This window comes from Myotis nattereri, assembly GCF_964212035.1.
Source record: "Myotis nattereri genome assembly, chromosome: 1".
NCBI lineage: Eukaryota > Metazoa > Chordata > Mammalia > Chiroptera > Vespertilionidae > Myotis > Myotis nattereri.
This window is the reverse complement of record NC_138075.1, coordinates 93,428,966-93,573,144: the sequence shown is the minus strand read 5'-3', so window position 1 is coordinate 93,573,144 and position 144,179 is coordinate 93,428,966. Positions and strand designations below refer to the sequence as shown.

At 43.2% G+C, this 144,179-nt stretch overlaps 1 protein-coding gene across 1 annotated transcript; it reads right to left on the bottom strand.

Annotated features, from left to right (window-relative positions):
• Positions 1–66,433: 66,433 nt before the first annotated feature.
• BEND7 (BEN domain containing 7) lies at positions 66,434–143,287 on the bottom strand (the record flags this gene model as incomplete). The annotated part of the gene is made up of 8 exons (XM_081099245.1): positions 143,222–143,287; positions 140,934–141,017; positions 118,885–119,184; positions 115,116–115,238; positions 111,776–112,041; positions 97,912–98,137; positions 75,160–75,279; positions 66,434–66,585 (listed from the first exon to the last, which is right to left on the bottom strand). Exons 1-8 carry the CDS (start codon positions 143,280–143,282, stop codon positions 66,434–66,436), a joined length of 1,332 nt encoding a protein of 443 aa, XP_080955371.1. The 5' UTR covers positions 143,283–143,287.
• Positions 143,288–144,179: the final 892 nt, after the last annotated feature.

Genomic DNA, 144,179 nt, shown 5'->3' with positions numbered 1-144,179 from the left:
CAAATGTGTTAGGCAGGAAAGATAGCTGTGAGGGCAGGAGGAAGGGAAGGGGAGAAAAGGGGAGTTTATCTTACCCAATGAACAAAGAAGTCAGCAGTCTTGGGTCTTTCCAATATAGTAAAATCACCAGATGTTCTCATAAATTCTGGGAAAAGCTGCAATATAAAGGGGAATCTTGATATCTAGTCTATCCAGCAGGGAAACCTTGAAATCTATGGTGGGGAAGGGGGAGTATAAAACCTTTGAACCCCCACCAGGCAGGGCACTCAGACTAGCTGAGTTGCCTGCTTATGCTTTATGCCCAGTCTACTCTTAATAAGTTCACTTGCTTTGCTTCAACACTACTTTCTGTCACTTGTCTAACTTCTTTCTCTCAAGAGTGACAAGAGCTGAGGAGGGGAGAGCCCCCTCTGACTTGGTGGCTCTCCTGTAACAAATAGACCAACAATTTGTACCAGCCCTTCACAGTGTTATGTAACCACAGCTTGATGGACAGAATATTACTCTAACAGGATTGGACCTATTAATCACTGTAGTCAAAGCCATCTCTAATTAATCAGATAGTGTAAGCTATTCCAATTTAATTCCACTCAAATAACATCATGAAATTTGGGCACTATGAAGGATCATTGGCAGAAGAAAATAGATTTAAATAAAGCCTTTGATTCTGTTAGGGGCAGAAATAGAATATTGGGGACCAGCTATAATTAAAAGAAATATTAAATATGCTTTGTTAACTGTGATTGTTTTGTTCTGATTAAAGAAAGCACATTCCAACCTGGCTGGGAGTTGCACATGGGACCTGGGAGCTCACCTGGAAATGTGGCCCATCCTCCACACCTGGAAGCTGCTTATTACCATGGAAAGATTAACAACCTTCTTGCAGAAACCAGAGCTGCCAGCCCTTTGAAGACCCCAGCCCTTTGTATACCTGCAGGCCTTTGCAAATCCCCAGCCCACATTACCTGTAAACTGCCCATTTGGCATACTCTTTTGCCTACTTCCCCATGTACTAGGTGTACCAGTTAATAATGCAGTTTTTTTCAATAAATGGCATTTCACATATGTTGATATATATTTTGTTGTATTGACAGCAAGCTTCAAAACTTCATATGTCAAATTTGCTGAAGGTGTTCACATCATAGATATTTTTATGCTTAAAAATGTCAAATTTTGTGCCAAAAAGCATTTGCGGGAAGTTTTAATTCATTAATTTATTTTTAAGAAAAAGTTATCGTATACTTTGGGAAGCTTATGGTGAACATGCTCCATCTCAAGATACATGTGAACGCTGGTTTAAACGCTTTAAAAGTGATGATTTCAATGTGAAAGACAAAGAACATCTAGGTCAACCAAACAAGTTTGAAGACCAACAATGACAAGCATTATTGGATGAAGATGCGTGTCAAACTCAAAAACAACTTGCAGAAAGATGAAACATTGCTCAGCAAACCATTTCCGATCATTTACAAGCAATGGGAAAGATTTTAAAGGAAGGAAAATGGGTGTCACATCAACTGAATGAAAGATAAATAGAAAACCGAAAAGTCATCAGTAAAATGTTGCTTCAATGGCATGAAACAAAGTCTTTTTGCATTGAATCGTGACTGGCGATGAAAAGTGGATTTATTTTGAGAATCCCAAACGCACAAAATCATGGGTTGATCCAGGTCAACCATCAACATCGACTGCAAGGCCAAATTGCTTCGGAAAGAAGACAATGCTCTGCATTTGGTGGGATCAGGAAGGTGTGGTGTATTATGAGCTTCTAAAACCAGGTGAAACCCTTAATACTGATCGCTACCAACAACAAATAATCAATTTGAACCACATTTTGATTGTGAAACGACCAGAATGTGCCAGAAGACACGGCAAAGTAATTTTGCTTCATAATAACGGACCATCACACAATTCAAAACCAGTTAAAGACACGTTAAAAGATCTTGCCTGGGAAGTATTAATCTACCTGCCGTATTCACCAGACCTTGCTCCTTCAGATTATCACTTGTTCTGATCGATGGCACACGCACTTTCTGAGCAGCACTTCAAAACATACGAAGAAGTGGAAAATTGGATCTCTGAATGGTTTGCCTCAAAACAAGAAAAGTTCTATTGGGATGCTATCCACTAATTACCTAAAGATGGGGGAAATGTGTAGCTAGCGATAGATATTAGCTTGAATAAAGCACTTTGATATTTCTCTTGAAATTATCATGTTTTCTTTGATTACAAAATCCGCATTATTAGCCAATGCACCTAGTAATCTTCGTCCCAATATAAGCAGCTGGCTATGGAGGGTGCAGAGCAGATTTTTGTGAGTGACCTGCTGCTGTCCCATACTGCCGGCATTACTGGAATAAGTGCTCATATATGAGCTATAAATTTATCTCTTTGAGTTTCACCTCTTTTCTGTGATTTCCTGTGCTTGTACAATATTAATAAAAGGTGTGTGCCTTTTCTGTTGTTAAATTGTCTTTTGTTAGTTTATTTGCAGGCTTCCACATACAGAACTTAAGAGGCTAGAGGAAAATTTTTTTCCTCTCTGATACCATGTGCCTACAACATGGGTGGTGTTAGGGTTGCCGAAGGAGGAATGGACGAGGCCAAAGTGGGTTGGGATTATAAATTTATTAGGTCATCTGGATACTAGATGGGCCAGTACCCAGGGACAGGGAGTCAGAGACTTTAAAGGACCCTAGGCAGGCTTTTTCTGGGCAGAAAATTTTCTGGGTGGGTTCTGAAGAAAAAGAGACTGGTCTTTAGCAAGTGGAATATGGTCTAAGCAAAAGAGAAAGTCGGTTATGAAGTAGTCTAAAGGTCAGTTCCCAGGGGAGGGGGCATCCATTCAATTATTTGATCAGACCTAACAGGTGGAAGACTAGAGGCATGCTCTGCTTTTTGCCACTGGAGATCAGGGTTCCTTCTCAGAACTTGCTCCAATGCCTGGGCATTATGGGAATTTTCCAAGGCTGTTTTTGTGATCACCATCCACTCGAATTTGCTTGGTAAATAACGGTTGACCAATGGGCTGATGACATGCTAACAGGAATTAGCAGAGAACAGCATTTTTGTAATGAATTTTAGTCATAGACTCAATAGAAAAGGGAGTAGAGGCAGGCAGATGTTAAGGTGGAACTTGGGGGGAAAGCTGTGCTTACTGACAAGAGTCAGAGGTACAAAGTACAACTGAGCCACACCAGCCAGAGGTACTGTTAATAGCTTCTCTCATTTTCCATGAGAGAAAAGGAAACTCACCACCAAAGGTCAAAGGGAGTTATACAAGTTGTTGGCTGATTTGAAGAGAAATGATCTTCCAGTTGTTCAGAAAGGATGTTTAGTCATCTGAAAACATTCCAAAGCAAGGGTTTGTTGAAAGAATTTAGAGCACATGTCTCTCAACTGTAATCCCAAAAGACATGTTAGTAACATTTAGTTTCCTAGAATAAGTGTTACTAAGCTTTTGGAGAAAGACAATACATGACACATCATAAAAAATATTTAGGGATAGAAATGGGAGCCTCTGATTTAAGTTTTCAATTGCATTTCACCAACCAGGACTAAAAACAAACACTTTTAGTCAGGCCGGCATGACTCAGTGGTTAAGCATTGACCTATGAACCAGGAGGTCATGGTTTGATTCCCAATTAGGGCACATGCCCGGGTTGGAGGCTCACATCCCAGTGTGGGGAGTGCAGGAGGCAGCCAATCAATGATTCTCTCTCATCATTGATGTTTCTAGCTCTTGCTCCCTTTCCCTTCCTCTCTGAAATCAATAAAAATATACAAAAACAAAACAAATGCTTTTACGTCTTCAGTGAGAAATAGCATGGTTACGAAATATGCTGTTGTAATATATTTTATTGATTTTTTTACAGAGAGGAAGGAAGAGGGATAGAGAGAAACATCAGTGAGAGAGAAAGATGGATCAGCTGCCTCCTGTACACCCACTACTGGGGATGTGCCCTTGACCGGAGTCAAACCTGGGACCTTTGAGTCCACAGGCTGACGCTCTATCCACTGAGCCAAACCGGTTTTGGCTGAAATATGCTGTTTTAATGTGGCTATCAAGCAGCTACAATGGCAGCCAAATAAAATACTGAGCTGGATTGGGGTGTAGACAGAGGAATGTGGAATTGCACATGGCAGGGGGATGGTGGAATAATCCTTCCACCTTTTCAGAGAAACATAAATGTGAAAGTGAAACATTGGTAGGCTGCCTCCTGCAGGCCCCCTTCCAGGAATCAAACTTGCAACCTTTTGGTGCAAGGGACAATGTCAAGCCAACTGAGCAACACCAGCCAGGGAAATCCTTTCACCTTTGAGAGCAGAGCCGGGTTACCAGATTTTTGTATTGAGTCCAGGCAGTGACACAGCCTGTAAACATAGGTTGATGGAGCATTTAAACATTGGGCTCCTGAAACTGATCAGCTCAGTGTGTAGGCTGGGGAGCCCTTCATCCAAGAGGTGAAGTAATCTCTCTGTACCCCGTGGGATTAAAGGACATTTTAGTTTGATTTTAGTTTGCACTGGATCAGAATAGAAGAGGTGGGTGAGGGAGGTAGGCCACACAATGGAGACCAGAGAACAAGAAAAAAAACAAAAAAAAAAGAACACTGGAATCTGAGTACAGACATAAAAGAAGTTTGTTTAGCTAAGAGAAGGAGAGAACGGTGAAAAAGAAAAGTGCAGTGTGGCACATCAGCAAGAAAGGACCAAGAACCGGTGGAAACTGGTTACTCTCCCTGGGCAGCAGTTCTAGCCAGGCCAAGGAATCCAAGACTGATTGCCAAAGATTGGAGGTACAAGACTCGAGAAGAGTTCAGAAGTTCAGGAAAATAAAGGAGGATTATCATTTAAGGTTCTGTGAACCAGAGAAAAAGTGAAGTGACAGAGCCCTGGGAGTGGTGGAGGTGGGGGGAAAGCGAGGAGGGTGGTGGTGGTGGTGGTGGTGGCAGGATGTGGGGAGGAGACGGGGGAGGGGAGGGGAGCACTCAGTTAGAGTGAGCTCCACAAGGAGGTGCAAATAGGGAGAGGGCAAGGAACCTAAGTAAACAGATTGAGGTGGGCCAGCCTTTCTTCTCTCAAAGCGCCTAATCAACCAAATAATCTCCTGAAAAACAGGTTAGAGAAAGAGGACAGTGAAGGACTGTTTCTGGGCAGGCTCCATTGTTGTAATTTCGGAGAGAAAATTCCTGACAAGGCATTTCAATTTTTTGGTTAAAATATTTAAATGCAGCCTGGCCGGTGTGGCTCAGTGGTTGAGCATTGACCTATGAACCTGGAGGTCAGGGTTTGATTTCCAGTCAGGGCACATGCCAGGGTTGCAGGCTCGATCCCCAGCATGGGGCAGGCAGGAGACAGCCAATCAATGATTCTCTCTCATAATTGATGTTTCTATATCTCTCCCCCTCTCTCTTTCTCTCTGAAAGCAATAAAAATATATTTTTTAAAAAACCTTTGTTTAATATATATGTATATGTATATGTGTATATATATATGTGTGTGTGTGTGTATATATGTGTGTGTGTATATGTGTGTGTGTATATATGTGTGTGTATATATATGTGTGTGTGTGTATGTGTGTGTGTGTGTATATATGTATGTGTGTGTGTGTGTATATATATGTATATATATATATATATATATATATATATATATATATATACATATATATATATATTTAAGTGCAATATATACACACATTTCTATTTTAAAGAAAACCATGACAGATTTGAAAAGGAACTCTGAGGACTGGGTGTGAGGAAGGGAGGCATAGAGGTGGGTGTTCTGGGCTGCATATCTGGCGCTTTGGCCAGACGGGTCATGCTGTGCTGTCTGTTCCTAAAACACATAGATAGGAAGGTACTGACATCAGGCCAGACCTTGAGATATGGTCTCATGGCTCCTTCCCAGCATGCAGGCCTTCTTTCTCAGAAGGCCTGGAAGTCTCATTCCAAATTTGGGAGACAAAGGACTTGAAAAAGTATAAATAAAGTTTCCTCCATATTGGGGGGCCCAGAATTTGAAAGACACATTTTCTCTGGGCCTCCACAAAATTTCATAATAAAATGTAACTCCTGTAGTCTGGGCTGCAGTTCAGCCTCTGCTTTTGGCAGGGTGCTGTAACTAGTCAGCTGGCCAGCTTAATAAAGGCTCTTAAATTTAAATTCTGAGTCGGTGGTCTATCTCACTGAGTGAACCCATAACAGTGGGGAGAGAGCAGGGAGTGCCAAGTGGCCCCCCTTTCCAGGGAGCTTCTGGTGATAGAAGATAATAAAAAAGATGAAGAGGTAATAAGAAGTGTGGTGAAGGCAGGGCAAATTAGAGAACTAAATTACTGCCCAGAACAGGAGACAAATCTACAGGAAAATATTGTCAGCCAGGAAGAAGGAGGGAAATCTATGGAAATGATGGCTATGAAAGAACAAATGAAGACTAGCACACATTAAGAATCAAAGGAGAGCCCTCACTGGTTTGGCTCAGTGGATAGAGCGTCGGCCTGCGGACTGAAGGGTCCCAGGTTGGATTCTGGTCAAGGGCATGTACCTTGGTTGTGGGCATATCCCCAGTAGGGGCTGTGCAGGAGGCAGCTGATCGATATTTCTAACTCTCTATCCCTCTCCCTTCCTCTCTGTAAAAAATCAATAATAAAAAAAAAAGAATCAAAGGAGAGAAGGCAAGGCAGGTCCTGAGTAAAGCCTGAAGCATGAAGGGCTATTGAGGGAAGGAAAGGGAGTAAAATTGTTGTTATAAATGAGGATAAATAAAGCTAATGAAAATAATTTTTAAAAGATACAATTTTTAATATACTAAGAAGTTTTAAACTTTGTTAAGATGTTACAGATGACACAGAATATTTAGATTTAAAGGCAAACATTAGAGCTTGAAAAGTAAGAAAAAAGATAAATGTGTTTCTTATTCAGATAGACTTACTATTGATTTAGAAAAACTTTTCTTCAATATTTGGCCAAAGGATTTTGATGCATTTTAGAAATTTGAAATGATTGCAAAAAGTGAATTCACAAATCATTTTAAAAATATATTTTCTCTATTTCTTTTTCCCTATCTCTGTACAAACACCCACACCCAAACTCACATATTCCTTCTCCTACATTTGTAGGCATAGTGATACTTCAGTATGCATTTCCTACAAGTAACATTCTACTTGCCCACAAAACCACTATCATGCCTAAGAAAACTAATTCCATAATATCTCATAGGCAGTTAGATTTAAATATCATTAAAGCCAAGAATATTTTCAGCTGTTTTTTTTTTTTTAAAGTGAGAATCTAACTAAGGTTCACCCATTGCATTTGATTGTTTTATCTTTTGGGAGTCTACATTCTTTTTAGCCCAACCTTATCATTTTTGACAAGAGAAAAATACCATTGGGATAAGGGGATTTGCCCGAGGCCATTGCAAGAAGCAGCAGTTCCTTTTTGCGTAAGTAGTTTAGAGTTAAGATAGCTTTATAATTTAAGATAATTAAAAAATGGTAAGTATAAAAAAGTCTTCATCTCACAGGAATGATACTCCACTCTTGGTAATACTGAGCCCCCAGGGTGTGTCAGACAGTATACTAGGCATTTGTATTCCCATGGTGACCATGCCTTTGGGAGCCTCCCAGTCCCTGCCCCACAGGAGGTGCTCACAGCTGTCAGGCAGCCTGACCCAGGTCTGCCGGCTGGCTGCCTTTTTACCACCTTGCAGCTCTCATACTCAAGTGTACCCACACATGCTGTCTCTGAGTATATTTTGAGACATTATATTTGTAAACTGTTACTCTTCGAGGGAAGTTTTAAAAACAGATGGCACACTCTTGCTTTGCAGTAGGCTCAGTAGTTAGCACTCCGATGCTACTTTGAAGAAAATAAAAAGGCAAGGTAAAAGCTTCAGCCTTTGATGCTTCAGCCAACAAACTGATGGGAGACCTAGATCACATTCCGGCAATGAAGGGGGGCTGTCGGCCACGTAGTAATGGTAAGAGCAAGAAGAGATCATGCAAATGAGAAATACTGATTGTGCTCCCCAGTGAACCTAGATTAAGAGTAGAATTAATAAAAGTGGATTTTTCTCTTTCTGCCTTTTTTTTTTTTTTTTTTGGCAAATTATGTGAAGACTAGAGGCCCGGTGCATGAATTTGTGCACAGGTGGGGTTCTGTAGGAGGTTGGCTGTGGGAGTGCACTGACCACCAGGGGTCAGCTCCTATGTTGAGCTGTGACTGGTCGACCAGTCATTCGGTCGTTAGGTCGCTTAGGCTTTTATATATATAGATGTCAGAAAGATTAGGGTAGATACCATGCTTTATTTACCTTTACATTCCCAGAACTTAGTGCATAATTCAGAATATACATAGATATTCCGATAATACATTATTTCCTGAATGCATTCTCTGTGCCACGCGCTGTGCTGGTCTCTGCCCCAAGGCAAGAAATAGACAGGCAATTTCCACTCTGCTGGATAAGCACGAGGGAGGACAGGAGAAGGACCGAGTGTCAGGAGCATGAAGGAGGGTCACCTGACATGGGCTGGAGAGGAGCCGGAAAGGCTTCCAGGAGGAAGTGCCATTTTAGTGACCCCGAAGGTGGAGTAGCAATGCAAGTGTGCTAAACTGAATGAGAGAATTTTCTTTTTAAATAGCCTAAAGCCACAGGGGAAACTAAAGTATTTACACAGACCTGTTTGAATTAGCAAATGACATCAACAATTCATGAGTGGCAAAAAAGTGGTGACAGCCCTAACTGGTTTGGCTCAGTGGATAGAGCGTCGGCCTGCGGACTGAAGGGTCCCAGGTTCAATTCCAGTCAAGGGCATGAACCTTGGTTGCGGGCACATCCCCAGTGCGGGTGTTCAGGAGGCAGCCAATCAATGATTCTCTGTCATCATTGATGTTTCTATCTCCCTCTCCCTTCCTCTCTGAAATCAATAAAAATATTTTAAAAAAATGGTGACAGTGGTAGCCTGTGTGTAGGAAACCTAGTGACTGGCACAGGGAGATATACCCTTTTATACCCTTTGAATTACCTACTAAATTTTTTGAGTAATTATAAAAATGAATTTATGTTCTAGACATAAGGTCACTGCAGGGAACAGACAGGGAAGATGCTAAACACATCATCCTTCAGTTTAGCAAAATTTGAGGATGCTGTGAAACTGACAGTGGTCTAAGGGAAGGAGCTGTGCTGTCCAATCTGTGGCCACTCTGTAGGCTGTTAAGAAAGAGGGACTAAAGCCCTAGCCAGTTTTGCTTAGTGGTTAGAGCATTGGCCCACAGACTGAAGGGTCTCAGATTCGATTCCAGTCAGGAGCACGTACCTCGGTTGCAGGCTTGAACCCTGACCCCAAGGCAACCAATCAGTGTGTCTCTCTCACATCAATGTTTCTCTCTCTCTGTCTCTTCCCTCCCCTTCTACTCTCTCTGAAAATCAATGAGAGAAAAATATCCTTGGGTGAGGATTAACAAAGAAAGAGAGAGAGGGATAGAGAGAAAAAGTTAATGGAATCATTAACTTGGCAATATTTATTTATTTATTTATTTATTTATTTATTTATTACTTTTTAAAAATTGAATTTATCAGGGGACAATTGGTCAATGTGAACATATACACTGAGTGACCAGATTATTATGACCACCTGACGTTTGTAGGCAAATTAGCCGTAAACTGCATCGTATGGGATATGGAAGCCGAAGGCCTGTTCGAACACCTTTGCTGTCTGCAGTTACCAAGATAAAATGTCTCCAATTTGCACAGGAACATAAGGATTGGACAGTTGAGCATTGGGAAAAAGTCATGTGGTCTGATGAATCACGTTTCCAGTTGCATCATGCAGATGGCAGAGTGAGAATTTGGCGGAAACAGCATGAAAGCATGCACCCCACAAGCTGGTGGGGGCAGTGTTATGGTTTGGGGCATGTTTTCCTGGCATGATTTGGGCCCTTTAATTCATGTGGAACAACGTCTGAATAGCACAACATACCTAAGTATCGTTGCTGATCAGGTTCATCCTATCATGTTGATGGCATATCCCAATGGAGATGGCTTCTTCCAACAAGACAATGTGCCATGCCACGGTGCTTGTATTGTGCAGGAGTGGTTTCAAGAACACGAGGGAGACTTTACCTTGCTTAGGTGGCCCCCACAATCACCAGATCTCAATCCAATTGAGCATTTGTGGGACGAATTTAAAAGAGCCATCAGGCAGCTGGTTCCACAACCATCAAATCTCACAGAACTGGACAGTGGTATTCATCAGGCATGGTGTCAGATTCCTCGCATCACCTTTCAGCATCTCATGGAGTCAGCGCCAAGAAGAATCGCCGCAGTACTGAAGGCAAAAGGTGGCCCAACAAAGTACTGATAGGGTGGTCATAATAATCTGGCCACTCAGTGTAGATTTCAGATATGGGTTTCTATGTTACAAGATCTTCATATTGCACTCTCACAGGAATGACTACTCCACTCTTAGCAATACTGAGCCCCCAGGGTGTGTCAGACAGTATACTAGACAGCTGTGCGCCCCCCATCCAAAGTCAAATCTCTGTCACCATATATTAGGATCCCCCTGCTCTCCCCACTCCCTTCTCTCTGGCAACCACCAAACTGCTGTTTGTGTTCACGAGTTTTCAGTTTTATATCCCATATATGAGTGAAATCATATGGTTCTTAGCTTTTTCTGACTGACTTATTTCACTTAACATAATGTTCTCAAGATCCATCCATGTTGTTGTAAATGGCACTATTTCATCCTTTCTTATGTCTGAGTCATATTCCATTGTGTATATGTACCACACCTTCTTTTTCCAGTCCTCTATCTTGGGACACTTCGGTTGTCTCCATGTCTTAGTTACCATGAATAATGCTGCAATGAACATAGGGGTTCATATATCTTTTCAAATACATGATTTCGAGGTTTTTGGCTATATACCCAGGAGAGGGATTGCTGAATCGTATGGTAGCTCTATTCTCAATTTTTTGAGGAATCACCAGACTGCTTTCCATAGCAGTTGTACCGGTCTTCATTCCCACCAGCAGTGAATGAGGGTTTCCTTTTTTCCCCTACAACCTCTCCAACACTTGTTATTGCTTGTCTTGTTGATAATGGCCACTCTAACTGGTGTGAGGTGGTATCTCATTGTAGTTTTGGTTTGCATTTTCCTAATCATCTGTGAGGTGGAACAGCTTTTCATATATCTATTGGCTGTTGTTATCTTTGTCTCTTGTTTTGAAATCTATTTTGTCAGATATAAGTTTGGCTACACCTGCTTTTCTGTGGATGTTATTTGCTTAGACTTAGAGAATCATTTTCCACCCTTTTACTTTGAATCTACCTTTGTCTTTGCAGCTTAGATGGGTCTCTTGTAGGCAGCATGGTTAGGTTTTGTTTTTTGATCCACTCTGCTACTCTGCCTCTTTCTTGGTGAATTCTGACCATTTACATTTACGGTTATTGTTGAGGTCTGAGGATTTCCTATAGCCATTTCATCTTTTGTTTTCTGTTAGTTCTGTGCCTACATTGGTTCTTTTCCTTTGTGTTTCTGTCTGTCTGCTGTTTTTTTTTGTTGTTGTTGTTATTGTTTGGTGGTATTCCATTCTTCTTTCCTCTGTTTCCTTTTTTAAAGTTATGTGTACTGGCCTGGGATTTTTGTGTGTGGTTACCATTAAGTTTATAAAAAATAAACTTACATATATACTAGTACTGTCGTCTTTTTTTTTTTTTTTTTTTGAGTGCATCTGATCTTCATCCTCCTTTGCTAGGTCAGACCTTGACCATCTCCCCTTTTATGTTTTTGTTTTCACAAATTATCCCTGTTTATGCTGTAAGTTTTTTGGTGATCTTACTCACAGTGTTGTGGCCTTACGTTCTTTGTTTCAGGTAGAATAACTCCCTTGAATTTTTCCTACAATGGAGGTTTTTCTGGTGATAAAATTCCTCAGGTTCTATATGTCTGGGAATGTCTTTATTGCTCTTTCATATTTAAAGGATAATTTTGCTGGATATATTATTCATGGTTGGTAATTTCCTCTTTTTTGGACGTTTGAATATTTGTTTCTACTCTCTTCTTGCTTGTAGACTTTCTGCTGAAAAGTCAGATGAAATTCTGATGGGTTTTTCATTGTAGGTTACTTCCTTCTTTTCCCTGGCTGCTTTGAGAATTTTCCTTTGTCATTAATTTTTGATAGTTTTAATACCAACTGCCTTGGAAAGGGCCTCTTTGAATTGAGGTAACTAAGTGTTCTGTTTGCTTCTTGGATTCGAGGGTCTAATTCTTTCCACAGGTTTGGGAAGTTCTCATCCACTATTTATTTGCATAGATTTCACATTCCCTGCTCCCTCTCTTGCTCCTCTGGAATGCCTATAATTCTAATATTAGTTTTTCAGATGGAGTCAGATAGTTCTCATAGAGCTTTTTCATTTTTCTTTATGCTCAGGTCTATCTCATCTTCCCTCTGTGTCATTTCTAGATTGCTATCTTAGATATCACTAATTCTGTACTCAGTAGTTCATTCTTAATCTCTTTAATTGCATGTTTCACTTCCAGGATTTCTGATTGGCTCTTTTTTAAAGTTTCAATCTCATTGGTAAAGTACTCATTTTGTTCATTGATTTGTTCTCTGAGTGCATTGAATTGCCTGTCTATATTTTTCGCATCTCATTGAATATTTTCAGAACTGCAATCCTGAAATCTCTGTCATTTATATCACATATTTCCATGTCGTCCAGCTTGCTTTCTGGGGATTTTTCATTTTCTTCCTGTTCATCCTTGTAACTGTGGTTATTCATGGTATTTGCTGTACTCCTTGCCTACGCATTTATCTCTGTCTATATTAATGACAAAAAAAAAAAAAGCTTTCTCTGAAGAGGTCTTTCTACTATTTTCCAGGAGATGGCACTGAATTGAAAGATTTTTTACTTCTATGCTCTCCCAGTCTTGACCTCCAGGGCTTCCATAAGACAGTACAGACATTATGCTTGTTGGGGAGAGGGGGGGTGAATTGCCCTCAACATAATGGTGACCCTTGACCTCCTTGGGATCAGTTGCAGAGGGAAACAGCAGTTCTACCGCAATAGCTCTTGGTTTCCAGATAATATGCTCTTGGACCTGACTCCAAGGGCAATTGGAAGAGAGTTTTGGGAGTCCAAGAGGTGGCAGGGCTGTATGGTTCCATTTCTTTCTTTTTTTTTGTTTTTGTTAATCCTCACCAGAGGACATTTTTTCCATTGATTTTTTAGAGAGAATGGAAGGGAGCGGGAGAGACACATAGAGAGAAATATCCATGCAAGAGAGACACATTGACTGATTGCCTCTCACACATGCTATGACTGAGGCCAGGGATCAAGCCTGCAACTGAGGTATATGCCCTTAACTGGATCAAACCACCAACCCTTCAGTCTGCAGGCTGATGCTCTACCAGCGGTTCTCAACCTGTGGGTCGCGACCCCTTTGGCGGTCGAATGACCCTTTCACAGGGGTCGCCTAAGACCATCCTGCATATCAGATATTTACATAACAATTCATAACAGTAGCAACATTACCGTTATGAAGTAGCAACGAAAATAATTCTATGGTTGGGTCACAACTTGAGGAACTGTATTTAAAGGGCCAGAAGGTTGAGAACCACTGAGGAAAAACTGGCTAGGGCTCATTCCGTTTCTTTGTCTGAAACACCACCGCCCTACTCAACTGTGAACCACAAGGCAGAACCCCGTGCTCTGTCAGGCATCTGCTAACTCAGACACTATTTACTCCCCCGCTGCTTGCCGGGCTGAACTGCACCCCCCACAGCTCTCTGTTGCTCCCAGCCCAAGGAAGTGCCTGCTGCCGCTGGCTTCCTCTCCTCTCCCAGACAGGCTGCAGTGCTGTGTCCTTTCTCATCTCCCTGTTTATTCCTGGTTGCCCACCTTTAGATGTTTCAATGTGCTGGCCTCTCAGGCATGGGTCTGTGTTGAGCTGGGATTTTTTTGTAGAATTATAGTTGGTTAACTTGTTGAAATTTCAGGGGGAAAGGCCAAGCGGAGGTGCCATGCCACCATTCCTTTGATATCACCTTCGTTTTCTTCTTGGCAATTTTTATTAATTTTTTTAATCCTAACCTGAGGATATGTTTTTATTAACTTTTAGAGAGTGAGGAAGGGGAGGGGGAGGGAAAAGAGAGAGAGAGAGAGAGAGAGAGAGAGAGAGAGAGAGAGAGAGAGAAACACGTCCATGAGAGAGAGAAGCATTGATTCATTGCCTCTGGTATGCTCCCTATTGGGAATCTAACCCACAACCTTTTGTTATATAGAAAGATGCTCCAACTAACTGAGCCACCCAACCAAGGCTACATCTTGGCAATTTTTAAAAGAAAACCTTTAGAAACAGAAATGGGGAGAAAATCTGGAAAAACAAGAGGAGAAAAGAAGACTATAGGAAATACAGCCAATGCATCACTGAAGCAATTAATATTTTTCAATCTTTAGTTTTACCCACTTGTTGCAGTTCACAATGCAAACCAAACAAAGGGCAGTTTTGATGAGGAATTTCTGTAAAGGCAACATGTATAACATGTTTATAACACAGCAATCACATGTGCATTTTTTTATGAAGCTGTTTATTTTTACTTAAAAAAAAACAAACTTCTGTCAGGGCAGCACATTAAAGACAATTTAAATCTTCTTTTAAGCCCAGTGTGAAATGTGAGGATGCTCTGTAGCACTTGGAGAAGAGAGGGGCCTTAAGGGGACATTTTAGCTGTCAGGTTGAGATCTTAGACAGGAAAGGACTGAGTTAAGAGAGTAAGAGCTGGTGAGGGGGCCTGGAGACTTTCTCAAATATCACATACTAAAGGCCCGGTGCACAAAAATTTGTGCACTCGGTGGGAGGGGGGGTCCCTCAGCCCAGCCTGTGCCCTCTCACAGTCTGGGACCCCTCGGGAGATAACCACCTGCTGGCTTAGGCCTGCTCCTGGGTGGCAGAGGGCAGGCCCAATCCCTAGCTGCAGCCCCTGGTCGGGCTCAGAGCAGGGCCGATTGGGGAGTTGGGGCGCCGCCCCATCATGCACAGAGCAGGGCAGATTGGGAGGTTGTGATGCCACCCTCAGTCACGCTCAGGGTAGGGCTGATTGGGGGGTTGGGGCACCGTCCCCTGTCACACTCAAGGCAGGGTCGATGGGGAGGTTGGGGAGCCACCCCCTGTCACGCACAGAGCAGGGCCCATCAGGGGGTTGGGGCGCCGCCACTCTCACACTCAGGGCAGGGCCGATGGGGAGGTTATGGCTCTACCCCGTCACACACAGAGCAGGGCCTGGGGGGGGGGGGGGTTGGGGAGCTCCCCCCTATCAGGCACAGAGCAGGGCTGCTCAGGGGGTTGGGGCCCCGCCCCCTGTCACACAAAGAGCCGCAGGGCGATCAGGGGGTTTGGGCGCTGCCCCCTGTTGCCGGGGTCCAACCCCAGCGGGTCCAGGGGTCCCCAAAGGTGTGGACGGAGTCGGCGAAGAAGGAATGACACGGAGACAGTGTTCAGTTGATCAGCAGCCTAGCCAAGATCTCCAGCCAGGATCTCCAGCCAAGTTCTGGTCTGGATCTCCAGAGAGGTTCTGCTTAGGATCTCCAGCCAGGTTCTGTGTCCATGTTCTCTTGCTAGGTTCTCCAGATTCTCCAGCCACGTTCTGTCCAGGTTCTCCAGCCAGGTTCAGTCACCAGGTTCTAGTCAGGTTCTCTTGCCAATTTCTGTAGTCAGGTTCAGTCCAGGATCTTTTGCCATGTTCTCTCACTAGGTTCTGTCTCTAGGTTCTGAGGCCAGTTTCTGTCCAGGATCTTTTGCCATGTTCTCTCCAGCGAAGTTCTTCTGTCTCTAGAGAACGTTCTGTGTAGGTTCTGTGCCTAGGTTCTGTCTCTCTCTGTCTCCTAAGTTCTGTCTGCTGTTGTCTTGTTTCAACTGTATTTATACCAGTTGATTCCAATCCTATCAATCTCTATTCCAAAGGTTAGGGCGTTTCTTATCTCCATTCCAGGGAGTAAAGATTATGTAGCTTAAGCATGATTGTTTGTAGTGATTAACTACCCACCTGGCACTTAGTTAAGGAGTTTCATCCCCTCCCTAACTTCAGGGAAAAATCCCTACCTGGGGAAACAAGCTTTCTCGGAGAGGTGACCTTGGTTAAAACACACAGCGCTAAGGGGAGCAAACATATTAAAAACAGTATGCTATATACGCCAGGTCCCTTGAAACAGCAAGCATGGACCAGCTCCCGGCACCCTGTCATGCTGATCCCGTTGCCGGGAGGCATATTACCCTTTTACTATATAGGGTAGAGGCCTGGTCCATGGGTGGGGCCGGCTGGTTTGCCCTGAAGGGTGTCCTGGATCAGGGTGGGGGTCCCCACTGGGGTGCCTGGCCAGCCTGGGTGAGGGGCTGAGGGCTGTTTTCAGGCTGGGAGTGACTGAAGTTCCCAACTGCTCCTTTTTTTCTTTTTTAATTCTGGGCCAGCTTTACCTTGAGGCTTGGCTCCAGCTCTTCGGCCTCCAGTGCTGAAAGTAGGTTTCTGGCCTTTGCTTACAATGTTGCGAATCTGCTGGCTGAAGTCCAGCGGTATTTGTTACAGTCTTTCTTAAACTGCCCACTCAGAGGCCTGCAGCCGCAGGCGGGGAACGTTGGTTTCTTCCAATGATCCTCCATCACTGAGGCAAGCAAGCCTCATGTTAGTTTCAAGCTGCCTGGCTGCTGGCCGCCATCTTGGCTGACAGTTAATTTGCATATCTCGCTGATTAGCCAATGAAAAGGGTAGCGGTCGTACGCCAATTACCATGTTTCTCTTTTATTAGTGTAGATTAGTTTACCCCAGTCTTGGCTCAGGTCTAAGTTCATGATAAATCAGAAGTACAGCTCCACAATGCCTCATCTTGGCCATCACTGCTTTAAAGGCAAGTTTAGAAGGAACAGAATAGGCGAGGCAGCAAATTGCAGTAAGTATGCAGGACATTCCTTAGCACTCATTGTATTCAAGTTCACTAGGAACTATTGACAATGGCAGTGGCCATGTGCACTTTGTCGCAGTTGATGGTGGGTAGAGCCGTTGAGCGATCACTCTGGATCAGCTTTGTTTGCATCTATGAAAAGTCTTCCACTGAAAAACTTCTGTGTTATGTTTTATCCCACATTTCTCAACCTCCTCTCCAAGGATGAAAGACATAAGACATGTCTTGCTAAAGTTCTGATCCAGTATGTTTAATGCTTTGGTTCTAATTTACTGGTTTAGCCATAGAAAGGAATTTAATAAATCTTACATTAACACAATTGTACCTTGAAAGATTAATTTGTCATTAGTGTGTAGGATGTATTAAGAAGGTGAATAGGGAAATGAGGAAGCAATTTCAAGGAGACTGCTTGCCAGTAGTAGTGCAGCTGACAATGTTGGTTGAAATTATAAGATGCTACAGAGAGGCAGAGGAGAAGGAGGAGGTGAGGCAAGGCTTTCAAATATAACATCGAGAAGGTCATTGGCAGTCTTGGGGTTGAGGTGGAAACGACTATAGGAGGTTAAGGAAAGAGCAGGTGGGAAGGAAATGGAGACGACAGGTATAAACTTCTCTTATAATTGGATTGATATGAAGAGAAAGGAAGAGAAAAGCTGATGGCATGAGTGGGAAGGAGGATTTCTTGGGATTGAAGACAGTCATAAAAAGAGGGGGAGGAATTACTCCATGGGGAAAGACTGAGATATAAGCAGAGAGGAGATAACTGATGGAGTAGAATCCTAGTGATAGTGGAAGGGAACACTATTAAGAGCATAAGCACAAGGCAGAGGGAACCCTGAAATGAAGGAGAATTTGTTTCTGAGAAGAGAAGAAATGTGACAGTGTAGATGAAGAGTCATAAATACGTTGATGTAAAGTGAAAGTGTGTTGAAATAGGTCACTTCAGGTGCTCTCAAATTTTTTAAGGTGAGGCAAATCTGAGGGTGAGGAGTGGAGTGAGCTGGAGAGTCAATTAACTACCCATTCTGGTAGCTTAATTTTGCACTCACTTTTTGGTGCCCTCACACCCTTGATTTTCCACTGTGTCCAGTTTGCTGAACCCTACCCTGGGTACATCCAATCACCATATATGTTGCTCTGTGCACACACCAGCAGCTTCATGACACTAAAGGGAAAAGCACGTAGTCAGGCCAAGCACACCTTTTACAGCCTCTAGTCCTAGCTGGGATATCAATACTGCCATCCATTCCCAGGCTCATTCCCCACAGCAGCTGCTTTGGAAATCACAGAGAGAAAAATGAATCTGTAGCTGAGTTGAGTGGAGATCATTTCAGATCATGAGTGTTTCAGATATTCTCCTTGGGGCTTTTGGTAATAGAATGTTTTTTAAAAAATAATAAAAATAATGCTTTAGAAACATTACATATCCTATATAACAAAAGGGTAATATGCAAATTGAAATGACATGGAACTACTGGTCGCTATGATGTGCACTGACCACCAGGGAGCAGACACTCAATGCAGGAGCTGTCCTCTGGTGGTCAGTGCGCTCCCACAGGGGGAGCTCTGCTCAGCCACAAGCTGGGCTGATGGCTGCGAGCACAGCGGCAGTGGCGGGAGCATCTCCTGCCTCCTCAATAGCACTAAGATGTCCAAATGCCAACTTAGGCCTGCTCCCCATGGGGAATGGGCCTAAGCTGGCAGGTGGACATCCCCCAAGGGCTGCCAGGCTGCCAGAGGGATGTCTGAGTGCCAGCTTAGGCCCGATCCCCTGGGGAGCAGGCCTAAGCAGGCAGGTGGACATCCCCCAAGAAGTCCCAGACTGTGAGAGGGTGCAGGCCAGGCTGAGGGACACCCCCCCATGCCGAGTGCATGAATTTTCATGCACTGGGCCTCTAATATATACTATATTAATATTTAAAGACTGGAAATCCTGGCTGGAAGGCTAAGCTGGTTGGAGCTTCATCCCTTGCACCAAAAGGTTGTGGGTTTGATTCCCAGTCAGGGCACATGCCTAGGTTGTGGGTTTGACCCCCAATTGGGGTGAGTATGGGAGGCAACTGATCAGTGTTTCTCCTTTCTCTCTCTCTCTCTCATCCCTCCCTTCCTCTCTCTTTAAAAATCAATAAAAAACATCCTTGGGTGAGGATTTAAAAAAATGACTGAAGATGATACACTAAAGTATTTATTTACTCATTTAACAAATATATATTGAGCACTGTTCCCAGTGCTCAGGGAAATAAATTCTGCCTTCATGGACATTATGTTTTACTGAGGTAAACAGACAATAAATAATAATAATAATAATAATAATAATAATAATGCAGAACTATGAACAAAAATAAGGCAGAGTAAGAGTATAGAGGGTGCTGGAGAAGGGACAGTACTTATCTCAAGACGATAGTGTTACAGATGATTTATATCTTTTTCTTTGTGTCTTTCTCTACTTTCCAAATTATTTCCAATAAATATGTATTCCTTCTGTAATTAGAAAAAGTAAAGTAATTTGGAGAGGTTTTCTATTAAGTGGCAAGGGCATTATCAGACTTCTTTTACTTTCTACCTAGTTCTTTTTTGACAAAGTTCTCTTTGGTTTGTTGTTTAGTTATCCACTGTATATAAGGTGTGATTTTCTTGGGAGAAAAAGAAGGAAAAAGAAGGTGGATTTACTACTTTTTATTTATTTACCTTAGCCTGTAAGCAAAGTGCAAGGAATCAAAGGCTGACCTAGCTAGCTCTTGGGAAGAAATGATTTGGCAGAGTGCTAAGTAATAGCTCTGGCAGCTGCGGCCCCACTCCTCTTTGGTTATGTGTGTCACCACAGTAAAAAGGGCACCTCTGGGCTTGTCAGAAAAACCACTGCCTCTACCATGGGCCACTGGTTGACAATCTCTGCCAGCAGGGCCCTGGTACCTGCCTACGTTACTTACCACCTGAAGGATGTCTGTAGCCCCTGGCTTGAAGCTCAGGTAACTGAGCCTGTTGCACCTGTCTGTAACTTGATTAGCAGTTATCAAGTTCATAGAACAAAGTCATGTAAGAGTGATAAGTGAATAAGAGGCAACTTTGGAATTCAGCATAGAGAATCTTAGGGATTGAAACCGACTGAAGGCTGGTGTTTTTAGAGAAACGCCCTCTGGATATGCCTAGGAAGAAAGATCTTGGTGTTAGGAGAGATGCTGGAGTGAGAGGCTGGGGACATATATGAAAATTCCATTAGTAGTTAATGCTATTATATCTCTAGGTATCACTTATTAGAATGTACAGATGTCCTTGGTACATCCTGTTTTTATTCAATGTTTTAGGATGCTCTCCAGAACATTATCTCCACCTAGTAGATTATCAAATAGAAAGCTTTTCACTCCATAATTAGAGAGAAGGATGAAAATGTAAAATTCCATGTAATGGATGCCAAACTTAATATGACTGGGTTCATATTAATATGACTGGGTTCATGTGATAAGAGGTCGGGCCAGATGCTTCGAGAGTATAGAGAAGGGGCAAGATATCGTAAAATATGTAACATAAAAGTTGTTACTTAATTACTTTTGTTGTTGTTAAGCCTCACCTGATGATATTTTTTTCCATTGATTTTTAGAGTGGAGGGAGGAAGGGAGAGAGAGAAACATTGATGTGAGAGAGACACATCAATTGGTTGTCTCCTATATTCCCCCCAACCTGGGCCAGGGATCGAACCTGCAACCCAGGTACATGCCCTTGAGTGGGAGTCAAACCCTCAACCCTGTGGTTCGTGGGCTAACACTCTAACCATTGAACAACCAGCCAGGCTTCTTAATTACTTTTAAAATGTACAATTTAGTGTCATTAATTATATTTACAATGTACAGCCATCACCACTATTTTGTCATAAAATATATATAGCATAAAAGTTGTCATATAATCATTTTCTAAAGTATATAATTCTTGGTATTAGTTGTATTCAGAGTGTTGTGTAAGCATCCCATCACCACTATTTCCAAAATTTTATCACCCAAACGTAAACTTGGTATCCATTAAGCTGTAACTCCCCATACCCTCCTCTTCCCAGCTTATGGTAACCTCAAATCTACTTGCTGTCTCTGTGAATTTGCCTATTCTGCATATGTCATGTAAATGGAATCTTACAGTATATGTTTCTTTGTGTTTAGTTATTTTACTTATGGTAATATTTTCAAGGTCAGTCCATGTTGTAGCATATATTAGAATTTAGTTCCTTTTATGGGTAAATAATATTTCATTAAATGTATGTAGCACAGCCTTGGCTGGTGTGGCTCCGTTGGTTGGAGCATTGTCCCATATACCAAAAGGTATCAGGTTCGATTCCTGGTCAGGACACATACCCAGGTTGCAGGGTCAATCCCTGGTCAGGGCGAGTGTGGGAGGCAACCAATTGATATTTCTCTCTCACATCAATGTTTCTCTCTCTCCCCCTTCCTCTCTCTAAGATCAATAAAAATTTTTAAAAATAAAGGTGGGAGATCCAAAGATAGGTGTTTTAGAAAAAATATATAGAACATTTTGTTTATCTAGTCATCTGTTGGTGGATACTTGGGTTATTTCTGTTTTTGTTTTTTTTGGCTATTGTAAAAAATGCTGCAGTGAACATTGAAGTACCAGTACAGTATCTGTTTAAGCTCCTGTTTTCAATTATTTTGGGTATAAACATAGGAGTGGAATTGTGGGATTATATGGTAATTCTGTTTGGCTTTTCGAGGAACCACAATTTTTCATAGTAGCTGCATCATTTTATATTTTCACCACCAATTTACCTGGGTTCCAATTTCTTCACATCCTTGCCAACATTTATTATTGTCTTTCTGATTATAGTTAACCTAGTGGGTGTGAGGTGGTTTCTCATTGTGGTTTTGATTTCCCTAATGACTAATGATGTTGACCATTCTTGCTTATTAAACATTGATGTATCTTCTTTGGATAAATGTCTATTCAAGCCTTTTGCCCATTTTTTCAATTGGATTATTTGTTGTTGTTGTTGTTGTTTTTGTTAAATTGTAGGAGTTTTGTTTGTTGTTTTTTTTTTACATATATTCTGGATATTAATTCTTTATCAGACATATGATCTGCAGATTTTTTTTCTCCCTTTTTTGGGTTGCCTTTTTATTCCCTTGATAGAAAGAGATACACAAGCTTTGACGTGCACAAGCTCTGCCTCCCTCTTGTAAGGATTCTTGTGATGACACCCAGTAGTCCAGAAGAATCTCTCCACTGCAAGATTCTTAATTTAATTACATCTGCAAAGTCTGTTTCTTTGCCATGTAAGGTAATGTATTCCCCGTTCTGATGATAGGACATAGCTGAGCCATTATTCTGTCTACCACAGTCCATTTAAAAAAATGTCAGCAAGGTCAGAAAGTTTGAATGTCTTTAAGCAAAAAGGTGAAAGCAAGCAACTTTGAAAGAAAACAACCTGCCCTGTGTGCAGCTTTCACTTAAGGCAGTGGTTCTCAACCTTCTGGCCCTTTAAATGCAGTTCCTCATGTTGTGACCCAACCATAACATTATTTTCGTTGCTATTTCATAACTGTAATGTTGCTACTGTTATGAATCGTAATGTAAATATCTGATATGCAGGATGGTCTTAGGCAACCCCTGCCAAAGGGGTCGCAACCCACATGTTGAGAACCGCTGACTTAGGGCTTCTGCTCTGTATCCCTCCGTTCTCTCTGCCAGGAATGCCCTTTGCTGGGTTACTTAACTTCTCTTTTCATTCTTGAAATGGGACTAGTTATCCTTCCTCTTTTCCTCACATACGTCTGAAGGGTGAGAGATAAATAGACCCAGTTTGGTGCTTTTTGTCATCTGTGTGAGCTAGAAGTTCCTAATATAAAATCCTTTTGGGGAAATGTTAGGGAAATAGGACCACCTGAGTCTAAATGCTGACCCAGCAAGTTGGAAGCTGTGTGAGCTTAAACCCGTTAATTAACTTTTCTAATTTCCTTGTTTGTAAAATAGGATTGATAATGTTGGCACCTTAAAGATTGTTATTAGGGTTATATGAATTTTAAACAAGGAAAGCACTTAGAGCAGTACTGGGCATATAGGAAGCATTCAATAAAAATGATTTTTTAATTGTGGTAAAATATACATAAATTTTACAATTTTAAGCATTTAAGTGTATAGTTCAGGGCCTTAAGTACATTCACATTGTTGTTCCGCCATACCCACTGTCCATCTTCATAACTTTTTCAATTTCCCAAACTGTATACCTGTTAAGCAATAACTCCCCATCATCCTCTCCTCCCAGCTTCTAGCAATCACCATTCTATGAATTTGACTATTCTAGGTCCTACATATAAGTGGAATCATAGGATAGTTGTCCTTTTGTGACTGGCTTATTTCACATAGCATAATGTCCTCAAGGTTCTTCCATGTTGTAGTATGTGCCAGAATTTCCTTCCCTTTTAAAACTGAATAATATTCCATTGCATGAATATAGAATGTTTTGTTTATCCATTCATCTGTCAATGGACATTTGGGTTGTTTCCATGTTTCAGCTACTGTAAATAATGCTACTCTGCATATGAATGTACAAGTATCGGTTCAGGTTTCTGCTTTCACTTCTTTTGGGTATAGACCCAGAAATGAGATTGCTGGATCATATAGTAATTCTATGTTTAATATTTGAGGAACCATCATACTATTCTTCACAGCAGCTGTACCATCATCCTCATGGCTTTAAACACTACCTACAAGCTGATGAATTCCAGCTTTATACCTACAGCTTTATGCCCTTGTCTGAGCTGTATATTGGTGTTTACAATTGCCTACTTGATCTGGTCAGTTAGAGATGTTTCACAGACCTGATGAGATTAAACATGTCCCATAATGAATTGTTTACTCAGCCTACTTCTCTTCATTTTTGATAAGTGGCACCAATAAAGCACCTCGTTGCTCAAGCTAGAAAACTTCAAGCAGGCCCAGGGCAGAATGACGATGTGGAGCCCCAGCCAGGATCAGGGAAGGCAATGCCCCTTCCCACAGGTCTATTGCCCCAACCCACAGTGGACAGGCTACCCCAAAGGGACTGTAGCCTCTGTGCTGGGATGTGCTCAGTACTGGACCCAGGGAGCCTGAGAGCCCCTCACTGAGGTCACTGCCAGCTTAGGGTGGGGACAGCTGTTGCACTGGTCACAGATCCATGGAGCTGGCTCTACCTTCGGCTAATCCTTGATTCTCTTTCCCTCTCCTTTCACATTCACTTTGTCAGCAAGACCTGTGAGTTCTACTTCTGAAATAAATCTCAACTCTTTACATCTCTGTCTCTACTGCCATTACCTACATGAAGCCCCCATCACCTCTCTCTACTATAAAACCACCCAGCTGGTCTCTCTCACTCACACTTGCCCTCTCCCACCACATTCCACACTAAAGCCAGAGCAATCATTTCCAAAAATAAACCAGTCCATGCTTACTATCCAGTTTTAAGACATTCATGGGCTCCTCGCCACACTTAGAATAAGAAGCCAGCTTCTTGGCATGGCCTACAAGGCATGCCATTGGGCCTCAACCTACTTCCCTGACATACTGCTTTTTTTTTTTTAATCCTCACCTGAGAATATTTTTCCATTGATTTTTAGAGAGAGTGGAAGGGAGGGAGGAGGGAGAGAGGGAGAGATGTGAGAGAGACATGTACCTCCCACATGCGCCCTGACCCTGGCTGGGGATGGAGCTACAACTGAAGTATGTGCTTTTGACCAAGAATTGAGCCCCTGACTCTTGGGTCCATGGGCTGATGCTCTAACCACTGAGCAAAACAGCTGGGGCCCTGACATACTTCTTAGCCCTGCCCTCTCTTCTGTTCTCCCCTGGGCATGGTGTCCTGCTTCCTACAAGGTGAAAAGGCCAAACCGTCAAGGCAGAGTTTTTCAACCTGGGCACCATTGACATTTTGAATAATTCTTTGCATAAGGGTTTGTCCTGTGCACTGTGGGATGTTCAGCAGCATCCCTGGTGCTACTGTTAAATGCCAGTAGCACCATCCTGAACCACCAAAATGGGGCCACCAAAATGTCTGCAGACATTGGCAAATGTTTTCTGGGGCAGCCGCTCCGTATTCTTCAGAACGCTTCCTAGGAGCCTTAGGGCACTGGTCCTTCCTCTGGCAGATTGCTGCCCCACACACTCTCCACCACCTTCCCACACCTAGCACTTTCTTGTCTTTCAAATATATCAATTTAAATGTCATCTCCCCTGACCAACCAATATAAAGTAGCCACTGGGTCATATTCTTGTCTATTTTAACTCACTGTATAAACACTCACCAATCTCTGATGTCTCTTTTGGTTAATTATGTATTTGTTTATTTTACACCCCCCCCCCAACCCCAAGATGCCAGCTCTTTAAGGGCAATAATTTCCATAGTTTTGTTGAATACTATATTCCTAATACCTAGAATGGAACCTGGCACCCAGTAGGTGTTCAGCACATACTAGTATTTGGTGAATGAATTCACAACACTTTGAACCCTGCATCTTGTTTCTGTGTCCTTATTAGGCCGTTTCCATTGACTTCTAGCTCTTCTTTCTTTTTTATAGCCTCCACTTTCCCTTTCTTAGCCCCAAGTTTTGCCCCTTTTTTCCTCTTTCTTCATTATACCACAAGTGGTATTTCTCTACATTAATTTGATTTAATTTCTCATAACAGAAATACAGGCTAGACAAGCGTGACACAGATAAAGTCTTTGCAATGTGGAACCTGAGTAGCAGGATCTGATGGTCTGGACTCTTTGCACTCTATAGAATGGGAGGGTCTCCCAGGGCAGAGGACCCCAGGATAACAAGACCCAGAGAAGACAGCCCTGGTGGGAGTTCAGGAGGGCCTCTCACGCTGTCTCTTGTCTTCCCTTTACTCTGAAGGTTGGCGTCATTCTTCTCTCCTATGCCTCTCAGTTCATTGCTGCCATCAACACCTCCATAAGCTTTACTGAAGAAATCAGGCAGATGGAGCTAAAATGTCTTTATCCCAAACTCCAACCTCTGGGGAGAGGAGTCCTTGGTTCACTTGGGGAGAAAGTTGTTATTACTGAGTATTTACCATGTGCCAGGCACTCTCTGGGTGCCAAGGATACAGTACAGGACAAAACAGACAAAATCCTGCTGCTCTGGAACTTACATTCTATGACACTGCACTGACTATATGTTTATGACTGAGCACCTCTCAACAACCAGGCCCAAACCTTGTACCAAGGATACAACAGTGAGTAAAACATACTGGTACATAGAATTACATACGGCGATAAATTAATTAAGTAACTTAGGCAGTAGTTTAGATTACTCTATGAACACGTAGCAGGGGGGACTTGGTCTGGTTGAGGGAATAGGGAAATTTTTTAAAATGTGAATTACATGAACTTTAGTTTTTAGAAAAGTTTTAGATTTACAGAGAAATTGTGAAGACAGTACAGAGAGTTCCCCAAAATCCCACACCCAGTTTCCCCTATTATTAATATTTGTCCAAGTAATGAATAATATTGATACATTATTATTAACTAAAATCATAATGTGTTCAGATTTCCGTAGTTTGTACTTAATGTTTTCTTGTTGTTTGTTTCAGGTCCCATATTGTAGTTGTCTCCTTAGGCTCCTCTTGGCGGTGACCATTTCTTGGACTTTCCTTGTTTTTGATGACCTTGACAGTTTTGAGGAGTGCCAGTCAGGTGTATTGAAGGATGTGCCACTACTGGGATTTTTCTCATGATTAGACCTGGGTATCATTTCTGGGAGGAAGCCACAGAGTTCAAATGCCATTTTCATCACATCATATCGAGGGTACATAAACACTAGTTACATGACTTGTCATTGTTGATGTTGACCTTGATCACCCGGGTGATGTAGTTTTTGTCAGGTTTCTCCAGTGTAAACTTCCCCTCTCCTTTCCATACCATAGTGCAGCCCACACTTAAGGGTGTGTGTGTTATGCTTCACCTCCTCAGCAGTGTGTGTGTGTTTTTAGTAGCTTTATTGAGGTATAATTTACATACTACAAAATTCACCTGTTTTAAGTGAACAATTTGATGAGTTTTAGTAAATTTGTACCCTTGTGCCTAAGGAAACTGGTCATTGAGCTGACATCCAAAGGATGAGGAGGATTTAAGAAGGCAAAAAAAGGAAAAGACTATTCCAGGCAGAAGTAACTGCGTGCACAAGACCTCTCAGGGAGCATGGTGCATTCAAGAAACTTGGGTTAATCTTGAATCACCTAGAAAAGGAAAACAATGTCACCATTCTTCATTTAATATGCTTCATAAATTTTTTTCTTCAAAACATTTTAAAGCTGCCTTCACCGGTGTGGCTCAGTTGGTTGAGTGATGTCCCATCCACCAGAAGAGGTCACTGGTTTGATTCCTAGTCATGGCACATGTCTGGGTTGTGGGCTTGATCCCTAGTGGGGGCCATTCAGGAGCAGTTGATCAATGATTCTCTCTCATCAATGTTTCTCTTTCTCTCTCCCTCTCCCTTCTCCTCCCTCTCAAATCCATAAAAAACATTAAAAAAAAGTACAGTAAAATATTTTTTAAAACCCAGAAACATTTTAAAGCCAAAAGTGTTTTATTGGCTAAGTGTAAACACTCCAGTTCTGTGAAACACTGGGCTGTTTAGAACAACTCAGTCCCTGATGGCTTATCCAAGGTTTTACTATAACAATAAGTAAATCTACATATATAAAAGCCTAAGTGACTGTTCGACCATTCGACTGGTAGCTATGACGCACACTGACTACCAGGGGGCAGACGCTCAACGCACAGGCATTGAGCGTTGGTAGTCAGACATCCCCCGAGGAGTACTGGATTGCGAGAGGGTGCAGGCCAAGGCTGAAGGACCTCCCCCGCCCCATGCACAAATTTTGTGCACCAGGCCTCTAGTTAAGATAATAAGATACAGAATGATCGCTGAGGGGGAATAAAATTGTAATAATTTTTTTTCTTCTTTTTTAAGGTATTCTTTAAACAAGAATGTAAAGTACATGCTACTATTTTCGTTCTGAGAAGTCTTTGATTTACTTCCCTTTGGAATAAACACACCACAACAAAGTGAGAATGAAAAGGTAATTCAGAGGTAAAATGGAAAGGAACTATACTTAGAAATATGTCTTCATACAAACTTAAAATCTGTTAGCATTTACATGTGTGAAATATCCAAGAAGCTCTCTCAGGACTCCTGTGGGACATTGAAAATACCTGGCATGTATGAGTAGCGTATTAGTCAGGATAGGTAGGGCCATAGTTCAGTGACAGAGAAACCCCATATTCTCAGTGGCTTAACACAATGGTCATTGTCTGACATGGTTCAAGTTGCTCTCCTTCGTGGCTTTCCTCCAATAATTGATTCAGGGGTTGAGGCTCCATCCATCTTGCAATGGTTTCATCTTAATCATGTGGCCTCAAAAATTTGCCATAGAAGAGGAAGAGGGAGTGTGGATGATGACTTAGGAATTTTATGGCCACGTTGAGAAGGGGAGTACATCACTTCTGTCCAAACCTCTTTGGTCAGAACACAGTTACATAAGCCCAACCTAAGTGCAAGGGGGGCTGGGAAATTAGGCTTCTTGTGTATTCAAGAAGAAGAAAATGGGATTTGGTGAACATATAGTATTGTCTTTGCCACAAGCTCTTAATTTTTTTTATTTGATGCTTTTCAAATTATAAAAAAATACATGCTATTGTAGTAAGTGAAATGGGTGTATAAATGTGAAGCTACTCACCTTCCTCTTTCCAGTCTCCTCTCACTTCTCTTTCCTTGTATATCTGCCACACCTCTCTCCTTGTTCACATAACTGTGTTCCATGTATATGTATAATCTGGGAGAAATGGATTCTGGAAGACACTTCTGAATTTGGACTTCTTCCTGATAATGCTTCTGGAGTTGCTGAGAAACACCTGAAATGAAATGTTCACCAAGAGGTACCTCAAGTTGATGGAGTAACGATAAACTTTTGCAGAAATTTAAAATCCAGTGATTTGTTCATTTTCCCTGACTGACTGCAGGTCTTAGGCACTCACTTCTGCCTCTGGGAAGCCTCTCTGAGCTCCCCTTGTCACTGTTAGAGGTTCTGCCTCTGAATGGTGGAACCAGCAGGAGCTTTGGCATTAGAACGATCTGGGTTCAGATTCTGACTGCCTCCTACAATCTCTGTGACTTTGAACGAGTAATAAATTCCTCTAAGAAGAGAGCTGGAAACAGAGATCTAATACCTAGAGCTTGTGGTATTTGCAGTATTATAAGATAAAATCTGCTCTTAATCTGCCAGGTTGCTGGGTACCTATGACATCTTTGCATTCACAACTAGAGACTGAGGCAACTGGTATTTAAAACGTGTACAGTGTGATTGAGAAACTGGGGTAATCCTCTGCAAACACTGTGCTACAAGATGGGGAGGAAAGGAAGAGAGACCTGAAAAGTGTTAGTGAGCCAAAGAGGATTTGGAGAAATCATTTAGAAAGGAAAGAAGATGTGTAGGGAAATGAAGACTGGGAGATGTAGAACTTATTAGAAACATGTTGAGACTGGTCAGTCTATTTTACTACCAATTTTTCTCTTCATTAGTTATGCAGAACTCCCATCCACAGGGGCAGAGTCCTGCTGTGCAGATTTTTTTTTGTTAATGACCCAGTGGAGCCCAGAGGTGTCCCCAGAGGAAGGGATGGGGCCTGCTCAGTGCTTTAATGCTGTCTTGCAGTTTTTGTAACAGTGGTCTAAAAGCAGAGGAGCCCAATTAGTGGCAAGCAGCAAAATTTTGCCAATGCTGAGAGGGTGGTGGGGAAAAAACAGCTACAAGAACAAAAAGATGTGAGAGAAACAAGATGGCGGCATAGGTAAACACCTGAACTGGCTGCTGCGCACAACCACATTAAAACTACAACTAAAAGACAAAATGAATAGCATCCAGAACCATGGGAAGACTGGCCGAGTGGAAATTCTACAACTAGAAGGAAAGAGAAAAGTGCATTGAGTCTGATAGGAGGTACGGAGGCATGCGCAAAAGGGGCTGGCAGTTGGATACGCTGTTGTCTTTTTCAACTGGGAGGGAGATACAAGCTCCCTACTGCTCTGAAGTCCAGTCCTGGGCGAGAATTTGGGGACCCAGACTCATATGGAGAGAAACTGTACTGTCTGGCATTGGGCCGGAATGTGAGGGTGGCTTTCTCGCAGAGGTGCTTTCAGCATTCATTGTTCCTGCACAGGGCCGCGGGACACAGAAACCCAGGGTCCTATCCAGGGGAGGGCCGACAGGCAACCATTGCTGTTTGCACCACCCCATGACTCCCTGAGACCACGCCCCACCCAATTTACAACCCCACACCAGCTGTGCGCAGAAGCTTTTGCATACTAATGGCCTGGCCCTTCTCCACCTAAAAACCTGTCAAACTGCAGCTGGGTCAGAGAACCTCAGAGCTTCCAAAAGAAGGCCTAAAGCTCGTCAGAAGCCAGCATTGCTTCACAGCTGCACCTCATCTGGGCACCTCCAAACCCTAAACAAAGAGGAGGAATCTGCAGATCTCTGTAGCTCCTGCTGGGTGGCCTAAGGCAGTGGCTGACTTTGCACCTCCTTGGAGATCCAAGAGCCAGTCTACCCAGTGGTCAGAGGGAGACCATCCAGATTACAACTCTTCACATCCATAAGAGACACACTCAGGGGGCAGAGTCAGTGAGCGCCAAAGCCCCACTGAAGCAAGTCCTGCCCCATAAGGGTGTCTCCAGCACAGAAGTTCTCCCATTGTAGACACAACTGGTCCTCACAGCCAATTGGCCTGGAGGTCAATTCCTCCCAGTGATACCAACAACAATCAAGGCTTAACTACAACAAGACTGTACACACAGCCCACAAAGGGGTACACCAAGAGTGTCCACCTCAGGTAATTGGGGAGGCTGAGCCACTGGGCCCTATAGGACACCTAGAACACAAAGTCACTCTATCAACACAGGGAAGCACCCAAAATGCGGAGACAAAGAAACAGGTCACAAATGAAAGAAATGGAGGAAAGCAAACTACTGGATATAGAGTTCAAAACCACGGTTATAAGGCTACTCAAGAATCTTCTAGAAACCTCCAAGAAATATAGTGAGACCCTTAAGGATATGAAAAAGGACCAATTAGAAATTAAGCATACACTGACTGAAATAAAGAATAATATACAGAGACCCAACAGCAGACTAGAGGATCCCAAGAATCAAGCCAAAGATTTGAAATACGAAGAAGCAAAAAACACCCAACTGGAAAAACAAAAGGAAAAAAGAATATAAAAATATGAAGATAGTGCAAGAAGCCTCTGGGACAACTTCAAGCATACCAACATCCGAATTATGGGGGTGCCAGAAGAAGAGAGAGAGCAAGATATTGAAAACCTATTTGAAGAAATAATGACAGAAAACTTCCACTGCCTGGCGAAAGAAATAGACTTATAAGTCCAGGAAGTGCAGAGAACCCCAAACAAAAAGAATCCAAAGAGGACTACACCAAGACACATCATAATTAAAATGCCAAGGGCAAAAGACAAAGAGAGAATCTTAAAAGCAGCAAGAGAAAAACAGTTCGTTACCTACAAGGGAGTACCCATGCAACTGTCAGCTGATTTCTCAACAGAAACTATGCAGGCCAGAGGGAGTGGCAAGAAATATTCAAAGTGATGAGTAACAAGAACCTACAACCAAGATTACTCTACCCAGAAAAGCTATCATTTAGAATTGAAGGTCAGATATAGAGCTTCACAGATAACAAAAAGCTAAAGGAGTTCATCACTGCCAAACCAGTATTATATGAAATGCTGAAGGGTATTCTTTAAGAAGAGGAAGAAGAAGAAAAAGGTAAAGATAAAAATTATGAACAACAAAATGACAACAAATACATATTTATCAACAAGTGAATCTAAAAATCAAGTGAATAAAAAAATCTGATGAACAGAATAAACTGGTGAATAGAATAGATCAGGGGCATAGAAAGGGAGTGGACTGACAATTCTTGGGGAAGGGAGTGTGGGGGTTGCGGGAAGAGACTAGACGAAAATCGTACACCTATGGATGAGGACAATGGGGAGGGTAAGTGCAGGGGGTGGGATGGGAACCGGGTGGAGGGGAGCTATGGGGGGAAAAAGAGGAACAACTGTAATAATCTGAACAATAAAGATTTATTAAAATAAAAAAAAGAGAGAGAGAGAAAGAAAAAGAACAAAAAGATGTGATTGAAGAACTCAACAAAGTAAGGACAAAAGACAGGGACTCAAACAAGGGCATTGACATAAATGGCCCAAAGAAATTAAATTGATAAAGGTTCTTCAGTAAGTATTTGGTCAAAAAAACCCAGAAATCACTTCAGGTGTTTCAAACAGAGAGGGATTTAATACAGGGAATTAGGTCATAAAGTTGGCAGGGCAAAAAGATGGACAGGGGTGTCACCCAGAGATAAGAAATGCAGGAAGGTGGGCACATATTCCTGTAGTTAAATTCTGGATGCTAAAAACTTTTTATCACCTGATGTTTTTAGAGCAGCTCTGTAGCTTTTCTGGTCTTTGTGCTGCCCATAAGTATGGATTAAACTCTAACCCCAGTGCTCAAGGCCATGGCACTGGTAATATAGTAACAGGCTGTGAGAAGTGGCGCATAGTGTCTAACACTTTGACCTGTTAGTGGCCATTTACACAAATGGGCAGGTAAGTCACACACTTGGTTTTGCCTTCATCTGATTCAGGCCAGGGTTGTGTTTGTACAATTGGTTAACTTTTGTGTAACCCAAGGGATCACGCAGGCTGCCCTCTCAGGTGCATTTCAGGGGGAAGGTGGATCTGTGCTCCAGGTAGTGAGTCTAATACACCCAACAGCCAGTCTGACAGCAGGATTGGTGCACATTTTCATGGACTGTTCGGGTTCCATGAGTTTTTGAAAAAGCAATTTGGGAGGACCATAAGGTGTAATGGGGGGCTATTTGATTTCTGGAAGGCTGTGGCACTCTCTCTCCAGGGTCTGGCATGCTGTAGCTTGTTTCTTAGGCTCTTCCCTTTTCTCCCCCCTCCTCTCTGGGTTGTCCTTTCCTCCTTTGTGCCCTTGGGTTTGCCCTCTCAGCACCATCACTCCAGGCCTTGGCTGGATGAGCTGCTCTCAAATACTGGCTTCTTTCTCCCACACTGTCCATTGTCATGGATGCTCTGTGAACATGGACCCCAAACACGGCCCAGCTGATTTTGCCATTGAAAACAGCTCCTTTCACAGAGTTCATGTCCCTGTGACAAGGTACTAAATGATACATTTTTCTGTTCTTAACTCTCTGCTTGCTACTCTGGAGCAGGCTGATTGGGCATTTTCACAGTGATAGATGCCTCTTCTTTGGTACTTACCCTTCACCTAAGGAAGGTGACATTCTAGGCAGCTTCTTAGGGAGTATGTTCAGGAAGCCTGTGGTGACACTTGCATGTGACTGCTGGGAATGCCAAGATCCAAGAGTCCCCACCAGGCCAATGAAAGGGACATGATTTCTCCCATGCACTGTGATTTATGGTTTGCAAAGCATCTTATATCATAATTCACATTATTAATTTGATCCTTACACTCATTATTTTTCACAGATGACAAAATAGAAACTCAAAGATTAGGAAACTTATGCCTGGTCACAGGAATCAAGTCCAGATCTTCAGACTCTGACTTCTAGACCTTTCTCTAGTACCACACAAAGGACTAGTTTATGAAGATGTAATGGATGGGGGTGTTGACAGCAAATTTGTCCTTGCAAGGCCAAAAAATATGAATTTACCCTTGGAGCGGGGAAGAAAGGAAAGGAAGAAGATGGGATGGAAGAAGGAAAGGTTTAAACATACCTCATATCCGCCATGAATCTTGCTTTTCCTTTGGGCCTTTGTTTCATTGGCTCCCCTGCCATGAGAACATTCAGGTAAGCTTGTCATAGAGATAGACGGGTTTGGACTATTGCCACTATCTTCCTTTATCTAAGCATTTTATATCATTACAGAAAAATAATCTTGTTTATTTTTTTAATAAATATTTTCATTGATTTCAGAGAGGAAGAGGGAGAGAAAGATAGAAACATCAACGATGAGAGAGAATCACTGATCAGCTGCTTCCTGCACACCCCAACTGGGGATCAAGCCTGTAACCACCCTGACCAGGAATCAAACCTCAAACCACTACCTCCTGGTTCCTGGGTCCATGCTCAACCACTGAGCCATGCTGGCTGGGCTTAAAGTGTAATTTAGTCTTATCTCTCAGTAAAGATTGAGAGACAACATAGTCGAATGAAAAAAGCATTAGCTTTGGACTAATAAAGATAGCCCTCTGTAGGGAGCGGCTCTAGGGTCAAGCCTTGGGCTGACCTATAGCAGGGCCACAAACAAGTCTCAGCCTGGAGGGCAGAGCTCTCCTAGCATAATTAAGCCTGACCTTGTAGCCCTCCCTAATTCTTTCCTAAGTAGCTAATTGACTGTGGGAGGTGCAGCAAGTGTTGCCAAAACAAGAACCTTTGTATACATCTTAATCCACCCTTGTTTTAAACAGACTATAAAATAAAGCATCGGCTTGCAGGTAGGGTCTTTTGTGTCTTCATCCAGGCAAGGGAGATGCACTGAGCCCCACCTGTATTCCCTTGTCTGTCTTTTCTTCAATCCTTCACTGCCCCTCCTCAGGTTCATCTTTGGCTGTGCTGGTGGGGCCCAGCCCTCCTTTACTGAACTATGACTGAATAGTAAGGACAGGTCTAAGCACCTGAGATGTACTAAGTTATTGAATCCTCGTAGCAATCCTATGAGATAAGTACCATCATTGTTTTATTGAACAAATGGGGAAATGAAGATATAGAGAGATTAAATAATTTGCCTGAGGTCACACAGCTAAAAGTAGTGGAGTCAAGATTTGAACTCAAGCAGTGAGATTCCAGAACCCAAGTTGTCAGTGACTCCCTTATAGTGTCAGGATATTGCTCAAAGTCTCTGAGCCTCAGTATCCTCATCTATAAAATGGGGACAAATATATACCTTGGCAAGTGGTCAAATGAAAGAACTTATGTAAAGCCCCTGGCACATAGTAGGTTCTCAGATATTGGCTGCTATTATTACTGATAAGCCTATTGTGACTAGGCTTGATGTCTACCCAGTGGTTCCTCTGAATTAAAATTGGGGTGTGGATCCTGACAGATTTAGAGAAAAAAGCATCTTGGCCCCACCACTAACCAGCTCCCCGAATGATGTTGGGGAAGTCATTTAATTTCCCTGCACATGTCCCTCATTTGTAAAGCGGAGCAAATAATAACAATTCTTCTCTTATAGAATTGTTGTGACAAACAAATGAGATCATGAGACCATGCTTAACACAAAGACCATGTCCAGTAAATATTAGCTTTTGTTATTAAGGGTACATTTTTGCAAAGGAAGTTCCTGGGGATTTAAAAGCAGGGGATGGTGGTGAGGACCCCCTCGATGGGGGGAGCTATTTCAGCATATTTTTCAAAGATAGTGTCTTTGATTTTAAAAATATTTAGAAAAAGTAGGTCTGTTCAGTATCTAATTGAAAGAATGGTTTGACTCTAAATCTTCTAACAAAGGTACTTGGAGCAGGTGCAGTTTTATGCTCCAGTCTCCCCAAACAGGCTCATTCCTCTGAAGCTATAACTTACGGATGCTCTAAGAGGAGGACTGAAAATGTATTGGTATTTCTCTGCTGTGACACCCCCAGGCCCTACCCTGCTAATACATCGGCCATTGCAGACCAAACTTAAATCTCCAGGATTCAGGCCTCATCTAGGTGTACCTGGAGGGCTGGTGAGGCAGGCCAGCCATTGTCATCCCAGACATTCCTTAAAGAATTTAGGAGTGCTTGGAGACCTACTCATGGCCCAACATTGGCAAGGGTTGAGGGGTGATTCATGCTTCTCTCTTCTTTAGTGGTAACAGGTGGGCTGTGTCGATGTCCTGGGCACTGCAGAGCAGCCTCTGCTTGGCTGCACACGTGTGAATAGGTGACAGGACTGGCATGAGGTAGCTTCCTGGGGCCTCCAGGCCTTTAGAGGTTGGGGCAGTACATATCCTTGTAGAGAACCAGAGCTCCAGTTGGAGAAAGTAGTGTGTGCCTCATGGATGTGAGCGGCTCACCAGTACCCATGAGATGTCTTCCTGAGATGTCCCTAAAATGATGACAGAGGATTTGGGGTGGCTAGGGACTCCTACCACTAACTGTGGGCAGGGTTGGAGCCAGATGACTATGTATAACTTTAATGAAAGATGTCTTGTTTGGGCTGTATCTTCTGCCAGCAAGCCCAGTTCCCACCCTCCTGTTGAGTGGCCATCCAGAGGCATAAGAGCTAAGGCTTCCAGTGAGCAGGAATAACAGGAGGTGGCCTCCGGGATCAGAAAGCTCACCTGTGCCACCTGCATTTGGTTTTTCTCACGAGAAAGGCATTCTTTCTGCTAACTAAACCCCAGATGAAGGGCTGATAACCTAAGGCGTGGGTGACAACGTGGCAAGCAATCTGACTTCATTAGGATTCTTAGGGCAGGGCTATACCTCGCTCACCTTTCTGTTATCTTCCATTTCTCATTGGTACCGTATAGATGTTGTCTGTAGACTCTGCTTGAATTGGACGACAAGGCCGGACATCCTTCTTGGTTACTGCTTGGGCTCCAAAGTTGTATCTGTCACCCTCGCATCCCTCACCTTTGTCCCTCCTGTGGTATTCCATGACTCCCCACCTATCAGCCACCAAGCATGCTAGAGAGTGAAGGTGGCCCAGTCAGGGAAAAAACATAAGGAATCGGGGGACGGGAGTAGTGTGCACAGTGAATGCCAGGTGAGGAAAGCAGCGGAGACTGCTCTCCTAATTATCAGCCGAGTGACTTGGGAGTCCTCTGCACACCTCTTCCCTATAAAAACAGTACCAGAGGGTTAAAGGTACATCACCGAGGGAAGAGGTAGGAGGAAAAACATCTCACTCACAATGGTACCTCCAGGGCTGACATTGGGAAGTCTCCTGAGCTTTGAATCTGGATCCTAGACTTGACCTTTAGAAGGCCAGGGAGGGCTCTAGTGGCAGCAGGAGGCTGAGGGCTTCAGATGTTTACCATTCTTGTTGAGCAACGAGTAGATCCTGGATCCTGGGCATTTTCAGTAGGTCTTCAGTGACCCAGTAGCACTCTTAGTCTCCAGAACGTGGCATGCCACCTAAACTTGAGGGTTTCTGTCCTCTCATCAGAGCCGGCATCACACAGAACCCTGTGCTCAGAAGGGCCCTGTACTTGGTCACTGCTCTGCTGCAACCCACTTGAAATTCTGAATTTTTCTTAATACTTTTTCTATTGTGGTAAAAATATGACAGTATTTTACCATAACTAAAAATGAAACACACATTATAAAGTTTGCCATTTTCAAGTGTACAATTTAGTGGCATTAATTCTCTTTACAATATTGTACAACCATCATCACTATTTCCAAAACTTTATCTTCACCCCAAATAGAAACTCTAAACCCATTAAGTAATACTCCTCTATTCCCTTCTTCCCTTAGCCCTTGGTAACCTCTAATGTACTTTCTGTGTATGCATTTGCCTATTCTAGATATTTAATATAAGCAAAATCATACAATATTTGTCCTTTTGTGTTAGATTTACTTCTCTTAGCATAATGCTTTCAAAGTTCATCCATGTGGTATCACGTGACAGAACTTCATTCCTTTTTATGGGTCAGTAATAATCCATTGTATATATAGAACACATTTTGTTTATCCATTCTTCCATTGATGGACACTTGCGCTGTTTCCACCTTTTGGCCATTGTGAATCATGTTACAATAAGCATGGGTATGCAAATATCTATTCAAGTCCCTGTTTTCAATTCTTTTGGGTATATCCCTAAGAGTTGTATTTCTGGGTCACATGAATTCTTTGTTTAGCTTTTTGAGGAACTGCCAAACTCTGAGATTCTTAGTGTTTGAACAAGGGGTCTTGCATTTTCATTTTGCACTGGGTTCTGCAAGTTATGTAGCTGATCCTGTCTCTCAGGGCTATTGTCGGAGAATATCAAAGGCTAAGGCACATCCGAATTACCTCTCCCTTGGATGGCTCAGCATGCATCATCCTGGAATAAGCAGAGATTAGCCACCACACCTATCCTAGAGCCCACTTAGATTTCCCGTCCTTGTGTGGACAAACATGGTTTCCTTACCTGTGTATGTCATAGTGTGGAAGGAGAATGGTTTATTTAATGGCTCATTAGCCTGAGGACTGAAACAATGGGTGCCCACATAGCTTACTTAGTCTGCATTTATGTGACTACTACTCTACAGTCTTCACTATATGATTTGTTCCACTGTCTTTGCCACCGTGATTTTATTGTCACACAAATACTTGTAAATAGATAGCGTCAAATAGCTGTTACCTCAACTTGCTGTACCCCAAATCCTGAAGGATTGTATCATGAGACTTACCAAATCCTAATCCACCTCACACTGAAACGCCTACCTTAAACCAGATGAATATCCTGACTTTATCTGCTCCACTTGGAGACACCGTCAAGACTGCCAAGTAGTGACCTCTCTCATCGCCAAGAGCTTTGTCTCATCAACAGGGTGTCTTGGTGGTATTTTATGGGAGCCTGTGTTCACTAAGCTGTAATTTTACCTTTTACCCCATGCAGTTGTTTCATGCCCATTTCATCCAACATCTATTCATCCATCGATTTGTTGAAAGCCTATTATGTGTTAGGCAACCTTAGATACTAGTTCCATGATGACTGAGACAGAGATGGCCCTTATTTTTATGGAGCTCACCCTCTCCTTCACTGTTACATCAGATTCTACTGCTAGGGAAAGTGGAGACTAAGAGCCACTTTCAACTTGGGGGTTTATCCTATCTAATAAAAGAGAAACATGGTAATTAGCGTACGACCGCTACCCTTCCCATTGGCTAATCAGGGTGATATGCAAATGAACTGCCAGCCAAGATGACAGCCAGCAGCCAGGCAGCTGGAAGCAAGCATGAGGCTTGCTTGCTTCAGTGACGGAGGACTCCAACGTTCCTCGCCTGCCGCTGCCGGCCTCTGAGCTGCAACTCTAAGCAACTATGTTACAAATATAGAAGCTAAACAAAACCCCAGAAACCTGCTTTAGTCGCCGGGCTTCAGCCAGCAGGATCGCAACATTGTTTCAAATACAGAAGGTAAACAAAGGCCAGAAACCTGCTTTCAGCAGTGGAGGCCTAAGAGCTGGAGCCTCAGAGCTAAAGCTGGCCCAGAATAAAAAAAGAAAAAAGAAAAAAAGGAGCAGTTGGGAGCTTCAGTCACCTGCCAGCCTGAAAACAGCCCTCAGCCCCTCACCCAGACTGGCCAGGCACCCCAGTGGGGACCCCCACCCTGAAGGGTGTGTGACCAGCTGCAAACAGCCATCATCCCCTCACCCAGGCTGGCCAGGCACCCCAGTGGGGACCCCCACCCTGATCCAGGACACCCTTCAGGGCAAACCAGCCGGCCCCCACCCGTGCACCAGGCCTCTATCCTATATAGTAAAAGGGTAATATGCCTCCCGGCACCGGGATCAGCATGACAGGGGCCAGCGCCCAAACCCCCTGATCGCCCTGCGGCTCTGTGTGTGACAGGGGGCGGGGCCACAACCTCCCTATCGGCCCTGCTCTGTTCGTGACAGGGGAAGGTGCCCCAACCCCCTGATCAGCCCTGCTCTGTGCCTGATAGGGGGGAGCTCCCCAACCCCCTGATTGCCCTGCGGCTCTGTGTGTGACAGGCTGTGGTGCACCAAACCCCCTGATCGGCCCTGCTCTGTGTGTGACAGGGTGCGGCGCCCCTCCCCCCCACGGGCCCTGCTCTGTGTGTGACAGGGTAGAGCCATAACCTCCCCATCGGCCCTGCTCTGAGTGTGACAGGGTGCGGCGCCCCAACTCCCCTATCAGCCCTGCTCTGAGCCGGACCAGGGGCTGCACCTAGGGATTGGGCCTGCCCTCTGCCACCCGGGAGCAGGCCTAAGCCAGCAGGTCATTATCTCCCGAGGGGTCCCAGAGTGGGAGAGGGCACAGGCCGGGTGCACAACCCCTCCTTCCCTCCGAGTGCACAAATTTTTGTGCACCGGGCCTCTAGTATACTATATTTAACAAAGGAAAGGGGGTTTGGGCTTCTAGGATGATACTTTGTGGATAGGTGATTGGAACATATATGGGGAACTAATGGAAAATAAAGGTTAATTTAATAAGGTCTGTTTATGCAAACTAATCTCAGCGACTAACTCTCATCTTGGTGATGAGTCTCTCTCCTCTTCCTTGTACAGGAGAGGAGACTTTCACAAGGGAAATTCATGTCCTACTTTTAGGTCAAAAAGGGGAGGGAAGAAAACTCTTCTTGCATCTTGTTGATCTCTGTTGCCTTTACTGTAAAGTAATCCTTATGCCAAATGGCATTCCCTTCCACTTGACTTTTAGTAGGCCAGGCAACAAGATGTCCTTAGAAGGAGTTTGTCAGTCAGAACGATTACTTGACTTGTCAGTGCTGTCTTGCTTCCCTCTAAGGTGCTTCCGGTGTCTTGGTGCCACCCTGCACAGCCAGTGCAGAGACAGAGTCCAGGCTTGGGAGCCAGGAGGTGGCCCGAGCCTGCCCAGCATAGTCGCTTTTACCCAGTGCCCAGTTGGTGAGACGACCCACACACAGGAGAGTCCCCAGGGGGATAGTTCCAGGATCTGTGATCAGTCGGGTAAGTAAGGCGCCCTATCAGAGGCTCCACCGAGAGATATGACCAGCCAAACCGGTTTGTAAACCAGCTTCAGTCACCTATGGGTGACCGCTGTGCTGTCTGGATGAACACAAATCAGGATGCTCAAACAGTTCTCTCAATGTTTGGCTTGCTTTTAACTTAAGAAGGGCTTTCACTTTTCTTCCCTTTTTATCTTTTTTGCAGCTGGTTCTTAGATATGCTGCAGCCCAGGCTATTTATCTGTGAGCTTCAGAAGGCACACACTCCCCTCCCCTCCCAGGGCTCCTTCCCCATCTGATTACATCTTTCCTAGGTAATGGGGTTTTGACCGGCCTTTTGTATAATGCTAAGCCACAATGGGACTGGAATACTCTCTCATTTTTATCAGTGTGTTTATTTCCTAAGTTGTTTTTGTAAGTGTGCCTGTTTCTGATTTTGCTCCTGGTCAGGAAGGAGTCCGGGATTCAGGGGGAAGATTAGATGCACTGGTGTGGCAATTGGTCTTTAAAAGAAAGAAGCAGAAGATGATCACATGCTGAGGGCCAATGCAGAGCTGCCTCTCAAGAGACCAATCAATTTCAATTAAGGAGATTAAAAGCCCGGAGCATAGAGAGGCCTTGTCATGGGTTTCTGAATGCGCCGCTCCCCAGCAGCCTGAGAGCAGGCAGTGGGCCCCAGAAGCTCTGGATGTTGTCCTCTGGGCCACTGTCAAGGGACGGAGCGAATGCAAAAGGATGCTTCATGGGGCCCTACTGGCATTTGAAGCAGGACTGACTCGTCAGAGCCCTCAACTGTCTCCAGACCCAAGTCACTGGGCCAACCCAACCCAATCTGATGCCCCTGCACACTTCCTTGGGGGCAGAATCAGATGGCTGGCAGCTGACTCTGATCTGCTCTCTAGGGGCAGAGCAAGCCTTCTGCAGCCCCTGGGTGGAGAGCTGGTTCTCCTGGTCTGTCCCCCTCACTGGGCACCACAAAGAATTCCAGGTGCCACCTTCCCTAACTGCTGGAGCATCCTAGAGCCCAGACCACCTGGGGCAAGAGGGGGATCGCAGCAGGAGGCCTGGTGGATGAGAGGGGCTGTGGCGTCACACAGGTCCAGGGCTGAGCCTGTCAGCGTGTGACCACCCTGTGCTTGTTTCCTATGAAGACTGGTTGACACACCAGGGCATCCAGTCTGCACCCAGGCATCCAAGTGAGTCTTGCTTTCCATGTTTATAAAAAGGGAATTACCACTGCCTCACAGGGGTTGCGAGGCTCACAGGAGGTGCTGTATGTATGTAAAGCATGTGCTATACCCTAGCCACTCCCCTCCGCAGGGGGCCATGCTGATGACAGTTGCACTGGGAAGACAGTGCAAAAATTACACTCAGCTCCCAGCGCTGGTGACTTTTTTCAGTAGCCAATATATCAGCGATATTGTGAGGATTCAACGAACGTGCTTTGTCCACTGTAAATGCTATATAAATCTCGAGGATGTGTTGCAGGATAGGGGCATGAAAATGGGGCCATCAGAGGAGGTGTAGGCAGGGATGCAGGGGAGGGGCAGGGCAGGAAGGAGGAAGAGGAAGGGCACTCTAGGAAGGGGAGCAGCACAGGGCTGACAGAAACCACAGTACTTGTTGGGCAGGAAAGAGAAGTGGGCCGGGTGGAGGCCAGGTGCAGCCCTATGGACCTGAGTGCAGGGCTTCCTGGAAAACTCCAGGAGGCTGAAGCCACCATTCACCTCGCCCACCCTGGGTGTGGGGTGGTAAGGTTCTCTCTAGGGACTGGTTGTTCATCATGGGGTCTCTTCCTTCTCTCTGTGGCTCATCCTGTGGCTACTTTTCTATTTAACAGGACAGCCTGGAGGATGCACAGGGGGAGGGGTTCCCATTCAGGCCATAGGCTGCTTGTCTGGTTACCTATGGGACAGGAGGGGCACTGTTGAAAGTGATTGCTTCAAGAAATGTGGGGTCGCCTGGCCAGTGTGGCTTAGGTAGTTGAGCGTTGTCCCATGCACCACAAGGCCACCAGTTCGATTCCCAGTCAGGGAACATGCCTCGGTTGCAGACTCGATCCCAAGTAGGGGGCAACCGATGTTTCTTGCTCATCAATGTTTCTATTGCTCTCTCCCTTCTTCTCCCTCTAAAATAACCAAAATAAACATTTTTTTAAACAAAAAAAGTAAGTGTGGGGTCACAGAGCTCCAAATCCTATGGGGGAGGGACAGGGCAGTTCATGGACTTGCCCAAGGTCACCTTAGTCAGTGGCAGGGCCAGGCTCCTGCTGTCGTACTACACCCCCAGCCTCTAAGGCCTGCTGTCCCTTCTGACCTATTTCTCTGGATATAATTGAGAAGGAAGGGCCAGAGCTGCAGGATGAGGTTTATTGTGATGAGCTGGGATGGCTGTTCAACTTTGAAAGCCTCTGGACCTTTTTCTAAAACAGCAGCAAATGGATTGCACTATATGAAAATGGTCTTTTTCTTAATACAAATTTATTATACAACTGTGGAAGAATGACACGTATCATTTATATCGAAGAAGAGGAAACGATCGTTATAAGGAGCTTTAAGTTGCAAAGGAAGGAGTAGAAGAGTGTCCAAAAGCAACCTCACCTGGAGGTGGGCCCAGCTTCCTGGGAGGAAAGGGACCCTGAGCTCCAGCCCTTCCTTCTTGAGCTAGAAACCAGCGCAAGAAGGCCGAGGGCAGGCTGTGGCTGCCACGCCAGGCACTAGGAGGAAAATGTGGTGCAATGTGCTCCGGGACCTTCTTTTAAACACAGCACCTTATAGGGGCAGGTTTGTGAGTTGTCCTGACGAGGGAACAGAGGCCAATTTAGACAAAGACCTGAGGGAAGAAATGCAGCCAGTGGAGGTGGCACCGGACAGCAGGAGGCTCTGCCCAAGCCACAGCTCCGTGGGTTGTCAGAAGCAGCACCAGGGTCTCAGTCCTTCTGTGTGCCATAACAGAACACCATAGACGGAAGGGCTCAAACAACAGGCATTTACTTCCCACAGTTCTGGAGGCTGGAACTCTGAGATTAAGGTGCTGCCTGATTCCGTTCCCGGGGAGGATCTATTCCTGGCTTGCAGACGGCCACCTTCTCATTGTGTCCCACATGATGGAGAGGGACAGCTCTGGCCTTTTTTCTTCTTCATTAAATGTCACTAATCCCATTATGGGGCCCTTAATTTCAGAACCACATCTAAACTTAAATTCCTCCCAAAGACTCCACCTCCAAATTCCATCACACTGAAGGTCAAGGGGGGTGGGGATGGGCAAACATTCAGTCCATGATGCTTGGGCTCTGTTCCTCTCCATTGTCTTGATGTCTTCTCAGTCAGTTTATGCTGGCCTCTGGCCAGCGCTTCTCAAACTATGTGGTGAAGGACCGGTTTGTCCTTATTTGTTACGGGGTATGATGTGTGATGAGAAACATGAAATTACTGTATAAAAAACACGTATGAAATGCAAGTTCATTTCTTTTCTGAGTATTGGTTTCTACCAACATAACAGGTGTTACATTGGTATAGATCAGTGATGGCGAACCTTTTGAGCTCGGCGTGTCAGCATTTTGAAAAACCCTAACTTAATTCTGGTGCTGTGTCACATATAGAAAGTTTTTGATCTTTGCAACCATAGTAAAACAAAGGTTTATATTTTTGATATTTATTTTATATATTTAAATGCCATTTAACAAAGAAAAATCAACCAAAAAAATGAGTTCACATGTCACCTCTGACACGTGTGTCATAGGTTCGCCATCACTGCCCTAGATGCTCCTGAATGCCCACTCTCACCTCTGTATTCATCTTGTCATGGAGCAGTGACCAGGCCTTCCATGCCTCCTGCATAGACCACCCTCTGAGTGCCACTGTTCCGCAGCCCCATGGATAGCACTCAGCCATCACAGTGACTGGACTCTGAAGCTTCCAGAGACAAGATGTCATGAGCCCTGGATATGTTCCCAGATGCCCAGTGGATGCTGAAACCGAACCCTATATTTACTATATATACTATGTTTTTTTCCTGTACATACCTATGATAAAATTTAATTTATAAATTAGCCACAGTAGGAGATTAACAGCTAGTAATAAAATAGAACAATTATAAAAATAGACTATAATAAAAGTTATATGAATGAGGTCTCTCTCTCTCTCTCTCTCTCTCTCTCTCTCTCTCTCTCTCTCTCATAACTGATCTGATAGCTGAGTGACTACTAAGTGTCTCACCAGTGGGGAGTGTCCACAGCATGGACACACTAGACCCGGGATGATTCGCATCGTGAGAGGGGCAGAACAGGACAGCGCAAGTTTTCATCCCACCACTCAAAATGCTGCACAATTTAAAATTTATAGGTTTTTATTTCTGGAATTTTCATTTAATATTTTCAGACCACAGTTGACTGCAGGTAACTGAAACCACAGAAAGCGAAACTGTGGGTAAGGAGGATTACTGTAATGGATTCTATTTCCCCCACGTGTGAGCTGTGTACGCGCCTCAGTTTCTCCATGTAGCAAATGGAGGTGGTACTCTCTGCCCTCAGGGAGGCCGTGAAGTTTAAGTGAGGCCTGGCGAGCACTTAGCACAGCGCCTTATTCCTCTCTGTTCCTCCCTCAGAAAAAGACTCGAGCCAGGTCCCCCAGAAAGAGGCAGGACTGCTCCCCAGGACAGAGAGCAGCATGGCCTTGAGCTTTACAAGAACAAGGGCCTTTTCCACAAAGCCACTGGGTGTCAGAGCAGAGGGCATGGGTGGGGACAACCTTTGGGAACCAGGACCTGAGAAAAGATTTCCCAGAAGAAACTTTCCCCAGTGAGAGAACTGGAGGGAAAAAAGTAGGGTGTCAACCCAACCCCGGACCAGCTGACCGGAGGCTCAAATTCCAAATCTCTCATTAAGGTTTGTGGGGGGAGGCAGCCCCGACTGAGGAGAAACTGAAGCTTCAGATTCCCGGTTCCTCCAAACTGCCCAAGATACACACGAGGCTTATGAGCACCAAACCCTGGCATTGGGGTGTCTGGATTTCTGGCTCCAGCACAGTGAGCCGCACAAGCCGCAGGGACCTGCGTGTTGGGACGGGGTCCCTCACTCATCATTGATAAAGTGGCGTGGAGCCCCCTGCATTAGTCTGCTCCAGCCACCATAACAAAGCCCCACAGACTGGGCAGCTCAAACAAAAGAAATTTATTTTCTCACAATTCCGGTGGCTGGAAATCCAGGATCCACGTGTGAGTAAAGTTGGTTCCTTCTGAGGGTGTGGGGCCGTGGTTGGCAAACTGCGGCTCGCGAGCCACACGCAGCTCTTTGGCCCTTTGAGTGTGGCTCTTCCTAAGCCTTAGGAGTACCCTAATTAAGTTAATAACAATGTACTTACTTATATAGTTTAAGTTTAAAACATTTGGCTCTCAAAAGAAATTTCAACCGTTGTACTGTTGATATTTGGCTCTGTTGACCAATGAGTTTGCCGACCACTGGAGGTTTCTCTCTTTGGCTTGTAGATGGCCGCCTTCTCCTGTGTTTTCACACCGACTTCCTGTCACGAGCACTCTGGCAGTGAGTATAGTCTTTCCTATGAGTCACTCAATGTCCTGACCCCCAGATAATATCAGGGGTGCCTGATGGAGGCCGGGACCCTAGGAGGTCCTCTAGGTTCCCCGACACCAAGTAACGATATTTAGCCAACACAGGTGACTATGCTGTCAACTTACTTTATTACTTGCAGGTTTAATCCAAATTACAAACACAGAACACATACACACAACTATTGGGGGTTAATGAACCCAAAGTCCAAGGGTCTCAAATGTCCTCTAGTCCGGGCAGAGCGGTGGTTACTGGTCACTCAGAGTCACAGAAGCCTCGGTGTCCAGGGGTCCAAGTCTTGCAAGGAAGGCTGCTGAGCCAGCTCTAGGCAGCATGGCCCCAGAATAACCAATGGCCACCAAGCCAGGTTTATGGGCCGTCAGCAGGGCTCATCCGCAGGAGGGGGAATAGCAAGTGTCACTGTTCTTCGTTACACTTTTATCTTTCTCCCTCATCTGCACTTGTTAGATAACCTTGTGGTCTCTGAGATTAGCCCTTGAAGTTCAAATCAAAATATTTGGTAACGTGCACGTAGATACTTGGTCATTGTTATCCCTTGAACCTGTGGTTGCCTCCCTTTTGCTGGCAGCCCAGGACTTGGCTGCTGGCCTGGACTTCTATGTGTTCAGATGACAAGGTTGAAACACAAGCTGGAGTTAGTTACACTGACTCTGCTCTCCACATCTCCTCCTGGACATGTCTGTGCCCAAAGCCCCCTTCTTGTAAGGACAGCAGTCATGTTGGATTAGGGCCCACCCTACTGACCTCATTTTAACTTCATTACCTTTTTAAAGACCATTACCTCCAAATCCTGAGGTGCTGGGAGTTAGGGCATCAACATGAATTTGGGGGGAGGTGGTGCAGGGCAGGCAGTTCAGCCCATAACACCTCTTTACCCAACTGGCCTCAATTCACGAGCATGGAAATAGGGTTGAGCCAGATTCCTCTTTAAGGCGCAATGCAGTACTGTGTATCAACCTTCCAAATGTGGCTGAGTGTATTACTGAGGACATGCAATCTTTCCAGGTTAAATTTTATTGATAAAGCAGAGGTCACAAAAATAACATATATTTATCTCCCTAAGTGTTTGGAGCCTTCAGTTCTGGTTACAGTGACGATGCATTGAAAAACCAAACAAATTAGGTCTTAGGACAGACAACCCAGGAGCAAGCAAATCAATACCACCACCACAACAAAAAAACAAGATTTCAAACCAAGAGAAGACAAGATTATAATGCCTCTTAACAATGTTGTTTTATTGATGCAATGCAAGGAAAACGACATTAGATTCTATTGATTCTTGTTGAGATCTAATAATATGCTCTATTCAGATCTTATTCACATACCACTTCCTCCATGGGTCTTTCTCGGGAGCTGAAATTGGTCAGTTACAAACAGAATTGTTTCTGCAGCCCTTTGAAATCACAGAAGCAGGCATGTTTTAGAACACAAAAGATACCAAACTTTGTTTGGGAAACAAGGCATAGTTGGAAAAAATATCTCACCTTTAGACAAAATTGAAAGCACATCTAACTTTAGACTTATTTGATGACAAAGTCTTTCTCAGGGCTAATAAGTTTTAGAACCCATTTCTATTGGCACCGGTGAACCAATAAAAAATCCGGAAGGAGAGAAGTAGTATAACAATTCCGAGAAACAAGGTTGTTGTTGTTTTTTTTTTTAAGCATTGAATTAATGTTTACAATGTTGAGTCAAATTATTTATACATATGCTATCAGCTTTGCATCTCCAGAATTTGTTAACATTCAGAGTACGATAAATTATACCTGACTTGCTTGTGAAAGCTCATCTTGAGAATAATTTTTTTTTCCAGTGGGAAAATACGTAGACGGCATGGTGGGGCTCTATTCTTCAGGTGTGCAGCCTTGAAGAAGGGTTCTGTATTGAAATAAGATTGGAAAACATAGCCTACAACATCTGCCACTTGGAGATTCACAATTCAAGAATTCCTCCAGGAGAGAGACCTGTGAAACTGTCCACTAAGAATGTCTAAGACCGCTGAGATTACAAACTCTTTTGTCTTGCGATATTGTGATTTACAATAAGAAATACAAACATACCTTGTTTTATTGTGCTTCACATATTTAAAAAATAAAGGTAAAACCCTCCACCAGCAAAAAGGTTACAGCTCACTGAAGGTTCAGGTGATAATGGTTTTTAGCAATAAAGTATTTTTTATAGCTTGATAATTTTTATGTATATTAAAATATTTTTAATTAAGGTATCTACTTTTTAAAGACATAATGCACCCTGGCTGGTGTGGCTCAGTTGGTTGGGTGTCATCCTGTGCACTGAAAGGTTGTGGGTTTGATTCCAGGTCAGGGGACAGGCCTGGGCTGAGGCTTGATGTCCTGAGAGGGGGCATGCAGGTGCAGCCAATTGATGTTTTTCTCTCTATTCCTTCCTCTTGCTCTCAATATCAATAAAAATATATTTTATTTATAATATATTTTTATTGATTTAAGAGAGGAAGGGGGGAGAGATAGAAACATCAATGATGAGAAAGAATCATTGATTGGCTGCCTCCTGCACACCCCCTATGAGGATCAAACCCACAACCTGGGGATGTGCCCCTGACCAGAATTGAATCCGGGACCCTTCTGTCCACAGGCTGACGCTCTATCCACTGAGCCAAACCAGCCAGAACAGTAAAAATGTATTTTTAAAAAGATATAATGCTATTGTACACTAAATAGACTACAGTATAGTGTAAACAACTTTTATATACACTGGGGAATCAAAAAGTTCCTGTGACTTGCTTTATGGTGCTATTTGCTTTATTGTGGCTTTCTGGAACCAAATCCACACTATCTCTGAGGTATGCCTGTATATATTTATTTTTTGCCCATGTTTCTGGCTCAGACCTCCCCAAACCCGTTGAAATTTCCTAAGTGTTGGGAACAACAGAGGTGTTGTTTGTTATGTAAATAAGTTGGATTTTGGAAAGCACTCTGGATGGGGGCTGGTTGCCCTGAGAACAGCCAAGTGACTGGAGGGTTGGAATTTTCAGTACCACCTCCCTCACCCCGTGAGGGAGAGGGGCAGGAGAATAAATCAATTACCAGTGGCCCAGGATTTAATCCAGGGGTGGGGGACCTTTTTTTCTGCCAAGGGCCATTTGGATATTTATAACATCATTCTCGGGCCATACAACGTTATCAACTTAAAAATTACCTGCTATGGTCAAACATTTAATTAACTCACCCTTAAATACCTTGGCAGGGCCAGACCCAGTGATTTCAAGGGCCTTATACACCCTCAGGCCCGACATTCCCCACCCGATTAATCACTCAGGCCTATGTAAGTGTGAGAATAAACAAATCATCTTTTCTGTCAAAGAACAGTTTAGACAGCTGCCATGTTGGACTGCTTGACTTGGCAGCTGCCATATTGGCCACATGGCTTGCAGCTCCCCTGGGTGCTGCCATCTTGAAACAGCAAAGGCCAACCCCTCCCTTTGAATTAGCCAATCATGCAAGACTGTGCACCTGAGCTCCAATCAAGAGCAAGGGACAGGTCACGTGTGTCAGACCATGTGTGCGCACCTTTTTACAAAGAAGTAAAGATGTTTGCCTTGCTGCCTGGCTCCCGAGTATGTTTTGTGTTCTACCAGGACCCCTGAATTTGGGGCTCACCGTATTTCTAACAGTAAGGAAGCCTCCACAAAACCCCCAAAGGTCAAGGTTTGAAGGGCGAGGTGCTGGGTTGAGGAACACGTGGAGATTCGGAGGGTGGTGCACCTGGAGATGATATCGAATTTTTGGACTGGAACCCAGATTCTTTGTCCATTGGAGTCCAAGAAGGAATCCATGGACAGAGGGTGGTATAGCAAAGGTGGAGATTTACTGAAGAACAAGTACAGACTCCCACCTGGGGAGAGGGAAAGGGTCCCACCGACTTCCTGTTTCAACAGTTTATAAAGGCTGCAGTTCCTGTGCCCTGATATCCCCTTTGATTGGTCAATATTCCCTTTCAAATTGGTTACTATAGTAACTACTGAGGCCCTTCTCCCTCACTGTCCTCCTATTTCCTCTGGGCTTTCTTCCTCCTTCTTGGTTTTGTAAATATAGACCTTTTTTGGTTACTTCCAGTTCCCTTGTCTTATAGAAATGTAGCTCCACCTGGCTTCCTTGTGTTGTGGAAATGTATCTTCTTCCAATCTGTAGCCCTGTGTTTTCCCATGGACCCCAATTCTAAAATTCCCTAAGCCTGCCTATATTCTCCTAAAGTTCCTGTTTCAGAGAGAAAATGGAAGCTGCTTGCCCTTTCCCCACACCTTGCCCTAGCCAGCTCTTTAGTCTGGCTGTTTCTGAGTTATAATCAGTAACCTAGTAAGTAAAAGATTTCTCTGAGGTCTCTGAGCCACTGTAGCAAATTAATTCAACTAGAGGAGGGGATCTTGGGAATCTCTGATTTATAATTTGTCAGTCAGAAGCACAGGTGACAGCCTAGGCTTGCAATTGGCATCTGAAGTGAGGGGTAGGGGGACATTCTTGTAGGACTGAGTCCCTAACCCAGGGGTGGGCAAACTTTTTGACTCGAGGGCCACAATGGGTTGTTAAACTGGACCGGAGGGTCGGAACAAAAGCATGGATGGAGTGTTTGTGTGAACTAATATAAATTCAAAGTAAACATCATTACATAAAAGGGTATGGTCTTTTTTTTTTTTTTTTTTTTTTTTTTTTTTTTAGTTTTATTCATTTCAAACAGGCCGGATCTGGCCCGCCGGCCATAGTTTGCCCACGGCTGCCCTAACCTGTGGAACCCGATGCTAACTCCAGATAGCCAGTGTTAGGAGTTAATTGAATGGTAGGACACACAGCTCCTGTCTAAGAATTTCTTGTTGGTTTGGAGAATCCGCCTCTCCATTGGAATTGGTACCAGACTCCATTTAGTCCAATAATACCTATTAAAATTCTATCAAGAAAATATTTTAAGAAATACTTACACGTTGGAAACTCTGGCCTATAGAATAAATTCCAGAATTCCATAGTCCAGCTTTCAAGGTTTTTGACCACTGGGCTCCAAGCTTCATCTCCTCCCATGCCTACGACCCCGGCCAAACTTCCTGCCCTTGGAGATAGCAGACTTCTGAGATCGGCATGTTGCCCTTTCTCACACCTAGCCTTCTCCTGGTACTGGCCGCTTTGCAGGGTGACTCCCGCCCTCTTCTCAATCTGTACAGGTTCCCTCCATCCTTCAAGACTCAGTTTGGGTCCCTCCTCCTCCACAAAATCTTCCAGTGTGTGTCCATCTCTGAACTCCTAATTTTGTTGATTGTCTGTTCATCTTTTGGTCAGACACCGTGTGGTGCCTTGTGGCCTCTTGTACAGAGTTCCTGGAGCTTGTATTGCTGCTGTGATTGTGGTGGGTTTTGTCTTGTCTCCTCACTGACCCCTTGACAGCAGTGACCATATGTAGGTTCATCTAGTCACAAGGCCTTCTGCATAGTAGGTGCCCAGTAAGTAGTTGTCGGTTTATTTAATGTTGTTTTGATCTTGTGGTTTTGATTTCTTCTGCAGCTGGTGCTGCCTGACCTCCTGGGCCATAATGGTCATGGCCCTCAGGGTCCTTCTGGAGAGCGCTGAGTGGGTTATGTGACTTTCTAGGGCAACCATACAAAGGAAGGGCTGGGAGGACACAGCCTCTGAGAAGGATTTGGGGAAGGGAGTGACAAGCTGATTATGTGGCTTAAGGGAGAGAAAATTCTGGTATCAGTTTCTGCCTCCAACTCCTCTCTGCCCTCTAGGGCCTCAGCTCAGCAGCCAGTAAAAAGGGGGCTGGGTCTCAACTTTTCCCCACAGCCAACACGAACAGTCCATGTTCCCACACTTTCCCTACTTCCACGGGTCCCTGGGGTCCTTGCACTTCCTGTCCTCTCTCCTCAGAATGTAAGGGGAAGTGACACTATCACAGGCAAAGCTTTGGATCTGCTCTGATTCATGAAGGGAGTTGTATGGTCAATGGCAACATGGGAGACAGTGAAGGCCATCTGTTAATGGACTGTGAGACCTTGAGAACCTAGCTGTTTACAATCCAGGCCAAAGAGAAGCTGCTTCTACTAGTACATGAGCCTGGGTTGCCGACAGCTAGTGTTTCGATCTCCTGCATGTTCCCCTCCCCCTGCATGCCTTGTTTTCCTCTCTTTTCTGTACTCTCTAGAACAGTGATGGCAAACCTATGACACGCGTGTCAGAGGTGACACCTGAACTCAATTTTTTGGTTGATTTTTCTTTGTTAAATGGCATTTAAATATATAAAATAAATATCAAAAATATAAATCTTTGTTTTACTATGGTTGCAGATATCAAAAAATTTCTATATGTGACACGGCACCAGAGTTAAGTTAGGGTTTTTCAAAATGCTGACATGCCGAGCTCAAAAGGTTCGCCATCACTGCTCTAGAACCTTGTGTTGGGAAAGTCTGGGGGCTGCAAAACAAAAGCACCCGCTGGCCACCCCCAGAGAGACCCGTCTGCAGGTCAGATGAGTCTTAATGGAACAACTTCACTGGTGGCAGCTGGTGCGGTGGTAAACCTCACTGGTAGGCCACCACCGGTGCGCACACACATCCTAATAAACCTGTGTCTTTCACAGCCAGCCTTACAGGTTATTTCTTTGGAATCCACAAACAACACACTGAGGTTTTCTGGGACCTCAGCACTTTGCATAACAGGAGTGAATTCACACATTGTCCTCATTAGCCACAAGTAACTTCAGGGCTTTGAGGCTGGGGTCCTGTGTATCTCCCAGGTGTTCAAGGGCTGTTGGTCCCAGTCTTCACTCGGCATCAGGACAAACTGCAGAGCTTAAAAGACCTAGGTCCCACCCCAGAGCTCTGGGCCAGCAGGTAGGGCAGGGCTGGAGATTTTGCATCTGTAACAAGTTCCCAGGTGGTGCTAATGCTGCCAATCTGAGGCCCACACTTTGAGGATCACTGGTTTTTGGCATCACCTCCTTCCAGCTCTTCCAGCCCTGCCACCGGCAGCAAATACCTCCACACTGAAAGGGGGGCTTTCAGTGATTTCAGTGGCTTTCATTATTCTGGGGATGGTTTGACTTCCATTTAAGTCTCCTCTAATTCTTTTGGTCAACCGATGGACAATGGAAAGTGAGAGGAAATCAGGAATAAAGATACCAGAGCTGAGCAAATGGTAGAGACAGTATTTAAACTCTGGTCATTCGGATTGCGAAGCTCCATCTTTTATCCACTCAGTATGTTCTCTTGGAGACCCTTTAATAGAAACCAGTGTCAGGTGGAAGATAACAACAGCTACTTCCCAGCCTCTTTCTGGCAGTGGCTGGGGATACTTCAAATGAGATGGTTCAAGTAAACACTTCCAAGCCTGACATAGAACAGCATCCAACACATTCGCATGGAAGAACACCCTATTGCACAGAGATTAGAAGCACAGCTTCTAGGTCAGGGTGTCTGGGCTTGATTCCTGCTCTGCCACTTATTAGCTATGTGACTTTGGGCAAGTAAGTTAAGCTCACTGTATGTCAGTCTCTGCATCTGTCAAGTGGGGCTGATCATAGTGCTTCCAGGATTATACTGGGGTTCAACTGAATTACTATCTGTACAATACCAAGGACAATTCCTGGCTCATTAGAGACACTGAATAAGTATGTGCTACGATTCCTGGTTGAATGTTTTTGTGCAAACTAAGCAGAAAGAGCCTTGTAACCCCCAACACTCATTGGGGTTATTGTGAATACTTCTCTCCAGTGAAAGTGGGAGCAGGGGGGTCACACATCCTGGGTTCTAATCTTGTCTAAGATCTGCTCCTTAATTATGTGAGCTGGAACATGGAGAAATGTTCATGATATATTTATTGGAAAATAATATGTTCCACCTGATTGGATTTACTAGTAGATAATAGTATCTACTTCTTAGGATATTTTGAAGATTGTATGAGTTGAACTGTATGTTAAGGTGTTAGCACTGTGCCTGGCATGCACGTGTCCCCCACGTGTTAGCAGGTTTTCTCAGAGTTGTCACAGCATGTGGGCTTGATGGCCACAGGTCAGTTTTCCGAAGAACATCACCTGTGAGGTCAGCGCAGAATTGCACAGGTGCATAAGCCTACGGGAGAACAGACTGTCACCCTGACTGCTTAGGTTCTTGCACTCATTTGTTAGAGCAGCCCACCCGGTGTTTTATGTTTCCGGGGTAGTCATTCTCTCCAAATCGCTTGGCCCTGACGGGATTGTGTTTTGAACTGATGTGTCAAGTGCACTTATGCCTCAGATGGATTTCTTCTGGTCTTGCAACTAATACATTTTTTATAAAGCACCCAGTTTCCTTTCAAGCTACAGAGAGGATATCCTTTTTGCACTTTTTCTGTCAAGCTTCAGTTGACTGCTTACCCCTTCAAAGTAAAGCATTAACCTCCACAGTCCTGTAAATAGGTTCAAGGTATATATTATTGAAGAAACAAGGGGTTACATGTTATTGGAGTAACAAGGAGGTACATGTTACTGGAGTAACAAGGAGGTACATGTTACTGGAGTAACAAGGAGGTACATGTTACTGGAGTAACAAGGAGGCACATGTTACTGGAGTAACAAGGAGGCACATGTTACTGGAGTAACAAGGAGGCACATGTTACTGGAGTAACAAGGAGGTACATGTTACTGGAGTAACAAGGAGGTACATGTTACTGGAGTAACAAGGAGGTACATGTTACTGGAGTAACAAGGAGGTACATGTTACTGGAGTAACAAGGAGGCACATGTTACTGGAGTAACAAGGAGGTACATGTTACTGGAGTAACAAGGAGGTACATATTATTGGATTAATGAGAATATATGTGTTACTGGAATAACAAGCTGAAGTTTTCACTGGCACTTAGGTGACAGCCCAGAAGCCTGTCTCATAAGCGTTTACACCGATATTTCAGGTATTCCGAAGCGTATGTAAGAGGGGAGCGTTACATACATGCAAATGTGTAGACCACTAAGCCTTTTTCTTCCTTTACCTTTATTTATTTTGAAAATGACATATGTTCATTTTAAAAAAACGTACATCAATAATCTTTTAAAGTCAGAAATAACCACTGTTAACAACTTGTTATTCTTCTGTGCATGCATACAAATATTTCTTTTACAAAATTGGTCAGGCTGATGGTTAACACAACCTCTATACCTCTTTAGAACTGTTGGTGACTTTTGGTATATATTTTCGGACTGCAATTTGTCAGTGTTTGTAGTTACAACTACAATTAAATCCAACTTTATAAAAATAAATATGTTTCTGAAATTTAAAAAATTCAATCAGGTTGAACATATTATTTTGCAATAAATATATCATGAACATTTCTCCATGCCATTGAATATTCTTCTACATTATTAAAAAATTCGCCAAAACCGGTTTGGCTCAGTGGATAGAGCGTCGGCCTGCGGACTGAAGGGTCCCAGGTTCGATTCCGGTCAAGGGCATGTACCTGGGTTGTGGGCACATCCCCAGTAGGAGATGTGCAGGAGGCAACTGATCGATGTTTCTCTCTCATCGATGTTTCTGACTATCTCTCTCCCTTCCTCTCTGTAAAAAATCAATAAAATATATTTAAAAAAATTTTTTTAAAATAAGTTCCTCATTGCAAAAGCAGCACATGTTCATCACAGAAAAGTTAATTTAGGTAAACAACAGGAAAAAAATTTTTAAGTAACCATAATCTCACCGTTGAGAGGTAGCCATCATCAAACATGTTGGTGTGTGTTCTCTTTGACTCTTTTCTATGAGTATGTATATTAGAAAAAAAAATTCTGCAGTCCATATTAATGTGACCTGCTTTTTACAATTAATTGACTGTGGATGTCGACGTACACTACTTAAAATGGCTGCACAGTATTCCACTTTAAGGATGTAGTATAATTTTAAATACTATTGGATATATGCATTAATTTTTTTAACCATTTAAACTATGTTGTGATGAACATAGTGGCTTAATCTTTGGGCAAATCTTTATTTCTTTCAGATAAATTCCTTCAAGTAGAATTGCTGGGTCAAAGGTGTTAAATTTTATTTGTATTGACAAACTGCCCTCAGAAATATTACACCATTAACATGCCTATCAGTACTGTTCACCAGAAGAAACACTGCTAATACCTTTCTTTCCATTTTTGCCAACTGAATAACCCAAATATTTGATATTTTGTGTTTAATTTTAGTATTTTAATATTTATTGGCCATTTGATTTATGAGTTGGATATGTACTTTGTATTAAGTCTATGCTTTCTTAATATCCACTTTTTCCTACAAATACTTTTCTCATTTTGCCATTTGCTATTCAATTTTGTAAAATCTTTGAAGTATGATTGAAAAGTTTTAGCTAATAAAATGAATTAATTTTTACTTGATAATTGCTTCCTATGGCACTATTTTTGGGAAATCCTTTATCTCCCCAGGCTGATTATAAACATTAATTTAAATTTCTAGTATTTTAATGACTTGTTTTACTTAAGTCCTTTAAACATCTGGAATTAATTGACACATATAGAGTAAGGTAGAGGGTCTAATGCTATTATTATTAAATAATCACTTTATTATTTATTTTAAAATATATTTTTATTTATTTCAGAGAGGAAGGGAGAGGGACAGAGAGAGAAAAACATCAATGATGAGAATCATTGATAGGCTGCCTCCTGTATGACCCCCACTGGGGATTGAGCCCACAACCTGGGCATGTGCCCTTGACCAGAATCGAACCCAGGACCCTTCAGTTCACAGGCCAATGCTCTATTCACTAAGCCAAACTGGCTAGGGCTATTTAGTAATCACTTTAAAGTGATTATATATTCACAGAGTTGTGCAGCCATCACCACTATCTAATTTTAGAACATTTTCATCATTTCAATGAGAAACCCTGCATCCATTAGCCATCACTCCTCATTACTGCTCCCCCTCTCGGCCCTAGGCAACTATTAATTACCTACTGTCTCTATGTACTTGCCTATTCCAGATATTTCACAGGAATACAATCATAGAATATGTGACCTTTGTATCTAGTTTCTTTCACTTAGCATAATGTTTTCAAGGTTCATCCATGCTAGCATGTATCAGTACTTCATTTTTATTGCTAAAGAATATTCCATTGCGTGGATATGCCACATTTGTTTATTCATTCATCAGTTGATGGGTATTCAAGTTGTTTCTACTTTTTGGCTATTATGAATAATGCTGCTCTGAATATTTGTGTGCAAGTCTTTGTGTGCAGATGTTTTCAGTTCTCTTGGCTATATACCTAGGAGTGTAATTTCTAGGTCAGATGGTAGCTCTATGTTTAACTTTTAGAGGAACTGTCAACCTTTTCCAAAGGGAAAAGCAATATTGAGAGTCCAATTTCTCCACATTGTCACCAATGCTCCTTATTGTCTGGCATTTTGACTATAGCCATCTTTGTAGGTTTAAAGTGGTATCTCATTGTGATTTTGATTTGCATTTCCCTAATGACTTATGATGCTATCTTTTCATATGCTTTTCAGCCTATTGAACATTTATTAAGAGAGATACATCTATTGATCAGTTGCCTCCTGTATGCACCCTGACAGGGGATCAAACCCACAACCTCAGTATGTGCCCTGACCAGGAGTCAAACCTCGACCTCCTGGTGCACTGGAGGATGCTCCAACCAACTGAGCCACACCGGCCAGGAATTTTGTTTTTGAATTGCTAAAGTTCTTTCTATATTCTGGCTTTTCTCCTGCATTCAGTTTTTCAAATGAATTCAGACTAATTTAATCAACTTCCACCACCTTCTCCTTCTCGCCTCCTAAGTTATTGGGTATTTTCCAACTAAAAGTAATCTCTTGGTCTTTGAGAGAGTTTGTTCCTTTTCTAAAGCCGTTATTTATGATCAAGCCTCGGCACAGTCAAGGTGCATTTCGGCTCCTGTCTTTAAGATGGTCAACAGCCAGTGTCCAGGAGTCAGTCTAACGTTTAACATACGCCCGCTCCGCCGAAACTGCTGAGCCAGTCCCGCTGTGACAAAGCGAGGGAAGACAGCTCCCGGGAACACCAACAGCAGGTGGATGGGACAAACACACTTGAACAGTGCATGCCTTAAACCATAGAAACAAACACAATCTTTGTTTTTTGTGTTAATCTTCACCCGAAGATATTTTTTCTATTGATTTTTAGAGAGAGAGGGGGGGAGAGACAATTGATGTAAGAGAGACACATTGATTGGTTACCTCCCCGACACGCCGACTGGGCCAGGGAGTGAACCTGCAACTCAGGTATGATGAGCCCTTGACCAGGAATCAAATCCAGGACCCTTTGGTGTGCTGGCGGATGCTCTAACCATTGAGTAACACCCCCTAGGGCAACCAACACAATTTTAACGGCTACCCACAGCTGTAGCTCCTTGTTACAGGGCGCATCGGTGACAGGTGGGCGTGGAGGAAGGTGGCATTGCTTCACCCAGTGAAACGTTTCTCCTAAGGACTATGCAATGCACTGTGTTCATCACAAGATGGGGGTGGGGTTAGTGTGGGGTTGTTAATCGAGTCACTTCTGACTTTCCCTATCCATTGGTTAGAAATACATCACTTTTGGAGGATGCTAACCTCAGTGATATACAGAGTGCCATTTATATAATGTATTCCCTTTCTCCCTCTGTTGCTAAAGTACAGCAGAAAGTAGCTTTTCTACCAGAATGTGCAATTGGTCCCCCACTTCATTGAACCAATTTAGGACACTTGATTTCCTTTGTAAAATTGATTTTTCTCTCCATATTCACATTGAGGGCCCTTCAGGTTTTCAATCTGTGAGAGCATTGTGGTGGAGAGAAGGCACACCTGGAAGCTGAGAGGGCTGGTTTCTGACCAGCTCCCCCATTTAACACACTTGCATCAGTTTGAATTTTGGAAAGTATTTTAAAGGAATCATCTCAAGTCACTTAGCTTCAAAATTTAGGTTAAAAATATCCTCCAATTTCTCAGCATTAACAGATTAGAAAAAAATAAAAAGGGCAGCCCCTGCCCCAATTTAAACGGCCCTGGAGTATCCGGTGTGTCTGGGGTGTCAGTAGGAGCAAAGCACATCACACTGGGCTTTCCCACCGGGCTCCAGTCCTAGATCACTCTTTGGCCTTTTCATTGACTCTTTTACATTCTTTTAATTTCACTGATAACAAAATGGGCATCAATAAACAAATATACAGATGTATATAATATACAGTATATATATTTTAGGCGGCATGATCAGTTTGATGCTTCTGCGATTACAAAATGAGAATTCAAAGTGTTGCTTTAAATCATTAGTTATCAATTCTCTTGGAGCCACCCAGCATCTCTTTGGTGGGTCCAGCGACACAATTTCGCCGCCATTTATGAAGAGTGGTGATGTAGGGACAATGGAAGTGCACGTGATCCAAGACTACAGGAAGGAAAGGGAGTCGTGTGGTTACTAATGCTCCCATCTGTCCCAGTCCACTCTTGCTGGGGCAGAGGGAGAGGGAGCGTCCTGAAATGTGCTTTCACTGGGGCCTGAAATCTTAATGGCCTTACAGATAAGAGCCCTGACATCCCGAGGCTTAGATTCCAGAGGAAAAATGGATGATAAAAACCACATAAATAGCAAGACAATTTCAGAGAGCGGCAAGGGTCACTGTGACTAGATGGTGGAGACTGGTGGTTACTTGTGAGCGGACAGTCACGAATCCCTTGGAGATGATGAAATTTAGTTGAGACTTGGATTATACGGAATGAACAGTACTTCAAATCTTGATTGCCTCTAGTTTGGGACAAAGCTTCCACATTTAATTTCCCTTCTCTAGTTCAGGAACACAACGTACCTTATACGACGGTTTCCTGGGATCATAGTCCTTCATGCGTGATGGTCAGGATGAGCTCCGTGCCTGCCGTGCCAGCCCCCAGCCAGTGCCATGCATACCCGAGTGCCCAAACACTTGCTGACTGAATGAACGGAATAACATCTGAACCTGAACTCGCGTGTCATCCCCCAAATCGCTCTGCACGGTGCTCCTGGTCTCAGCCAAGTAACACCCCCGCGCAGAGACCTGTGTGTCAGCTCCAACGATGCTCAACCACTGAGCCGCGCTGGCTGGGCATAAAACATTTATGTTTTAACAGCTACTCTGTACGAGAGAAGATTGATTTGTCCTTCTGATGTGTTGTTTCCATAGAAGCAGGGCTTACCTTTAAAGTGAAGATTATAAAGCTACCTAATTCATGTAAAATGAGGCTTCAAGCATATCAGTGCTTAATGCTTAAGTGTCACTGGGGGACTTGCTGCAGCCATTGATCGGGAGGCTGGGCAGAGCCCGTGGCTCGCCACGTTTGAATATGATCTTTCTGGTAGCAATTTAGTTTATTCTTAAAAATTTATCTCCTTCAGAAGGAGATAAAACTTCTTGGGTAAGATCACCAGAATATTAATAAATACCTTTTAATTAATGACTAGCATCGACTCCTCTTCATAATCATGGGAGGAATGGCACACAGGCATGAAACAGGCACTTTCAATTAAAGTAATTTATTGTATTCTTCCAGAATGGGCATAAAGAGCGTCTTGGGGATTGATATCACAACACAGTGTCATACACCATTCTCACCACTAGCCTTGTGTTGAACTTTTTTAAAGAACATAGTAATTTAAAAAAATCTAAATATTTACATATTAATAAAACATATATACAGAAGATTGAGACATTATTCATAGATATGGAATAATTTGCTTTTGCTAAGAAAGCCTATAGAAAGGATTTCTGAATAAAGTCTGAACAGTAGTCACAGTAAGTAAACACAAATACAATTTTAATTTACAAAATATGATTTCACTCTTGCAGTTATATGATATGTATTTCCAATTTGGGGATCCATTGCACATACTCGTGAGTTGAACAGTCCCCACCCTCCTCCAGGGGTGAACACTCCATGCTGTCGCCCGGTCTTGGAAGGACGTGCTCAGAACGTGCGTGGCGTATACTTAACAGATGCCACAGTGGGAAGGTGAACGTTTCTACCTCTGTTAGCAACACAGTCATCATGTTGTAATAGAGCTGAAAGGGCACTAATTAATCTTTTCAATTCCCTTGAGAAATACTTTCTTCTGAGAGGCAGCAGACCAGTTTGAAAACATATGTTGCAGAAAAACAAAAGCCCTGTTCACAGTATCTCACCAGACGTGGTGATCAGAGAGGCTGGTTTCAGGGGAGTGATTACCAGCTCGCCTCGCATGTAAAAGGCTAACTGAGGGTGTGATGGAAACAACCACTCTGAACCTCCAAAAAGACAATGAACAAAAGACACACATGTATGAGATGAGCTGTCTAGCAGTTGGATGGATGCCACAAGCCACACCTAACACCAGCTTCCTGCCACTGTTGGTTAATGAGCTGGTCTTCAGTGGAAAACAGATTCATCCCAGAGCTCCCTCCTCACTCAGGCTTAGCTGTTCAGTGTGATGCGGCACAAGTGCCTTGGACAGGGGAGTAAGGCATTTAGATGCCAGTCCTGGCCAGGCCACTGATGGGTTACCTGGCCCTGGGCAACCATGACTCTCACTCCCCAGCTGCCTCCCTTAGTCCTACTAATAAGGACATCTACAATAACTCTGAGCTTTAACACTCTCTGACTCAATAAAATAAGTGCTAGGGAAATGCATTAAACAGTAGCACAGTAATTCCCCCTCTCCCCCATCCTGGGGTTTTGTGTTTCTAGTCCACATTTCTTTCAAGCCAAGTTTTGGCCTTTGGGTCAAGTGTCAACGTTTCAAGGTAATTTGCTTTATAAAATAAATGAGGTGTAAATGCAGTGTTTCTAAATAAAATGGTATTTTAAATTCACCATCTTATGAAAGGAATCCAGATGAAAATATTTCTATAAAACAAATATGCACGTGGCATGATATCTCTAAAATGAATCCAGATTTCATTTGTTGGCTTTATATAAAGTGGAGTGTAAGTGTACTAGGAACCAAATAAAATACGTGACATTAATGGAACACGTGTGTGGCGGGTTGCCAAAACACTGACCCACTCACTTGGCTAAAACCATCTGTCAAAACAGCTGGCAGGTATCAAGTAGGTAACTGCTTACTGAGTTTCCCACCTTTCAATGAGTTACTTTGTCACTGTGTCGATACCACCTCCTAAAAGGTTTTTCTTTCAAAGAAATTCATATATCACTTACCCTCATCCTATATAATAAAGAGCTAATATGCTAATTAGACCCAACAGCAGAACAACCATCCGGATGACCTTGCGGATGAAGCCGGACTGTGAGGGCTGAGGCAGCCGGGGCTGCGAGGGCCAAGCCCCTTGCACAAATGGTTATTTTGGGGGAACTGATGTCACAAATGATTTCATCTAACAGAAGGGCTATCCTGTCTCCCAAAACATCTTTTTCATCTTTTAAGCTGATGAAGGTCTAACTAATTTTAACAATTGCTCCCTTTTCAGTACTAGAAAGTGCCATTCTCCTTTATATAGCATCTAAGCAATTTGTGTTAAAATAACTATGCTTCAAAACTCCAAACATTCACATTGAGGTTATGGACAAAAACAGGGACGAGAGAGCTGCTTATTTTTAATGGACAATGAACTAACTGGATCAGATCTTGGACTTCAAGGGTGATAAATCAACTCTAGGAATGATTTTTAAAAATCTTATACCAAATTGGAGGCTTGCTTATCACAGTTGACAAAGATAGTACATCAAAACTATTCAAACAGGACAGGTAAACTTCACAGAACACGCACACTCTGCAGTACACTGAAATGCTAATGTGGATCTTTGAGGAAATTCAAAGGGAAGAGGTGCATATGCTAATGAGCATTGTCACTAAATGAAAGTCTAGGTGAAATCTGGCTCTGAGTCTTCCTTGTTTTCTCTCCTGGTGTCAAATATATTACCTACAACAGAGAAAGAAAATGAAGGGGGCACTTCTCTGAAGGCAGTTGCACACTTTCCTATGACATGGCTAGAGGTAGTTTGTATACGTGAAGAATGTTGTGCGTGAGGTGTCTGTGTTTCATGTTTAAATCACAAATTTTTAGCCAAGACTTTAATTGTGCTAAATAAACAATTTTAGCCATTAGAAACTTGTAATGATTATTTTTGCAAGGAAGCCCTTGAATGTGTATCACTATTAGAGAATGTCCATATGTTGTCCAGTAACAGAAAAGAGCCAAATAAAATATGATTTACCTGTAAAACAGATTATCATGCAGCTATTCAAATACATATGTGCATGAAAAATGGTAATTTTTCAATTAAAATTTAAAGTGCTTATTAGGTTAAAAAAAAATCCAACTCAGCAAACAAAATTTTATATAATTGATCTCCATTGGCTAAATAAAATATAGAGAAAAGTCTGGGGGGGGGGATACCCAATAATGATTGTCTCTGGGTGGTAAAATTAATTTACATTTTCTCCCTTACACTTTTCTTTATTAATGTTTAAAACGTATGTGAAGGAATGCCAATTGATGACAAAGACTGGTAGGCCCAGCTGAGCTCTGCACTACTCTATTTCAAATTCAGAAGCCTCCTTATCACATTTTAGAAAGCACTGTTATGATTTTACTTTCTCTATGCTCTTTTCTCCCACCACAATGTCCCCAAGTCCTGGAAGGGTTTTGCCATCAGCCGCACTCTCCACACCTGGCTGCAGGTGGCTGGCCTCTGCCTGTCACAGCGGGCGGGGCTCTGAGGGCGGGTGTTTGTTCACCACAACCTAACCAGTGCTGATTCCTGGGAGCTGCTCCAAAATGCTCACTGACAGGGTTGAGGGAAAATGTTTTCCCACTATAAAATCTCTATTCATTTTTGTTAATCTAGACACAGAAGTTTGCTTAAATAAAATGGATCGAAACAAATGTCATTTGGCTGCCAGACTATAACCCTGACCTGTTAGATTCTGATTCATACATTTACACTCTCCTCTACGCTCCTCAATATACATGAATTTGGAAGAAAAGGAAGACCTAAAGTTAATAAAAGCATTGTTAAATCTTTAACAGCTCAAATAAACATGAGAAAGAAAGTCTGGCCAGTGAGCCTCAAATCCCAGGAAGAAGCGCCTGTACAAGTAAGGTGGGGTCTCCTGGGGGTGCACGCAGGAGGGAGAGGTTAGTAATAGCCTTGTATTCAGAGAAGCCACCAGACTGGTGTTTTACTTCAGTGGCAATCAAGAGACAGGCTACTGTAATCAAAATTATTTAATTTCATTACTACAAATTTTGGGCACCAATCTGGGAATTCTTTTTCCCCTTTTCTAAATGATAAACAGTACTTCTTTTTATCATGCTGTTTAGTAGTTTGTGTTAAAATTCTGTCAAGAGTCTAGTGAAAAGACCTATAGGGGATTCTACTCCTGTCTTCATTATGACCTCACAGCGCTGGGCACTATTCCGGAAAGAATTCCATGAATTTGAAACTGCAGTGGACTTCAGGGGACTTACGATGGACATTCTAATTGTGGAGACTATGGGACAGTGAGATGGAATCCTGAAGGGATTAGCACATCCATCAACTCTTGGGATCTTTAAGAAACATGCCGAGGAAAGCTGGCTTTGGCTTAGGTGTAAGAAAGCTATGCGGTGTAATGACTGGGAGTCGAGAGGCCATCAACAGCTGTGAGACCTTGAGAAAGTCATTTAGTGTTTCTGGGCCTCAGGCTGTTTTACCTGTAAAATAAAAGGACTGGATAAAAAGGAGGCATGGGACTAGATGATCTCTAACGTTCCTTCACTCTCAGGGTCCTTGAAACTCTTTTCAGTTCCATGAGGGGTTCTACATCCCGTGTTCAATTTTCTCATCTGAAACATCTCTCTGCCTCCATCTTCAGGTATGGAAACACAAAGGGAATGGTTTTCAAGTAATAGTAATTTTTAAAAGCCCACTGTGTCAGATGACAGTGAGGATGGGCAGTGCAAATGCCCTGGGGCAGTGGGCTGGAGAGGGAGGAACCTGGACAGCACAACCAGAGCAGCATGGTATTCCTCCAAGGGGCCTCCTGAACTGCAGTTTCATTATTAGCTGCACTTGGTGAGTCTACTGGGAATGAGCCAGGGGTGATAAGCACACGGCTATTCTGAGTTGTTCTGATATTCGGAGGACAGACGGGAAGGAACAGTAGAGATCATGCATTTCAATTCTCTTAATTCATAAATGTGGAAACAAAGCCAAACAAGAAGAGAAATCCCTTTTATGTAATGATTATATGGTAAAACTTGATATAAGAAGGTCCTTTTTCATTTGCCCATTGACCTGTTGCTTAGCTACTCAATGGCAGAAAGCACTGTATTATTTACCTGGTTGAGCTTTCTCGCTGCTCCAGTGTTCTCTGACATAAGTCTGTCCTACACCTGTGAACTCTTGGTTGTCATCTCAGGGTAAGTGCTATCAATGAACACGTGACCTAGTAGAGTGCTTACACAGACTAGCTACTCCATTCACATTTGCTGATTTCCATTTAAACTTACCAGCCCACATCTAGAGCAGAAAACACTGCACTGAGCTTTTTCACTTAAGAGGATTTTTTTGGGCATCTGGGTTTTGTGGGCAGAAAATCTTCATGTATTCTTTTGAGGGCAGTCAATAGAGTCATGAGGCCAACTGAGGAATACATTGCTTGCCACATGGCTTGTGGCTTAGACACCTGTCCCGCTGGCTCTCGGGGATGAACTGATGCAGAGGCAGGAGGCCGGGACAGAAGGATATCACTTGAGAGTTAAATAATGTGGTCAGAATTATGTCTATGGCTTGATATTGTAGCAGACGCTCCAGGGGAATGTTGCATTGGGGCGATCTGGTTGTAACATTGGTAATGTGCCACCCATGCCAGATGCACTGGCGTATTCAGTCACTCAGTTAAAACACAGCATTCACTAGGTGCCCGCTGTGTGAAGAGTTGTGACTGCCTGCCGCTCAAAGGCCTTTGGAGCAGGTGGGAGAGGACAGAATGGACATGAATTTCATCTTAAAACTGGTGATCCCTGTTCTAAAAAGAAATGTCATATCATGTTAAAATATGTTTTAATGTCCAAAGGTTTTGGGAGGCAAAATCTTGTGACACTAATTTCTTAGGACTTGCTGTTCTGAGGTTTTTAAGAATATAAAACTGTGAGAAAAATGTAGCTTTTCACATTCACTGTGACAAATATGTCTGACCACAGGGCACTGCACACCTCTGATTGTCGTCTGGGTCTGTTACAGAAGCATTCTGCTCAAGCACCTGCATCTCTAATGTTAAAAACATTTTCAATGCATATATTTTCCTTTGCTGCATTTTCCAGTGGGTGCTGAAAATGTAAATGTGTTTTACCTGTTGGTGGTAGAGAGATGCTGTCCAGTCTTTCATCACCGTCAGCTACCTCTGCTGGTTACAAACATAAAACACAAATCTCATTAGTTTCAGGGAGCACATCCATTTCACCAATACAGTCACACAATTTTAAATCTCCATTATACATAGGAGTTTTCACCTTTCTTTTCCCTTTTCAGCTCCAGCCAGTTCACATTATAGATTTTAAATATTTAAAAATAAAATATTTTAAAGATAAAATAAAATCAATTTTCCTGTATTGAGTATTTTTTATAGCTTATGAAGCTTATTCTATTGATCATTGATGAGTTCAGTGCTTTTCACTTATTTACATCGGCTTAAATATCCATCCAGATTTGGGGGTGAATTGTTGAAATATGATGCATGTGGTTAGTGAATTCTTGTGGTAGATTTGTGCTTGCATTTCCAGAACCATTCCTGTGGGGCGGGCTTAGGAAATCTTGAGAATGACTCTTTCTTTGGAGATTACTGGAAATTCAGATCTCGGAGCTGGCAATCTAAGTTGGCATCAATTCAGTCATAAAGAAAATCAGAAGGAATAAGCACTTTTTTAAAAGAGCCATCACTTCTGTTTTAAAATGCAAACATGTTTCAATCTCCTTATGAATTTTCCAAAGGTAGATCCGTCAGTCACAGAAAACCTTCCACTAAACATAAATACAGGTGCCCATATGTCTCCTGAGAGCTGATGGGCTTGTCTGTCTCCCCAGCATGCTACAGGACAGGTCAAAACATTTCATCATGGCCATCTGCATAACGTCAGCAGTGCTCCTGTCCCAGGGCTGGTGGCCCCGCGGGAAGTTTCCTGCCTGTGTGCATGTGAGGTAGTCAAATGAGGGCTGCATTTGTATCACCTTGTAGTGCTCAGTTGGGAAGCAAGCTAGTCCTATGTTCTTGTGTTTTGTTGCTGTTGCTTTAAACACAATCAGGGCTCAAAGATTTCCACTCTTCTCCACTCTCTCTCATCTTGTCCTCTGACGGGACACACTGACTCAGTAACCCACTGTCTGCTGACCCGCCCAATCCACCACAAAGAGAAAACACTGAGAAGAGAAAGACCAGTCAAGACCAATTTTGTTTGGAAAAAAGTAGAAACCCCTAAAAATTATGTTGTACATGAATACTTAACAACAAAAACATTCAAGTGAAGCAATAAGACAAATGGTAAGAATAAAATTTTGTATATAGATTTATAGATAAAATACAGGACAAATTAAAATATTAGTAGTGTTTCTCTTAATGAAAGGCTTATAAGTATTTAAAATTTTGTTCTTTGGGTTTTTACAATTATTCTGTATATTTAAAAAATAAACAATAGTTATTTTTATATTTAGAAGATATTATTTTCTTCTAATTAGTTTGATTGGATTTGATAGATGAACTACATGATAATTTTTTCATTGTCTAGGACTAAAAATTTTTTAAAGTATATTTTTATTGATTTCAGAAAGGAAAAGGGAGAGGGAGAGAGATAGAAACATCAATGATGAGAGAGAGTCATTGATTAGCCGGTCTACATGCCCTGACCAGGAATTGAACTCTGACCTCCTGGTTCATAGGTCGACGCTCAACCATTGAGCAACACTGGGCGGACTCATTGTCTAAGATTTAAAAGATTCTCCAGCAATAATAATAATAGCAATGCTAGCCACCATCATTTATTAGATGCTTCCCATTTACTGAGCACTTGACATACACTGAGTCATCAAACCCTTAGAAAAACCCCTCAAGGCAGGTCTGTTATATCCATTTTAACAAATGAGGACGCTGAGACAGAGAAGCCAAGGAATGTACCTACGGTGACACAGCTCGTAAGTGACACTGCCAAGGACTTGACTCAGGTTTATGCTTGGACTCTTAATCTCTTTGCTATTAATCATCCAAACATATATCGCATATATGACTATGAGCTAATTTTTAAATCTTCAAGTTTCAGTTCATTTTATATTTGAGTAACTTTCTCCTCTTTCCATTTAAATTTCTTTTCATTTAGTTATAACAAAAATCGGTTCTAGGTATAAGTTGATCTTCCTTTTGTAATTAAGTTATCTTCACTTTTAAAAAGCAGGCCTATGCAATTATGTGCTTTAGTAAGAACAATATATGTAAAAACATGTATAAGTTGGTATATACCAGCTGCATGAACAGGGCACAGGGTCATGGAGGAAGAACATGACTGTGTTACTCAAATTTAATTATAATATCTGTCAATAACAATGACCTCACCATCTTTCTTTCCTGGTGACAAATTGTAAAATTTGGAAAAGATTGAGAAAGTCCAATAAAAATTTAATAGCAGTGACAGTTTTACTTGTAGAGCTAACACACACACAAAATTGCAATTTCAGCTCTGAGGAAATAATCTAATGAAAATGATAAAAATCCACACCAGGAAAGGAATCATTCCAGTTATAGAAAAAAATTATTACATGTAATGAGAGCCCCAAATGAATTTCTGTTTGGATTCATATAACAACCTTTCAGATCTGCATGGGGCATTTTTTCAAGAGGCAGTTTGAGCCGCCTTCCTCTTTTTTTGTTGTTGTTAAGCCCCACCTGGGGATATTTTTTCCATTGATTTTTAGAGTGAGTGGAAGGGAGGGAGGAAGAAGGGGTAAGAGAGAAAGAGAGAGAGAGAGAGAGAGAGGGAGAGAGAGAGAGAGAGAGAGAGAGAGAGATACCGATGTGGGAGAGACATTGGTTGCCTCTCTCATGCTCCCTGACCAAGGCTGAGGATGGAACCTGCAACCCAGGTACGTGCCCTTGACCAGAAATTGAACCCAACCCTTTTCTGTGCCGGCTGATGCTCTAACCACTGAGAACACTGGCTAGGGCAGTGAAGCTTTCTTAAACAGTGAGCTGATTAGCTTGCCCAGGTGGAGTCTGTATCTAATTCCAGGAATTGCGCCAAATACGATAAAAAAAAAAAAAAAGTTAAAATTGTGGAATATCTGTGAGACACTGTTTGGATTATCATTTGGACCAAAAATAATGAAGACAAAAAGCAGGAGAGCAAGTAATATTTTTGAGAAGCCTCTGAGTTCCTATCAGCATGACAATGGCTCTAGTTCCAATTTGCTGGGGTCCCACTTTTGTGTTGTTTGAGGAGAATGAAGTGTCACAGGATGTGAAGAAATGGGGAGACAAAACCTATTTGGCAGGTCACTGCTGATGTGCTGGTCTGGTCTGTGTGGCAGGGTTGGATTCTGTAGACACCTTCCACATTTTTTTTTAAATCCTCACCTGAGGATATGTTTTGTTTTTTTTTAAAATTGATTTTAGAGTGAGAGGAAGGGAGAGAGAAAGAGAGGAGGAGGAGACAAACATCAGTTGGTTGCCTCCCATACACCCCGACCGGATTGACCTAGAAATCTGGGTATGTGCCCTGACTAGGAATCAAACGGGCAATCTTTAGGTGAACAGGCTGATGCTCCAACCAACTGAGCCACCCAGCCAGGTGGCACCTTCCACTTTTTGGATGCTAACAGAACCTGCTAGAGGGGCAGAAAAGTGCCAAGGTGCTGATCCCCAATATTTAGGCAGATAATCTAAACCTACTGGTCAAAGTGAAAATGTCCAAAATCAAATATGATGAGAACTATGGAGCAGGCCACACAATGTTCTGGGCACGTGCAAGGCTACCCCGGAAGGGAAGGGCTGGGAGCAGTCTATGGTTTGGGACCATTCTGTAGAAGCAGGCATGGGCGTGTGGAAATGAGCCTGTGTCATGTGGTTGAGAAATGTGTTCACTGGTCAGTCTGTTTGTGGGACAGAGAAACAGGAATGGGGAAAAAAGTCCCTACTGTGTGCATGTGTGTTTGTTGGGGGGAAGCGGGGAAGGAAATAGAGACCAGAACTAATAATAATTTGTTTTAGCATCTGAAATAGGAAAAACAGGTGTGTTTATGTATAAAATATATAGTATGGGGAAACAGAATTTAAACGGATCTTCCTATTTCAGTCACGTGGCCCACTGCCAGGAAGGCAGTTTCTGTGTCTCTGAGAAGAGGCCTCTCCAATACACTCAGAAGACACTCGACAGTCTCCCCACCATTTGTCTTCAATGTTTCAGGCCATTCAGGGACTTTTAATCACCTCCAGCCATGGACACATGTTTTGTCCACAAAGCCCCCTCCTTCCTCTCTCTGGGTTCCTCTGCAGCACCCACGTTAGTAACATCAGCATTCTGGACTTACAGTTCTTGTCCCTCAAGCCCGCAAGGAGCTCCAAGCATTTCTCCCATTTTCCATTTACCCTACCAGCCCATGTGAGACAAGAAGGGACCTGCATGCTTCTGTGGATTCTGAGGGGAGGAATGTGCTAGCCCACCTCAGACTAGAAGCTGGTGGCACCGCTGGGGTGGTGTGTGGAGAACCAAACGCTAGCTGTTCTTGCTACTTTGGCCCTTTGCCTTTCCTTTGGGCTGAGTATTAAATTTAAGTCTCTTCACTATGACACCTTTAGATCTCTCTCAAACCTGAATATTAAAGTTAGTGTCCCTCTTAGGGGGATCAACAATTATCCCCTGTAAATCAATAGACAAATGGAAGTTCTTACATACCCAACAGTCAAGATTGCCAAGGCAGGATTTAGGCAACACAAGACCAACTTAATACTAGCAACCACACTGCTCAGGCTACATACTTGAAATCTGATTTGGGATATAAAACAGAAGAGACACAGCACTCAATATGGTATTAGTGCTTAAGCATTACTTACTGTGTAAAATGATTGAGCAATTATCTTTGATAACACTTGTCATTTACTGTAAAACATTTTTTTTCACCCCAATCCTTTCCTGGAGCCTGAAATCTAAAGGGGCTAAAGTAATACAAAGAGCCTGCCTGTTGTGGCTTAGTGATTGAGCACCGACCTATGAAGCAGAAGGTCACAGTTCGATTCCCAAATGGGGCACATGCCTGGGTTGCAGGCTCAATTCCCAGTGGGGGGCATGCGGGAGTCAGCCGATTGATGTTTCTCTCTCATCAATGCTTCTATCGCTCCCTCACCCTTCCTCTTTCTGAGATCAATAAAAATATTAAAAAAAAAAATAAAGTAATACAAGAGGCTTTGTGAGGTGGCCAAGGCGGAGGCTGGGCCTTTAGCATAAGAAAGCATAGGAGACCCTGCTGACAGCAGTGAATAGAGTGTCACTCAGTTAACCTGCCCTGAGTGAGGTCAGGCACCAAGACACAAGACTCAGCCTTTGGGGGAGGAAAGGAGAAGAGAGGAAATTAGGAGGGAACTACGAAGATGGGGGTGCAGAGAAGGAAATAAGATAAAGGGCTTGGGGAGGAGGAAGAAAGGGCACTCTGGGACAACCATGTGAGCGGCCACAGGCATACCCTAAGGGGCCCTAAGGATCTTGTTCCGGAGAACAGAGCTCAGGGATGGTGCTGCCCTGTGGGTTTTGGGGTATTTGAACCTCAAGGAAGAAACTGATGAAAGAACATTCTCTAGGTTCTCACAGGAACTAGATGAGCTAAACAGTAAGACTTTTTGCTGTGGACTATTTTTCCTTCTTTTCCACGGATTGATCCGCTGGTTCATTTGTTGGTTCCACGCTGCCACACAATGTTTGGAACAGAAACATGACTCAGAAGCCATCTGTGCTCCAGAGGCTCTCATGGTCACTGGAACAAACAGGTGGGTGACTCCTCCGGTGGCAGAAGACTAAAGTGCTGCACTGCCTATGAAGGCTCCAGGAGGAAGAACCTGATGCTATGACAGGCAGAGGGAAAGCGTGAGCTGGAAAACCTAGCATATTTCAGAACAGGGAGAGTCTGCAGATGAGGCTGGTGAGGGGGTTGGGGCTGACTATGAAGAGCCTTGCCTGCCACACTGAGGGCAGGGGGTGGTATGTAGAAGGGGATTTGACTCCGGGGGACAGGGAACCAGGAGAAGTATTTAGTTGGGGCAGGTAAGATCAGATTTCATTAGCTGAGGCCGAGAATGAAGTCTGGGGTCTCGGGCCATGGCCATGTCTGCGGCTGCACACCGGAGAGCCACTGATGACGGGACAGTTCGAGTCAGGAGTGAGGATTTAGAATGGGAAAGTAAGAAGGGCAGGAATTTGGGAATGCTGGCTTTAGGAGACGGGTGACGGAGAGGCAGTGGAGACCGAAGGCATTGCCAGAAAACGTGGAGGAGAAACAAAGAGAATGAAGTCATAGAATCCAAGGGAAGAGAGCTTCAGGAAGGATGGGGTTCCACAGAGTAGAAATCAACATGGAGGTTGTCGGAGTGTTAACATAAAGAGAGTGAAATCTGTCGCTGGGATGTGACTGCAGCAAGAGCTCACCTAGAGGACGAGGCCAGAGGGCAAAGTGCAATGGATTCTAAAGTGAACTGGGATGGGGGAGCCCACTCAGGGATGCAAATCTATTTGGAAGAATTCTGACCAACAATGCGAGGAGAAAGCGAAGGTAGTGGTTTTAAGAAATGGCCAGGATAAGGGAGTTGTTTTGCTTTTGGTTGGCAACGGGAAGGAAGATAAGGTCACGAGCATTTTTTGTGTGATTGTGTGTCAGTTCTCTGTTACTGGCAATAATTACATTGTCTTATTCTATCTCTGAAAACACCCCTGAGATAGCTGTTAGCCTTGTTATATAAATGAAGGATGCAGGCCTGCTAGAGGTTGAAAAATTTGTCCAAAAGTCCCAGGAATTTGTAAATGGCAGCTCAGAGCTAGGAGTTCACTCTATCACGCTCTGTGATGAGTTGTAGTGAAGGAGAAGAAGGCAGGGAGCACTGAGAGGCAGGGAGGATGACCAGGTCATTTATCCAAGTCCGGAACCTTTGACTTTATTAATAATGACGCTGGGACAGCAGTGGTAAAGCAACGCTGCTCAGGCACGGCAGGCTGCTGGTCCCCACCCGGGATGCCAGGGGCCACGGGTTAGGACTCCTCAGCGACCTCCACCGCTCCCAGGCCCTGCCGTGTATGACGCAGACAATCTCAGAGAAGATACACTAGCTTCCTTTGTAAAGACATTCGTGTACAACATGTGTCTGAGCCTCCCAACTCTGAGGCAGGCTTTATTTGTATGTCCACTTCATGAGAGGGACACTGAGGATTAGAAAGAGGGGGTGACGTGCCCAAGTCCCAGAGCTGGTAAAGAGCAGCCGTAACACTCGAAACCAAATCTTCTCCTATTATGACTTATTACCTGATATGATAATACATATTTTACCAATTAAAAATATTAGTTGTCATAGCACTTTCACAGGTGCTCCCCAGGCAGTGGGCCAGGATTTGGTAGCTGGTGCTGAAAGAAAACCCTTGAGTGCATCCTTTTCCGGGGACTGTGCCAGGGGTAGCTGTCACTCAATGGCACAGAGGAAAAAACCTAGTAGTCTATTGCTCTTTATAAAAAGAGCATCAATTAAATATAAAAGGAAAAGATGATGGGGAGATTTTTAATAAAAAAATCATCCAAAGCTACATATTTTCTTTGTCAGACATGACCTTGGGACCTAGAGCTTTGTAAATTGCTGATATAACTCTATCATAGGTAGGTCAGGGGATGCTCAGGTGGAGCTTACATACAGAGGTGACCCTACAGCTGAACATTTTAGAGTCCTAGTAGCGACTTTCAGAGAAAAGAGCTGTAAGGTTTTCATACTGAAAACCACTTGGTCCCTTGGTGCCCGTGTCTCGTGATGCTGCCAGGGTCTTCCCAGCCTGTGCCAGGAGCTCTCCCCTAGGCTGTCAGCTGTGCTCCACCGGCAGGTCACAGTGACTACCACTCACTGTGAGTTCACATACTTTAGGGTCGGTTAGTGACACGGCCTCATGCACTGTCCTGCTTTCTCATGAGTCCCATGCCACCCAAGCCTGTGACATGTCAGCACTTCAGGTCTGTCTCCCAGACTCTCACACTCGAGCCCCAGAGCACAGGTGGCTCTGAGCAGGGCAGACACTGAAGTTTGATCAGGATTAAAAAAATAGAGAGAGAGAAGTTTGCGACCTCCTGAGATGATTATTTTTACGTGATAGCAGAAAACTGACCTCAAAGGGACTCTTCACTGCTAAACTGGCCGACTGTCAATGGGGAGGTTGAGACTTCAAATGACTGAATAGTCATAATTCAACTTGTGTTCACTTTTCCTGGAAGAAATTCCAGAATCACCAAGCCCAGATTTAAAAAAAAATGTTTAAATAAATAAATATTTGATTTAAAATCTCTATTTCATGGTGTTCCAGGTGGAATGATTACTGTTATTTTTTTTACCTTAAACAAATAGTACATTTTATCAAGTTAGGCAGATTCAAACAAACAAAAATCAATGGGCAATGGAAGCAAATCACAACAGAGATCCACTTTCCTCCATAAGAATGTAAGCCCACAGATGAGGTTAGCAATCTTTTTCCTTTGTACTATTCAAAGTGAATGGCCTGACATATTTTCACTATTTAATCTTCAGGTGAGTTTCAAAACTCATTTGAATAAGACTTTAAAAAACAAAACCATAGCATGTTTATGTAGCGCATCTCCTTCAAAAGACAAGAGACGGCGGAGCACCCGAGAGCAGAGCTTGCACTGTGCAATGCCTGGGAATTCAATAAAGGGCTTCTGCAATTATTTTCCTGCAGCGCATTCATACCTGAGCCTCTTTTTAACCTTCTTCTGGCCAGTTTAATCTGATCCTGTAGAATCTGCACCCAGTCTCTCGGGCCAGGCAGCTTATCCACATGATTAGCAGTACAGTACTTTTCTGTGAAGACTGAAAGAAAATGTGAAATATTGTTAAATGCTTCAACAAATAAAACAGGCAGAGATCCAAAACAGAAATGTATCCCAAGAAGAAAAAACATTATATATATATATGCTAAAAGACATGGATGGGTTCTGCACTAGATAGCTTCACTATCCATATGACATCCCTGTGGTGGGGGTGGAGCCTGGCAGGGCCCTGACGCTATAAAATGTACTGGGCTTCAAAATGAAACCAGCTCTGCATAGTGAGGAGTTTTTATGGAAAGTGCCTTATGGAAAGTGCATGTCCCTGTATATATGTCTTATGAGCAGAGAAAATGCTTCCTATGGATCCTCTGGCCCCATGACAAAATTCAACAACTGTATTAAAATATTTCACTTTTTAATTAATTCAAAATCTTATGCAAAATTACACAAAAAAGATGATGTTCTCATGGTTATTCCTACTAAATCAGTTCTCAGAATAAATAGAATGTAATTGTTTCTTTTTAATACATTTTTATTGATTTCAGAGAGATGAGGGAGAGGTAGAGACAGAAACACCAATGAGAGAGAAACATCAATACTGGGGAATCGAGCCTGTGACCTCCCGGCACCAGGGCAGACGCTCAGCCTACTGAGCAACACCGGCTGGCGGAATGCAGTTGTCTCTTAATGAAAGTTCCAATTCTATGTGGAGGCTACTCTTGCAATATTCTACTGGCTTCTAGGAAAGAGCTATCTATTAAGCACAAAAGGAACTATGGAGTCATAGGACAGGACAAAAGGGAGGCCAGACATTATCTTAACCTGCCCAGTGTGTGACTGCACAGGCAGGAGCTGGGGTGGATGCTGCTGCTCCGCACGTCATTCCTGAGCGCTTCCCAACATGCTCTCCTCTCTGTAGGTCACGACCAAGTATGCACTCACAGCACACTGCCCGCTTGGTATTTAAAATATCTGGCCCGGCTGGCATGGCTCAGTGGTTGACCTATGAACTAGGAGGTCACCATTTGATTCCTGGTCGGGGCATGTGCCTGGCTTGAGGGCTCAATCCTCAGTGTTGGGCATGCAGAAGGCAGCCGATCAATGATTCTCTCTCATTATTGATGTTTCTATCTCTCTCCCTCTCCCTTCCTCTCTGAAATCAATAAATACATATTTAAAATGTTGGTCATTTTAATGTTTTAAAGGCTTCTTTTAAAAAGAAATGACAAAGGAAAATGTTGATAGACTCAACTACTCTGTAAAACTATAAAATTTCTATTGAATAGAAAATAAACATTACATTAGAATGAGAAAAGCTAATTGCACTAAATGTGACTGAAAAGGTTCAATATCTACCACTATATAAAGCACTCACTCAAATAAAAGAGCAATTTCAAAAGACTCTATAGATAACGAACAGTTATTTAGAAAAAAACATCAGGAAAAATGTTTAACAAATATGTAAGCCCCCAAATTGCAAAATGCATTTTATACCTACTAAGTGAGAAGAGCAATGTTAAAAAGCTAATACTTAATATTGATAAAATTGTGGGGGCCTGGCATATTCAAACATCACTGTTAGCATAAGCTGGCAAAACCCTTTTGGGAAATAAGATGGTAATATATAATGAGAGGCATAAAACTTTTACACCTTTGCATTGGAAATCTTACTCCTAGAAATTTATCCTAAGAAAATAATTTGAAAGAAAGAAAAAATCCACACACAAATGTAAAGAACCCAGTCATGCGGGAGGAGCTGGGTGGCAGCGGGAGGATGGATCAGGGAGTGAGAGGAGGGTCCTTTTTTTTTTTTTTTTTTTAAAATATATTTTATTGATTTTTTACAGAGAGGAAGGGAGAGAGATAGAGAGTTAGAAACATCGATGAGAGAGAATCATCGATCAGCTGCCTCCTGCACATCTCCTACTGGGGATATGCCCGCAACCCAGGTACATGCCCTTGACCGGAATCGAACCTGGGACCTCTCAGTCCGCAGGCCGACGCTCTATCCACTGAGCCAAACCGGTTTCGGCGAGGAGGGTCCCTTTGAGGAAGCTACTGCAGCAGCTGAGTTGGGGCCGTGTGAGTAAAGGTGGACAGGTGACCAGAACTGTATATAGAACAGGCATTTCTGCTCAATCACATGGCCTGGGAACTATAGAAGAAAGGGAGGTTTGTGGGGGCAGAGGCAGATGTATTAGGCTTGGTTTGGGACATGTTGAGTTTGGGTACCCTTCCCTACACAGAAGCCTACAGTTCATTTGGAAGGGTCCAGGCTGGTACCAGTTTGACAGGCACAAACATACAAGTGGTAGTTAAAATGAGAGAAAAAGCATTGAGTAGGGAGAGCCTGTGGAGTGAACAGAGCGCTGGGCCACGCACAGAGCCAGCGAGAACCCCGATGGTTGAATGGAGATTAAGGCGCAGGAGTCCATGAAGGAACCCAGGGTGGGCCAGAGTCTGGAGACCCAGGAGGGGTCCTGTAAAGCCAGCGAGTGGTGCTGATGGAGGAGGACCCACAGTTTAAGTGCAGAGGAAGGGCCAGGAAGGGAGGTTTGGAAAGTGTCCACTGAAGGTCATAAGGAGTGGTGGGGTGGCCACAGAGGACACTCTCAAAAAACTGGGTTCATTTGGAGGAAGGAAGAGAAGAAGGGCTGCCAGGGGAGGAGGGCTGAGGGCCGGGAAACCTGGGCATGTTTGCAGGCTGATGGAAACAGCAATGTTGTGCGGGAAGACAGGAGCCAGGAAAAAGGGGGCAATAAAAGGGGACGGGTCAGGCTAGAAATGGAGGGTCGCCCTCGAACAGGAGGGGCTTCTTCCTCTGACCCCAGAGGAAGGGAAGACAGGCAGGTTGAGAAATGGTTACAGGCTGGAGTAATCACTCCCAGACCTCCTTGCATGTACGGTGAGGGGAATGGAGAGTGTGGGGAAAGTCTGGGATTGCCTTTGAGAAGAACAGAAGTAGGAAAGCAGCAGACTGACAATGGGAGGACACCAAGCAGGCCTGTGGTGTGGGCAACAACCTGTAGGGGCAGGCTGTTTTTCCCAGGGCACTTTGCAGCTCCTCCTTGGGAGCGGAGCCCCTGGATGGTAAGGCTGCTCTTGGGTCAGAGCCCAGCTGGATAGCCTTGGCAGAAGGCCAGGGATACAAAGCACTTGAAGATGTGCTGCCACCTGGAATGAATGACCTCAACTTTCCTCACTTCCCCTTCCTGCGCAAATCTGGGAAAGAAACGAGGCCAGAAAAAGGCTCACAGACTTAGAAGAGACCATGGAATGGAATTATCAACAGGGTTGGCAGGAGGTGGCGTGGAGTAAGGGCAACTGGGAGTGCGGTGCTGGAGTGTAAGTGGGGCAGCGAGCAGTTCCGGATGAGAATGCTAAGGTGTGCTCACGGGTGGGGCTGAAACGTAGTAGAGGTGAACGTCACTGTGGATGAGGTCTGGATACTACTGGCTGGGGGTCAGATGGACCTTTCACGTGAACAGTGAAGTTATCGAAGATGGCAGGGCGACAGGGAGTGTGAGGAAGATATGTAGCTGTGGTAAGAACCTCAGAGGAAAGGACCCAGCCCAGCCCAACTGAGTCGAGGAGGAGTGATGGTTAGGAAGCAGAATTAAGGACCAGGGAAAGTATCACCCAGGCTGCCTGGTGTATGATATGTGGGATGGGAGATACACAGAAGGAACAGTACCTCGGGGGTGGGGTTTGCTTTTGAATCTCCCACACCGGGTTATAGACACCTCAGGGTCTTCACTGAGTTTGGTCCCCCACAGCACCTACAACAGTGCTTAGTACTAAGAACGCAATAAACATCTGATTTGTATTTAGCACCCTATTCGTTTATATGAAAGTGTGTAGCACCGAAATAACTGAATACATTGTCTTAGCAGATAAACATCTCCCCCCTTGTAATATCATTTATATAATTAATTTCCATAGCAACCCCTCTTTCCTTAGATTGTGAAATGCAGGGTGTCCAAATTAGCACCCATTAGAAAGTAGTGGCTCCAAATGAACAAAGTAGATTTGGGTTATGCCCACATCAAAACGACTCTCAGCCACTACGTGTGTCAACAACCAGGGTTAGGAGGACCAGAGGGAAACCTGGAGTGCTTCTCCCATGCTGTGAGGAGCTTCCAATAGATCTTTTCAATCTAACCTTGAGCTCAGGTATTCTGTCATTCCTAGAAAGGCAACCATTTCTGGTTGTTTTTTCTCTTTTCAGTAAAAACCCATCTAGTTTCAATAAAAAACAACAACCAGGAATTCTCTGCCTCCTGTGCCTGTGTCTGAGATCACTGAAGGCACAGCACAGGCTTCTTGAAAAACACCTGCACAACAAATATTTCCACTGGGTCTATTACCGACATCCTATTTCTTGGGTTACATTCACACTTAAAAGCGACTTTTAACTAGGACCTATCTGCCGGAGACGAAATCCTATTCTGTTGCAAGTGCAGATGAAGCCTTAGGCCAAAATATTGTGATTGTATTGACCTGAAATCGCTCAATATGCTATGTGAATAGCAGTATCGAGTAAGCAGAATACATTTTTGCTATCTGATTCTATAGCTAAAGGTCAAGCTATTATCCTGGTAACAGTTCCATTAGGAGTAATGATGTGAAAAGAGGTATTGCATTAATGTACTGGGGTTCCTACTATGTTAATAGTGGCTCATTAAGAATCATAGAACATTTTGCATTCATCCTTAGAATGCAATAGGTCCTAAAAAGAAATTTTTTTCCTTTTCTATTTTACATATTAAGGGGAAGCAAGAGCTAATTTCAAACAAGTCCGAGTAATCTGAACAAGTGGATGAAGGCCAACAATTAAACTAAAAAGAGTTAAAGCATCTACTCTGCTTAATATAATTTGAGGTCCCAAGGCATAAAGAGTATGTTAAATCACTGGAGAAATGACAAATGTTCAATTTGATCTGTACATGAATAATGACTTTTCTCAGATGTTTGCATTCAGTTGAGCCGTGCTCTTTAATTGTCTATAAATAATGAACAGGCTAGTGGTGGCTGAGCAGATCCTTCCCTCCCTAGGACTGTGGCATTTAACATAATCATCAATGAACACAGCAGAGAGTGGCGTGTCTGCATGCAACACGCTGAGAACAGAGCAGACTGGCCGGGTTCCCCCAACAGCTGTGTGTTCACACCGTTCCTTGAGGACTCTATCGGATTTGTCTGGCTCTCTATGCTGGGAAAAGCAGAATATGGTATGGATTTTTAAAGGGTGTCATTGGATCATACAGACATTTAAAGGAGCAGGAGTAGACAGCAGAGCTTTAATGTCACTGTGAAATCCTCTAATAAGGCAAAAACTCTGGCCAGAGTGAGTGCCCAACTTCTGATCTGATGACTCAGTTTTAACTTCCGGTCAAACAGACAAGTGAAAGTCAGGTTGCCATCAGGCAGAACTGAAAGCGGGGTCGTCGTAAGATCAGCTGAAGTCCCAGAGCTTGAGGGGGACTAGGGATGAGTGAGAAAGATCTGTCCGCAGTAGAGTCCTGTGGCTGGGGTGAGCGGAGGAGAGGGAACCCTGGGACCAGCCCACAGACGGAGGAGGGGAAGACTAGGCTCCCTACAGGCACTTGGTTTCCATCTCCTCGCATGGAGGGCATGGAAAACCGCACCCCTCCCACACCTCCCTCTGCCCTTGTACTCTTTTAAAGCTGTCTTTTGAAAGGTCCCCTAAGCCAAGCACTTTATATCTATCTCATTTAATCCTCACAGTAACCCGATGGAGGAGGTATTGTGATCCCATATGACTGATGAAAACATCAAGGTAGAGCAGGTTACATAACCGGCCCAAGATGGCACAGCTAATAGGAGCTATTTTCCACATAAATGAAATATTAATTTTATGTTGCAAATAAGCACACAGATTCTGTAAAAGAAAAATGATTGAATTCTAAATATAAGCAAATCAATAGCTAAGGTAATACTTGCATGTGAAAGAAAGCTGTGAACACTGGTGTGACTTTCGACTGCATGAGACAGAGCGTGGCAGACAATGAGCGAAGACGGGCCTCCCCTCCAACTAACGGGGCAGGGCCTGTAGCAAGGAAGGCAGAGGGATGCTGTGTGGGTATTTTCAGCTTGAGATGACGACTCTGGTCTAAATTTTATACGGTTCTAATAGAGTATATATTTCCTTTGATGATATCATGGTGCTTCATTCCCCTATTTCATGGTTAGAGCTGAAACCTATAAATTACAGGCTTGACATCCATTTCAATAATTTATTAAAATTACAATGAGCCTGGCACTCCAGGGACCAGGAGAGAGAGGAAAGAATTAGAATAAGTCTGGCTCCAGTGCAAAGCCTTAATGTGCTCCATACCTTGGTGCAATTGTTACCGACGTAGGGACTGGCCCTCAGCTGTGAGGTTTCAGAACTCGGACTTTATCAGAGCAGCAGGGGCTCAAGCCTAGAAACCAGCTCACAACAACTAAACCTGCAGGAGATCGATAAATAAACTAGGATGACAATTAATTAATGTGGAATGGGGTTATCTTTCTAGCATCTGAAACATTGAATATCATCACCTAGTTCTCCCACTTTTTGGAATCAAGGTGCTGGAAGGAAGAACTTAGCAGGTTGCTTGGTGAGAATCAGAGGTTGCCAAATGGTGTGGGGCTGCCCACGCTCAAGGGTGCCTCTGGGAAACTGCCCATCCCTGGTCCTGCTGCCATCTGGGCAGGAATGTTTCACACCAGTGCCCTCCAAGCCAGAGCGTGACTGCAGCGAGAGGATGGGCAGGAGAGCTGTGGCGGGGTGCCGTGAGCAGCCCCGACACCTTGTGCAAACCAAGACTCTGAGGAGGCAGAAGCAAAGCGGAGGGAGCCAGCTGGGAGGAGGGGGTGAGGCAGCCGTGCCAAGAGCAGCAGGGAGCCAGGGGGACTGAGGCCGGGTGGTGAGGCAGGGCGCAGAGCATAGGCAGGCCTGTGAGCCGCCTCCATGCCTGCGGTTTCCATGTCAGCCTCACAGACTTCCCGCTTCCTAAGGGAACCTGAGTGACACCCTGCTTCTTGAAGAGAGCATTTTACAGGGGTTGAAGTATAGCCTGATTAATTTTTTTTTAAGCCTGATTCTTATTCCAGCATCGATGGCCTATCAGTGACCACCACTCTAATGCCCGGCCCTCTGGTACCGAGAGGGCACCGACAAGTCCCTGTGCTTTCCGGCGGCCGGCCTCTGTGCACACAGATCTTCAGGGCACATCCTGAGACACAGTCTCAAATGATCTGTTGAGGTGCAATTACTTCAGTGTATGGTTTATCTCACCTGTCTGTGTTGTTCTCATTAAGAGCAATGCCAGTGGATGATGTTTCCTGACCTCATACAGAGACTGGGGTGCTTCACAGCTAGCACCTAAACCCTATTTTCTTATTATAAAACAACATGCATTCATTCGAGAATATCTACCCAGCACCCAGCAGACTATGCCAGGCACCAGTGAACAGACAGTCCCTGTCCTCAAAAGACTTGGAGTGAAATGGAGGATGAAGGCAAATGAAGTCCAGAGGAGTGCAAAGTGAAGCTGCTATTATCGAAGTGGGTACGGGACACACAGAGCAGGGCCCGAGGCCACTCCTGGTGGGGGTGGCGTGTGGGGAAAGCTGTTGGATAAAGTTGTGGCTCAGCTGAAAGCCAAGGAAGAGGGGAGGTGAGATGAAGAGTGGGAGAGGAGAAGGACGTCCTGGGGTGCAGTTGCCGTGAGGGGGTACGGAGAGAGGCAGTCTCAATAGCTGGAAAGCTTAGGTTCCTACCCCTGCAAGGGGAGAGAGGAGGTCCTGGGCCTGTGTGGGGAGGTTAAACCAAGGCCTCTATATGAGCCGAGAGCCTGGAGAGGATGCACCCCAGTGGAAAGGGAACTATCTACCCACCAGTACAAGGAGCTCTGTCTAGTCTCTGGGGGAGGAAGAGTTTCCTTGGAAAATTCTAATGCTTGGCCTGGACCTCGCGTAGGTTTGGAATCTGAAATTAAATACCCTACATAAATGAACATAAGCAGTGCTGTTGATAGCTCTGGGCTCCAGACAAAAGGAAATGCAGAATTTCTTCTACAAACTGGGCCCCAACAGTTTCTCATGGAAGCAAAACAAACACAGGCCCACAGCAGATGAACTCATAAGTGAAAATAGTGCAACACATAATGAAAAAATCAGCTATAAGCAAGAGTCAGCCAACCCAAGAAAATCAGGATTAAACCCCCAATAACTTAAGGCAATGGAATTACAAAGTATGTTTAAAATGATGAAAGATATTAAAGAACTTAGGTCATTAAGAAAACAATGAGGCTTATTTAAAAGAGAACTTATAGAAATTAAAAATATAGTAACTGAACTTTAAAAAGTCAAAGAACAGGTTAGTCAATAAATTAATATCAATGAATAGAAAAGGGAGAGAGATCTGAAGAATTACCCAGAATGTAGTACCAAGAGATGAAGAGATGGGAAATATAACAAACAAATTAAGAGACATGAAAGATGGAATAAAAATGTCCAGTTAACACTAATGGATGTTTCAAGGGAGCAAAATAATGGAGGAAGGCAAAATCTGAAGAGATAGTAGATGAAAAATTACCAGAATAGGTAAGTCATGAACCCTTGGTTTCAAGAAGCACAACAACCAAGCAGATTAATAAAAATGAAGATACATCCAAACGTAAAATAAAGAAACCGGAGAATGCCAAAGGCAGAGAAGTCTTAAAGGCAACTACATAGAAAAAACAGATGATCTACAAAAGGACAACAGACTGCTAGATTCACAACAGCAACAAAATCCAGAAAACAGTGGAATATTTTCAAATTGCTCTGAAAAAAGTCCTCAGTCTAGAATTACCCAACTAAACTCCACATCACTCAATAGTGAGGGTGAAATAAAGAAGTTTTCAGGACAAAAATGGAAAGAATATACCACAGAGACCCTCATTCAAATAATTACTACAAGCTGTACTGAGGGAAAAGAAAACTAAAGTAGAGGAAGCATCTGGAGGCTGGAGAGAAGAAAGGAGGACATGACCTATAAGATATTAAGAATTATTACAGTGCCAAACTCATGAAAACTGTGTAGTATTGGCTGAGTTAGGTTAACAGACCAAGTGTTAAAATGTGAAATGGGAGCTCAATATATGACAGAAGTGAAATTAAAATTCATGTAAAAAAAAAAGGGATGGTGTTAGAATGATCAACTACCCACAAAGAAACGTATATTAATCCTCCCCTCACAGTTTATGCAAAAGTAATAAACGATAAAACTTTAAAATTTAAGAGAATACCATTATATAATTGGGGTAGGGAGACTTTCTTAAAACAAGCACAAAAAAATCACAAAGCATAAAATAATCTGGCTTTTACACTGAACTTTGGTATGAAAAACAGATATGATATGCAAAGTTTTCACAAATTGAAAAACAAGAAAAAATGTTAGCAACATGAATAACTGAAAAAATAATTTATATAAATCAATAAGAAAACAAAAATCTAATGGAAAAATTGGAAAAGGGTAGAAATTCACAGAGGAAACTAACCAAATAGTAATAAATATGAAATAATACTCAACTTCATTAATAATCAGGGAACCCACCACTGAGGTGCCATCTGATATGATACTAGATTGGCAAACATTAAAGTTTGTTAACACCAGATGTTGGCAAGAATGAGGAAAAGTAGGATTTCTTATACATTGCTGGTGAGTGATGAACGATATTGGTCACTTTAGAGAGCCATTGGCAATGCTTACTGAAGCCGAAGATGCGTGTACCCTGTGGCTCAGTTCCACTCCCCGGTGTGTCCCCTGGAGGTTGTCACACCTGAGCCCAGCAGACACGAAGATGACTGCACTGCTGCCACAGGTGATTGTGAAAAAGAAGAGGCAACCTAACTCTCTTCACAGAAGACTGGAGAAAGAAACTGCTTTATTTGTATGAATAAATCTTGATTAAAAGGACACAAAGTTGCAAAAATACAGCATGAAAATATGTATGTAAATTTATAAATTTACAAAATAATAGTAAATGTGATTTATATTTAGTGAAATAGAAAAATACAAATGGGAAAGTTTCACATCGACTTCAGGTTACTCTGGAGCAGGAAGGAGAAAGAGAAAGAGAAAGGGAGTAGATGGTACAGGAACATTTTGATTCTTACCCAAAACAACAACAACTACAAAGGAAGGTGGGTATGAAGCAAATACAACATCTGTTTTAAATCCCAGTGGTAAAGTGGAGAGAAAAATGCATCTTGGAAAATGTCTCCAACATACTCAAAATGAAGAGGAATATAATTTCCACTTCTGACCTAAAGATGACTGCTTACGGGAACAAGTGTCATTCTTCAACTAATGTCTGAACAAATCAGGAAATTTCTCCTAGGATGATGCTGTGAAAATGTTGATACTGACCAGATGTCAAGTACATGTCTTACATACACTCTCTGCTAGGACACGCACCAAGAGCTATCTTTAAAAGAGAGCTGGGGTGAGAAGGGTGAAGACATGAGCCATCATCCTTCAGGTCTCACCTGAAATGTGACCTTTGGAGTCAAGGTCTCCCTGAGTTTGTTAACCAGTGGTTTTTAAATAATAACATCTACTGATGATCTTGACCATAAACTCAGATGTGTGGTTCGTGAAAGAAGAAACCTGAGAAACTTTTTCTCTGCTGTGTCTTGACTTGAAAGGATGGAAGAAAGAATTTCTTTGGTAAACAGCCACAGGTCTTGAAATATACGGAGCCCTAAAGTTCATTTCAGGTTTGCTTTAACATTAGGATTTAACAGAATTCATCAATGAATGCACCTAAACTGAAATCTTTAAATTAAAAGGAAAGGAAATACAGCAATACACAGAAGAGTGTACTTATTGATGAAATTAGAATACCCTACTGAGTTATGTATGCAGAAAGGCTGCAGGGCAGTCAGCTGGTCAAGCTGAGTAAAAGTTGACCATGATGGCCATTGAGTAAAAGCTGACCATGATGGCCATCGAGTACAAGTGCCGATCCTTGGACGGGGCTGTCACTTCCAGTTGGTTGTGGTAATGAAAAAGGCCCTAAAGATCCATAAAATTGATTCCTAGTCATATTTATTTCATTCTATCGGTTTACTTTTAAGAATCTGGACAAAAATTATTGAACCACAGAATTTCTGAACTGGAAGAGACTTTAAAATTTAGCCAAGCCACCCTGTGATTTTTTTCTTTCCTTTTCTTTCTTTTTTTTTTTTATTTTTTCAAGAGAAGGTAATGTTTCAAGATCTTAAATGGCAGAGCCAGGAGTAAGTCCATATCCTACAATGCTCCTTTCACTGTCCCCAAACTGGTGGGACTTTGAGGTTTGAATGATCTTGTTTAATCACAGAGATTCTCAAGTATTTGAGGCCAGAGTCGTCTGGAGGGAAAGAACAACATCCCTGTCTTCCTTTGTTCGGTTTCTAGTACAATGGCACCTCTGTCTAAAACAAAGTGCCTTCAGTGGTTTCTCAAATTAAATAAAGTTAATTTTAATTTTCAATTTACAAAAGCCCACAGCAGAGCTTATTTATAAGACAGCTACTAGGAGCATGATGGGCACTTTCTTTTGGCCAGATGAGTTACAACATATGGTTGTCTAAATGTTTGGTATATTTCACGGTCATATCCGCTAAATATTAAGATCTGGGCAACAACAAGCTCTGATGTAATGGTGCCTTACTCTTTACCCCCTTTTTTTGGCAAAGAGACATGCTTCAGAGAGTGATAGAAATCCTACTTGGAAGGCATCTTGGACATAGTACAACTCATTTATTTTACAGACCAGTAACTGAGGCTCAAGTGAAATAAAACTGAAAAGACTGGGAATCATCAACTCAAATGGTTATTAGAGACGTGCCATAAACCACACGTGCACTAACGCTTTACAGAGTACATCTGTTTCTATCTGTTCTTTATATAAATGGACGAGAAAGTACTGGGCTTTTCTCTCAGCTTTTAAAGCTAGAGTTTCTTGGTATATGAACTTTCCAAGTCATTCCGTGAGGTACTGAGTTCATCCACTGGCCAGAAGTCTGCAAGCAATAGCCACAGTACCAGAGTAAGCTATGACACAGTCAGGAAGTTCAGGTACCATCCTGTCCCTCACAACCACCCCGATTCAGAGATGGCCAAGGTTGGAAGAATAGATTGATGAGTCAGGAGAGCAGAGGTGGTGATGGGGGTCTTGCCTATGAGAATCAGGTCATCCAGTCAATACACTCATCCCAACCCTGCCACCATCAGGGTGAAGATGCTAAGCGTTGGGAACAGGCTGACGCCGCACAAGGATTTTGTTTTCTGTTCTTTTTTAATGGTGGCAACTCCCTTCTAATTGATATCAACTCTAGGAAAATTTTGGGCTCACATTTTGAATCTGATTATAAAAAAGTTCTTAAACATTTCTTTGATACTCTCTCTTTGAGGTACAAAGTTGCTATGATGACGTTTAAAAAACACAAGGATGGATAAGAACACCAATGTATCAAGAGATGGTAAAAACAGGAAATGGCACATTAAACCTGCTTATGATTTTATTATTGGGTTTAAATAAAAATCCCACAAGGCAATTATTATACTTAACCTTCTGAAGATGATTACCTTCTGAACAAATGCATGATAAACTTCCACATTGTGCACGTTCCTCTTTGATAATTAACAATAATCAATGCTTTTAGAGCCCCCACTGAATACAAATTGGGTTTATATGTGGGTCCCCTTGATAGTATTAATTGTTGAGATCTGTGCCACCTTGAAATGCTGTGCATGACTTGATTTCTGTTGCTGTGGTCTCTTCAAATCTTCAAACTTCTCTTCTGCCTGCTTGATTTCAGCTGCCTTCTTCCAGCTTGTCATGGAGAAGTTGTGTGGCTATCTTGGTATTTGTGTCCTGCATATATCGGTGGAGTGGAGTGGACTTTTGATTTTTAAGAAACCACCTGTTTCAGTGAAGGTAAATTGACTGCTTGATTGCCTCCATCTCTCCTTCTTATATTTATTTAAAATGTTTTTATTGATTTCAGAGAGAGGAAAGGAGAGGGAGAGAGAGAAACATCAATGATGAGAGAGAATCATTGATTGGCTGCCTCCTGCACACCCCCTACTGGGGATTGAGCCCACAACCCTGGCATGTGCCATGACTGGGAATTGAACTATGACCTCCTGGCTCATAGGTCGATGCTCAACCACTGAGCTACACTGTCTGGGCATCCCTCCTGTATTTCTTACTCATTACTTCTGTGAGTGGCTGTTTTATATGCCAAGGAATAAGCAAATCAAATATAGAACATGGACTCTGCCCCATAGAAGCTTACAGTCTTGGAAAGACAAGATGTCCAAACACAACTAGGATGACCATGTATTTTGATTTATTCAGTTGGAAATGCCTATTTTCCTAGTGAAATGATTAACAGCATCATTTTCACCTCTCAAAAGTGTCCCGGTTTGGTAAACAAATTATATAGCCATCCTCCATATAAGCCACCGATAGCAAAGCAATTTAATCAAGACTTATTTGCTGGACTATGTACAAGTAAGGTACAATAGAAATGTGGAGAAAGGGGAAATCAATGCAGTCTAGGGTACCTGGGGGAAAGTCTCATGGTAGAAGTAGTGACTTGGGCTGGACCATAAAGAATGAGTTGGATTTGTCTACAAAGAGAGGTGAGAATTGTAGCCCTGGGAATACAGCCTAACTCCAAGTCTCAAATGAGTATGTGATGCTTGAGGAGTAGTGTCAACGCTGGGCTGTTCACCTGGTAGTTCCAAGAAGAGAGCAATCAAGTTATGTGAAGTCTGGAAAAGGCCCAAGTTTGGGCTTGATTTAGTGGGCAAAGAGGAGTTCAGTAGGCAAAGGTCACAAAGTTTTGTTCCACAAATGTTACTTGGCTCTTAGTTTACAGTATGGTTTGGAAGGGGAAAATGAAGGGCAGAGAGGATATTTAGAGTGTTTTATGGTGATGGATGTTGATTAGACATACTGTGGTGATCATTTTGCAATATACACAAATACCAAGTCACGTCATACACCTGAAACTAATGTAATGTTATAAGTCAATTATATCTCAAAAAAAAAAACTGTTTTGCAGAACTTCAGGGACAAGGTGATGCACAGCTGGACTAGGGAGGTGTGAGAGAAGCTGAAGAGTAATGAATGAGCAAGGAAGGACACAGAGAATTGACAGGGCAGAGTTATTAAGCGGGATTAGCAGTAAAGGGGAAAAAAGGCATTGATGCTGATTCTGAGCTTTCAAATTTACGAAGTAGGAGAATGTTGATGTCTTTGTCAAAAAGAATGTGGTTGCAAGGGGGCGTTAGTGTCAGAAGCCCCATCCACCTTTCAGGTGATGCAGTGTGTGTGTGAGTAAGAAGGACCACCCACACCAGTTCCTTGGAAAGAGGCCAGGACAGGCCGCAAGCCCCGTGATGAAGTTGGAATGTCCTGCATGTCTTAGTCTTCACTGTCAACCATCGCATTTACTCCTCTCTTCTGTCTACATTTCTAATTGGGATTTGTCCCCAATTAGTTGCAGCTAACAAGCTGATTTAACATAGTGCACGTGGTGATAAAGAGGTGTGGGGAAGGATTTACTTAAGCTAACCAATACTGAATTTACCTGTGCCAACGGGCAGGGCTGATAAGGGGATGCTAACTAAGGTTCTGAGTAAAACCAGGAGTTGGCCTTGGAGAGGTATCAAAATCTAACCAAGAGCCAGATGCAAGAAAGAACCTGGAAATGCAGTCAATGTAACAGAAGATGTGACTGTAAGGCAGTCAGTGGGAAAACCTGACTAATTCTAAGAGGCAGCAACTCTCTCTTGTAGGTGTTTTTAAGCTGACAGATGCAGCCGCACTTGCTCTTATTCAAAGATGTCTTTAAGGCAGCCAAAATCGATTCAACTGTCAGTTCAATATTAAATGGAGGGCTATGGATTTTTAAGGGGTTTCTTTAAGAGCAGCTGACATATATCCTTATTTTTTTTTTCTTTTTGTGAGTTCATCATTAGCCCATAGTACTACAGTGACTACAAACATCCCCTAATCATTTGCATATGCACCTTTAGGGCAAAAAAATAAGCAAAGTTCAGTTCTTGAGTCTCTCAGATTTTTGATGCATACCTTGTATGAGATAGCCAGTAATTGTTCATGGAATGGAAACATTTGCCAGATTAATGGTACCAACTATAGGTCCAGGAGAAAAGCTATAAAGAATGTTATCTGGCCAATTCTAGACATACTACACAATTCTGCTTCCCTGCAATGAAAAAGAAAGTAAGAGACATGTGGCATTACCTTAAGATGCTGGTGAGCATCTGAGATCAGCCAAACAATTCAGGGATTTAAAGAAAAAGGAGATGGGCTGTGCAGAAAACACTGCTTTCTATGTTCATGGCCATGGCTAGCCCATATGGTGCCATTCAGAAAGGTGTTCCTTTCTTAGGACATTTTGCTGGCATCTGCCAGAAAACTGTCATAATAAATTTGCAAGCCAACTATGTCAATAACGGGAAGGGTGCCGTAATGTGCAATGCAGTCATGCTGGCCCTGTCCTCCAAGCTACAGAAATGGCTATCTCTCTCTCTTTTTGTTAATTCCCCCTCTGCCCCTCGCCCCCCAGGATATCTTTTCCATTGATTTTTAGATAGAGTGAAAGGGAGGAAGGGAAGTGAGAAGGGAGGGAGAGAGAAAGAGAGAGAAGCATCGATGTGAGAGAGACACATCAACTGGTTGCCTCCCTCACATGCCCCAACTGGGGCTGGGGATCAAACCTGCAAATGTGCCCTTGACCAGGAACTGAACCTGAGACTCTCCGGTGAGCAGGCCGACGCTCTAACCACTGAGCCAAACCCACGAGGGCAGAAACATCTCTCTTTTGACAGAAAGCTGTTTTTGTCAGCTCTGACCGCGGTGTTAAAACCCAGGTTTTGTAAGAATGCAGTAAATGGGAATCAAGTTGAATCCTTGTAAATTAATCCACAACTGGATCCCATCCATTATATGACAGGCTAAAGAAAGATCAAGAAAAGCCATATCCTTCTTCTTAACAAGTTTCTCCACATTTCCATTTGCTCCTTATGTACCAAGAAGATGGAGCTATAACTTTGAGGAAGATAAGATTCCTTTTCTGGGTTTAGGGAAAGCCAGTGACAAAGCAGGGACAACCTTTTGACTTGCTGTGGCCCTAATCCCAAGGGTCTGATTCATTAGGTCTGGGATGGGGCCTAGGAAACTTTCAGAAGCAACTTTAAGAAGCACAGCTCTGGTTGAAAATCCCTGGGTATAAACTGCATTTGCATCCATTCACTGGTATTTATACTCACGAATTTAAACATCTGAAGGTAAACAGTTGCTGAGGACTCAAGCTCTATCACTAAGAACAGACTTTAAGCAGTTCTGGGGCAAAAGGCTTTCACCCAATGCTTTATTTAATTTAAGCTTCATAAACTTATCCTGTGGTTAAGCCTTTTTCATTTCCTTTGCATTTGATACACTGCTCCTCCTTTACGGTCTAGTTTAGATGCCACTCATTCCTGAGGTCTTCTCCTGAGGGATTTACATCCTCTATGCTTTCCTCTCCTTCCGCACTGGGCACCTGCATGTTATTTTCCTACCTGCAAGTATGCTCCTGTGTTATGGCTCACTGATGACCGCCTAGAGAATACACATTCCTGAAGGTCAGGGGCCACGTCCGGTTTGCCTTTATGCCACCAGTTCCTCACTCACAGTGCGCGGACAGTACACTTTAGTGTTGTGACAGAAATTTCATGCCTGCTGAGGATTTTTGAGTTTGCAAGGTCAATGAAAGTACTGCCAACACTTTGGTGTTTTCAAGACACATCCAGTATTGGGAAAGCAGCAAAGACCATGCCTTCTGTAGCACACTGTTTGGTGGAGAAACTTGGTTTCAAATGTGCAATCAGGGAGACTGGCGGAGAACTGGCCTATAGTGGAGACTACATTTTTTTTCAAGGCTGCAATGATAAGGCCATAAGGAAAACAACATGGCATTTGTTTGGTGATTCGTCCGTTCAAGTTGTGCTGACGTCTGGAACGCCTTCCTTCCAGCATGGTGAAGCAGGCAGTCCCAGTCAAGGCCTGGAGAGGCACTGCGGACAAGTCTGAAGCCAGGACCCTTTGTGACATGACAGAAAAAATAATTTTAAGCCCCAGAGGTTCAAAGGATGAGGGCCGCTGACACATGCTATTTTTCCATTTGCTCCAGGAGAGAAGTGGGGCAGCCTTCAGAAAATGGGGTGCCCTTAAGGAACAGCGTAAGGAAGAGTTTCACAGGAAGGCTATCGCATGCTGCCCGAATGGGCTGTTAGGATCAGGAGCTGGGGTGGCACTGCTTCTCCTGGGTGGTCTGGACACCCGTTGTCAGTCACCTGCAGCTGCTTGTTCAAAAGTCAGATTTCTGGGGCACCTATGAAACCACTCTCTGAGTGTGCGACCTAAAAATCTGAATTTTGAACCAATTCCTCAGGTAATGCTGATGCACACTAGAATATGAAAGCTGCTGTGAAGGGATTGGACATATGCTCTTCATATAGAATGGCCAAGAGTCAACATCACATCTCTGTCACTGGGCCACACGAAAAGTGGGAAGATAAAAACAACCACCACCATTGGGCAGGAGTTATAAACAGAGCTGAGAGACAAGCTATGTGCCTGATGTCATTATACTAGTACATCGTTATATATGATTTTGTTGTTATATACTAGGCAGCTCTATCCTTTTTGAAGCTGATCTGATAGGTAAGAATATGAGCAGATAGATGAGTTGACAATGATTATTCATCTTCCAAAAGGATTTTTGAATTAAAGCGTTCATCAATGGGTTCCAACTGCCAAACAACTAAACTAGAATTTACTTTACATCCTTTGAAAGACTACTTAGATGCAGTGTGACTTACAAGCTTTTCTTTGTGGTTCTGTGTCCGAGGGTGCATACACAGCAATTGACTGGTTGTTTTAAATCAGTAATATGACAGTCTTCTAGTGAAATTTCTAAAGAATCCAAAATGCTAAATTTTAAGATAGAAATTTAAAATTGGGATACCTTTGTTTCTTTTCAAATACTCCTAAAAGGAATGAAACATGCTAGACAGTGGCTTTAGGGTCAGAGAAACCTGGGCTTAAATTCTGGCTCTACCAGCTGTTTAAGTTAATTAAAGTAAGTTTAATTTCTCAGGGTCTTAGTTTCCTCTCCTGTAAGTGAGAATGAAATCAACATTGTAAGGATATTCAAATGCAAGCTGATACTTCCACCTCGTTCTTACTGATAGTTCTGAGAAAACCCAGAAGCTACTATCAAGAAATAACAAGTCAGACGTAAACTATACCCCAACCAAATTAATTGAGGTCTATGTGAGATAAGATAGAAAACAGCTATTCACTTTTCTCGATTAAATCCAAGGAAATGAACGATAGGCAGTAAAAATAAAAAAGAAAGGTATGTCATTCTAAAATGACAAATATGGACCCTCTAAGTCTTTGAGAGAGGCTGAAATGAAATGAGAGGTTTTGGTGGTCAGTTCAGCAGAGCCAATGAAGGGGGAAGTGAAATGTAGTTAGTTTGTTCTTATCCTATATAATAAAACACTAATATGCAAATCAACCAAACAGTTGCTATGACGCGCACTGACCATCAGGGGGAAGATGCTCAATGCAGGAGCTGCCCCCAGCCCGAAGGCCCCAGGCCAGCTAAGGTGGGTGCCAGTGGGACCCCCACACTCCTGATCGCCCCACAGAGGGAGGCAACTGATGGTGGCAGGGGCGGAGGTGGGGGGTTGGGGGCGGGGCCAGCCAGTGAGTAGGCCGGCACCACCCCAGATCACCCCACCAGTCGCCCCACAGATTGGCCCTGATCGCCGGTCAGGCCTAGGGACCCTACCCATGCACAAACGTTGTGCATCGGGCCTCTAGTCTAGTCAGAAGCACATTTCAGTTTTGGAGTACACCATCCAAGGAGTGCTCCCTCCCAGGGCTGCTCTGAGGCCTGGTGTGTGCCTTGGCAGACCATCACACTGACCGCTCCCCAGGAGAACAGCAGTGTGTATAGCAGGTGTGCGTTGCCTAGAGTAAAATGAAGAGCAGTTGACCAGTTCTTTAACTTGACAAGCATATGTAATTTCCTTTGAATGTAAGAGGATTTAAGAATCTAATGTAGTTTGATACTAATAAAACTTTCTCAGCTAATGTCTATGAAGCTGAACTAAAAATCATAACCCACGTTCTAAAAATGGCTTTGCGGTAACTGTATTTTCTGCAGAGCATTCAGAGATCCAATGATTCCATCACTATTTAGGTGGCTCTAACTCATGGTCTCCTGGTAAATGATATCAAGAATCAGATGGTCTTCAGCAGGTACAGCATGAAGTGAGAAGAGCGTAACTGGGCACTAACCCTCCACTTAATAAGAGCATATGTTGAGCTCAAAGTGTTCAGGTGTACTGCTCATTAAGGATCCTTGGGTCATACCTATAAATGAATTTTTAATGAATTACCAATATCTATTAGCCACCATAAAACAGATGAGACTATGTGAAAAAATGTGATCTCTACAAAGAGGATTCTATTTTATTTTCAAGGTACTGTCATGGGGATTTTAATTATCACTACAGAGAGCTCTGTATTTATTGCACAATAAATTCTTTTATTTTTCAGTCCATTCCTGTTCCTATTTATAAGCATTTTAGAGGTTTCCATCCACTTCTTTTCCCGTTGCTACCTTAGCCAACCTAATCACTTTGAAACAAAACCCAGACTCCACTGTTATTTTTACTTCTCAGCTTTTATAAAATCTACCAGTCTTCGTATATTCCTAGGTTGTAGGACGTTTCACATTAACACAGTATTGGTGCATTATCTCAAAAGACAGAGAAAGGAAGACTGAATAATATTTGCAAAATCTTTTCAAAGTCTGTGGTAGACAGCAGTAGTAACACAAGTAGCCTTGTCACTGTTATATATAAAGAAATGATTTTTCACTTTCCCAGTTTGCTCAGGTTCAAAAGACCTGGGTTAGGGAAATAAATTTTTCTTTTTCTCTCTACTAATAGCAAGAAAAACTGAATATAATTATTCTAAAAGACCTTCAATTAATAGCTACCTCCAAAAATCACTTTATATTACAATATGTAGGCTAATAAACTTTTAAAGTATAATATGCAAAGGAAAAAAGTATTAGGGAATTAAGAGAAATGTATTCAAATTTATATTTAATTTTGGTTTCTTTTTTTTTTTTTTTTGCTTTCATGACAATTTATTAACTGGTAGAAATTTATAACAATGTTTTAATGCTGATCATTACAAATGAGCTGTGAGAAGACATAAAGATACATGTTGAGTGCTACACCCAATAGGTCAATAAATTTAGGCTAAAGTCAAGATGAAAAAGAAAATCCTTTCTATCCACTCACCCAATGTGTATTTTCAGAAACCCTACTCTGTACAAAGCTCAGTAAAGTGCCACAAGTAATAAAAAATATTTAAGACAAAGCTTGTCCTTAAGATACTTACAAGAAATGATCAGAATCAATCAGGTGAGAATGCTGACCAGTAAGTACAAAGAAAATGTTCTTATAAGAAAGACAAACTATAATGCATTCATACTTTAAATAAAGATTCTAGGAAAGTACACAGTAACCTCTGCAGAGTGAAATTATGGAGGCCTTTCAGCTTTCCATACGTTTTTTATGGTTTGGAATTTTTACAAGCATGTATTATTTTTGTAATCAGGAAAAAAACAAAAGAAAAATGTTTCTGAATAAACACTGCAAGGAAACAAGTGAATATACAATATTTGTTGACTTAGGTTGTTGGTGGTTTATGGGTAGATTTCTACCTATTTCATATTTACTTTGTTGTTCTAAAAGAATTTTAATGCAGATTTAATTCAGTAATATAAGAAGTGTATAGAAACTTTAAGTTCTTTGATTTGAATAACTTTTATTATGCAAAGGGAGCAGAAACCTCATTGCCATATTTATTTCTAGCTAAAGAGTCAGGCTGTGAAGAAAATTAAGGCATCTTCTCTATTTCTGTTTATAATACACATTTTTAAACTACTGTGTGATGTCCAGTTAGCTTGAAAACAGTAGTATAACCCATTTTAGTCTACTTGTAATGATATATTTCATCACCATCTATTTATTATTAGGGTAACTCTTCTATTGTTAAATTGGAACATGGTCATTTATGTTTCCCCAATTTCCAAACACTTTCATAATCTTAATATACTGTCCCCCCAAAAAAAGAAAATTAACACAAATCCTGGCTGCGTGTCAGCGTGTTTCAGAGCTTCAGCCACGGAGAGCAGCACCAGCCGTGGCCTTCCTGTCTCCCGCAGCCACATTAAACCTTCGCCTCCTCAAGCCCGGTCACCACGGGCCATTCCCAAAGCCTGCAATCTTTTTAGTGTCACTTCAGGCCGAATCCTTCTTTTCAGAAATGACACCGACTGTGATATCTCTGTGGTTTTTCTTACTTAGTACAACTCAACTATCACTTTTAAGTGAAAAAAATTCTGTTGGAGAATGAAAAATTTTCTGTTAATGAAGGCTTTTGTCCTTCTGGCCATGAACAAAAGGTGTCTGGAACTTGCTGACTCCATTTAAAAATCATATTACTTTGTGAAGCTCATTGTAGGTTTCCAAGTATCCTTAAGTACTATTAAATTAACTTGCTCATTTTGTAGAATAACGGGTCCAGGGGTGGGGAGGAAAGGGCCTCTGCATCCAGTCCCAGTCCATAAGCCAAAAATGTAGGAACTAAGGCAGCGATTCTAGTAATCATTAAGGCCTGATGCACAATTTCATTTTCATTGTAGTTGTGTTTATAGTTGAGAATTCATTTACATTCCTTTAAAAAATAACACCTATGTACTTCTATTACCTAAAATAACATTTATCAGAGCCCTAAGCAAGAACATTTTAAAATTAAGAAAGAGGTCTAGGATCTGGATCTGGATCTGGATATAAACGAGTATCGACTCATACAGGCACCTGCATGGCTATTGTAATGCGGTGGAATTCAGACACATGTTCACAGGGGCTGACGGGAAGACACCCATGATCTTCTTTGCATGTACCTGGCATGGCTCCATGTCACAAAGCCAGGAGAGCAGAGGAGACCAGGAGTGTGTAGAGATGCACAGGGTTTGGTTTCACAGTGGGTTCATTTACATTTAAAATGTCTTTGGAAGCAATGACCTTCTAAAAGCAACTTCTGACCTTTGGAGACAACTGTTTTACTTTATTTTCAAAAAAACATCATAGCTTTATTCTTATTTACAATTAAAAATTTAAGTTGAAATTTGATGACGTTCTTAGAAATTACTGAGAGGAAAAATATCTTCATTTTAAAAATCGATTAAGAATCAACTTCTTTTTAGTTCTGCAGCAGATTACACTAGTTCTTAAATTGTTATTTTAACAGATGAACATCACTAGAACATTACCAAATTCTAGTGGTATTTAGAGTGGTGAGTTACAGAGCTCACGCTCAAAAGCCATGCCAGTGGGTAAACTGCCGACGGCCTATTAAATGAGCCTCCACTTAGTCTACTACAATTTCAGCTGCATCTTTATGGAACGAAACAAAGCTCAACAAAGAACCCATAAAATGAAATGATGCAGACCAACCTTTTATTGCACCCACAATATTTTGGTCTAGTCCTTTCCGGTTGTCATTGAGTCCTCTTTTCCTCTTCCCATTGGGTAAGGAGTTAGCCAAAGTCTTGTCATCAAAAAACGCACACACCAGTTTTCTAAACAGAAGGCTTCCTGAGCGAGTGTAGTTTGACAATATAGAGTCCAGCTGAGATTTAGGCATAAACACATCAAAGCCTTCAGCAAGTTGCACTTCTGGCTACCAAAAGAACATAAATATTTTATTAAAAGCAAGATTTGAAGCATTTGACTTTGGGCATATGTGCAACAAATAAACATTACTAGCCATTACAATGTCCACAGCCTATGAACCACACAGTCTCATCTCAGCTTTGTGTGTATTTGCAATTTACAAAACCAATTCCTAGTTATAATTCACAAAACAAGATGCTTTAATTTCAATGTTAAGTCTTGTCAAAAGCAATGGAAGGAGTACACTGAAAAAGCATTCTTGTCTTTAGATTTAGCCAAGGGAAAGCTGGGTAATCACAAATCATATAATTCTAGAACTACAGGGGACTTGAGACTTCTGGGTGAAACATCCTCATTTTTTAAATGAAGGAACTCAGGCCCAAATGACTTAAAAATAATTTAAATATACTCAGTGCCTTACAGTTGACAGATCACTTTCTCCTCCATGAGACAACTGAATTTCATTTGCTTAAGGACACAAATAAGAGACTCTCCCACAGGTCCCATGCTCTTTGTACTAGGCCAGTATTTCTAGCTACAGAACCATGTTATTTCTCTCCAATGAAAACTCATGTAAACTAATATATGAAATAAATGTAAATGATAGACAGGTGCCCCAGGCAGTTTAAATCTACCCAACCCCTAGTTTTGGAGGAATGTGAAGCTATACCCAGAGCACCAATGGAAAATGAGTGCATCAGTCACACTGCTTCCCTGTCAGGGATTTCGTGACTGGGGCACTGGACTGGAAGATCTGTAAGGTGCCTTTCAACGTAGACTCTACTGAATATGCTCAGACACTAATAACACATTCTCTGCCACCACAACATGAATGTTCACAACTCGCCTTTCATCTTTCCACACCCGGTTCACATCATTTCCTTTTCAAAATCTTTCCTAACTCCTTCCTGCCCAAGGAGGTGGCTGTGTGTTCTTTGTCACCACTAATGATCTGACATGCTTATATAATTGTAATTATTACACTGTATTAAAATTATTTACTGGACTATGGTCCTTCCTGGTGCGTGGAACTCCGACTTTGTATCTGTAGGGCTTGGCACATAGTAAGCACTCAATAAATTCTTGTCTAATAGATAAAAACTCAGTCATAATCTGTTGGTCATAACATGACTTTAAAATAGTAACTTTAATATGAAGAAATGCAACTGGTAAACTTTCATTTAAAAAAAGGTCAGAAGGAAATCTCACTTAAGATATATTAGAAAAGCTTATTCTCAGTTATCATATTTATTACTTTGCAAACCTGGCACTACTTTAGATTTTTCTAAATCATACTAGAAACACGAGGATTTGGGATTAGTTTTTCTCCTGGAGAGAAAAATAGGAATTATTATGTTTGTTTGTCCTATTGCTTTTCAAAAGGCCTAGCACATTATGGTCAGAGCACAGAGGGAGCAGAGAAGGGCTTAAATTATTCAGATGGCACGGGAAGGAGTTTGGGTTCTGCCCCTCCCGAATGGAATTCCCGACTGGGTCGTCCAGAAAGACATCTCATTTCTCAGCTTCACTCTGCCATTCAACGTTTGGTCTCTGAATGCTTAGTAAATATCACTATGAAAACAGTGCTGTCAGACTGTTTCCCGACTTTTGCATCTTGCTTCCGGTAAAGGTCAGCAGAGGAGGCAGATGGGAGCTGGGGCTGGACCCCGACTCCTAGAGCAGAAGCTGGCACACCCCAGGCACCTGGAGCATATTTGTCAAATGATTCAATGTAGAAATATTAGGGTTGAGAGAACTTTATCACCATAATCTCAGAAGAAGTTTTGCTCATAAGCAGAATTTTATTTTGCACATTCTATGGCTGCATTTAGACCTTAAATTCTAAATGAACTGATTGCAGATTTTTGCTAAGTGCTTCTGTATCATTTGAAAGCCATGAAAAAAAGAAAACAAAAGAATCCTTGCCTACTTTGTAGAAATAACTACTCCCAAATATTTGAGGGTCTAGGGAGAAATAGACGCTCTTAAATTTGCAAGAGGGAATGGAAAGATGCCGACCTGTCTCATCCCCATAACTCTGAAACCATCACAGGCTCTGAACACTCAGCCACCTGACCTCTGGGACTCCCAGGACCTCCTCCGTGACTGTGACTCATCTTGTAGGACTTGGTTTCCTAGCCGCCAGGCAGAACTAGCCCCTCCCTTCTTCGCGCACTTACAGTGTTTCCTATGAGTTCCGTTTATGGCCCTTCCCACACTGCATTCATCTAGTTGGGAGTTTGTGTTTCTCATCAGACTGTGCACTCTTTCGTATTCAGAGTGCCAACCCCCCATTAGTGCCTGATAGATATTTGCCAGAACACACAAAAAGCTATGTAGAAATTCATTCAATGTGCCTAGTATTTAGCAATTTTTTATTCCTGTATAAATGAAGAAGTGGGTTTGAAAGTTTGAGTCGTGGTCCAGTATCCCAGTCTTTTCCTAAAAGTATCTGCGCTAACTCAGAGCAGAGAACCCAGAGAACAGAGACCTGCCTGAATCAGTATCTATTTATTGAGCACCCTCCGTGTGTAAGGAGTTTAAGGTCGGACTCAGCAGATGAGACACACACACAAATACCTACCATGCAAAGTAGAAAGTGGTAAGTGCTACATATGAGAGAGGTACAGATAATTAGGAAGCATCTGACTGGTGAGGAGTGAAGGGGTACAGGAGGGACAGGATAGCATTTCATCAGGCCCTGGATATAGGATTTAGGAGGCAGAGATGCGGTTGCTGATTCTGCCATCTGCTGTGAGTCCTAACTCTAAATAGCTGGAAGTTTCTATGGAGCCAAGAGACTCCCTGTGAGATCATAATAGTATTTTGATTTCTGAGACACTATCCCAAAACAGAAGTTGTCAAAGCTTCCTGTTCCACTTTCTACTGCCAAAAAAAAATGTTTTTTTTACAGCATTCTTTCCAGATCAAGGAACATGAACTCGCCCAGTTATGCACCCTGTATAAGGGAGTCAGTTTTATTAGTTGAGGCAGCAGCCAGAGCAGAGGTGACAAATCTCTGCCCCCTTCTTGCTTTTCAGGTCCTTTCTCTTAGGCAGATTTCTTAGCTGGTGGTGAATGAGCACTAACATTATATCTACAATGCAACACAATCAAACCAATTTCTTAAAAATAGCTTCACTTTCTGAGATAACGAAGAAAAGATCATCTCAAATTTTCACATGAAACCTTTTTATTTTCTCCATTTTATAAATATAACCACACAGTGGATTACTACCATCTCATGACCCACATCTTTGTATATATATTTAAAAACAGGCTAAACTCTTTAATTGTATCTTTGAATCTCTTTTTTGTTTACTGTCTCTGGATTAAATGAGATCTCCCTGCTTACTAATCATGGCTATGACAGAAACCAGCATTCCAAATGAATATCCTTTTAAAAACTAGACTTCCTTGGACAGAATCACTATTTGATACTCCCATGAAGACAGATAGTTAGCACACCAAATTTTCAGACTCTACTGATTACTGAAGTAATATGTTTCAATAAATTCTATTGAATACTTAAGATCTTTGAATGGTGACATCCAAAGTGTGGGGCATAATTTATGACACTTAAAGTCATTACTTTAAGAGCTAAGAGTCTGAATTCCCACTATAAATTTGGATTTTCATGCATCCCATGTACCTAAGCCACTCAGCACAACAATGTATCACATGTTGAATTTTCCTTATCTAGTGGCATTACCTCTTACACTGAGTGAAGTTCTGGAGGCAAAAACTGCATGTAGTCATAAGGACTCTTGAAAATGTTCCTGGACCCAGGTTTGTGAACATTAGCTATCTTGTTTCTCTTTCCATTTCAGTTGTGGTCTCCCTCTGCTTAGAAGTAAGCCAGTGATGGCGAACCTTTTGAGCTCGGCGTGTCAGCATTTTGAAAAATCCTAACTTAACTCTGGTGCCGTGTCACATATAGAAATTTTTTGATATTTGCAACCATAGTAAAACAAGACTTATATTTTTGATATTTATTTTATATATTTAAATGCCATTTAACAAAGAAAAATCAACCAAAAAAATGAGTTTGCGTGTCACCTGACACGTGTGTCACCTCTGACACACGTGTCATAGGTTCGCCATCAGCTTACTGAAGTAAGCTGACCCTTGAATATCATGGGTTTGAAACTGTGCGGGTCAAATTACACATGGATTTTTTCATAAATCCATGTACTGTTTTTGATCTATAGTGGGAGTCCTAGGATGTGAAGAGCTTACCGCATGTATTGTTCTCTGCCATTTTACATAGGGGACTTGAGCATCTGTGGGTTTTTGTATCCACAGGGGGTCCTGGAACCAGTCCCCCTCAGGTACTGAGCAACAACTGTGTAGTTAAATTCTGGGGAAGTCAAGAGTTACATGTGGATTTTTTACTGTGTGGGGCATTGGCAACTGTAGTTTGGGTCCAAACCTACTGTGGATAAGAGATCCTCTAAGCAGGTAAATTAAAATTTTTTCCCCTTAAGTCCCTATGAGAATATCATGTGACTTCCCTGTATAATCTAAAGAAAAATACGTAAAACAATTTGAAAGAAATGATACAAATTAATCACAGAGGGAACATTTCTGATACAGGCTTTTTATATAAGGTACTAGAGGCCTGGTACATGAAATTTGTGCGGGGGGGGGGGGGGTAGGGGGAGCTCCCCCTCAGCCCAGCCTGCACCCTCTCCAATCCAGGACATCCCTCTCACAATCCCGGACCGCTGGCTCCTAATCGCTCACCTGCCTGCCTGCCTGGTCGCCCCTAACTGTTTCTGTGTGCCAGACTGATTGCCCCTCACTGCCTCTGTGTGCTGGCCTGATCACCCCTAACTGCCCCCCCCTGCTCGCCTGGTCGCCCCTAACTGCCCCCCCACTGCCAGCCAGGTTGCCCCCAACTTCCCCCTCCCTGCCAGCCTGGTTGCTCCTAACTGCCCACCCCCCACTGGCCTGGTCACCCCTCACTGCCCCCCCTGCCACCTAATCGCCCCCAACTACAACCCCCCCCCCCACCAGCCTGGTCACCCCTACTGCCCCCCACTGCTGGCCTGGTTGCCTCTTACTGCACCCCCCCCCCCCCCGCCAACCTGGTTGCCCCAAACTGCCCCCCTCTGCCGGCCTGGTTGCCCTTAACTGGCCCCCCCTGCCAGCCTGGTCACCCCCAACTGCCCCTCCTGCCGGCCTGGTCACCCCTTATGTCCCCCCACCCCCCACTGGCCTGGTTGCCCCACGCAGCCTGCTGTTCAGTCGTTTGGTCATCCCTAACTAACCCCCCTGCAGGCCTGGTCGCCCCATGCAGCCTGCTTGTTCAGTCGTTTGGTCATCCCTCACTAACCCCCCTGCCGGCCTGGTTGCTCCACGCAGCCTGCTTGTTCAGTCGTTTGGTCGTCCCTCACTAACCCCCCTGCCGGCCTGGTCATAGGCAGCCATCTTGTGAGGGCATGAGGGTTAATTTGCATATCACCTCGTTATTATATAGGATTATCAATACCAAATTTTAGTAAGATATGTAAAAAGCTATATGTGATCATAGGTTAAAAGAGTAAAAAGAAGTGTATGAATATTCAGAGTGGGCACTAGCCCCAGATTTTCAATTGTAAATTAATAAATTAGACACAATAGTTTGTGTCTCTATGTAAAAAACAGGTAGCCAGTTTCAGACCGGCTTACTATTTGCTACTTACTATATTCCAGGCCCTAGTAACACACATTCCATGCGTTTTCTAACTTAACTCTCAGCCTATGAAGTGGCTACAATTATTATCCCCAACTTTCAGGTGCAAAAACTAAAGTTTTGAGACATTAGGTTACTTATAAAAATTACTTAACTAATATGTAATGAGGTAAGGATTTGAACCTAGGCAGCCTAGGCTGGAACTTACACTAACAAGCATATACTGCCTTAATTCAATGTGTCAATTAATAAATTTTAAAACAGCTTGCCTGGTTGATTTGCTTTACTAGCTCCCAGTGAATTGCTTTATTTATTGTGCTAAAAAGAAATTAAGAAAACAGATTCTGAATTCAGAAGCCACTTCTGTTGAAAGCACCAATGCATTTTAAATTATTTAATAATTAGTGGCCCAGTGCACGAAATTCATGTACGGCGGGGAGGGGGGTCCCTCAGCCCAGCCTGCACCCTCTTGTGTAATTTAGGATTTGCTGGAAAATATTCATAGTTATTACAAAAATAGAAAAATGTTTTTAAAAAACATTTAAAAGTATTTAAAAAAAACTGATCTTAGTGTTTCACCGAAGCCAAAAAACTAGCCAAACAAGAAGCAACAACAATGGAACAAACCTGAGCCATGCACATCTGCCCTAAAAATCACAAACCAATATATCCAACTAAGTAGGAAAAAACAGGAACTGTAAAAAAGTCACAACTGTCTTGTCTGAATACCACTAGATTATTGGGTTGTACATGTGTCAAAAAATAATATTGTACTTAAATCTAAAATTTGGTTTGGGGTTTCTGCTTTTGTGTTGGTGTAATATAGGTTTCAATTTTGTTTAATGTGCTAATTAATATGGGTTACATAATCCTGCCCCCAGAGAGAAACATTTCTGGCCACTCATTTAAAAAACACACAATTTGTTCATGTATATTTGTTTAAATTTACTTAATAAATATTTATATTCATCCCTCTAAAGATACTTAGCTAGGACTGCTAAAGTTTAAAAAGAATCAGTATTTACTGGGTGCTTGAAATTTACCAAGTACTATTCAAAGAATTTTACATAGATTACTTCATTTAACTCTCCCAAGAGGCCAACTCTAAGAGGTCAGCACTATCACTACCCCCATTTTATGGAGTGAAAGCTGAGGAAGGCGAGGGTAGGTGTGCTTGCTCAGGGTCACACAGCCGAGCTTCTAGCCCAGGTAGCCTGATCTCAGAGCCTGCACACTTAACCATTAAGTTCTCCTACCCAGAAACTCCTAAGTAAAGAGAATACACAGTTGTAGTCTAACATTCCAGTTCCCCTTTGTGTAGCAATCATCCCGTGAACAGCTACTAAGTGTTGGGCATGTACAAGAAATGTGCTAGGACAGGTGCCTGAGTCTCACTCAGATAAGGGCTCCCTGCAGACCAGGGCTTGAGAACCAGCTCCACCCCCTGGGTGTGTGAACTTGTGCTTCAAGTCGTTTATGACACGGTGTCCTTATCTATAATAATCATGCCTCAGAGTAAGGAAGAAATGTGAGAAATTATTTAGCAAAGGATAGTAAACAAATATTACAAACCAGTATACAAAGTTCTAGAAGAAAGGGCTGTTGAAATTATACTGGGGCCTTTGGGGGTTGGGGGGTAGGGAGAGAGGGCAATAACAAGGAAAGAAGAGAAAATGGGAGTTAAATTGAGGGGAGGGTTCTAAATTAAAGCCAAGTCCTAAAGCCAAAGTTTCATATGTTTATTTTATTTTATTTTTTTAAAATATATTTTACTGATTTTTTACAGGGAGGAAGGGAGAGAGAGAGTTAGAAACATCGATGAGAGAGAAAAATGATCAGCTACCTCCTGCACATCTCCTACTGGGGATGTGCCCTCAAACAAGGTACATGCCCTTGACTGGAATCGAACCTGGGACCTTTCAGTCTGCAGGCCGATGCTCTATCCACTGAGCCAAACCAGTTTCGGCCATATGTTTATTTTATACTAGAAACCCGGTGCATGAAAATTTATGCACTGGAGGGGGCGGTCCCTCAGCCCAGCCTGCCCCCTCTCACAGTCCAGGAGCCCTCAGGGGTGGGAGGTGACCCAGCGATCAGGGGAAGGCGACGCCCCATCACACCTCTGCTGCTGCCACTGCCGGCAGCACAAGCCTCAGCCAGCCCTGGTTACCTGAGCCTCAGGCGGCCCTGGGTGGCTGGGCAGCCGACATCTGAGGCTTGCCTGCACCTTGGGCTGGCCCTGGGCAAGTTGGGGGCTGAGGGGACTGGGAGTCTCCAGAGGCAGGTACGCGGAGTGGCCAGGCCGCCTGGGGTCGGGCCCGGCCTTGCTGCATGCCTGCTGCCCTGGCAGGGCTGAGGGAACTGGGCACCACCATCTTATGGCTGTGGGCGCTGCCATCTTTGAGGGTGTTGCAGTCAATTAGCATATTCCCTCCTTATTGGCTGTGAGCGCTGCCATTTTGCGACAGCGTGAGGGTCAATTAGCATATTCACTCTTTATTAGATAGGATATTATGCTTAATGCAAATGCAGATGTTTCATCACCTGTAGACTAAGTAACATTTACTAAGTACCTTTTATATGCAAGGCACAGCAATAGGATTTTCCCACATACTCTATCATTTAGTGTTTCCAAGACTGAGGCATTGACACTGCAGTTGGCTGTGATTAGAGCTCACCGTTTTTTCTACCTTTGAACACAGATAATCATTATCAGTGTTCTACCTGCAACCATCTATGGCCCCACATGTGTGCTTAGGTTTGTGTTTGTGTATAGAGATACAAATTTGTATTTTGGTGACTCTAAAAGTCACAGCATAAAAAAGATAACTTAATGCACTGTGAATTTTTAAAAATGTACAGTATTTTTTACACTTAAAAAGGTAATAAAGCATAGGTTTTATGTGTCGTATTTCATTGCTTCTAACTCTAATTTTTCTCCTGTGCTCCAAACTTGTACTTCCCATCCAGAGTTGAAGGCTGCTTCTGCTTTCTTTTCCTATCTCAGTTAAAGAAGTCAGGAACATCTAGTCAGCAACCCAGTTTTCCAAGATAGAAACTGGGGGTTACTTCCTACTGAGTTACCAAGTTGTGTACCTCCTAAATGTCCCTCATGTTTTCTCTTCAGGCTCACTGCTTGTGTACTAACCCTCCCAATCTTGCCTGGCTGACTGTAATTATCTGCCTCTGGTCTCTTTGTGTCTAGTATCTTCTCTCCATCCACAACGTTGTTCCACTTTCCATTCTAAAACACAGGTATGATTATTTCTCTACTTGAAACTTGCAATAGTCCTCTAGTGCCCATAAGAGTAAGACCAAGGGCATTGGCAAGACATTATATGTCCTTCACTATCTGGCCCTGCCCTACTTTTATATCATTATCTGCTACCGCTTGCCCAATCCTACAACTTTGGATCTACTTCTCCCAATGCTGGGTACTTTTCAGAGTCCATCTTCAGATTCACACTTCCCACCCACTTATATATATATCTAATTATATTTTCTCCAATCTGTTTTATAGGAAGATTCCTTTAAGATTATTATAGATTTTGTTTTTTCCTCTGGACTTCCACCAAATTTTAAAAGGTTCATGGCTAAGAAATAATAAGACTAAAAGGCACTAAGTTTGGATGCCTTAGCATTGATGGTCCCAACACCAAAGGGAGTCAATCTCCTCCACCAGGGACTTCGAAGTACAGCCCATCCCCATGAATGCCATTGAGCGCTACCTGTGGACAGAATTTCTTTATCCACCAATGGGACTCACTGCACAGGTGCAGTGCATTTCTGTTGAACAATGGCTTATCAGCTGGATAATGTATTCCATACTATATAATAAAAAGCTAATATGCCAATTGACCAAATGGCAGAATGACCGTTCGCTATGCCATGCACTGACCACCAGGGGGCAGACGCTTAATGCAGGAGCTGCCCCCTGGTGGTCAGTGTGCTCCCACAGGGGGAGCGCCGCTCAGCCAGAAGCTGGGCTCACAGCTGGCCAGTGCACTGGTGGTGGCGGGAGCCCCTCCCGCCTCCGAGGCAGTGCTAAGGACCCCTCGGGGGATGTCTGCCTGCTGGCTTAGGTGGGGAGTGGGCCTAAGCCGGCCGTCAGACACCTCCTGAGGGGTCCTGAATTGCGAGAGGGCACAGGCCAGGCTGAGGGCCCCTGCCCCCCCTCCGCCAATGCACAAATGTTGTGCACTGGGACTCTAAAATATACATATATTTTATATATATTTATATATTAAAATATATAAATATAATATCCTATATAATAAAAGCCTAATATGCTAAGTGTCTGGTCGTCCGATGACCTCTTGACTGTTCAACCAATCAAAGTGTAATATGCTAATGATTTGCTAAGGCCACTCAACCGCTCACTGTGACGTGCACTGACCACTAGAGGGGCAGAGAGTTGACCAGTCGCTCTAATGTGCACTGACCACCAGGGGGCAGACACTCTGACCAGTAGGTTAGCTTGCTGCTGGAATCCAGCTGACTGGGACTGAGCAAGATGGGCCGGACATGCCCTGAAGCCCTCCCTTGGTCCCTCCCCAGCTGGCCAACCTCCCACAACCTTCCCTGGCCCCGATCATGCACTGGTGGGGTCCCTCGGCATGGCCTGCACCCTCTCGCAATCCGGAACCCCTCAGGGGAAGTCAGAGAGCCACTCCCCTCGGGAGGGTGCAAGACACAGGGCTCGTGGCTGGTGAGTGTTGCTGCAGTGGTGCGAACCTCTCCTGATCGGGACTGATTGGGCGTGAGCTTGTGGCAGGTGCAGTAGGGCCGAGATGAGTGGGAGCGGCAGGTAGGAGCTGTAGGCGGCGTTGGACTGTGGGTTTTGGCCCGATCCCCACAGGCCACCCTGAGGGACCCCACCTGCGCACAAATTCATGCACTGGGCCTCTAGTGTATATATAATTTTGCTTTTCTTTATAAGTATGTTATTCTTTCATCAAGTTAATAAACACCTAAGTTTTCATGGACAATTCTAAATGTGCATTATTCAATTTAATTTCTCTTGTTAGCAAAAAAAAAATCTACACTAATAAAAGAGGAAAATGGTAATTGGCGTACGGCAATACCTTTTTCATTGGCTAATCAGGGCTATATGCAAATTAACTGCCAACTAAGATTGGCAGTTAACTGCCAACAAGATGGCGGCTAATTTGCATATGTAGGCACAATGCAGGGAGGCGAAAGGGAAAGCAGGAAGAAGCCCCCTGCCACTGACAGTGATCAGAAACCCAGGGGGGAGCTAAGAGCTGGGGGGCAGGGCAAAGGTGGCCCTGGGGCTGCCTTTGCCCTGCCCCCCAGCCATGATCGGAGAATCAGGCGCCTTTGCCGCCCTGGCCAGTGATAGCAGGAAGTAGGGGTGGAGCCAGCGATGGGAGCTGGGCACAGTCGAAACTGGCAGTCCCAGGAGCTAGGGGTCCCTTGCCTGGGCGTAAAGCGAAGCCCACGATCGCGGCGCCCCCCGCTGCCACTGCAGGTCCCCGCTGCCCGGGCCGGAAGCCTAGGCCAGAGGCGTTAGGCCTGGGCAGGGGCGGAGCCTGCAACCGCGGGGAGCTGGGGGTCCCCTGCCCAGGCCTGACACCTCTGCCGGAGGCCTCAGGCCTGGTCATGGGGCCGATCCGGTGATTGGTGATCGGAGGGTGATGTGGGTCAACTCCTCTGGCTGAGGCCTCAGGCCTGGTCAAGGGGCCGATCCGGTGATTGGTGATTGGAGGGTGATGAGGGTCAACTCCTCTGGCCGAGGCATCAGGCCTGGGTCGGGGGCGGAGCCGGGGATTGGGGGGATATGATGGTCCCCTTGCCCAGGCCTGAAGCCTGGGTCAGAGGCGTCAGGCTTGGGCGGGGGGTGGAGCAAGCGATCAGAGGGAGATGGGGGTCCCCTGCCCAGGCATGATTCCTGGGCCAGAGGCCTCAGGCCTGGGCGGGGGCCAGAGCCAGTGATCGGGGGGAGATGGGGGTCCCCTGTCCAAGCCTGACACCTCTGGCCAAGGCATCCGGCCTGGGCAAGGAGCCGATCAAGCGATCGGAGGGTGATGGGGGTCAACGCCTGAGGGCTCCCAGTATGTGAGAGGGGGCAGGCTGGGCTGAGGGACACTCTCCCCCCCCCCCCCCCAGTGCACGAATTTCGTGCACCGGGCCCCTAGTTATAAATAAAAAGCAAATTATATTTATTTGGCATGTAAATAAAATTATAATACTGATAAAGATAAAAACTCGATTTCACTAATGTACATAAGGCCTTTATCAGCTAGTCCTCAATTTATCTCTGAAGTACATTTGCAGCATAAAAATTAAAAAAGAAGAAGGTTCAGTTATTAGCATTAGGGGATGATTTATTTATTTATTTATTTATTTATTTATTTATTTATTTATTTTTCATCCCCTCCCCACTCAGGGCACTGCCCAGCCCTTATTTTATTTTTTTTTAAAATATATTTTTATTGATTTCAGAGAGGAAGGGAGAGGGGGAGAAAGATAGAAACATCAGTGATGAGAGGGAATCATTGGTCACGGCCTCCTGCACACTCCTCACTGGGGATTGAGCCCGTAACCTGAGCATGTGTGCTGACTAGAGAGTGAACCGTGACCTCCTAGTTCATAGGTAGATGCTCTACCAGTCTAGGGGATGATTTATACAAGTTAAATGATTGCTCTTGATACATCAAAGCCTATCAGAAAAGAATGCTAAAAAATAAAGGTATTAAAACTTCTTATGACTGAATATATTTTGTGTTATGGAATAATGTACCTCTGTTTCCAAATATGTGATCCACATGGGTTTGGATCAGAGCTTTAGTTTCAAAACAATATGCTCTAATCAAAGGAGCTGACTGGTCCAGAGTAAAACATTATCATCATTAATGACATTTTAAAATTAAGTTTTAGTCTAGAAAAACTTCTTAACAATTAATTATAGCATGTGTTCATGAATAAAAAACTAAAACAAAAAACCTTCGACACTGAGGACAGAATAAAAGTTTGAATGATTTTCTACTCTAAAGCAGTCACAAGGTGATTTTTGTTGCCCCCCTTTGTTAAGACCCAACATGGATACATGCTGGCAAATGGTCTCCCTGTGCAATGTGAAAGAGAACACTTTTTAAAAACAGCAGTTTACTTCTTACTTAAAAGGTAGGACCAAACTCCAATCCCATACAGGCCTGTGGGAGTTCTCAGCAGGACTCTCATCCTATGCAATCTGATAATAATAGATCACTCACTCTTGTTTATTTTAAGAACTCTCCCAACAAGTTGGGGTTGGAAACACCAATGTTCTTAGATATTATGAAGAGGGTATGTAATTGCACATTTAGCACACTATTAACAAAATTAGTTTATGGTCATTGAATATAAAATGGTAAGTCAGATATCTCAGATGTCATCCAACATTTTGGACTTGCAACAATATGCTGACTATGTTATTAAAATAGAAAACCTTTGCAGAGCATTAACCTATCATTACACAGAGTAAATGGCATGGCACTGCAGCCTAATTAGCAGTGTAGCTTGCATCTATAAAATAGAATTAGCACTACTGCTCCTTTTTTATTGTTAGTTTGTGTTTCTAGAAAGGTGTGACCTTATCTGTAAGGTTTGGTTCATTTATGCCATCTGCAAAGGATTTAATTATGTTCTTTTAGCTCTACACTGAGGAAATTGAAAATGGCCGCTTCAAAAAAATGTTAAAGAAATTAGTGAGTAGATTACTCCCTCACCCTTCTTTCAGAGATAAAGAATGAAAACATGTTTAAATAAATAAGGCATAAGATTTTCTGAAGAGAAAATTCTAGGCAAGGAAATTATTCATCATCTTCCTTTCCTCTTTCCCACGTGTGTTCTGCAAGATTTTCCAGTTTGCCTGGGCAGCATGAGTTAAGGGAAAAGCGTAGTATTTGAAAAAATTCCTAACAGTTTTATCACATTAGTGTCAGCAGCCAGAAAACATCAACTTACATCGGAGGAAGGTGATTCGAGAACAATGCCAAATCCTAGGACGTGGTTCTCCCCCGTGGAAGTGCGCTCAGCTGCCTGGAGGGCCGACTGCTCTGAGGCCACACCTGTCTTCTTCTGGGTCTCTAACGCACTGGGCTTCTGCTTCACAGTAAGAGGTTCAACAGTCTTTGGGGGCACTTTTTTCTTTTTATTTCTCTTGCGTGAGACAGCAGTTCGCTGGGAGCATATAAGGGAAATTGGGGGTTGTTGTCTGTTTGGGGTTCCAACTGTGAACAATAAACAAAAATATGGTACAGGCACTTGTGTCCAACTTAGGCAAATGTCTCACCTGTCTATCTGCATGCTCCACTGGCTGAGACTGCAATGGGCTCACCCAAGGATGAAGCACACCACATAAAGCACGCGGGACCTGGATTTACCAAATAACGGCTCTGGAGCACCTTAAAGTTCTACAGGCAGAAAACACCCCAGAGAGAACTCTGCTGCAGATGCTGGCGAATAATCAGATCGTACTGCTACAGGAGGAAACATCTGAGCATGATTTTACAAATCGCATGGCACTGTTATGTAAATGAGAACTCCAGAACTTAAACTGAGGTGTAGATATCCCTATTTTCTGGGAAGGCAGTCTCAGGAATATTCAATTGTCATTTGGGGTTAAACTGATCAGTTGCTAGCACTAAAATGGACAAAGACTGGACAAGGATGAACACTTGGGTAAGTCTGAGCAAATGAATAGTCTGGAATGACCAGTATGCCTGTACCAGTAAGCATGTGGGCAAAGCCTGCTAGTCACTTGTCAGGTCCTGTAACCCCTTCCTCACAGACATCAACTATCTCCACAGCACTACACTGCAGGCTCAGACCTGGCCACTTCTCCACACCTCAGTTTCATGTGGCTGAGAAATAGAAATAACAGAGTCCTACACGCGTCAAGCAAATGAGTAAAATCCAGAAATAGTTTGCGTTCCAAAGACAAAAAGCACTGAACAGGAACTAAGTACTAATACGGAAAATATACTTAAAGAAACAAGGACGGTAATTATAGTTTTTACAGGTGCACTTTGAGAAGTAATGTTTGTTAACCATTTAAAAATACTCTCATGGAAAATTTAAAAAAAATATGAAATTTTCATGTATTAATATGGCTTACTAAATGTGATCATAGAATATGCCTGCCTTTTTGTAGAAATACACCTATAAATATGTCAAATGAAAACTGAAGATCTTTAAATGCAAATAAATCTGGAATATTTCCTATCAGCTTGCAAATAAACAATATTTACACTTTAAATTTGATATTTTCATTTCCAGCCTATAAAGAAATTTTTAACTGTTGGAAACAAACTACGGACACCGCATATAAACTGAAAAGTTTTTAATCACCCATGCAGTAATTCAATGAGCTTATGGTTTCTCGACCTGGAGCTTGAAAAAAATCTCAGTGCCTCAGCCTTTCCCCAGAATAACTGAATCAAAATTCCCAAGCACTGAGATTTTTCTAGAGTTCCTCAAGTAATTCTAATGTGCAAGCCAGAGTGGAGAACTTTTCTCTCTTCTCTCTGAATTTTCCCCAAAGTCAAGTGGACTATTAAAGCAATTATCAAGATTGTCTAGAACATACGCCTCTCCAAGACTCACTATTCTAAATTAAAGGTGAACGTATTTTTGGTTTCAACATAGGGACTATCAGTTTTCTTCTCCTTTTGCAAGTCTAGACATAGCCAAAGTTTCTTGCATCCAGATTTTATTGCTTGATCCTACTACCTTAAAGCAAAGGTAAAACTTTCTAAATACCTGTCTTGAAGGAAATAAATTCTAGCCACACAGCATACATTTTTTGTTGTTGTTGATTTTTTTTTGTTAATCCTCACCTGAGGATATTCTTTGCATTGATTTTTACAGAGTGGAAGGAAGGGAGAGGGAGAGGAAGAGAGAGAGGGAGAAGAGCGAGAAACATCAATGACAAAGAGACACACTGGCTGCCTCCACATGTGCCCTAACCGGGGCCAGGGATCAAATCTGCAATCCAGGTACGTCCCCTTGACCAGGAATCAAACCCGTAACCCTTAGGTGCACGGGCCAATGCTCAACCACTGGGCCACACCAGGCAGGGTGCTCACCTTACTTTTATGCAATCTTGGGTGACTGAAATGTCTTAAGTAGTAAGCTTTTCAATATCAAAACCACATCATTAAATATTAAAATTTTACTAGAATTCACTTAAAGGCACCACATACAATTTCTGAACCATAACCTTCATAAATACCTTTACAATGAAAGGAGGGGAATGCTAGTCACACATGACTGTACTATTTCCTGCTTTCGGCCAAGGCCAAGAAGCTGTTTTCCCTGACAAGAGGAAAAGTTTAATAAAATGATCGATTATTTTCGGTACATGTCACAAAAAAGTTCTGTTTCTCCCCTAATTGTGAAGATTAGAAAACAGAGCCGCGATCATCAAGATCTAGACTTCTATAAAATACTCTGTGGTCTTTATTACAACACTAACAAATTGCTTACACTCGTGCCATGCCTTACAGAATTCATTTACTATCTCATTCTCCGTTGAAAACAACCCTGAGAGTGAGAGGTTAGTACTCCGGAGACAGGAGAGAAATCTGAGGCTCAGAGAAGTCACACAGGAGTAAGGGGAGAAACTGAACTCTCATCCCAAACTGCAAATGCACTGCTCTTCTATTCTTCAGCCTAAGAGGAGTGAGGACAAAAAAGGCGTCATGTAAATGAAGAAGACAAATCGTGCCTGAGCTCCTATGTCCTGAATGTCAGGGAGAAAAGCCACCAGCAGGGCCCATGCTTCCCTAAGGCTTCTTCCACACCTACCGGACCGTGTGGCTTCCACACTGTCATGCCAAGCGCCAAAGGGACTCGTGCAGGAGTGGAGGCCAAGATGCAGGCAGCCAAACAAACTGAGCACCTCAAGGGGCCAGATAAGGCAGCTCATTTTCTTTCCTGATCGGAACCTCTTTGTCTGTTCACATTCGGACAATAAGCTGAAGAACTCTGCCCACCTTCATGTATAATTGTTTCAAAATATAATGAACCAACATGTGAGGTGCTAGGAGATCAGGGGGTGAGCTATACAGAGCACATGTACATAGGTAAAGGATTAGTATTATTAGCAATACAAATTTTGTTAGATGTTCTAAAAGGAAAATAGGTTGGCGGAAAAGCTGAGAAAATGGATACCTAAAAAAATAATAGCAAGACAGCAGAGGGAAGAACTGAACAATAAAAGCACAATGAAAAACATCCCAACTGAAGATGTCAGACATGCATTAAGAATCAGGGGACTTGATCTGATGTGTAATCATTGTACCTGCTTGAACTTGCATTAATTTCCGCATGGTCTTGAGTTCTTGGAGAATGGCCTGCAATGTTGACTGGCAGTTACAAGTGCAGCAGTTTGATCCAAATGATGAATTTACCACTGGAAGTTCTCCTAAGCACGAAAGAAAAGAATTACATACTCCAAACAATACCGAAATTATAAAGAGAGGGGGAAAAGGTATCTTGACAGGACTTTGAAGCCTGTGCAATTATGAGACTGCGCCTAAGAAAAACGTACCCAATAATTTTCACAACTTAAATTTGGGGGTCTGACTTTATCTAATTATCCAGGCTTCTCTGTATTATAAGGTTCCTGCTGTTTCACGGGTGGTGGAGCCGCAGGAACGTCCGCATACAATGCGCTGTCACAGCAGGCCTCCCTCTAGTCACACCAGTTCATCTCAGATAACAATAGCTTAAAACTTCACTAGAAACATGCTCATGCTATTCTGCACAAAAATCTAGCTCTGAGAACCGCCTTACAAAAACCTGGTAGCTACATGTGTTATAAAGGTTCCGGTTAAGAATTAAATGTGTCTAACTATTAAAAAATAGTCTTAGTATTGAGCATGCTATTTCAAAAATTAAAAACTGTCAACACATTAAAACTTTTAGACACTCTGAGTGTGGTGGGTGGGGTGGGGTGGGGAAGAGTGGGGGAGTAGAGTATGGAAGGACATTTGAACTTGTACTGGCTTTTCTCCACCTTAATAAAGGCAATGATCCTATATATTTTTTCCATTCCCATTCCTTAGATTTCCCTCATTTTAGACTATTTTAACTGTTTAAATCTAATACATTTTCCTTAAAATATCAATCCTATTCTGTTTCCCTTAGAAGTAAAGAAATTATTTTTATTCACCTTAGAATAAAATGGAACATTTGGAAAATCACTGTTTCAGTGGCGTTCCCTCTGCATCAGTATCCAACCACTACCATAGAATGGACTGTATAATACACTACTATCAGTTCGGTTTTTTTCATGGGTGGAAGAGGTAAGCTCTAAGGTAGGTTTTGGTCAGTTATATCTTTTATTATACATTGTATGTAATTTAAATGTGGATACAAAAGAAAAATTCACTACAGCAAAACCATGAAATACCTAAAGATAACTTAATGTTTGGAATAGCACAATTATTTACATTCAAAGTTATAGCAAACTGAGATTTGCACCTTGAAATTGCAAATAATTTTAATGACATACCAGTCACAGTTATATATAATAATATGAATATAAACATAAAAGCTCTATTTTCAAATGAATATGAGGGAATTTCTGTTTGTAGCTTTTCACATAATATTTTCCAAAGTAAATGCACTTCCTTGTTGTATACGGGAAACCAAACTCTGTGAGCCCAAAACGTACTGATGTGAGATGTACTAACTCTATTCACACCTAAGGGCATCTTATTTCTCTTCTCTTTTCTTCCATGGCTGAAGAATCAGGAGGGCCTTGTAGAATATGCCTAGTCACTATTTTAAGTACTGTCTTTATCCTTTTTAGAGGACAAACCAACTCTTTTCAGTGTGTTATAAATCATTTTCTAATTTGAAAGAGAACTGCCTTTTTATTTTTATGGAGGAGTCTTTCAAGAGTCATCTCTCTCCAACCTGGAAGCATGCCAGCCTGTGAATCTGACACTGACTTATGTAATATTGAGGGAAACAGAAGACACCGGTACATCTCGTGGGGTCCCCTGCTATCTCATCAGCAGTGTCTCAGGATGGCTTTTCATGCATCTGAACTGGTTACTGGGAATTGTGTTTAAAAAACAACAATCAAAACAGTTCTCTTCATCTTGAAGATAATAGATTTAAAAAATCCTTTACTTTCAAGGAAAGGAAAAATGCATTACTTTTCCTTGTTTTCTTTGTGTGAACTGAACTAGAGAACAGCACATCTATACATAATTTATAGAACAAGTTACATCCAATATCAATGGTAAAAATGAACATGACTGAAAAAAATCATCCATTTTTACCTTACGCTTTGAAACACTACCATTAATTTTTTTCTAAACAATTAGATATTTATATTAAGAAAATGTTACTTTAAAGGGCTGCATTTCAACTCTAATGAAACAAGTTATGAACTATGAATCATTTGGTTCAGTAGCTGGAATGTGAAGTTAAAATGAAGGTACTAGGGTGCTATGTTATCAGTCCTCCCTTTAGCTATGATTCCTCTGAAGAAAAGTGACAATGTCAGCAAGAGGATATATGAGTAGTACACCATATGACCAGGAAGCTTCTTTTAATGACAAAAGGGGGCTCTTTCTACCCTAATGTTCAGTCTTTTGTGACAATATTGATCCATCAACGATGGGCTAAAATCTCTACTAAGAAATCACCACTTCTACTACAGAACCCCCAGTCTTCCCTGCTTCTCAATTCTGGTATTCTATGGTCTGCAACTTTTCCACTATGTTTTCCCTGTCTTTTGAAATAACTGAGCTAAGACAGCTGATTTAGGGAGGGCTTAATGTACAGCAGGTCATCAAAGAATGTCATCCTACATAACAAAGCCTAATATGCTAAGTGTCCAGTCATCCGGTCATCCATTCAACCAATCAAAGCGTAATATGCTAATGATATGCTAAGGCCACTCAACCGCTCACCATGATGTGCACTGACCGCTAGGGGGCAGACAGTTGACAGGTCGACCAGTTGCTATGAGGTGCACTGACCACCCGGGGGCAGATGCTCCAACCGATTGGTAAGCTTGCTGCTGGGGTACAGCCAATTGGGACTGAGCAAGACGGGCCAGACGGGCCCTGGAGCCCTCATGTGGTCCCTCCCTGGTTGGCCAAGATCCCCCGTCCCTCCCCGGCCCTGATTGTGGGTGGGTGAGTGGGAGCTAATCAGCCAAAGACCATCTATATAATAAAAAGCTAATATGCAAACTGACCAAACAGCAGAACGACTGGTCACTATGATGCGCACTAACCACCAGGGAGCAGACGCTCAACACAGGAGCCACCCCCTGGTGGTCAGTGCACTCCCATAGGGAGAGCGCCGGTCAGCCAGAAGCCTAGCTCATGGCTGGCGAGTGCAGCAGTGGTGGTGGGAGCCTCTCCCACCTCTGCAGCAGCGCTAAAGATGTCTGACTGCCGGCATAGACCCCCTGCCCTGAGTGCATGAATTTTGTGCACCAGGCCTCTAGTTTTCTTATAATGTTGATGAGAAAGAAATCGATTCCAGGTCTGGGCCACTATCTGTGTGGAGTTGGCATATTCTCCCGGTATCTGCGTGGGTTTCTCCAGGAACTTGTTTCCACCCACATGTCAAAGATGTGTACCTGAAGTTCACTGGCGTGTCTACATTGTCCTAGTCTGAGTGAGAGTGGGCTGTGTGAGGCCCTAGGATTAACGGTATCCTTAATCCTTGCTTTGTGCCCTGAGCTGCCGGGAAGGGCTCTGGCCACCGGTGACCCTGAACTGTAGTCAGGGGGTTGGCAAAGAATCCTCTTACTTGTTTTTAATAATCTTTCTTAAATGCATGGAATAGCTCACATTTACTTCAATGTTTAAAATTAGGGTCTTTATTTACAAGTTTGGTGGTGCTTTTGTGATAAGAAATAGGTCGTAGGAATTTAACTCTTGTTTACATTAGTCTATGGTAAAATTGATTTCATTTCTTATGCTTAAAAGGTGCAGTTGCCAAGAACCTACTGAAAACCTTAAGTGAACATTTAGGAATAAAACAACATTCAGACAACCCCCATAAGGACACTCTGAATGTCTAACAGCAATACCTACCATTGGAACTCCCCGCAGTGTGGGGCTGACTCTGGAGGGTTCTCGAGCGAGGGCCAGGCTGCCCTGAGAACTGACTCTGGGCTGGGAACTCACTCCAAGCACCCCGAGAAGAAGGGGGGAGGCTCTGTGGGGCCTCAGCAGAGGAGTTCAAACGCTGAGGCCAGACGGAGTCCAAATCCTGGGGTTCTTCTTTTAACTTCTCTCCTTCCTTGCCAACACGCTGATAGATCCTCCCAGTGCTGTCATTCAGTAATCTTCTCATTCCTGTAATTTGCTTTTTAATTTCCATGCTTTCACTTCCTAATGGGAACAGGGCACAAGAGAGCACTGTAAATTAGCAAAAGAAAAAATAGTGCACTATCAAAAATGCCACCACCCCTTCTCTGGAAATGGCAAAGATTCCTGCTTCCAGATACAAGCTTCTAGATACTAAGTAATCCAGAAAAATTAAAGGCAAGGAAATTGGCTATGGCCTGAAGAAACCAATTATATTCCTGGTGCGTCTCAGTTTAATCTCTTTCTGGACAAATTTTCTTATGGTAAAAGATTTCTTGAGTGCGTTTCATCTGGGGCACACTTTAAATTCCTTCTTGGGAGTGTTTTCTGGGTGACGGCATCATAAGAAAGCAGCTGAGGCAGAAGATGGGGGGATGGGACTACAAGCCTGAAATCCCCTGCTTGGAGCTGCTGCAGCCATCCACTAACCTGGCGGCAGTTAGGTGCAGACACCAGGGAGAATGTGTGGCACTGGTTGAGATGCAGAGCTTTTTGGGCAGCAGTGCCAGTAGGACACGGTCGGTGGAGACATCACCCTCAGAGGTGACAGTGCAGCAGCAGAGAGACATCGAGGCACAGGAGGAGGCTTTGTCTTTCTCAGCCCAACTCACAGGGAGATGCCCCTAGAACTGGGACTCAGCCCAGTGATGTCCAGAGGTTTAAGGAAACTTTTATGTACTGTTTGGAAAGAAGTATCTTCCTTTTTTAAAATGGCAATAAGTATATAAATTCTACTTTTAATGTCTAACATGGGTGAACACAGACATTACATAGATTTCCAAACTTACAGTATTATTATGTGCTGCCATATGCTTGAGAGGAGAAATATTTTAATTTGTAATAGAACCATTTTTGTATCAAACACCTATAAAGATCACAGTATAGAAACAGTAAATCATATTCTAGATTTTATGAGAACGACCAAGCACGATTTAAATGACGCAGCCAGCAGAATTTACAACCTCTTCAAGATGTCTAGAACAGGGTGTGTCTGGAGGAGCTCCCGGAGGAATTCTGGAAGATAAATCTACAGGCGAATGTGGTCGTTAGTTCCAACACCCAAACACATACTTTCCTGGCTAGCTAGCAGCATGGTTTGGGCAAGAAGCAGCTTCTTTCCTGCAGGGGTCTTGTCCTCGATCTTCTAGATCAGGGACATTGTGCACCCACCAAAGGCTGCAGCACACTGGTCTTCGCTGGCACTGCCTGGTGGCTGCCACTCCCCTCCCACCTGGTTCCCTGGCAAGAGCTGCATGGCGAGGCCACTCTCTCCCTGGCTGAGTCAGTGCCGGCTTGCTTCTCCAGAGGAGCCCTGCGCATCCCAGCACAAGGGATATCCATCTCTGTTCTGGAGATCGAATGCTATGATAAAGCACTGCTGGAGGGGGAGGGGGAGTCCGGAGGAATATGGAACTTTTTAAGAGCACATCTGCTTTGTCAGGACCTTAGTCTCCTAGTTCCAGAAGTTATACCTCTGAAAATCACAAGACTGAAATACAATGTGAGTTTTGCATACTCTGTGGAAGACCAGATTCCTGATGTGGGTTGAGTGGAGGAAAGAAGGGAAAAGTGACCCTGACTGGTTTGGCTCAGTGGACAGAGCGTCGGCCTGCGGACTGAAGGGTCCCAGGTTCGATTCTGGTCAGGGGCATGTACCTTGGTTGCGGGCACATCCCCAGTAGGAGGTATGCAAGGGGCAGCTGATCGATGTTTCTCTCTCATCGATGTTTCCAGCTCTCTATTCCTCTCCCTTCCTCTCTGTAATAAATTCAATAAATATATTGCAAAAAAGAAAAGAAAGAAGGGAAAAGTGGAAAGGGAGATTCTGGTTGTGGGCTGCCCCTGTAACGTTTAAAAACATTTCTTCCGAAGTAAAAACAAAAAACAAACAACAAATCGGGACCTGGGGCACCACGGAGGAAGAGAGTGCTGTGAAGGACAGACGCGGCCAAGGCCTCCCCGATGGACTTCACTCCGCAGAGAGCCACAGTCTATCTGACTGCGAAGACCTTTTAAAGGGCAGAAACTAGAAAAATGCAGATGCCAATGAGAGGAAAGTGAAGAGACTGTGGAGAAGGTGGAAGAAGGGCTTACTGGGGGACAGCTTCTTAGAGGAGACAGGCTGGGTGTCCCTACAGGACAACTGGATGTGTATGAATGATCTCTGGGGTAACTGAATTGTCCTACCTTTAGCCAAAGAAGCAGGGAGCAACCCTGAAAATACCACCTGTGGGGACAGGTCCAGGACCCTGAGTATACATGGGCTCTGGCAGTGTCTCCTTGCATATTTGGGACAGAAAGAACAGAGGGTCAGAAAGGAGACCTGAAGGTTGTAGGCAGGGATGACCAAAAAAGCTGAGTCCACCCACATAAACTGACCGCAGGTGAGCGAGCCGGCAGAAGCTCAGCCCCCAGATGCTGGGTGGGGCCTGGGCAGGTCTGGTCGGTAATACTGGATGGAGCCCAAGTTGTGTGTTTGTTTTCCAATTGAGGGAGCCCAAGTTCTTTGATTTTTAAAAAATGGTGCAAGGTGTGTAAGAGATTGATATTTGAAGCATTAGCCGCCCTCTACTGTCTTTCCAGTTCTAATTAGCCAATAGATCATCCAGGGATAAACACCAGGGAGAGGAAGCTGTTAGGGGCCATGGGCTATCCAAAGAAGTGCGATTCCATACAGAAATCTATTCACTTCCCTGATTTCTTTCCAAACCTCGCTATGTCTTTGCTTACACTCAACTCTAAGAGGAGGAATCTTTCTAGAAAAACAAACAAAAAGAAATCTCACTAAACTGGATCCATGCTATGTGGCTCTCTTTCTAGGTAAAACAACCTTGACTGAAATCCTGTTGAGAGTTTAGTAACTGTGCTCCTTGGCCAAGATCTAAAAAAGATTGCAGCCCTAGCTGGTTTGGCTCAGTAGATAGAGCGTCAGCCTGCGGACTCAAGGGTCCCAGGTTCGATTCTGGTCAGGGGCAATGTACCTTGGTTGCGGGCACATCCCGGGTAGCGGGTGTGCAGGAGGCAGCTGATCGGTGTTTCTCTCTCATTGATGTTTCTAACTCTCTGTCCCACTCCCTTCCTCTCTGTAAAAACTCAATAAAATATATATTTTTTAAAAAAAGATTGTAGGCTGAATTCTACCCTTCCCTAAATTTCAAGACTCTACCAGATCACTTTCCTTCACACAAAGAATTTATTAACCCCTAGAGTGTCGGGGAGCGTGATCGCGCTCCTCCTGTCTTTAGCCAAGAGTGCCGGGAGCGGTATCGCACTCCTCCTGCAGTGTCACTATTAGATGCTAGTCGTTCACTCTTTATTGACAGATGGCACCTAAGTGCAGATTACTTATGATGCTGAATGTCTGTAGTTCTAAAACTGAGCACTGGCATTTATCTGCCTAACTTTTTACAGGTACTACGATTTTATGAAGTTTACTCAGATTTTGTAGCCCTAAAGCTTCGAAATGGTGTCCAGTTCTAAGGTGCTTTTATTAGTGATGGTGATATTGCTAAATATGTCAATTCTTGCTGTGAAGATGACGATTTTGTGGAAGATATTGGAGAAGGGTGTCCCTCTATTTTAACATTATATGTTTTGTTCAAATTTTTTTCCTACTAGTATTTTATAATACAATCAGCAAACAATATATGTCAAAGATGAAAACAAATGTAGTAAAGGTTTCCTTAAGTTTTTGAATATGTAACTTCATTTGCTTGCGATTCATAATTTTTTTCCTAAACTGCTGTAAAATCAGCAAAAATGCCTTGGCAATTTTAGCATAGTTCCTAGGATATTGGTTGGCACTCAAAGGGTTAAATACATAGAGTCTTGTAACAGAGAAGTCATCATATAGGATCTCCCTTCACTTGGCCAGGAGAGAAAGATATACCACACAGAACATGATTGATTATTCATGGTCTGGGATTATAAAAGAAAAAGACAGCAACATACAAAAAGTGAGCGGTTGAATGTAAAGATCATATGTCCATCTATGTATGTCTTCTGAGAAGGCTCACGAAGAACAGCCATCATATCTCTGCCTTATAAATGAACAAGTGTTGACGCATAGTAGGTATTCATCAGTAAACCTTTTTTTAAAAAAATATATTTTATTGATTTTTTACAGAGAGGAAGGGAGCAGGATAGAGAGTTAGAAACATCGATGAGAGAGAAACATCCATCAGCTGCCTCCTGCACACCCCCCACTGGGGATGTGCCTGCAACCAAGGTATGTGCCCTTGACCGGAATCGAACCTGGGACCTTTCAGTCTGCAGGCCAACGCTCTATCCACTGAGCCAAACCGGTTAGGGCAGTAAACCTTTCTTAAGTGAATAAAAGAAATGGCTGACGAGAACTGAAATGAATCCAGTAGAATTCAATGTAATACTAAGGTTATAAACAAACAATATCTTCATAGAATAGAGTAAAAAAGTAGCAGGGATAAATTGTCCAACAAACAATTATTAAACAGCTCCTAGGCCCCAGAGATATAAAGATCATCTGGTACAAATTAAAAGGCACCCACATTTCTCAACATCTTTTACCTAAATCCATTTATATTCATCCTGAGAAATGGGCCTGATTTTTCCCAGCCTGATGATCCTACCTCTTTTAACTGTGGCCCCAGAACTCTAGTGAGCAAAATGCCGGACTATTTGCAGATGACTCTGCTTTCCTGCTAGAGCTGACAGACCTGCCCTGAGGAGCCTTCTTTCCTGGCAGCCCCTGCATGAAAGCTATTCACCTTCCATTCCCCTGGGGCTGGGAAGGGTGGCTTCCCAAAATGTCATTCTTCCCACCCCAGGAGGAAGCTCAGACTTGTCGAAGTCGATGCCACAGAGCTGTGCCACCTCCTGCTCTTCTTCCTGCAGTTCTGTGCACTGAAATTTAAGATTCTTAAGGGGCAGTGGCAGGTGATGAAGTTGAAACATATAGGAAGGTCATCTCATTAAGGGCCTTACCTGCCAGCCGAAGGAAGAGTGATTTTACACTGGAGATATTGGGCTATTACTCTGAGTAATTTTAAATTCATTATCTCTTTTAATATAAGGATAGTAAATAATCAGATCTATCCTTTAGATCAGGGGTCCTCAAACTACGGCCCGCAGGCCGCATACATTTATCCGGCCCGCCGGGTGTTTTTGCCGCTGCTGCCTGTCTTGCTTAGCAGCCGACTCGTCCCGGGCCCGCAGTGCGCATGTGTGGAATGTCTGAGGGACAGTGAATTGGCCCCCTGTTTAAAAAGTTTGAGGACCTCTGCTTTAGATGAACAATTCTGGCAAAACTATGGTGAAGTGGTGTAGGAGAGAAAACCAGTTAGAACATTATTGTTAAAGGTTACATGAGTGAGGTGAGGTCTGTACCAGGATGCTGGGGTGGGACTGGAGAGAGAGACACTTAAGAAATTTCATCGCGCAGACCTGGTGATTAACTGGATACTGGGCTGGGGGTTGGGGTGGTAAAGGGTAAGAATCTATTAAAGATAACTCCAACATTTCTAACTGGGGTGACTGATGGATACTAATACCAGTCAGAAAATTAGGAAAAAAGATTGTAGGAGAGCAGGATAGAATGAGTCTAGTTTTGACAAGGAAACTTTAAGTAACGAGCAGGCAATTAGAAACACAGTTGTGTGGTACCTACAGCTGCTGCTGAAGTAGCACTCTAAAACTATTATCAGTAGTAGTTGCTGCTACTACTACTACTACCAGTAGTAGCTAGTTTCTGAACAGAGAGGCCCTGGGTCACTAACTATTCAGGGGGTGAAAAGACATCTTATATGGAGATACAGATTTCTTATTAATCCAACATGAGGAGAGCTCAATACCCCGTTTCAATATTTAAAAAGCTGTGACCTCATTTGTTTCAAGGCTGGGATAGTGAGTCAACCTCCCCCTCCTGACTTCCTATCTCTGTGACAAGCAGCAATCGCAGTAGTCAGTACAGATCATCTCCAACTCCTTGCTTTCCTGACCTGACACCCAATCCTTCACCCAGAGGCGCCACACTTACACTCAGTAACCCACCTCAACAGAAGGACTGGCAGAATCTTAAAAATCCAAGGGACAATTCCTCCACTATATTCAGTATTGGTCAACTTTATTATAGCATCTTGTCTGGTTCTGTATTATTTTAAAGAGGCTGCTGAGAATCTTAAGGAGATAATGAAAAAGTCAACAAAAAGATTAAAGGAACAAGGAAAGATGAAAGGAAATAAGTTGTTTCACTGAGAAATAAATAGCTACTGAATGACTTAATTATCTTCAAGTACACTATGGGTTATTATGGGCAGGACACTGTTCTTCTGTACCAGCAAGGAAAAAATTGATTGAAACTGTGGCTTCCAGGCAGGAGGCTGGGCAACACATGATCTTAAAGAGCTGGACCCTTCCAGTTCACAAATACTAGAAACCGAGTGGAAGCACCTGAGAAGATGTGCAGAAGTGACAATAAGAATGCTTTTCTGATTGGGATGAGGAAAAAGTTTTGGAAACAGATAGTGGTGACGATTGCACACCCTGTGAATCTACTTTAAAAGTAAAAGAATGCTTTAAAACTCCTTACATTTTTCAGGTACTGACATGCTAAAATAAGCATAAAAAGTTGAGTGTATCAGCGAGAAATATTAAGATAATCAGGATTTGCATTAAATGGTTCAAATATCTCCTCTCAAATACTAGAAGCTGACATGGAGCCATGGGGTAGAAACCGAACTACACCCTGTCACATGATAGCAAGAGGAGGAGCAGGAGAAAGGAGACAGGGTCCTCATGCCTGTGTGGCAGCCTTCGCCAGAAATCTTAGCCAATGTGTCCACAAGCAAAGGAATTTGAAGACTCAGTGCTATGAGAGGACCTGGAGTTGGCACGCTGACTCCAAACCCATATTGACACACAGATGCTATCAAGAACCCACCTGGCCGCCCTTACGGACAACAGCCCTGCTTATGAGACAAGACTGGGATTCTAACTCAGCAAAAATGGTCTGAAAAGCATTAGTTTGTAGAATAGGGAAATGGTTTCTAAATGAGACCTTTTTTTCCCAATGCAATATTAAACAGAATCCCAATAAATGAAGAGGAGCACTGTTCTGCTGAAGAGAACATGCTAGAACACATATTCCTGAATCAATGCCTGCAATACATTCAAGAATTCCAAGTGTGCTGTACAACATAGTCTAAATGTCACTGGGAATGAAAGAGGCAAAAAAGTGGCTAAGGAATCATTTAGTTGGTTGGATCAAATACTATGATTAGGAGCATCTAGACTGCAAATTCATTGCCACAGGTTTGAGAGCACTGTTAAACTGAAAGTTATAGCTAGAGAATAATTAAGTAGGTCAATGTATACATGGCATTTTCATTTAAAGGACAACCAAATTCCTTTCAAATCTATTTAGATAATATTTGGTTCATTCATCCATTCAATAAATATTCATTGTATTACTACTAAATATAAGATACTGTGACAAAAAAGAAAAGAAACACAGGCTCTCCCCTTCAGGGGTTTGCAGTCTAACATGGAAGACAAATGAATGCACAAATAATTCTAAGAATACAATGCCTCTCTTCAAACACATGGGCAGGCTTACCCAGTATGGGCTGCTTGCTGTCAGGGCGGGAGGCTGGAGCTCTTTAAGCAGGCCAAGAAGGTGAAGCCAGGCCAGGACAGGTACAAGAGGGAATGGATCCTAGTTGGAAAATAGGTCTTCAAAGCAAAAGGGGCTAAAAAACTTTGAGACCTGTATTAAGAGCCAAAGGAGCAGAGGAATACCTGGAAATGAATCAAGAACCAGTGATGGAAATGGGCTGTCGAGCTGCTTCTCAAATGTGCTCCTCAAAGAACACTTACAAAGAAAAATAAACATCCCTGAGAAGTTTGGGGGCAACGTCCTGAGAGGTGAATAAAGAACAATTTTCTTTGATGTCTTTGTTTTATCTTTAAAAATTAATGCAAATATTATACTCTGCTCTCTAAGCAGCAAGATGTGCAGATTCCCGTAGCCCATGAAACAACACAGGGCACCAGTTACACATCTGCCGGTTAAGATGCACTGGCCAATGGAAGGGTGGGCTGGACTGTCATAGAAAGCAAAGGGCTGCTGCTTTTAAGTCAGGCTTTTAAATGTCCCCCAGCTACACTTTCTAGGAATACACGTGCCTGTTCCCATAATGGAACAGGCAAATCAAGAGGCTATATAATAACTTCCTTAGGCATTGCATAAATTACGAGTGTTTCAGAAACCAGAGAGGAAGAGAGCATTTAAACTGCGAGGACGATAGCCTGCTTCAGGAAGATGGTAAGATTTGAGTTAGTCAATAAAAGATGGTCAGCATTTCCATGGGCGGTTTTGGAAAAAGGGTGTAACACTGAACAAAGCCCGAAGGCAGAGGAAAACAAAGAGGGTGATGGTGAATAAGCCTGTCGAAGTAAAGACACTGAATGGGCAAAGTCAAAGACAGAAGGACTTTGATGATGATTTTACTTTATCTTGAAAATAACAGGGTATCAATGAAGGTTTTTCATAAGAGAACGAATGGTATGACACAGCTAGAACTACCCAACCAATTCAGTGTATCTACTATCCCTCCTCCAAATGTTCTTATATCATGGACAACTAACTTTTATAATAATTATAACATGGTTGCCCTACCGAATGTTCCTTTCATGTGTAACTCATCGTTAAGTGACTAGGTCAGAAGCCACCACTTCAAGTGCTTACTGTTCAGGAGTAACAGAGCCAAAGAGTTAAAATCCCAAATATAGAGGAGAGGTGTTACAATTCAAAGAAGACAAATACTAACAATGGAAAAATGGACAAAGGACACGAACATGTAATTTATAAGAGAAATAAGCAGTTTAAACCTCTTAGCCTCCCTAATTATTAATGTAATAAAATTAAATAATATGAAATTATTTGTCTATAATTTGGCAAAGACCATAGATTCATAAAGCCATTTTTGGTGAAAGCGTAGGATTATAGTCACTTTCATACGTTGTTGGTAGAGAACTTTTTCGGAGAGAAATTCAGCAATCCCACTTGGAGGAATTTATCCTATAGAAATAGCCAAACAAGTACCCATGACATATGTACAAGAATACTTACTGCAGCATCATTTTACTAAGGAAACACTGGGATCAAGCCAAACATTGTTCAACAACTGTTGTGAAAAGCACTGCCTTAAATATCGAAGATTTTCAGGACTCCGCCCTCCACTCTCTTTCTGGGTCCTCTCTCCTGGCTCCAGTGACTATCTCTCTATGTGCGGATTCCAGTCCTGACCCCTTCGAGGCTCCAGACCTGTACATCCAATTACCTACTGGACAGCCCACTTGGACATTTAAAAGCAACCTTAAAATTATGTTCAAAATGTATTTTTAAAAAATTCTCATGCGAGGATATATGTATTGATTTTAGAGAGAGAGAAAGAGAGAAACATCGACTGGTTGCCTCCCATATGTGCCCCGACCAGCGATTGCACCCACACCTAGGATGTACCCTGACTGGGAATCAAACCTGTTGGTGGACTGGATGACGCTCCACCAACAGAGACACCCAGCCAAGGCTCAAAATTTATTTTATGACCTTCATTTACAAGCCTTAATAAATAGCACCTACTCTGCTGTCCAAGCCAGAAACAGTGGACTTACCTCTCTCCTCCTCTCCCTCTCACAGACAATCCCCGAGCTCTGTTTATTATAGTTTCTGATTTACTTGAAATCCTTCTATTTCTCTCCACTCTCCCATTATCATTTGATGGGGCTACTGCCAAAGACCTTCAGTGTTGCTTCCTCCTGAAGTCAGAGTGATCTTTCAAACATGCAAATCTCAGTACATGACTTACCTCAGCAGAATGACAACAACTCAGGGTGGAGCCCTGCTCCCCACCGGCTTACGCAGTGGCCCTCCGCATCAGGCTTCCCTCGCCTCTTTCTGAAGCCTTGGCTCTGGCCACATCCCGCCTTATCCTAAATTAGTGGCTCTTCAGGTCTGGCTGCACATTTGGATCATGGGGACAACTTTAAAATACCAGTACCCAGGCCTCACATCATGACAATTAAACCCGAATCTAATTAGTGACTAGAATGGACAGCCAGAGGGCCCTCTGCTTTACATATAGCAAGGTCTCAGAAGTGCTCTCACTTCCTGGATTCACACACATCCTCAGCCCCAACCCTAGACTTACCCTTCAAGAGTCAGCATAAATGTCATGTTCTCAAGGGTCATATCCATTAATCCCCAGGCCTAGGGAGGCCCCCCATTCCATGTTCCTGTAGAATCCTTAATTTTCCTTCGTGACAACCTAATAGGCTTTAAATCGTCCTAGCCTGCCACTAATGGCTACTCAATAGATACCTACAAAATTAATACAAGAATAAGCTAATTCTAGTATCAGATATGACAGGAAGCCACAGTTGAGGAAAGCTAAAGAAAAAAAAACTATGTGCAAAAAACCAATGATGCGCAAGACATAAACCAACACCGTGACACCTCTGAAAGAATTTCTCGTTTCTATGGAATTGTGTGGTGGTGGCAAGCAGAGGCCTCGTGGTGCCTAGATTCATCATGTCTTCTTATGAAAGCCTTCCCAAAGGAGCCTGTCTCTGCATTGCCTCCTCAGTTCCTCAGAGAGGATAGATAGGAAGTTGTTTCTCCCATCTGACAAAGGAAAAGACTAAGTCGCTTGCCCAAAATGACCAACATAAACCAGAGGAAGACATCAGGTCTGGGCCACACATCTGCTGTTGCTCCAAGCATCATGTTCTCTCTTCCAGAATAAACAGTGGAACAGCAGACTTACAGAATGCTGAAGCTAACATTCCTGTAGCAACTTTTCCTGAACCGTATTTCATGCAGTACTTACGAAGGTGACCATTAAAGTCTTGCTAGTAATTGAAAAATTATATATGTGCAATGAGAATGAATTAATGTTCACAGAAGAACTTTAACTTCTGCATCTCCTGACTTTTCACTTTTATGTTGTACCTTGACCTTGCATTTTTTAGGGGTTCTTTACATTTTATATGTAGGTATAAAGTCGTATTTGAGATATAATTCCATTAGCCATACAAGCAACTTCACAGGCTATTATGTTGCATCAACTTCTTCCGTAGAAATAAATTGTTAAAGATATTATTCCTGGAACAGAATAAATTCTTGGAATTACTGAGTAACTTATGTGCTGTACCACTGTTCCAAGAACACATTACTTATTTTATCATGACAAACTAAAGTTATTAATCTTCTGGCTTCCATTTCAACAATGAGAAATGCTGGGAGATGCACAGGCACCTGCATTACATTTCGGTTCAACTTTATATCATCCATAAACATCTCTGTTTTGGACACCTCGTCCAAACAAATGCTCACAGAATATCCTATGTAGCATTCAATTTTATGAAACTATAAAAGTTCCTTGCTGTTAATTACAGAGACAAATGTCTCATCACACATTTGGTTACCAGATAGCATAATTAGTTTTCTCCATTAACCTTTCAGATATAAAATTTGATTTCCAAGTAAAAAAAAACATTGTAAAACCCATGGAATTCAAATAGCACAGTATATTTGTACACGTTTGAAAAAAATAGGCAATACTAAAAAAATAATTTTATGGATTATTATATATAAGGATACTGATTGTCTGGAATACTGAAATAAAATCTGTCCAAACTTCTTAATGATTTTATAATATATGATCAAATGTGCATGTAATAAGCTGTCTTTGTATAGAAAGGAGGTACAATAACCTGACCATGAATGGAATGTGCCCTTTGATCTCTCTCTTTTGGGTATAGTGATGGGGTCAACTGATCCATTACAGTCTCTCCTTTGTTCCCCAGTCATGTGGGCATCTGAGAGACAACACATGAGGGAAGAGTCTCAGGTCTATGGCAATGCAATCGCTTTTTTTGGTATTCAAAGCTAAATGACCCCACAACCTTGGCTTGCTAAGGACCACGCTCTAGCTCACATATGTAGGGGTATATTTGATTGTCACAATGACTAAATGCGTACTCCCAACATTTGTGTGTGTGTGTATAGCCAATACTCAGAGGCTGGAATCAAGACCTTCTGCAATATGTGACAGTCCTGCACAAGACTGTCCCAACTCAACAGACCGTTCCACTCAGATAGCAATGGCAAATCTTTTTGGTGCTTGAGACAACAGTCAACCAACTAAGCCATACCAGCCAGGGCAATTTCAAGATGTTTTAAATGGTTCTCATTAATTTATTCAAAATTACTTATTCAGAGTCTACTCTGTGCCAAGTATTGTGCACTAAGAACACAGTAAACTCAAGGTCTTGTCCTACAGGAATTCAAGCTAAGACCTGAGGGATATAAAGGATCCTTAGGCAGAGAACAGCAGAGCAGATGCCAGGGCCACAGTACTGCGATAGTCCAGAGGCACCTACGCTTCGTGCAGGGAGTCTGCAAGGCCCTAGAGGGGCTGGCACATGAGGGCACACTGGTGCATCCTATTTCAGAGCTCCATGGCAGAAAGGGTCTCCCATTAACCAAATGAAAAAGAAAAAATATGTGATGAAAAATAAACATTCCCTTGTCAGTACTGACATATTTTACTCCTGATTTGTGAGGTCCAGTTAGCTAGTAAGAGGATGTATAAATTTTCACCTTGAAAGACAGGGTGGGAGCTTAGAGATAAGAATTGGATAATAAAGTGTAAAAATGGATGACTTGGCCACTTTATTTTAAACTGAAAGGTGGACTCCTCACTCATTCACTGAGCATCTACTGATGTTTGTTATGTGGCCAACATGGTGCTGGGCAGTGTGGACACTGAGATGATCTTCGGAGTTTCCAACCCGGCGACAGAGATATGTAATACACTTTGTGAGAGACATGCTCAGCATCTGTGGAAGGGCGGGTGAGAGGGAATCAGAGAAGATTACCTGGAGGAGATGACCTCAGCTTGGAGACTTTAGGGATTAACAGAGGGCCAAGAAAAGGAGAGGGAGGAAGGTGCAAGTGTGGTATCCAAACAGAGGAGGTGGCATGTGCAGCCACTGAGGTGAGGAAGTGACTGGCCTCCAGAGAGGAAGTGGGGCCCCTGCAGGCAAGAAAAGAGGTTTGGTGTGGCTGACACCCAAAGGGCAGAGGGAAGTGTCACAGGGAAGCTCCAAGTGGACAGGTGGCAGTGCAAGCATGGTCTCATCGGTTATGCCCACGAGTCCGGGTCCTAATCTGAAAGCCACAGACAACCAAGAAGCTCAGGCAGGAGAGCAACCCTCAGAGTCGTGTACATGCACCAGGAGGACAAAGGCAGCCGGATAAACCACTGCAGGTTCCGTCTGCTCCTCTCCCCACCCACGGCCCACCCCTGCCACTGCTGTTACACACCTTTCCAGGGAATGTTCTCTCCAATCATCTGCTGACTTATAAGAATAACAGACTTGCCATGTAAACTCCTAGATCTATTTTTAACCTTAAGATGCAAAACACACTGTTCCCACATCTTTATTTTATCTTATAGATGGCCATGTTATTCTCTTCCAAAAGTAAAAATCCATATTCCCATGGGAACCAGAAAGGCTAAATTGTTAACGTATCTCCTTAGAGTCTGTCCTTCGTGGAGATTTTTTAATGCTTTGGTCAAAATTGGTGGAGGAAAAGCAAACTATCACAATACATCACACGTATCCATCATGGGGTGGGGCTAAGCCACACCAGCCTTTATGAGAGACAGGAGGAGGCAGCTGTCCCTCAAGACACTGCCTTGGGGAGCAGGCCCCACTCTGTGCAGCTGTATGCAGGGACTGTTCCCACGCAAACGTGACTTCTGCCAAGTTATCTTGGTTAATGCATGGCTTTGTTTTCTTAAATTAAGATGGGAAATTTAAGAAATGCTTGCCTCCTGTGGATGGGAGAACTAGACAATGCCAAAATCAAGTTATAAACAGGCCAATATTATGTTAAGCACCTCAATATTATAGCAGAATTCTGAACCGACAGAGCATATGCTATTTTTCAATTTTGCTTTTCAACATGGAGCTAGCTTTCAAAAAGATTTCAAGTTGAATCTCACAAATCAACATCAGAAACTCCAAATTTCTATGTTAGTTGAGTATCTTCATAAAGCTTCTTCCAGTTAAATACAGCATATTGTAGCTTGGCTCACTAAACGTCATTAAAGTCTCAACATAGCAGTATATTTTAAAACAAATCTTCAGAATGCTATACAACATAGTCCAATATACTCATGCATTTAGGTAACAAAGATTTGAACTTTTTCTTGATACCTTCCAATTCAGAAGAAGAAAGAGAAGGGGATAATAACAAGAATATAGCACTTTCTACTTTGAAAAAGTGTCTTACCACCTAGGAGTTCCTACATGCTGTAGGGAAAGCTGATGGGGGGTGGGGGGGGGAAGCAATGTTACTATCACAGAAGATAAAACCTTCAAGAGTTTTGTCCAAGGTGTTATTACCTGTTCACCTGAGATTCCAACCAAGATTTTCTGACTTTAAACCTGACTTGTCTCTACTATGCTTTATAACCTGAAAAGGCTCCTGGGTAATGTTTGAATTGGGCTTTAAAGACTGATAGGAGACACAGGTTTGTAATACATGAAGTGCAGACTGGGGTAAGACATGGGAGGAGACTGGTATGGAGAAACTTAGATGGTGAAAGGCACCAAGATGAGAACAGGAAAGATGCTTCAGGAAAGAGTGATGAGAGAACAGTTGGATACAAGCCAATGTTTTTAGTGAGGAGGAGGAGGGAAATAAGGCTAGAAGGTTAGAAATAGCCAACAGCAAAGGAGGGAAGTGATTGGAACTTCACTTCGTCAAAGGCTGCATGGCCAAGTACAAATAAATGTAGTAAGCCAAGTCCAAATCCAGGCTCCTATCTACGAGCTATCTGACCTTAGGCAAACTGGCATTTCATCTGAAAATGGACATAACAGTATCTTCTCAGAATTGGGGCAAAGGGTAAATAAGATACAGAATGGGAAGTGCCCAGCATACAACAGATGTTAAACAAACCTCAGTTTCTCTCTTCCCAAATGGTACTGGGGCTGTCCCATGTCCACCCTTCTCCTTCTATCTATGGTTCCCCTTCACATCTGAAGTCCCATTCTGTTGGGGAGAGGATGGGGGGTTATGATTAAGATCAGTCCGAGTGGTTAGAAGGGGAGGGGTCAGGACTGCAGGCAGCTCTGACATAGTGAGGAGTGAAGAACTGGATGGAACTACTAATTACTGTGAGACCTTGGGCAAATCACTTCCCTCTCTGAGCTCAGCTACCCATTTGTGTAACAGATACAACACAGACCTTATGATGTAGTTGTGATATTAACTAAGTGATTAGTAAGACAGGCCTAACTGTCTTCCCAAATGCTTCCCAAACTCTTGGCAGTAAGTAATATCTAAGAATGACTAAGTCTGCATCTGCGACTACAGAAACAGGTTAATCTGTGCACTTATGTTCAAAGATGCCATCAGTGCTTAAGTTTCCTCAAGAGGCTCTCTCATCTTTCACTTTGCTTGCAATCATTGTGTGTGTGTGTGTGTGTTGCGGGGGGGGGGGGGGCGCTTCATTTTTTTTTTTTTACTACACTGGTTAATATAAGTTATGAATTAAATGTTTTCTTATCTCCTGCATCCAGGAGTGAATTCATTAAATTCTCAGGTAATAATCCAAAACAATAGGTCCTATTCTTAAAAATAGGCAAAGTGAAAAGGGACCAAAGCCAGCCTGTCTGTGGTGTTGAAGAACATCCAATGGACTTTCAGGTTGTCTCATAATGAAGAGTACTGCAGTTTTATGAGATTAGTCAAACTTTAAAACAACATTGCATATAAAAATCACTCTTGAAGCTCTAAATGCCTTTTAAACAACTAAAATAAAAACTTATAAAGCAAAACTAAACATGGAGGGCTATCATGACTTCTCATTTACAAGGTAACTGGTTAGTAAGTTAACAGATGGCATAAAAATTAAGATTTACATCCTTTTTTTAAACGAGAAAATGTATGCTAACCCTAGAATAATTTTGAAGCCATGTTTTGGATCCATAGTACAACCAGATATACTTTTAGTGTTGCAGGAAACTTTGGAAACAATCTTCTAGATAGAGGTTTTAAAATTGTGATGAGGGTGCCCTACAAGTTCTGTAGAGGCCCGCAAGGATGGGGAGGCAGAGGAATGTGGGACATGGTACAAGGTGCTCTGCGTCTCCTCGACCTGCTTCAAGCAGCCTCATCCCCTTTTACCTGTCTGACATATTGGGGGTTCCACAGGGGAGTGCATTAAACAAAGCATTTCATGGGGTTAAGGGCATGATTCTGGAGACAGACAAACCCTGGTTTTATCCTGGTTCTGTCACTGAGTAACTGTGTGAACTCCTCAAATTCCTCACCCATAAATGGGAAATGATAATAACTTTCTTGGGACAATTAATGGAACAACATACAGGAAGTTGGTAACATAGTGCCTGACACACAGCTAGCTCTCCATAAATGACACCTACTATTATTGGCCACATTCCTAACCTCAAGAGCCACTCTTACTGCTCTGTCTCCTTCACTCCACCACCAAAAAAGGTGAGAACTGACATGAAAGAGGTCAGGGACATGGGGACAGAGGAGGCCATGGTGCTGAGCATGGAGTTTTAGAGAGAAGCAGAGAAGAAACACTCTTATTTCCAAATGATGTGCTTTTTTGAGGGCGTGGTTTGGTGGGGGGAAGGTTCTTTCTTTTTCTCTCTATTGGGCCTTCCATTTGTTATTAAAATCCTCTCCAGAGCATATATTTTTTGCTGACGAGAGAGAGAGAGAGAGAGAGAGAGAGAGAGAGAGAGAGAGAGAGAAAGAGAGATGAGAGAAGAGAAAAACATTGATCCGTTGCCTCCAGTAACCCCAACCGGGGCTCGAGCCTGCATCCTTTGGTATATAGGACCATGTTCCAACCAACCAGTGGTCAGCAAACTGTGGCTCGCGAGCCACATGCGGCTCTTTGGCCCCTTGAGTGTGTCTCTTCCACAAAATACCACGTGCGGGCGTGCACGTACAGTGCGATTGAAACTTCATGGCCCATGCGCAGAAGTGGGTATTTTGTGGAAGAGCCACACTCAAGGGGCCAAAGAGCCACATGTGGCTCGCGAGCCGCAGTTTGCCGACCACTGCAACCAATAAGCAAGCCAGCTAAGGCTTGGATCTTCATTTTATTTGAGGCTTCTTCCCACTCTGAGAACTCCAGCCACAGAGACAGTGGAAACATTAGAGCTTGGAAGGAGGCCCAGCACTCAAGCCCTTTGAGGCCAAACAAGAACAGGAAGGTGCCCAGGCAAGTGGGCTCTAGGGGGAGAGCCCCCACTCTCAAACATGGACCCATCCACTTCCCAGGAAGGAGAATCACACTGTGATCAGGGCCTAATTGTCTCACTTGGAAAAGTGGGAAGGAATTTTTCAAGTGTGTCATTTTTTAGGAGACTCTGGGGACCCTTGTGGGGGCAGCTGTCCTCAGGAAAGCCACTGAAAACAGACTCAAAAGTTCGGAGACCTAGCCTGGCCAGGTGTGGCTCTGTGGTTGAGCCTTGACCTATGAACCAGGAGTTCATGGTTCGATTCCTGGTCAGGGCATATGACCGGGTTGTGGGCTCGATTCCCAGTGGGGGGCACATGCAGGAGGCGGCCCATCAATGATTCTGTCTCACCCCTGATGTTTCTCTCTCTCTATCTCCCTTCCTCTCTGAAATCAATAAAAGTATTTTTTTTAAAGTTCAGAGATCTCAACCCAGCTCACTTGGCATGGCTACTACACCTGCACTTCATTTTCTAAAAGCTGTATAGCTGAACCAAATATTAAAAAGAACAAGGTGCCCTCGCCGGTGTGGCTCAGTGGATAGAGTTGTCCCACTGACTGAAGGGAAGGGTTCCAGGTTCAACTGATCCCCAGCCTGGAGGCAACCAATCGATGTCTCTCTCTCTTACATCGATGTTATCTCGCTCTGTCTCTCCCCTTCCCTTTCACTCGCTCTAAAAATCAATGGAAAAATATCCTTGGGTGAGGATCAACCAAAAAAAAATTTGTTAAGTAAATAAATGACTGACAACGAACACTTGGAAAATAGACAGTTCAAATTTATATACTATAATAATAAAAAACCAATATTCAATGTAAACAAAGAGATTTTATTAAGTGTTTCTGTTACTGTTCTGAATAATAAGTTAATTAACTGCCTCGTTAAAATGCTTTCTAAAAGTGCCTTGCTACCGGCTAAGGTTTCTTCGATGATCCTTGAACTTGCCTGGCTCAACTTGCCAGAAGAAACAGATCTTTGGACAGGAGATTTGGGTTTGCTCCAGGTTCTGCTGTTTATGAGCAACTCACTTTAACTCTGAGCTTGTTTCCTCTGCTGGGTAGCAGGGCTGATAACACCCACCCTAACTACCTTGCAAGAACACTGTGAAAATCATGAGATGGCAGATGTGAAAGCACGATCTGAACTGCGAAGCGCAGCCCACACTTCAAGTCTGGTTATAATGACCCTTTTCCTCTGCTGTGGCTCACACCACCCCTCCCACCTGCAGTCCTGTCCAAATCCCCTTCATCCAAGTCTTTCCATAGTTCAAGGTCTAGCCTCTCAGTAACGCTCCACCAGGACCTGAACTGGATCCTTCCCTTCCAACTCTGCTTTTGCCCTTGCCTTAATGGTTCACAACTGTCATTTAATTATCAGTCGCACAGGAAGGTAGCACAGTGGGGTGTTTATAGCTCAGGCGGACCTGCAGGGGATCCCAGCGATAGCATTTGCTATTTGAAACCTCTAGTGCCTACCTAGCATCTCTAAGTCTCATCTACAAAACCGGGACGATAATGACTCTTACAGATTTGCTCTCAGAGGAAATGACATCATTCTCATAAAGTACTCAACTCAAGGCTGTGCATACAGTAAGTGCTCAAACAACTGTAGGTGTTATGACTACTGAATCTTGTTCCTTCACTGTGTCCTGAATTTGTCCTCTCTCTCCGACTGAATTTTTATCCTTGAGAGCAGGGACCCCGTCCTATCCATCTATTTTGTTACCCCCAAACCCACTTCCTTTTCAGAAAAGTGCTCAGTTAATAGTTTTTCCCTACAAACACCTGTTGAATTGATTAAGGTGAATTACAACAGTCCACCACAGCCAGCCTGACAAAGTCAATGCGCTCAGGGTAAAGTAACTGACCTATGCTAGCCCTGTTACCACACTAACATGTGTGGTTCCCAAAGCACACAGCCCAGCTACTCCCACTACTGAGCTGCCCTCCCATGTCGGGCACCCTACGTAGTCAACAGCTTAAAAACACTGCAGAGAATAGATTTCCTGTGGGGACCTCGGCAACATTCTGGAGCACTCTCTTTCCCCAAGACATGACCTTTAATCTTTTAAGTGCAGATAGCATCATGGATGACACACGCGTGAACACAGAAAATGCTGACCAGAAACCTGAGGGCCATGTTTTACGGCTGCATTATGGGTGAAGCAGTTCTTCTGGTGTTTTGCTAACAAACTTCCTTGGATGTCATAAACCTTCCACCGATCTCTGTACTGTAGTACCATTATGGATAGATGCTGGTGACTTACAAAACAAGCATGATTTAACTCTATGTTTTCAGAAGAGTAATTACAAACTAAAACAAATGTCCATTTTATAACAAGGTCAACGACAAAATTCTTAATTTTATATGCTATCCATAACTATTCCCAATTGCCCTAGAAATTATGCTTGTGTAATCACTTGCTTTTCCACTTAAAAAATTGACCTGAAGATAAAATAAAAATGTTCTTTAGCAACCATATCAATTCTTGCCCAGAATGAATGAAAGATTGAAAAGTAACCCAGGCACACTTTCATGCTGTTCAGTCTTTTGTCTCCTGATGTCTGAGGCCTTCCTGCCCAATTTTGAAAGCTTATCCCAACCCTGGTCTGTCGCTGATGTTCTCTTATCTTCCTCGACTCGAGATAGGAAAAATGAAAGCAGCAATTACTCCCCCTTCAAGAGTGTACATTTTACTGAATTTTGAGCACTAGTATCTTCTTGTTCTTCATCCTCCACTCTCTCAGACCCAGATTAACCTACTGTAAAGCATCCTTACTATTTCCCAAGTACACAGCTGACGGGGGTGGGGGGGGGGGGACCTGCTTCACTGGAGCATACTAAACCAAAGGCATGCTGCTCCATTTTTATGATAAATGTAAATTTTTACTAATATGCAAATTCTTCATTTCAAATGGATAAATCGAGTGGGTATCTAGACATAAAATTCTAACCAATCGAGTTGAGGGAACCAAAAATACAGAATTCCATCTGATTAAGTTTAAGAAACTGGAAAGAGTACAATTCAAGAATATTCTCTCTCCGGGTCATAGCACTTCACTTGACTATTAACCTTTTCATTTTGGGTTCTCTTAAGAGTAAACGGTGCTGAGAGCAATGCTGGCCCCAGTAATATTCTCTCTCTCTCGATGGAAAGATCCATGTGCCTTCAATGATCACTTGTGTAAGAAATGCTATGTCCCTCCTATTTTACCTCTAGTAAGTGTCTGTTTGATTTCTCCGTCCTTTGTCACCCACCCTTTCTCTTCCTCAAAGCAAAAAAGAGAATCCTGGTGACAGACCACTAAGCCACCTTTCACATTGTTTTCTCCTTTGTAGCACTACTCACCCTGGGTCTGAGCAGCAATCTGCTTCCTTAAACTCTATCAACTCTCCCCCATTCTGACCTTTGCTTTTAATTACTCTTGCCCACACTTGCCCCCATTCTCTGCTCCGTACTGTGCAGCATCCAGTCCTCCCCCTACCAGCCGTGGAGAGGCGTCCAGGATGGGCAAGGTCAGAGCCAAATGCCACCATTTACTCTCCACTCTGATTTTATGGGTCCTTCACTCCTAGAGGCAACATCCTAATTTTGGGCTCCTGGTCTGCAGATACGGACCTGCACATGCTAGGTGCCAAAAACTGCACATGGAAAGAGTGGCAACATTTGGGGCTACCTACTCATTCATCATGCAGCTGCATTTGTCAAAAGGTCTCAGAGAAGCTGCTTTTGCTCTCTGTCCTGAGCTGCGCTAGGAATGAGGACAGTGAAAGCAAAGCATGGCCAGTCTCTGACCCCAAATGTTGTCATGAAAAGAACACAAAGCCAGGAAAATGAGGAGCTGCGCAATGATAACTAGCACTATCAAGAGGGGGTTAGGCAGACAATCACACTTTTATTTTCCTTACGCTTTTTGACTGTAGATTTAATTTAATCTTGTCATGGCAGGATTAGCAACCAGGCCAGAAAGGTGAAGGGACATAATAATAAGACAGCATATTAATCCTCTATCCCACCCAAGGCAGGAGCAAAACCAAACAAATAGTGGCTTCCTGGAAATTGAATTTCTGTTATCCAGATGTCAAAGATGTAATACCCCAATTACACAAACTATTGCCAGCGAAGCGTGCCAGCGAATATGCAATGTAAATGGGGTGCGCACAGAGCGACAAAACTGCACCGTCAGCATCTGGCTCTGGAAGTGAGTGATAATTAGCACTGTGTGCAGACACTAATAAACATTTATGTCTGAAATTACAACTTTTACCAACGTTAATAAGGGATATATTGGCAATCTGTAAAATAAAAGGTCTTGAAAAGAATGTCATACATTAAGCGATGGCAGACATTTCCCATTCTGGCACAATCCCTTCCCCCCTTCCTTAACTGCAAATGGCCACCTTGTTTTACTGAGGAATTAACTGACATAAGAACCTACCTAAAAAAATGGGTTGTGTCTCTTTGGCCTCCCCATTGACATCATTGTTGAATTCTGACATCTTATATACCTCATGGTGATAATCTGGGATGAGAAAACAACCAAAAATTAGAATTCTAATGACCTACACAATATGAACAAACAATATAGACTAGAATCTCATTCTATATACTATGGGTAATCTATACTTTATGCCACAAATATAATTTTCCAGAACTCGGTCAATCACAGAATTTGTAGTTACTAATAAGCCCTAAGATTTTGCTTACTCTGAAGTACACAAACTTGACATATTACTTTAACTTTAGAAAACAGCTCTGCTTGACCACATGGTTTTCAGAGTAAATTTGGCCCACAGATGCCAATTACTAGGTTTCTTTTCTTTCAAATGACAAGGATGTTTATAGAGAAAAGAGAACCGTGCCCAATCGTAGGCCAGGGGAGGGTTCCAAACTGATCTCCACAACCCATTTCATGAGCATATGAATAACAGTATGCTTTAATTACCTGGTACTCTCAGTTTACCCAGAAAAATCCCCACCTCTAAGCAGCTTAGAGGCAATCACACTGGAAAAATACTGACTTGTTATTTCAAATACAGTATAATTGGAATAAGAAAGCAAGATTTCCATCTTTCACACAAGAGAGTCTTCTGCATTCAGCTACTGTGCTTGAATACGCAATAGTTTATTTTCTAAAAAGCACCTGCAGAGATAAGAATCAGACCCATAATTTAGGGGGAAAAAGAAAAAAAAAAGGAAGAAAAACTTGCTATGTCAGTCAACTTTCAAATACAATATTTTACAAGTTTCTCTATAGAGGCTACTGTGCTTTCACAATCTATTTCTAAAAAAGTAGGATCAACTAGGTAAGCAAAGAGAAGTTCCTTCTTAACAGCTATTGCTATGGCCTTGAACCTCACAGGACAAGGTCTACAGAAGTACTCTCACTTTTAAGATAAAGTAGTAAGTTCCCTGAGGTCATAAATAAGTAGGCAGCCTACATTCCTGAATGAATCAGACAAATAGGCCAATCATACATGGAGAGATTTTTAAAGTACAAATGACTGAGTAATCAACACTGCTAGGAAAAAATGTACATAGAAAGAAGACAGAGCCAAATATTTTGAATTCATAAAACTATTTCAGACCTCTTCAATTAAGAAGTGTCAAACTAAAGCAGGGGAAACAGATACAAGCAGATCTTCAAAATCTGTAAGAAAACCATTTTCAGACCAACTGAAAGCAAGCTTTATTGATTTGATGTGACAGGTTAGCTTGCAATTGCCCTCTAATTTTCACCAGCTTATCTGTGACTTCCTCAGATTGTTAAAACAATTGCCTTGCTCTCTACTCTGATACTAGTTAGACAACGCAACCAAGGAAAAATGGACAGGTTCTGCGGTTTGGTTTTGGCCTCAAATTGATTCAAAGATATTTAAACCGAGTGCTTCTAAACTCAGTATTAGGACTTGTGACATTGCCATGAAAATAAGTCACCTGCCTCTCATTTAAAGTGACACAATGCATTTCCATAGACTTTTTTTTTTACATCTGTTCTTAAGTTCTGGCCGTTTTCGTTGTTTTGTTTTTTTAAAGTGAAATCAGGAAAATAAAGACTCTAACAAGTAACTGAACACACTGTTCAATGATGATAGTATTCAACTTTCCCCTCCCCTGATAAAATCAGCCCAGCCCAGACACTGCGGTGCACACCTGTTAAATCATCAGGAACTGGCTGGGTTTTTTGTTTTTTTTAAAAAAAAATGATACTTATCTGACTGATAAGTGATCTATTCTCAGATACCTTTGCAACTCCAATAACGTACCTAGAAACGATTTCGGAAACCAACAATTCTTATATGGGCTTGCACGGCTCCTGAGCTTCTTTCTTGTTCTTAAAAGAATCACCTCCACCCTCTTCCTTTTTCTTCGGGGGTAAAAAAACAACCACCACCCCAAGCCCACAACCACCGGTGGGGATCGGTGTGCGCTCAGCCTGATGAAAGGCAGTTCTCCCCCAGCCCCCAACCTGGCCACGGGAGCGGAATACCAAAGAGGGCTCCCGGCTCCCCAAGTGTCATTGTTTGCTAATTTCCTTAGTGGCCTCCGACTTGTTTACCTGGAACGACAACCTCCCGCCTCCCCCGGACAACTTTGCTCGCCTGCCGGGGTGCGCGGCCGCGGCGCCCGCGGGAGGGAACTCGGGGGTCCCGGAGCCCGGCAGGGGCGCGGGCCGCGCGGGGCTGCGGACGCGGCGCCACGTCCTTGCCCGCCCGGCGCGCTCACCTCCGCGGAGCAGTTTGAAGCTCTGGGATTTCCTGCTCCTCTTCCTCTCGGAGAACTCCATGGTGCGGGGGCAGCGCCGCGGCCGGGCGGCCGGTCACCCGGCGGCGGGGGCGCCGGGACCAAGGTCCGTCTCCGGGCTCCGCAGGGGGGAGGCCGGGGGAAGGGAAGAGCCGCCTGGAACCCGCGCGGGGGCTGCGGCGCGCGGGGCTCGGCGGGAAGCGCTTTCCCGGGAGAAGTTGTCCCCTCCCGGCCGCCGCCCGGGTCCCTCCGCACGCCCCCCGACCCCGGCTCCTTCCCGGCTTCGGGGAAAAACGCGGCCGGAGCCGAACTTTCCGTGGGGGAGCGAGTTGGGGGCGGGGGCGGCGGGCGCCCCGGGGTGTCGCCGCGGGCCGGCCTGGGCGCAGCTCGGGGCGCGGCGGGGGCGGCGGCGGCGGCGGCGGCGAGCGCGGCCCCGGGGACGCGGCGGGCGGGCCGGAGGCGGCGGCGGCGGCGGGTGCGAGCCGGGTCGGGGCGCTGACCGCCCCCGCGGGAGGAGGGGCGCCGGGAGGGGGCGGCGCCGCTGGGACCCCGGGGCCACCTGCTGGCGGAGCGCGGCCGCGGCCATCCCCGGGGCCCGGCCGCCGCCACCCACCCACCTGGCCGCGCGCGCCCCGAGGAGGAGCCGGAGGCCGCGGCACCCTCGGCCCAGCCCCGCCGGCTCCCCGGGGTCCTTGAGCCAACCTGGGGGGTGTTGGGGGGGGGGGGCGGGGGGCGAGGAGTCGTGGCGCTGCAGCTCGCCGGCCTGTGGCTGCCGCTCCCTGGGGTCGAGCATGTTATAAATAGTCTTGGGTGTCGGGGACCCTCCTGGCCAGCCCCTCCTTGCCTTCAGATCCAGGATGTCCAAGGGCGAGACTCACTGGTTTTAGGCAAGTTTTAGGAAAAACCAGTACCTGAAACTTACCCATCTGCGCTCTGCAGG